The sequence below is a fragment of the Heteronotia binoei genome, chromosome 4 (assembly GCF_032191835.1).
Source record: "Heteronotia binoei isolate CCM8104 ecotype False Entrance Well chromosome 4, APGP_CSIRO_Hbin_v1, whole genome shotgun sequence".
NCBI lineage: Eukaryota > Metazoa > Chordata > Lepidosauria > Squamata > Gekkonidae > Heteronotia > Heteronotia binoei.
In genome coordinates this window covers 67,362,275-67,506,453 of record NC_083226.1, presented here as the reverse complement: position 1 = coordinate 67,506,453, position 144,179 = coordinate 67,362,275, and the positions used below count along the sequence as shown (strand labels likewise).

Sequence of the window (144,179 nt, the reverse complement as noted above, 5' to 3'; positions counted from 1 at the left end):
GAAGCAAAAAATCCAAAATCCTTTTTCTGGATGGCCTTCCAAATCCAAATTTGTTGATTGAAGTGCAGCTTTCCTCTTCTCAACATGGCTGCCCCCTCAACCACAGAGGGAAGAATTCATCGCCATTTTTCCTTCTCCACTTGATTTTACTGCAGCTTAACTTCTGGGGTAGTATTCAAAGTGCTTCAGAAGAGACCATCTTATTATTCCTTTGTTTGTTTCACATAGTAACAGTTTCCCGTTCTACTTTCACTGCCATCAATTCACTCTCTTTAGTACTGGACCCCTGTAGATTTCCCATTTCATTAGCTATTGGATCTTCTTCCCCCAAATCATTAGCTGTCAGCATAAAATAATCTCTAAAAAGCTGCATAAATGAGATAAAATCTTCCTTCAAAGATCTTTTCCATGTGCCATATCATTAAACGATGTCAAATCAAAACTCAGTCTTTTAAATCAGATTATATATTCAAAACTCAGTCTCTTAGGTCAGATTGTATTTTCGCTTCTCTCCAGTTAATCCCTGTTCTACAACAGCTTCCACTGAAGTTTTAGAAGGCATTCTTTCAGTTACAGTCGAGTAATAGAGACAGAGCTCTTTTCTGTATATCTCCTTTGTGTTTAGATCGTATTGCAAATTCTTGATAATCTCTTTGATATATATCCAATTAAAATCCGGGTTAATTTTAGTAATTATATTCAATCCAGTTTAAATAGTTAAAGCTGCTCGTAGCGATTCGAGGCCTTTTGCGCTAATCTTTTAGCTAATCTTTTGTCGTTATGTAGAGTGACCCATCGGGGGGGTAGAGTTAGAAAAAACACCTACTTGTTAAGTGGAGTCGTCGCTTTAGAAGTGGAAAAATGTTGCTTTAAAGATGTACTGGAAAAAGTGAAAGTATAAAAGCAATCTTCTTTTTCTGCTGATATCAGCTTTCATGGCTGCAGAGCTTCAGGGCGCATGACAAGCACAGAGGGCAGTTGCTGCTAACCCCCTCCCCTCCCGTGAAGTTCCCATGCCAAAGAAAAAGCCCTCCAGGCTTTTCCTATGGGGGCATCACTTCTGTGACACCCCTCCAATAGCCAGAGAGAGAAAATCTGCAGGCAACTCTGAAGCCAAGATAATAATAATAAAAAAATTTATTTATACCCCACCCTCCCCGCCGAGGCAGGCTGAGGGCGGCTCCCGGAAGTCTGTTTGTTTGTTTATTAGATTTGTATCCTGTCTTTCCCACAAGCAGACTCAGGGTGTGTTCCATCATAGAGTACAACATTAAAATCACATCTACAGATCGGAGAACCAGTTTGGTGTAGTGGCTAAGTGTGTGGACTCTTATCTGGGAGAACTGGGTTTGATTCCCCACTCCTCCACTTGCACCTGCTAGCATGGCCATGGGTCAGCCATAGCTCTAGCAGAGGTTGTCCTTGAAAGGGCAGCTGCTGTGAGAGCTCTCTCCAGCCCCACCCACCTCATAGGGTATCTGTTATGGGGGAGGAAGGTAAAGGAGATTGTGAGCCGCTCTGAGACTCTTCGGAGTGGAGTGCAGGATATAAATCCAATATCATCATCTTCTTCTAAAATACATTTAAAATGTTCAGAAAAGCTAATCAGAGGCTTCACTGCTAATGATGCTAGGAAAATGGGTGACAAGAAATTAGTTTCATTAGTTTAATGTCTGTTCCAGGCTAAATAATGTGGCCTGGGCTGCATATATTTGAGAATTCTTTAAAAGTCAAAATTTAAAATTGTTGATCTGCAAAAGTACACCACAACTAAACTTGGTACAAAAGCCCGGGTAACACCAATTTTAGAAAAGGTATTCATGGTGGAGCCAAGAAATTACAGACTCATCTGCCTAATGTCTGTCCCAGGCAAACTGGTAGACAGTATTTTAAATTTAATCTAAAATATGTGTAATACCATAAATATGAACAAAAGCTGGTGAGGAAAGGAAGTTTTGCCTCACAAACATTTTTAAAGTCTTTAAGAAACTAATAATTAGCATATATAAACACAAACAGGTTAACTCTTGCATGACATAAGGAAATGAACTTTCACATATCTCCAAAAATCCCTCCCCAACAACTCTCCTGATGTTACCCACTTGCCATACATTAAACTGCATTTTGTCCATCATGACATAGTGTCAATGATTAGAGTGTTAGACTAATTTCAGGGAGACCAGATTAAAATCTGCCATTGAAGCTCATTTGGTAACCTTGGGCTGATCACTCCCTCTCTTAGTCTGTTGTGAGGATAAAATGGAGAAAGTAAGAACAATGCAAGACACTTCAGGTTCATCACTGGAGAGACAAGGAGGGTATAATGCCAGCACTGTCCAGGTTTAGACTAGGATCTGCAAAAGCCAAGTTTTCAGTACCTATCCCTCCTTGGAACGTCACTGGGTTACCTAGTATCAGTCACTCTCACTCAGCCTAACTTGCCTCATTGTTGCCAGGCCTCATTTTGGGCAGGAGCTCACAGTAGCTGAGCTCCAGAACCTCTAAATTTTGTTGTGTTCTTTCTTTATTACCCCCTCACACACACACTCACCCCCCCCCCAAATACTTGCTTCTGGATACCATTGGTCAAACGCCCTGTGAGAATTTTGCTGAACTCTAAGATTTGACAAACTTTCTAATATTTTTCTCCACAAAAATGGGAAATTAACCAATACATATAAGGCAGACAGATGAAAATCTTCATCATGCCACTGAGGCCACATAGGAGAAAGTAATTTTAAAAGTATGATGGGAATAAGGCTTTATTATGACCATTATAATTAAAGAAGCATTGTAAGGTACAGAATGTCACAGAAGTGAGTACACCCCCTCACATTTTGTAAATATTTGAGTATATCTTTTCATGTTACAACACTGAAGAAATGACACTTGGCTACAATGTAAAGTAGTGAGCCTACAGCTGTATAACAGTGTAAATGTGCTGTCCCCTCAAAATTACACAACACACAGCCATTAATGTCTAAATTGCTGGCAACAAAAGTGAGTACACCCCTAAGTGATAATGTCTAAATGAGGCCCAAAGGGTCAATATTTTGTGTGGCCACCATTATTTTTCAGCACTGCTTTAACCCTCTTCGGCATAGAGTTCACCAGAGCTTCACAGGTTGCCACTGGAGTCCTCTTCCACTCCTCCATGGAGACGTCACGTAGCTGGTAGATGTTAGAGACCTTGAATACCTCCACCTTCCGTTTCAGGACGCCCCACAGATGCTCAATAGGGTTTAGGTCTGGAGACATGCTTGGCCAGTCCATCACCATTACCCTCAGCTTCTTTAACCGATGCTAGGATTCAGGGGTTGGCCTTGAAGTGGCTTTTCTCCTTTCTCCAGGGTTGGGGACAGAGGGTGGTGCCAGGAGGCGAACTGTCCCGATCACACCCACTTATCTGTGGTGTGCTGCAGGGAGCGGTTCTTTCTCTGATGTTATTCAACATCTACATGTGCCCCCTTGCCCAGATTGCCCAGAGGTATGGGCTGAGTTGTCACCAGTACACTGATGACACCCAGCTCTAACTGCTTATGGGTGGCCAGTCCGACTCTACCCCGGAAGATCTGTCCACAGCATTGCAAGCTGTGGCGGGTGGCTCAGGCTGAGTAGATTGAAATTAAATCCAACAAAGACAGAGGTCCTGTACCTGAGCCGTCGTGGTTCGGGACCAAAGGTCCGCCTAGCTACCTTTGATGGAGCGCAGCTCACGCTGACACTCAAGGTTAAAAGCTTAGGGGTGCTCTTGAATTCCTCTTTAACAATGAAGGCCCAAGTAGCTGCTACTGCCAAGTCAGCTTTTTACCATCTGAGGATGGAAAGGCAGTTGGTCCCCTTTCTCGAATGCAACGACTTGGCAACAGTGATCCATGCTACGGTCTTGATCGCAAAATGGGAATCAGCCATGAAAGCCAAACACTGGCTCATTCCTTCCTGCCAGTGTTGACCAAATTGCCCTCGAATGAGGTATGGGGGAATTTAGTTAGGTGGGCAAAGACGGCAAGTGCACAGGATAGATAAGCTATGCATACAAGAGGCAGTCTACCTAGGAACTTTTTATATAATGAGATTTCTAGTAAACTAAAAGGATTTTTAAATTAGAAAAACAGATCAAGCGTACAAGGGAATAAATCACACGAACAAACAGACAGTCCTAGGAAAATTGAATAGGGAAACATATATGGTAGCAACTGTTACAGGCAATGCTTTTAAGTCTCTTATTTTTAATGGGGAAATTAGCTAAGAGACTTGGTAGAGCGAATTAGGAATGAAGATCTTTGCTTTAAATAATACGGAGTTGGGGTTTTCAACCAAGAATAGAGGCATGCATGGCCATGTGTCATGACTGAGAGACCCCCCCCCCTTTACTTAGGGTAATGGAGGGGAAACAATCTGGTTACATGGTGTCCAAGCAGGAAGAGAGAAAGAGCAAGCATGGCTTGCAGTCCTGTATGTAAACTTTGGAGGGGGTGAGACCAACCCAGAAAAGGGGCTGGCTTGTGTGGTGGGCAGTGGTTAGTCTATTCTGCGTATCTGATGGGATACCCACCTTAAGCCAATGAGTACAGCAGACTCTGGTCACATGGATGGATCTTCAGCTAACAATAGTGGGGCTGATTTAGTAATGTCCTCCCAATAGGTTACAAAAGGTCAGGATGAATTAATGGTTTGAGCGGTTCAACAAAGATTCCCCTGAGGAGAGGCCAGCATAGAAGACAAAGAATCTGCCCAGATGTCAGACATTACCATAGCAGTAAACAAACAGAAACTGAGTCGCAGGAAGAGCCAAGGAGATGGCTGATTGATCAGCAGCTGAGAATTAGTGTGAACAATACATACCTGCAGTTCCCATGTTATTATGCATCCTGTTTGGATGGAGGAGTTTGAGGGGGAATGGGCTAGATTGTGCTGAGATACAGACTGCAGGTGCCAACCAAACCAAACTTTCTACTGGGTCCACTCCACCCGTTTAGATGGAGTGTTTTCTTGGCCTGTATTTGGTCAGACTCCATTTTGTTTACCAAGAATAGGTAAACATTTGCACTTTATTTGCACTGGGGTACTCTCAGTAACAATCCCCCCTTTGCAGTTGTGCTTATCCATGGATATGATGATTGCACATTCGTGGTGCCAGGTGGTGCTGCCGTTGGGGAACTGCGCATCCAGAAATGAAGTATAAGAATAGAGTGCAAATGGTGAGGAGAAGTGAATAGACAAATTGTAAAGTTCAGAGGTATAGATTGTATATAAAAAAAATTAAGACTATGAGAGCTTTTCTGTAAGCTCAAGCCAAATTTAAAAATAAGCCATTTAAAGAGAAGACTATACATACTGCATATATATACATGAGTATGAGTGTGGGTGTCTCTGCACATCTGGACAGGCAGAATTTTGCAATACACATATTTAGGTTAAAATTGTAAACATAAATCTTGAAATGATTTGATGAAACTTATTGATCTATCACTAAGACAATACTTCCTAAAATGCAATAAAACAAAACTTATCGGGATTCCTAAGACATACAATGCTAAGGGAAATATGCAGTGACAATTACAGGCAATAATACAGAGCATGTGCAATATGAGACATACGTAAGCAAGTTAGACTATGATATGAATTAACTCGTGTGCCTTCATAGCAAGCAGCTTATTGTAGCATGGATGATTTAGACAACACATTCAAACATACTTGAGCATTGCCAGAGATGGGCAGTCCATACTGGCTACAGACATTATGTAACAAATTTCTTTGTCTCCCCCCTTTGCTACCCATGAAATTTTCTCTCTCTTCAGGGCTAATCCCAAGCAAAAGGCCATGGGGGTGTATGTGACAACCTTTATTTTGCAGGGAAACCTGGTTTTATTGCCGTCAACAGGAATTCTTGTAAACCCAACTTGGAATTGGCAATGGTGCCTTCCAGCCTGTCCACCTATAAGCATGAGCAACTGTGAAATTGAGGAAAGAACCAAAAGAAGTAAAACATTCACATATGACCATGTGAAGGGTGATTGTTTACCATTGCAGGGGGCAGTAAAAGCAGAACAAAACGCATACATTCAACCAAGAAGAAAGGAGCCTTAAAAGCTATTAGTAGTGTTCTCCTGCCCAGGAGATGGCACTCAGTGAGCCTTTACGTCACCAGCTTGCACATGTCATGATAGGGGCCTGCATCGGGCAGGTTTACTTATTACACTAAGCATTCAGGACCTTAGGAGGCTTTTTCCTTTTCAAGGAAGGAAAAGAACACACACAATTCAGAAAACAGAAACCCACAATGCTCTGTTACAACAGAAATGAATAAAAGAAACATGAAATTATACTTGTGCACATGGTTGGAGCTCCAGGAGAATGGCCAAAATTGGGGCACCATTACAGTAAGACTAGTCACAAAGGAAAAAACCCCTCTTGCTATAGCTTTGGAATAATATCAGAAATTGTCAAAACGAGTAGAAAAGGTTTCAAAACATTGAGATCTCAAGGAAAACAAGCAAACAAAAACAAAGCCGGCTATTATACATATACATATATATATACACACACACACACACACATATATATGGGAGAGGGGTCAGACCCAAAATGATAGGTGAACTGGATCAGAGAAATTAAAACGCTGGACATAAGTGTGGTGATCAAGTCCCACTGAATCCAGTTTTTCTCTGTGTCAGTTCAGCCAAAACCTCTTGGTATAGATTTCAACAAAACTTAACAAAACAAGAATTCTGAAAAGCAACATAATGGTTACACATACATAAAACAATTCTTAACAGACCTATCAACAGCTCTTAAAACAACTCAGCATGCCATAAACATGACTTGCAGGTCCAGATTTCCTATATACATTGAAAAAGATGAGCAAAACATGACAAAATCCTAGAAAACAAATTCTGGTTAATGCAGAAAAAACAGGTTTCCTACCTGTAACTGATGATCTTCGAGTGGTCATCTGTGCAGTCACACTGATGGGAGAAGGCTCCGGTGCCGATCACGATCGGTAACTTCAAAGCTGCGGATTTCCGCACCCCCGTCCCGGTGCGCATGCCCAGCCGCCTTCCTGCGCACCCGGACAGGAGCGAACATCCCGCCAGTTCCTTCTGACTGCTGCATGAGCCCTGGGCGGACAGCAGAGGGGAAGGTGGGCGGGTAGTGTGACTGCACAGATGACCACTCGAAGATCATCAGTTACAGGTAGGAAACCTGTTTATCTTCTTCATGGTCTCTGTGCATCACACTGATGGGAGAATAGCAAGCTAACAGCCTACCTGGAGGAGGGTGCACGGTTCGTCAACAGGAAAGCGACTGCAGGACTGCACGGCCCACAGACGAACCTTGATGCCACTGGAGGTCCAATGCATAATGTCTGATAAAGGTATGCGGGGAGGACCAGGTGGCCGCCTTACAAATGTCCCGCAATGGCACCCCTTTCATAAATGCTGATGAGGTCACCATTGCCCTTGTGGAATGCGCCCGAATCGGCCCTGGAAGAGGGCGTTTGCGCAGCAAGTAGCACAGTTTAATCGTCTCTGTTAGCCACTTCGAAAGTCTCTGCGACGAAATCCTCCGACCAAAGGAGGCCGAGGCATACGAGACGAAAAGCCTGGGATCCTTACGGGAGGGCCCAATTCTATGCAAGTAAAAGGAAAGCGCCCTCTTGACGTCCAGGGCATGGAATCTCCTTTCTGACTCCGTAGTGGGGTTAGGAAAGTAGACCGGCAGGCAGATCTCCCTGTTTAGGTGGAAAGATGACACCACCTTGGGTAGGAATGTAATGTCCGGACGTAGCCACACGCCTTCCGGCCAGAAGCGAAGATACGGGTCATCACACCTTAATGCTGCCAGTTCACCTACCCTCCTAGCTGAGGTAATGGCCACTAGAAATGCTGTCTTCCACGACAGCAACTGTAATGAACACGTTGCCATAGGCTCAAAGGGCTTTCCCATCAGGGCTTCCAGAACCCCTGGAAGATCCCACAGCGGAGTCAGGGCCTTAACAGCGGGGTATAACCTCGTCAGTCCCCGTAAGAACCTCTTTGTGGTGAGATGCACGAACACCGAGTGTCCCTCTATCTGCGCATGGTTAGCCGAGATGGCTGCAAGGTATACCCTAATGGATGATACTGCTAACCCTTTGTCCAGAATGGCCAACAAAAAGTCACAAATTACAGGTAGACCCGCCGTTGACGGGTCCCTTGTAGTATCAGCTGCAAATTGCACAAACTGCGCCCATTTATAGGCATACAATTTCCTTGTGGACTCTTTCCTACTGTTAAGGATGACATGCTGTGCCCTTACAGATAATAGGTTCACTCGAGTCTCCACGCCGTCAGTTTTAGGTGTGGAACGTTGTGGTGGACTACTAGCCCTTGTTGGGATAGCAGTAGATTCAGCACCATGGGGAAATGGTGGAAAACTCCGTTGGAGAGCCGCAGGATGGGGGCAAATCACGGCTGTCTGGGCCACCACGGGGTGACCAGAATCCCTTTCAGATGTTCCCTGTATAGCTTCTGTGCCACCTTCGTGATTAGCGGAAGCGGGGGAAACAGGTACACATGACAGTGGTTCCACGGGAACAGGAGGCCGTCTCCCAGTGACAGCGGATCTCTCCCTCCCCGGCAACAGAAACATCTGCACTTCTTGTTGTCGTGGGTGGCGAAGACATCTATCTCCGGTGTCCCACACCTCTGAAAGATGGGTTGGAGGTAGTCCCAGTTGAGCTCCCATTCGTGAAGGGAAGCTCCCCCGCGACTGAGAAAGTCCGCGCACACATTCTGTTCGCCTGGGAGATGAGCTGCTATCAGATGCGTGTTCATTTCCCTGCATATTTCCCAAATGCGCAACGCTAGAAGACAGAGCTTCCTTGACACTGTGCCCCCTTGCCTGTTTATATAGGCCAGCACTGTGGTGTTGTCTGTTAAGATCGCTACCGCCTGGTTCGCTAATAGCAATCTGAAGGAAAGAATGGCATGGTGAATCGCCAGGAGCTCTAAGAAGTTTATGTGATACTGCAGGTGGTCCTTGGGACACCTGTCCCCCACACATAGTCCGTTCACATGCGCCCCCCATCCCCATAGGGATGCATCCGACGTCAGGGTAATTGTTGGTTGTTGTCTGTGAAACGGTGCTCCCGCTAGCAGGTGCTGCCTTTGCTGCCACCATCTTAGCGTTTCCAGAACCTCCTGCGGAATGGACAACTTGTGTGAAGGGAGATCCACTTGGCACCTGAAGTGCTTCAGGAATCATAACTGGAGAATTCTCATGTGAAACCTGGCGAAGACCAAAACCGACGTGGTGGAAGCCATCAGGCCCAACAGGCATTGCACCTGAAGAGCGGTGACTGTCTGGCTTCGGTGAAAAGTCTGTACCAGGCTCACTATGTCTTCCGCACGATTATCTGGTAGAAACGCGCTGCATAGCCGGGTGTCCAGAATAGCCCCGATGAATTGGACCCGCTGAGATGGTTGCAGACAGGACTTCTTCTTGTTCACCTGCAAACCCAGTTCCTGCAGAAGGGTCAGGGTGATGGATATGTGCTGTAGCAAACTGGCCTCTGACTCTGCCACCAGAAGCCAGTCGTCTATATATGGGAACAGTACAATGCCCTGTAGTCTCAGATGGGCTGCCACTACAACCATCGTTTTTGTAAATACCCTGGGGGGCGTGGAGAGGCCGAAGGGTAAGGCCCGGTACTGGTAGTGCATAGTCCCAATGGCAAACCTGAGAAATTTTCTGTGGGATAGATGGATACTTATATGAAAATAAGCGTCCTGCAGGTCTAGGGTGGCCATCCAATCTCCCCGGTTTAACAAGGGGAGTATGCTGGGTAACAAAGTCATCCTGAACTTGTGGTGCGGGATGTAAAAGTTGAGGCCCCGAAGGTCCATGATGGGACGTAGAGCTCCGTCCCGCTTTGGGATGGCAAAATAACGGGAGTAGAAGCCGAGTTTCTCCTGGCCTGCCAGAACTGGTTCTATGGCCTTCTTTTGGAGCAGCGCACACACCTCCTCCTGAAGAGTTGGAGATGGGGCGGTGTAAACAAATGACGGAACCTCTGGCTCTTGCTGGAACTCTATCATATAACCCAGTCGGATTATTGATAGCACCCATTGGTCCGTTGTTATTGTGGACCAGACCTGGTAAAAAGGCCACAGCCGGGTATGGTCTGAAGTATGGGTAGGGGAAGGGAAACATGGGGAGGGGCAGTCAAAGGCCCTGTTTGGGCTGTCTGTTCCCCTTCTGGCACAACGACTGTGAAGAGGTCGGGGAGTATTTAAGTTTGGTGTTATACGGGGCCTCAGATTGATCACGCCTCGCAGACCCATGCTTTGGGCTGCCAAGGCGCTCCCAACGCGGACTCTTAGATCAGTCTTGATGAGGGCTGTCGAATCGATCCCGAGGGCTTTCCCCTCCAATGTCGACCGGGTCCGGGGTACTGTCTTCCGCTCCCGACCTTTGCGCCAGCTCCAGGTCTCGGTCCGAGTCCGATGAGATGGCGATCTGTGTCGACATCGACTCTAACATCGGACGACTTAACCGCCGGCGTGGTGATGCAAACAGCTTCAGTGGCAGGACCTCTAACACCATCGGGTCCGATGGCAACTTTGGCGAGGCGCAAGCGGTCTTCCTGTGTCTCAGCTTTTCCGCTTTTTTCTTTTTCTTCGGCTCCGAGGAAGCTGCTTTGTCTTCCTTAGACCTCTTTGCCGGTGTGGAGGCATCCGAGGTCGAAGCTGAGCCTGCTCTTTTATTGGGGTGATCGGCGTTGGAGGAAGGTTGTCGGCATCAACCGTCTCCGACATCAAAGATTTTGGCGCGCGCTCCAACTGAGCCGCCATTTTGCGAGGGGACAGCGCCTGCTCCATCAGTGTGGTGGCAAGGCGGGCCGCTCGATTCTTTCTCGTCTGCCTCGAGAACCGGGCCGCTCGATTCTTTCTCGTCTGCCTCGAGAACCTTGTGCAATGGGCACATGAGTCCGGTTTGTGTGCCTCTCCCAGGCAAAGCAGACAAAGAGTGTGGCCGTCTGGTGGGGCGATTTTGCTGCCACACTTCCCACACCATTTAAAAAATCCCCACCGCTTTTCCATGCGAGGAAGAGTGGAGGGGGTGAGGGGGAGAGGGGGAAAGGGGAACTGGGAAAGTAAGGAAAAATAACAAACACCGCTTTCCTTCCTCCCCACTCACAAGTGATACAGCGAAGCAAAGATCGAACAGTCACTAAGAAGTTTTTTCACGGAAATCTGGAAAAACCGCTAAGAAATCCACCGACCGTAGCGAAGATCGACTGATCTCAGCGGCGGTCAGAAGAGAACTGGCGGGATGTCCGCTCCTGTCTGGGTGCGCACGCGCAGGAAGGCGGCTGGGCATGTGCACCGGGATGGGGGCACGGAAATCCGCAGCTTTGAAGTTACCGATCGTGATTGGCGCCGGCACCTTCTCCCATCAGTGTGATGCACAGAGACCACGAAGAAGATCAATAAATTACACAAAAAACAATTCTTAAACCTACATAATAAGCATGAACTTAAAAGAGAGAGGATGTGGCAGGGCATCTGAGCTGCCAGAAAATCTTGAGATGTTGCAAAACAAGTCAAAAGAAAGATTGGTGTATAAAAATCAGGGTGCTGGACATACCCCTTGAAGAAGAAACCTTTTATAGAGTAAAAGGCAGAACTGTCTGGTGGCACAATGCTCCAGACTTAAGGCTTGTGCCATAGAATAATTTTCTTCTGTGCATGTGCAAAGTGCAGAGGCCATGTTGCTCGAATCCAACATGCTGTAATTACAATCAATAAGGGAGAGAATGGTCAAGGTAGATGACCAATGTCATATTGAAATATAACAATCAAGAATACCAAGCAGCAAGTTAAGACTAGATTGTAGACCAGATTTAAAGCATAACACATCAAGACTTAATTTGGGAAGCCTTGATAGACTCAGACAACTGGCTATAGATGCAAATGTAACCCAAAAGGACATTTAGTAGCAGAGAAAGAAATCATGATTAGAACTGAGAACTTGAAAACACAGGCTAAGAATAATTGGAAATTCCAGTATGAAATGTTTGCACTTTCCAAGTGACATTGATAGAGCAGGTAAAGGTAACTGTTGAACATGAGCATTGCAGAATGTACACTATATTAAAGTTCAAGTTCCTAATGAAAACCAAAAAGAATGCTTAACAGTTTACCAAAAGACCTAGAAACAATATTGGAAAACACAAGAACACTGGTCAGAAGAGCCTAGCTGTTCATGTGTTTTAAGAAAGGAAAAGGAGAAACATGATGTAAGATACCTGCAAGATTACTCAGTAGGAACACATCAAATTGGAAATACAGGGACCCAAGCTTCAGTAACAACAGAAAGGAATTTTCAGCTTAGTTTAAAGAGAAACCTTAAGGAAACTTTAAGGAAAGACAAAACCCCTTTATTTCCCTAAAGCAGTTCCTTTTACTGGATAGGCCTGAGGGCAGTTGCTTAACAAAAGACACATCAGGATTTTCCTATGAACAAGGAAGGATTGGCGACAGCAAGAAGCTAGCTCCAAACTGGAAGTTCCAGGAGTCTTGAAGGAGACTTGGAAAGACAGGGTGCACTGTTAGCAGAAACACAAAGAGTGGTAATCCCTTCCAGAATATTGCAAACTATAAAATACCATCTTCAGCAATCTGGGATTCCCGATAACATGGGAGATTGCAAGGGAAAATATTCTCTATTAGATGTTCCAATTCTTAGAAAGAAGAAGATCTCTGCTAAAATAAAAGCACAAAGAACCTTTTTGAAGATGTCTCATCTTAAAAGGAGGGTCAAAACTATAAAGTCTGAGTATAATGATGGCAGCAGTCAATAAAAATATTCCAAACTCCCAAGAAAGAACAAAACAATTTGTAAAAAGAGAAACAAAACTTCTATAAAGGACTCTAATCTTTAAGCCAATTACAGGCTGAGTATTTTTCTCTGGAATTTGAACCTTGGGATGCCAGCTCCAGCCTGGAGATTACCAGATATTTGGAGGCTGAATTTGAAAGCCACGAGGAAGGGGTCCATTTTCGTAGACCTTTTTCTCAAAAAGGCAATGTACTAGGGGAAAAGACTATGATTTTGGGAGAGTCTTCCAGGTTCCACCTGAAGGCTGGCAACCTTTACAAAAATAAAAGTAGTGTCTTAGCAGGGCTCTTCCTGGCTGGGAGTGGCTGTCTCTGTGGGAGACTGCAGCATTAAAAAAAGAAAATTGGTGATCAAAAAAGGTTTTGAATCTATATCTTTTAGACCCCAAAATCAGATGAGAATTTAAAATTGCACAAAATATCTCAATTGTATCCCCCCCCCCCCCAGATATGGAAAGTGGGGAAGGTTTTAAACAAAAAACCCAAAATTCCTTCCCTCTTGGGTAAAGGGAAGGCTTAGCTTAAACAATAGATACCACTGGGAGTGGGCTCATCTCATGTAGCTGGAGTTGACCAGATTAGGTAAATTTTCCTGCCTATTGGAGCCAGAATTTCAACTTAATTTCTTTAACTCAAACTGAATTTGGCTGAGTTTCTTTCCTCTTTTCCCTTAAATACATATAGATAGCTAGAGAGAGTCTGCTTGAGATTTGCCAATCAGAACTATATTGGTTGTTGCTACTCCTGCAGCTGGAGGTTCTACCTTTTGCACTTTAAGATTTAAATTACAGACTTGCTCATTTATGGTTAGCTGACTTATCACAATTACCTTTTAGGAAAGGGAGGACAAAACCTTTTTATTATTAACACTGAATTTGATCTCTTCTGAGGCTCTGCAGAAAGTTTTCCTAGTCAGAAATCCAGTGGATGATATTAAGACAAAAGTTCTTTGCAAAGATGTTGGCAAACAAAAATTTATTATTACATAAGGCAGTTGAATTAATTTTGTATTAGAGACAAATCTCCACCTCTTGGTCAAGATTTTCAAAAAGCCAAAATCTCTCTTCTTATAAGAAAATGGGGGCTCTTTCTCAAAGATGCTGAATTGCTTGTATTTTAAGGGGAGACCTGAGGTAAACAAAAATTTAATTTCTCAGGGCTATGCATTTCTAAGACTATATTATCTTGCCTTTGTTACTTATCAAAGCTTTCTCTGTCTCTTCTGGTGCTGCTAGAGATTTCAATTGAGCAAGAGAGAGGACAATTAGCATTTCTTCCTGATGGGGGAGAACATGAGGGCTTGATCATTTGCAATACTTTAACCAGCTCTGTTTGGGCTAGTCTTCAGGCACTCTGTACAAGCTCAGAGGTTATACCATTTAAAATTCATAGAACATATTTTCTGGCTATATAAGTGAGAGAGGAAGATGGAAATGGGAGTTTCACAGATTTTCATTCAGCCAATTTGAAAGTTAAAATGGTCAGTTTCTTACATTTTGCTCTGAATGCTTTGAATTAACAAAACTAGGTTAACCTCTCTTTCAGAGGTACTTGACTTTGGCATTTTTAAAGGGTTAAAGTAAAGATATCACACCAAATTTCCATTACCCTGCAGAAAAAACTGAATCTGCAGCCTGGAACTTTGTGCTCTGGTTCCAGGAGATCGCTCTCAGCTGGAGAACTGGCCTGGTCTAATTTTTAATACAAATCATGGCTTTTCTGTTTCCTTATTTACTTCAAGGGAAAGAGGTCTTTTTGGTTACCTTTATACCTTACAAAGCTAGGTTTCTCTTATTCTAAGAGACAGTCAAATCTAAAATGTTACCAGACTTCTGACTTTTAAGTTCCCCAAATGGGATGAGCTAAGGAAAGAAAATTTCCGGCAAAAAGGACTGTGGCTTCCTCATGTAGGAGTGTCTGGAGCAAGTCCTTGCTAAAAGGAATACCTTGTGACATGAGTGTGGAACTCTTTATAGGCTCAGAGACCACATTTCCTTCATGGTTGTGGGGTAAGAGAACTGAAACAGTGACTGTTTTTTCATTTTCATGGGGAAAAGAAGTCTGGGGCTGCACAGCTGGGTTTGCCCCATTATATCTCCTCTTATCCAGTACCTTTTGCAGGAGACTGGCAGTTTCCTTTTCTTTAATACTAGTTCTAATTTTTGCTGAAGTTCCTGATTTTTCTTAGCAAGCTGCTGGATTTCTGAATCCTTTTCATGAGTAGGATTTGTAAGTTTCCCTACCTTTTCCTTATTGGAGAAATCTTCCAAAGCAGTAGCTTTGGGGAAGCTATGTCCATTTCCTGCAAACCCTGCGGCTTTGGGAGCCATGTGCCCTTGTGATCTCATGATATCTGAAAGGGCAGCTAATAGCACATGTGTGGGTTGCTTATCAAATTGCCTCATGTTTGCTCCAGTGTCTTTGAGCTGTGACCAGGCTGCCACTCTAACCTTGTCTCTATTGCGCCGCCATGCATAGTGAGAATGGGGTTGTTCTAAGGCCAAGAATAGGAGACCCTCTCTCTTTATTTGCACTGGGGTACTCCATTTATATCAGGCAGCGCCTCTCAGTAACACAACATTGTCAGGGGAAATACTTTACCAGTCTTGGATAATCCAGAAGCACAAACTGATAGTAGTGATGATTAGGGGAGAGGAAGCAAGAAATGATCAATGTATCTCATGAATAATGGCTCAAAACTGGTCAGGTATTTGGGGGTGGCTCACACAACAAAGGTGGGGGTACTGTAAGAGACACACTGGACTGGCCAAAAAATGGCCTACTTATGGCCAAATTTGTGTCCTGAGGTGCTGTCATGTAACATCTGACAAAACCCCAGAGATGGCTCCCAAGGAAATTGACAAAAGGATTAATGGCCATTGATGGTGTTATTGCAAACCACCACTAAAACAAAGAAATACTACTAGTATTAGTAATATTATAATTCTATTAGTAATAGTAGTACTACTAATATTACTAATATAATTACTATCTATTGTGAGACTGGAGCTAACACAATGGAGGAGGTCTTTATGACAGGATTAAGTCCTTGACAGTGATCACCTTTCTGGATGTTTTCATTGTATCAGATGCTTGCCTGGATGGTTGGCAGGAACAGTCTTTTGTTAGGTATGAAGATGTGACATCCAGTCCATTGTTAACCATTGACTTCATCATTTACATCTCCATAACACAACTGGAATATGTGAAGCTCTTGTCTTGCCCTTATGGTGTTTGGCAGGATTGAGAGTTGTAGTTTTAGGGCATCACAGGAACATGGCTTATATGAGGGCTGCTTCTTGGCACTGTCTTCTGATTACAGGAATGCAGTTGCAGTCTGCAGGGCTGGGCAATTCTCTAGGGAAGCAGGATCTGGAGTCCTTCTTGGCAGGAGAAGCAGTCATAGCAAGAGCAAGAACAGGCAAGGAACTGTCTGGAGCCTGGCTGAAAGCACTGCTGCATGATTCACACAGGATAAATGTCCATATTGGACTGGCACAAGTGCCGAATACTTAAAGTCCAGCAAGGCTGAATGTCCAACAAAGCAGTGTGTGTGGGTTTAAGGATAACAGTCCATAATGGCTAAGAGTCCCTGTGGGTCTGGCGCCAGGGTCAGGGTGAGTATAGTCCATTAATGGTGGGAGAGGGGGTCCAGGGCCAACACCCTTCTTCTCATGAACTGCCTAGATTCACAGAATCAGCATTGCTGTCAAATGGTCATCTAGCGTCTGCTTAAAAACTTCCAAACAAGATAAACCCTTCACCTAATGGATAAGTCGGGTGTACTCATAGGATCTGGTCTCCAAGTCCCTCACCATCTTCATTGCTCTCCTCTGGATGCGTTCCAGTTTGTCAACATCCTTCTTAAACTAAATCCTTCCACAAACTGAACACAGTACTCCAAAGCAGAGTAAAGTAATGTCATCAGTTCATGTGATCTGGACACTAAACAGTCCATGTGATCTGGACACTTTTTAGCTACCACACCACACTGCTGAATCATTTTCAGTATATAATGTACTAAGACCCCTAGATTCTTTTGGCAAGTACTAATACTAAGACAAATCTCCCACCTTCAATAATTATGCATCTGATTTTTTTCCCCCTACCTAGCTGCAAAATTTTACATTTATCTGTGTTGAAATTCATTTTCATTTGTTAGGTTTACCCCATTTTCCAGCTAGGCTTGCCAATCCCCAGGTCCCAGCGGGCATTCTCCCACTTTCCCAGACTCCTCCCGCTCCGAGTCAGCTGGCCGGCGAGGGGAAGTCCCATCCCCACAGCCCCCATGCACCTTTCCACCTCCGGAGGCTTCTGACTCCACTGGAAAGTGGAGTTGGGATGGCGCGTCTGTGTCTTTAAGGCTGAAGGAAGGTGGAGAAGCAGGCAGAATTACATGGCTGTGAAAGCAGCCCAGAACCTCCATCTTTGCAGAGGTGGTTTGCAACCCAGACCCTTGGTTGGTCGCATAATCTTTTCAGAGGTGGGTTGCTCTGTGTTACTTTGAAGAGGTTGGAAGTTCCGCAACTCATAAGTAGAGATGCCAATCCCCAGGTGGGAGAAGGCCCTCCCCCACTTCAGAGTCATCAGAAATGGGGGGGGGGGGGAGGGAAATGTCTGCTGGGCACTTCATTATTCCCTATGGAGATCGATTCCCATAGCGAATAATGGAGAATTGATCTGGGGCTCTGGAGGGGCTGTTTTTTGACATAGAGGCACCAAATTTTTAGCATAGCATCTAATGACTCTCCTCAAAATGTACTCCAAGTTTCAAATAGCTTGGACCAGGGGGTCCAATTCTATGAGCTCCAAAAGTAGGTGCCCCTATCCTTATTTCTAATGTAGGGAAGGCATTTAAAAGGTGTGCGGTTCCTTTAAATGTGATGGCCAGAACTCCCTTTGGAGTTTGGTTGTGCTTGTCACAACTTTGCTTATGGCCCCACCTTCAATGTCTCCTGGCTGCAGCCCCAAAGTCCCCAGATATTTCTTGAATTAGACTTGGCAACCCTATTTCCAGCATGTCAAGATCATCCTATATCTTGAATCTTTCTTCTACTGTATTTGTTATCTCTCCCATTTAGTCTCATCTGCAGATTTAATGAGCCTCCCCTCTATTCCTTCATCCAAGTCATCTATAAAGGTGTTGAACAATACAGACACCAAGACAGATCCCTTAGGTACTCCACTTGTCACTCTTCTAGGAGAGGATGAGGAACCATTCACAAGCACTCTGCATGCAATCTGTCATCAACCAGTGACAAATCTAACAGTAATAGGATCCAAACCACATTTTACCAACTTGTCAGCAAAATATGTGGAATCTTATCAAAAGCCTTACTGAAATCAAGATAAACTATGTCTACAACATTCTCCTGATCCATCAAGGTAGTAATTTTATCAAAAAAAGGAGATTAGTCTGTTTTGTTCTTGATGAACCCATCTTGGCTCTTAGTAATCACAACCATCCTGCTTCTAAATGCTCAAGGACTGATTGATGATTTGTTCTAAAACCTCTCCAGGTATAGACATCAAGCTGACAGGTCAGTCAGAAGCCTCATTTTCCTCCTTCTTGAAGATGGGGACAACATTTGCATGCCTCCAATCATCAGGCACATCTTCCATGTCTATTTATTGAATGTGCATGTACCATGACTGCATATAGCCTGGTCATAATGCTCACAGTACAATATATATTTACATAATATAGTTTATGCCTAACATAGGAAAATGAAACATGAAGTTAGCTAGAATTCAGTACCTCAGAGGTGTTGCAAAATCAGTTGTAGCTAGGACCAGACTAGACATAGTGGAGACAGCCATATTTATTTATGGATCTGCCTCCATCATCATGTCCTTCTAGTGCCCAACTTTGACAGGATGAATGATTACCAGCATCCTTGCATCCTAAGTAACTGTGGAGATACTTCCAGAGTTCTGTTTTATAACACGTTTGTGGTTTGAAGATATACTATGGCATGAAGTATTTAATGTTCTATTTAAATAGGCTTTGGGATTCCAAACCAGGCTCCTGTGGCAGATGTCAATCTATTGGAAAACTAGCAGACCCACTTTCCCCTTTGGGCTTTCCTTCCTGACAGCTGAGGTGAAAATACTGCATATTAACCCAATTTATCCATCTTGTGAAGGAAGAGTGCAGTGGTGATACTATAAATTCCATCGGCATAGTTCTCGGCTAGTAAGGTGAATTGATTTTCCATTTGCTTGTCTTGGAGTACTTATTTCCTTGAAAAGAGACAAGTCTGGATGCAACAGTGGAAAGCAGTGATTTTTTAAAAGAAACAGTTTTGTTCTTGTTTTATGGTTGGTCTATTTCTGTAACCAGAACTCTTGCTTTTATACATGAATCTTGAGCTTTTTTTTTTTTAAATGCAGAGACCAAATATTACACAGAAAGGCTGAGTGCTGCCAGTAAAGTCCGTTGAATTAGATTCAAAATGACAAGACTTCCCCCCCCCCCATTATTTGGATTTATCCAGAGAGTTTTAAGTTAATAATAATTACAGTGAGGGTTATGATTGTAAAAGTGGGGACCTGAAAGAAGCTTGAGGGGAGGATGCATTCCACATTCCTTTGCTTCCTCCCCCTATTCTAACCATCTTCCCCATCTTTCTCACCCCTCCCCTTCTGTCAATTTCCCCCACCTCTCTTGTCTCCCTTCTTTTCTCTGTCAGTCTTCCCCCTTCTCCATTTCCCTCTCTTTCTCCTCTTCCCTTTATCTGTCAAGCTACCCCCATCTCTTTTGCCTCCCAGCCCTTCCTTGTCAATCTTGCCCTCCCTTGCTCAGTCATACTACCCCCTCTCTATTTCTCCCCTCCTCTTCTCTGATATTCCCTCTTCTTTCTTTCCCCTATCTCCCACTTACCCTAATCTTCTGTTGCTGGGGTGCCCTAGAGACTCATGGACAGGAAACCCATCTGCCCCCTGTCACCAGAATGACTCCAGGCCTCAGCAGCCACCTCCAGGCTCAGCCATGACAGCTGTGGTAGCTGGAAGGTGTTCTGGGCATGAAGCAGTTTTCCCATCAGCAAGTCAGACCTGGCTCTAGATCCAGTGACTGCAGCTGAGCATAGAGTGGTTCCTGGATACTATGCAGCCAGGACTGGAGAAGCTCCCGGACACTGACACTGTAGCTGGACCCAGAGGAGCTTCTAAATGCCACTGCTGGGCCTGGAGTGGCTCCCAGACATTGCCCCCACATCTTCATCTCTTATATTGGTGGGGGGGGGCAGAATTTAAGCCCACCAATGCATTTTTTAAAAAAAGATTTAAGATATTTCAGAAAACCCAGGGGGGAATCCCCCAAATTAGCAGAAAAATCTATTTAGTTTCCATGTGGCCCTGATCCACAGATCTAGATATCTGTAGATGGGAGTAACCCACTTTTGTTAGCTATACAGATGGAATTTTCAGCCTGTAACACCTGACATTGCCTAGAGCTTGGCACCAGCATGGAGAGGGCAATTTGTCAAGATGAATGAGTCAGAAGACTAATAATTTAACTCTTCACTATCCGTTTTATTATGCAAACAATTTCTGAAACAAATGCAAAACAGAGGGATTGTGTTCTTTTCCTTTCTCACAGCTTCACACAGTCACTGGAAAGAGCCACATGGCTCTGCCTATTCACCCCTGCCCCCATGCAGCTTTCCTCTACTGAGATTTAAAGGCACAAACACAGTTTGCAAGCTTCTTCTAAACCTGAGGAGATTTAAAGGCACATGGTGGCTGTTGGGGTAGGGCTTCCTCCGCAAGCCAGCTGACTGGCAGTGGGTAGGAGCCTGCAAAACCAGGCAATTCCTCGCCTAGACCTCGTGAGTCCTCCCTCCAAGGTCAAAACAGCTCTGGAAAGGGCCTTGCCTCCTCCCCCACCTTTTACTCCCATAAATTCCAAATTTAGAATGCTGGGGTTTCCTAGCAACAATCACTGATGGAGTCCATTTCTTAATGCTATAGGTGCTCCTTTAATCATTTAATCGTTTTAAAAAAAACCCTCATGTCTTCCCCCCTGACACACACATTTTTCTGCAAACCTGGGGTGTTTTTCAGGTGATGCCTGCTTACAGCTCCATTCACTAGATTTAGGTATCCCCAGATTTGGCCAACTTGATTATTAGAATATACAAGTCGGAACCTGCAAAGACTTGCAAGGGGAATCTCATTTCACCTGTCCCCACTATTTTCTCTTTCTCTTTCCAGAAAACCTGCATAACCTCTCCCCTTTTCCTGCTTTCTTCTCTCCTTTTAGTATTGCCAAACTCCAGGTGGCATCTTTAACACCTTAAATGTCTAGCATTTTTTGACTTGGTTTCCAAGTATCCTGTTTTCCAAGAACCCTCAAAAAGTGATAGTGTGAAATAACTGTTCTATATTAAGTGTATGTTCTGGGGCATGAAATTCTCTATCTTCAGTGAAATGCTAAGAAAAGGCTAATGTTGAAATTTCTTAAAAAATTCTTTCCTTGGTGCATTTTTAAAACATTTGAAAGCACTCTAATCAAGGGTGATCCTATTATCTATAACACCTAGGTAGGACAGCATTGGTTGCAATCCCCTTACATCAAAAAGCACACATTAAACACCAGCATAGTTGCCTGCTGCTCTTGTGCCAGTGGAAAGTTGTCAGTGGAGTCACTAGTCAGAGTCTGAAAGCACAAGGTGAACAACTGGGCAGAATAGATAGTGAGGTGCACAAGGAATAAATGGAATCCTAATTTGGCTGTAGCTCCACTGACAAAGAGATAGCATAAATCTAAATACTCTGCAGAGTCCTAGATGACACCTGGCATAGTGACTACCAAGTATAGACTATTCTTCTAGTATCAAAAGAAACAACCCTTCTTTTGCTACAGTAATATTTTTCTGAGGTCATAGTTAAGGTTGCCAGATGTTGCATAGAAGCAACGGAATTTATTTTTAAACTGTTATCTGATATTATTTATTCACTTCCATTGTGCCACACCTTTCTCCCCAGTGAGGAACCTCACAAAAACCTTGTGAGAAAGGTTAGGTAGAGAGTGTGTGACTGGCCCAAGGCTGATACACCATGGATGCATGACAGAATGGGGTTTTGAACCTTGGTCTACCAGATCCTAGTTTTGGTGCTCTAAACAGTATACCATACTTGCTGTTACTCATATATTCTAATACATGAATTTTACACATATCGAAATCCTAATGTGCAAATATCTTGGGCTTGTATTTAAGTAACTTAAAATGACCATATACATATACACTCATACATACAGCAATAACCCAAAGAATCCTATACATAGCAGTGTAATGCTGTATATGGCTGAACCAGAACCTTGGCTTCTGAGGTACAACACTAGCAAATGGGGAGGGGGTAATCTCTTGTCCAGGTTTTGGACCTTCACTCTATTTAATCCCCACCCCAGTCCTATGATTGACCCTGGTACTTCACAGCTATATAAACTACCAGATTAGACAGTGGTCAGGCCTGACTAGGGCACAAATCTAGTCAGAGCTGCTTAATACACACTGTCAGATACTGAAGGCAAACATCAGTAAATTGTTTCATAAACTGAAAATCTAATAACTTCACTTTCCTTAGTGTGACAGGTACAAAACCCTGAAAACATCTCCTATCTACGTTGTTCCATTCTAGCTAAATTTGGTAAAGGGCAGAATATAAATCCACAGAAATAAATAAATACTAAATTTGCTCAGGAATATTGTAGAGCTGCAAAAAACATAGAAAATAGCAATCAAAGCAATCAAGACATTGGAGCACGTTGCCAAGGAGCTTGGAACATTTGGAACTGTTGGCAGAGTAATTATCATAGCAATAGTGCACAACCTGATTAAAGAGAAGATAAAGGTTTATTTAGGAATTAATATATTTGATAAGAAAGAGGAGAGACAGAGATAGGTTCCTATCTACATCTCTAGTGGAGAGAAAGGGTAAGACTGAGTGTGGCACTTCCAAGAAGGGGGATATTGCGCTGAGAGTATCTGGAGACAGACCAGGAATGACATTTAAAAAGAGAGAAGATGCTGACCTCGCTATTCCTATCTAATTGTATTCTTGCTCTCCTCTGCAGGGTCTTCTTCTCTTCTTCTTCGTACATAGGGTTGCCAAGTCCAATTTAAGAAATATCTGGGAACTTTGGGGGTGGAGCCAGGAGACTTTGGGGTGGAGCCAGGAAACATTAGGGGTGGAGCCAAGATCAAGGCTGTGACAAGCATAATTGAACTCCGAAGGGAGTTCTGGCCATCACATTTAAAGGGACAGCACACCTTTTCAATGCCTTCCTTCCATAGGAAATAATGAACGATAGGGACACCTTCTTTTGGGGCTCATAGAATTGGACCCCCTGGTCCAATCATTTTGAAACTTGGGGGGGTATTTTGGGGAGAGGCACTAGATGCTGTACTGAAAATTTGGTGCCTCTACCTCAAAAAACAGCCCCCCCAGAGCCCCATATACCCTCGGATCAATTCTCCATTATTTTCTATGGGAATAAATCTCCATAGGGAATAACAGAGTTCCCAGCAGACATTTCTTTTCCCCTCCCCCCGCTTTCTGATGACCCTGAAGTGAAGCGAGGGCCTCCAAACCGGGGGATCCCTTGCCCCCACCTGGGGATTGGCAACCCTATTTGTACAGCAGACATTGCCTTCCAACAGGAACATTACAGTGTAGCAAAAAGACTACCGTAAGTGAGGGAATGATTGAGATTTATATAATGATGCATGGTGAAGAGATTGGAAAGGAAAGTGGCATGGAATAGAGCCTGACCTCATCATATCTCAGAAACTAAGCAGAGTCAGAACTTGGATAGGAGACCACCAAGGTAGATTCTGCAGAGCAAGGAAATACCAAACCTCCTCTGCTCATCTCCTGCCTTGAAAGCTCTTTCCTAGGTTGCCATAAATTGGATGTGAGTTGACAACTCTTGTGCACATATGTTGAAGACAAAAAGTACTATTTCTCCCTCTCCCGAGATAGTAGAACACAGTAGCACTCAATGTGGTTGATTTGGGACTGAGTTCGATTCTGGCAGAAACTGGATTCAGGTAGCCGGCCCAAGGTTGACTCAGCCTTCCATCCTTCCGAGGTCAGTAAAATGGGTACCCAGCTTGCTGGGGGGAAAGTGTAAAAGACTGGGGAAGGCAATGGCAAACCACCCCGTAAAAAGTCTGCCATGAAAACGTTGTGAAAGCAACGCCACCCCAGAACTGGAAACGATTGGTGCTTGCACAGGGGACCTTTCCTTTCCTTTTCCTTTCATGACAGCTTCCCCTAGTGCTTCATCATACAATACATAAGGAATTCACAAGACATAGCTTAGATGACTTTAGACAAATCTATGGAAGATAGATCACTGATATAATCCAGCAGGGCTGCTCCTGGGTAACTTGCACTCATGTCAATGGGCTTTGTGCAAGAAAACTTTCCTGCAGTTTGTGCCCAATATCATTCTATTTAAAGAATTGAGAGCTTGAGTTTATCTATACAATAATATACAATTGTATACAATAATACAATAATACAATTGTATACAATAATATACAATAATAAATGTAGCCTTCACAATCTTGCTTGGTATGCATCTAGTTGTTACAATTTATATAAACTATCATTAGTCCAATGCTGAAACTATAGTTATAGCATTTTCTGTGCAGCAGTTGAAAGAAAACAGCTAACAAAGTATGGTTTTGCCTCTAGTGACCTCTACTGGATGATGCAAGGATATCTTGCTTACTGTCACTGAACTGTCTTTCCCACAGATGGTACCTTGTAGGATGATCAAAAAACTATTCATTTTAGAAAAAATATTCAGTAGTTCAGTAGTATTATAATTTATGTAACAAAAATCTTGACTAGTTCAATGCTGAAACTACATAGTACAATTTGACACATTGTAGTATAAAGGAAATGGAGAAACCAGATGTCATGCTGAAGGAAGGGCATGTGTTGCCAAAAACGAACTACATACTGTTGCTCTTAGTGCCCTCTAATGGTGGAGATAAACATCTTATGCAGAACCTCCTGTCCATAAATTGTCACTGGTATAATTAATCTGAAATGTAACCCACCGGTACACAATTTTTTTAGATGCACATACAAACAGACATTGCAAATAACTAAAGACTGTAAAACAAAATTAAGTAGCACATCTAAGATAGGGTGGCCAGACTGTCCTGGGTACCCGGGAAAGTCCCGGTTCTGGCCCCCTATTCCCGCCTCCCGGGCTGGCTATACCGGGACCATTAGAGGTCCCGGTTTAGCCAGCCAGAGAGCCGGTGGGCCGCGCGCGCCGGTGGGGAAGGCGGCGAGGGAGGGAGGGAGCGTACATGCGCGTGCGCAGGGACGCTTCCTCCCTCCCTCGCCGCCTTCCGCACCCACGCGCGGGGCCCGGTGGCGGAGGCCGGGGAGGCGATGGTCACTTCCGGGTTCCTGTCGGTCACTTCCGGGTTCCTGTCCTGCATCTCGACCTGTGTTATTAGTGACAGGCTGCTTCGGCGTGCCGCTGCGCCGGCCCCCTGGGCCCCACAACGATGGGACCGATGCCACAGGGACGGGCTCGAAACACTCTATAACCCCTCAAAAGAACAGTAGTCTAGCTCGCTTCCCCCGAGCCCTGCCGCCATAAGCCTCAAGGGGGCTCATTTTGCGGCATCTCCTGGCGGGAGGGTGGCACCCGCACGGGACACATATCAAATGAAAGAGGGGGCGCAGGGCTATCAGAAACAGCTGGCGGAGGGAGTCGGGAGGCCACCCCACTGGGGGATCTACACCCCGAAAGTGATGAAGGTGGCGCAGATAGAGCCAACAGAGCAAACAGGACAAAATAAATAGGCTGCATTATGCAGCACAGTCTCACTGGAATCTCACTGGAATCTGACTGGCTTCTCAGCGTGGAACCCGTTCTCTCTAGTCTTCTCACTTTGAAAAAAGTAAAAAAAGAGTTTCATTTAACTTTACTTCCCCCTTTCCCTCTCTATAAATAATCTTGGTGTTTCCGGCGGTGATATTTGGGGGATTTTTGGGGACGTCACAGGAAGTGCTGTGAAGTCACTTCCTGTTTCCGGCAGTGGCATTTGGGGGAAATGATGTCATTTGGGGGAAAATGTCACAGGAAGTGATGTCACTTCCTGCTTCCGGCAGGGGAAATGATGTCACAGGAAGTGATGTCACTTCCTGCGCGGGGGAAGTGATGTCACAGGAAGTGATGTCACTTCCTGCTTCCGGCAGGTGGCGCGGGGGGGGGGAAATGATGTCACAGGAAGTGATGTCACTTCCTGTTTCCGGCGGTGGCATGACATCACCGGAAGTGACGTCACCAGAAGTGACATCACTTCCTGTTTCCGGCGGCGCACACGCTTCACGCGCACCCCTACCTTCCCCCCCCCCAAGGTGTCCCTGGCTGGCCTTCAGACATTATGGCCACCCTAAGTTTCAGTATAAGCTTTTTGTTTCAGTATAAGCTTCAATATAAAACATTTCTTCATATGCATGGCAAGAAATAAAACTTTGCACCATTGTAAATGCATTTTGTGCTCTTTGGACTTTACAATAAAAACTGCACCCATAAATCACATTTATAATATTGTCACATCAGACCAAAATGGTGCAGAAAAAAAATCAGCTCAAGATGGCATCATGACTTTTCACTATACTGTCCAAAAGAGAGAGAGAGAAATGAAGATGCAAATTTATATTTTACTGCACCCATTTCATAAATCACATTTATAATATTGCCACATCAGACCAAAATGGTGCAGAAAAAAAATCAGCTCAATATGGCATCATGACTTTTCACTACACTGTCCAAAAGAGAGAGAGAGAGAAATGAAGATGCAAATTTATATTAAACAAGAAATTCCTGTTAAGAGCAATAGGAAAAAAACAAGAGTAGTAGCACCTTAAAGACTAACAAAATTTGTGGGAGACTAACAGCTACCCATCTTGCTCTATTAAGAGCAGTTTACTTCATTTATATCCCTTTTCTCCCCAGTGGGGACCCAAAGTAGATTATATGATTTCCCTTTCCCCCATTTTAACCTCACAACAACCCTATAAGATATGTTAGGCTAAAAATGTGTGTCTTGGAAGAGTAGGAATTCAAAACTGGGCCTCCCAAGTCTCACACTAACCATTACACCTTGCTGGCTTTTTGCCAAGCTTCTGAGGAAAATTGTAACATTTTGTTCCTTGGAGGTTTTTGAAGACAAATCTACTTGCTTCAGGCCCAAATTTACTGCTGAAGTAGGTATATATAGGTGTGGTGAATACAGGAATTTTACATTGTACATCTTTCAAATGAAGATTTTTACTGCAAGAGAGAATACTGGAAAAAACAATGATTGGGGTATCACAAAATGCACTTTTTTAAATAGCTGGAATGTACTGTATGTTTATATGTACTATATGTTTTTATACAGCAATTTTCTTGTGGGCAAGAAATAAGGTGCTTTTTAAATACCTCCTCTACAACTTATAATTAAACCTTTGCTGAAAAAGTCTAGATCTTCACCTGCTAGATTATAAATGGCTGAAGTGTCGATCAACTACTGTATAATTTTCATTTTGAAGTTAAATGCTAGGACTGCAATGAAACACAGGGTGCGGTGCCAGAATTAAATGCCTACCTTGACTCCAATATGAGTCCACTTGCTTTTTCAGCAGTCTGTAGACTTGCTAACACATTACATTTACTTCAGGCTAAGGCTTTTCACATCAAGGCAGGATTACTAAGCTTTTACTTACTTCACAAGGAATGCGAAAAAATAAAATAGTGTGCAAATGTTGCATGTTCCTGTAGTAAATAACATAGTATAGTTCCATCAGAAGTTCCTCCTGAGCTATTATAAGGGAACAGAACAAGGGGTAGAAGGTATGCTTCTTAGCACAATGCTTTCAGATGATCGAGCTGATTTGTTACACCTTGGGGAAACCCTTACACCAACCCTGTAAAGTAGGTATCATTCCCATAATGAAGAGGGGAATAGGACTGCTAAAGAACACCTGATGAGATTATGGTGGAAGTTAGAGTCAAACGATAGCCACCCTCTGCTATATCCACATGCAACATATATATGTTGACTTTGGGTTAGGTTAATTTGGTTCCTTCTTATAAGATTGTGCTACAGTTTCCACGGTCATTCCAGTTGGCAGGGCTTTTTTTTGAGCAGGAAAGCATGGCTTGGGGTCAGGGTGTGTTCCTGCTGGACTTTTTCTACAAAAAAGTCCTGCCAGTGGATATTCAAAACGATGGCACTTATCCTTTCCTAATAGTAACCCTCATGTAAACAAAATGCATTTGCAGATCTCAAGTGTTAAATCGTACAACCATTTGGGATAAACAGGAATATTAAATTTGAAAGCTAAACACATAGGGCCCCATAGAAGAGCCAGTTTGGTGTAGTGGTTAAGTGTGCGGACTCTTATCTGGGAGAACCGGGTTTGATTCCCCACTCCTCCACTTGCACCTGCTGAGATGGCCTTGGGTCAGCCATAGCTCTGGCAGAGGTTGTCCTTGAAAGGGCAGCTGCTGTGAGAGCCCTCTCCAGCCCCACCCGCCTCACAGGGTGTCTGTTGTGGGGGAGGAAGGTAAAGGAGATTGTGAGCCGCTCTGAGACTCTTCGGAGTGGAGGGTGGGATAGAAATCCAATATCTTCTTCTTCTTCTTCAAACTGGGTTAAGTTAGTTGTGACTAAAGATAAAATACTATCATTACCTGGGAGTAAACCATTGTCCCAAGTGGTATTCACTTTTGTGTAAATGTGCAGCAGCATGGGCCACACTTCTCATTGATAACGTCACAACTTGTTTGTTTCACAGGTTTCAGGTTTGACGCATGATGGCTAACTTTAGCTGGATCTGACCAAAAGCCAGAATGCATTGATTCTGAGGCAGTCAAGACTCAAAAGTGTTTGTGGGACTTTTATTCAGAGGATTTCTTCCTTGGCTGTAATCTGCTGAGTGACATTAAGCAAGTCACATGAATTTTCTGCAGCCATCTTTTCTTTTTATGCATCATGTATTGTGCCTGATTACAGACTGATTAAAAAATTAATGATTGTAGGTGGCTTAAATCACACACATGAGGTTGCCTTATATAGAATCAGACTGGAATCACAGTGTAAAGCCTAATAACAAGCAATCACTGATTTGTGGCTGCTGTACTATAGTTCATAAAAATATAAATGGTCCTTATCACATAGATAACTGAAAAATCTCACAACTAATAATGGGATCCTGTATCACAAAAATTAGAAAAAAACCATCCTTGCGATATTGTAGAACTGCTTCTGTAATAAATAGATGAACATCTAGATGTAAGCTCATTTATTAGTTGATCTTCCTCAGAAGTTATTCATAGTAGTTTTTTGCTGGCAGAAGGCTTTGTGCCTAATTAAGGAAACATTACTTGACTGACTTTCTTGTGTAAACATTGAATGGTAAATAAGAGGGAGAGAATTTGTGAGGAAGCTCTACTATGAATAACTTCTACAATATCACAACTTTTTAATTCTTGTGATACAGGATCACATATTAGTTGTGAGATTTTTCAGTTATCTATATGATAAAGACAACTTGTATTTTTATGAATTATAAAATATAGTAGCCACAAGTCAATGATTGATTATACTGAATCAGCATATTGGTTCCTCAAGATTAGTACTGTCTACCCAGTATGGCAACACCTCCTCAGAGTCTCAGGCAAAGGTCTTTTATATTACCTACTGCATGCTCCTTTTAACTGGAAATGCCAGAGATTGAACGTGGGACCTTATACATGTTGTGAAGATGCAATGCCACTCAGCCACAGCCCCTCACAAATCCAGTACTTTCACTTTAATAAATAGTAGATTGGACTGTTTACTAGGGATGGACACAAATTGGCTCATGAACTAAAGTTCATGACAAAATTTGGCTGGTTTGTGAAGTTCATGGCAGGTCAACTGACACAAACTTTCTGGTGGCTTATGAATGGATATATTTCCAGACAGATTGTTTCCACTCAGTCTAAATGTTCAGAAAACTTGGAGGTTATGTACCAGATCATCTGGGGGAGTTCCCTGGCAATGTTGATGTCTCTAGCTTGCACATGATCAGTTCTATCCATTCCTGAACCTCTTGAACCAGTGCCTGTCAAAATGACTGCCTGTGACAAATGGTCATTTTGATAGTCACAGCTTCAGGAGGGTATAGAATGAATCCCGTGTAAGCTAAAGACACCAAACTGGCAGGAGATCTCTGGCTGACTCTTTTCTTGCCCTCCAAGTTTGGAAAGGACTGGATTTACAGATCCAAGTTACAGCCCCCAAAACAAAGAGCCCCCAAGAAAGTGCTTTCTGGAAAAATGACACCTCATTGGGAAGCACTTTTCTGGGGGCACCTTCTTCAAAGGGCCATAACATGGACCCCATATATCCAATCTTCACCATACTTGGACAGCAGGTAGAGTTTGGTGTCTCTAGCATGCTGGGGGGGGGGGGTGGATCATGTTCTACTGAGCCTTGAACCTCCTTGGGTTGTTTAGCCTCTAAACTTTTCTGATGGTTCATAAAATCTCATTTCCCTGGTTCGTGCCCATCTCTAATGTTAACCCTTCCCACCAAAGGCTTATCACGTAATAGACTAGTGCTTAAATTAATACACACGGACACATATTAGTCAAAACAAACTTTTCATTGCTTTTTTGTTCAAAATGAAGATTACTATGCATGTAATAAAACATGTACTTTTATTAATGGTTATATTTGTTTTCCATCACAGTTACTGCACTATTGAGAACTAGTAGGTAGCAGCGTCCTTGTGTGTATAGCCAAGACTCTCCTGAGAAATGCATTAATATTGAAATTTAAATATCTGGGGAAGTTTTAATCAACAGCAGAATTGCAGTAATATTCAAGGTAGTGACGGTCTATTAGTATACCCCATAATCTGAAGGGGAAAGCTCCTAGAGGAATACAAAACCTTGGCTGACAACAAATATCAGAGCACCTTAGATTCCAGTGACGTTTCATCAGACCACAACTTAACAGGATAATTTCTAGAACTGGATGTGACGTATCAACTGAATTGGCAGTTACCCGCCATTACTAATACATCAATATATGCCGCTGTTAGATCAAAATAGCACCTGAATTTTTTTTACGACATTGTTTTATATGCTTTTATCTATAATGTACTTTCTATTTTTATGTTATGGTTTATTAATACTAGTTTTTTATTACCTTTGAATGTGAGCCGCCCTGAGCCTGCTTTGTGAAACATGAGCAATTCCGCTATTTCTAAGTAAAGGAATCAAGGAAATTTTGATAGTTTTACCTTGGCTTGCTTAGAATAATTTAACATAGTTTATTAAAGTAACACTTATTTATAGTCAAATATTGCACATTATGAAAATAACAAAATGTCCTTTGTGGAAAATCTATTTCAAATGAACATTTAAAAAGAGCAGTCATGATAAAACAGGAATTTGTATGAACTGTAAATAATGCAAAGTACAGTGTAACCTTTCTCTTCAATACAGATAGTCCAAGAACACAAAAACTAAACCTCATAAAATCTGGAGTAAATTACTAATCCCTGGAACTATTTGTGTTGTAGACTTGTCTGGAACTGCAAGAGCTTTGTAAAATATGATTACTTTTTTTTTAAAAAAAACACCCTTAATTATGTGTGAAAAAGACTCATTTTCTTGTGACACAATTCTCCTTGTAGACATGAATGGATGTGAAAAATAATCAGCACTGCAGTAAAGTTCAACTCAGACCTGTAATGTAAGCAAAGCTATCAAGTACATTAAAAGAAATCAATTTAAGACTGCACATTTTTAGCTTGCTTGGGTACATCTCTAGCCTGCTCAGATTGCAGTTATAATTCACCATAGCTTGCAGCTATTCATTGCAACACAATCAAGTTTTATGTTGTCACGACTTCTTTTTTAATTTGTGTGTAGGGTGACCATAATGTCTGAAGGCCAGCCAGGGACACATTGGGGGGGGGGGAGGTAGGGGTGCGCGCGCGCGCAGCGCGCGTGTCGCCAGAAACAGGAAGTGACGTCACTTCCGGTGACGTCACTTCCGGTGATGGCATGCCACCACAGGAAACAGGAAGTGACATCACTTCCTGTGACATCATTTCCCCGCGTCACCTGCCGGAAATGGGAAGTGACATCACTTCCTGTGACATCATTTCCCCCAAATGACATCATTTCCCCCAAATGCCACTGCCGGAAACAGGAAGTGACTTCACAGCACTTCCTGTGACATCCCCAAAAATCCCCCAAATATCACCGCCGGAAACAATTTTGTTCTGAAATCCTGTATATACTTCATCAATATATGGGATAAGGCACTTTCTCAACTGTGCTGCATAATGCAGCCTATTTATTTCGTCCTGTTGGCTCTGTCTGCGCCACCTTCATCACTTTCGGGGTGTGGATCCCCCAGTGGGGTGGTCTCGTGACTCCCTCCGCCAGCTGTTTCTGATAGCCCTGCGCCCCCTCTTTCATTTGATATGTGTCCCGTGCGGGTGCCACCCTCCCGCCAGGAGATGCCGCAAAATGAGCCCCCTTGAGGCTTATGGCGGCAGGGCTCGGGGGAAGCGAGCTAGACTACTGTTCTTTTGAGGGGTTATAGAGTGTTTCGAGCCCGTCCCTGTGGCATCAGTCCCATCGTTGTGGGGCCCAGGGGGCCGGCGCAGCGGCACGCCGAAGCAGCCTGTCACTAATAACACAGGTCGAGATGCAGGACAGGAACCCGGAAGTGACCGACAGGCGAGGGAGGGAGGGAGCTGCCGGCGCTGGCCTCTGGAGGCCTCCAGGGACCAGTGCCGGGCCTCTCCGCTACCGGCACTGGCCTCTGGAGGCCTCCAGGGACCAGCGCCGGCTGCTCCGCGGCTTCCCCGCGGCCTCCGCTGGTCCCTGGAGGCCCTCCAGGGACCAGCGGAGGCCGCGGGGAGGCCTTCGCTGGCCGGCGCTGGTCCCTGGAGGCCCTCCAGAGACTCTGGAGGGCCTCCAGGGACCAGCGGAGGCCGCAGGGAAGCCTTCGCTGGCCGGCGCTGGTCCCGGAAGGCCTTCCAGAGGCTCTGGAAGGCCTTCCGGGACCAGGGCCGGGTGCCCCGCGGCCTCCGCTGGTCCCTGGAGGCCCTCCAGAGACTCTGGAGGGCCTCCAGGGACCAGCGGAGGCCGCGGGGAAGCCTTCGCTGGCCGGCGCTGGTCCCGGAAGGCCTTCCAGAGGCTCTGGAAGGCCTTCCGGGACCAGCGCCGGGTGCCCCGCGGCCTCCGCTGGTCCCTGGAGGCCCTCCAGAGACTCTGGAGGGCCTCCAGGGACCAGCGGAGGCCACGGGGAAGCCTTCGCTGGCCGGCGCTGGTCCCGGAAGGCCTTCCAGAGGCTCTGGAAGGCCTTCCGGGACCAGCGCCGGGTGCCCCGCGGCCTCCCCTGGTCCCTGGAGGCCCTCCAGGGACCAGCGGAGGCCGCGGGGAAGCCTTCGCTGGCCGGCGCTGGTCCCGGAAGGCCTTCCAGAGCCTCTGGAAGGCCTTCCGGGACCAGCGCCGGGTGCCCCGCGGCCTCCGCTGGTCCCTGGAGGCTTTCCAGAGACTCTGGAGGGCCTCCAGGGACCAGCGGAGGCCGCGGGGATGCCTTCGCTGGCCAGCGCTGGTCCCGGAAGGCCTTCCAGAGCCTCTGGAAGGCCTTCCGGGACCAGCGCCGGGTGCCCCGCGGCCTCCGCTGGTCCCTGGAGGCCCTCCAGAGACTCTGGAGGGCCTCCAGGGACCAGCGGAGGCCGCGGGGATGCCTTCGCTGGCCGGCGCTGGTCCCGGAAGGCCTTCCAGAGCCTCTGGAAGGCCTTCCGGGACCAGCGCCGGGTGCCCCGCGGCCTCCCCGTGGCCTCCGCTGGTCCCTGGAGGCCCTCCAGAGACTCTGGAGGGCCTCCAGGGACCAGCGGAGGCCGCGGGGAAGCCTTTGCTGGCCGGCGCTGGTCCCGGAAGGCCTTCCAGAGCCTCTGGAAGGCCTTCCGGGACGAGCGCCGGGTGCCCCACGGCCTCTCCGCGGCCTCCGCTGGAGGCCCTCCAGAGTCTCTGGAGGGCTTCCAGCGACCAGCGGAGGCCACGGAGAGGCCTCCACCACTGCCGCCGGCCCCCGCACGCGGGCGGGGAAGGCGGGGAGTGAGGGAGGGAGCGTCCCTGCGCGTGCGCAGGGGCCCTGCGCAGGTGCAGGGACGCTCCCTCCCTCACTCCCCGCCCCACCGGCTCCGGGGCTGCCTAAACCGGGACCTTTAATGGTCCCGGTATAGGCAGCCCGGGAGCCGGGATTGGGTGGCCAGAACCGGGAATGTCCCGGGAGACCGGGACGGTCTGGCCACCCTATTTGTGTGGCTAGATATGATGTGTCTTTAAATTTCATGTTAATTCAATTTCATGTTATTTCTTTCTCTTACGTATGTAATGCTGCCACCAGGAATTTAATTCCAATCCTATTGATTAACTGTTCCTGTAGTATTGTGCCCAAGTTCTAAGGCTCCTTCGTTGGACTATGTGGGCCTGAGGATGACACTCTAATATTTAAATAGCATATGAATCTGGATTAACAATAAAAAATATAAAACTTTATTTGTACAAGAAGTGCATTGGTTTCAATATGTTTTGTAGCTTAACTCTTTAGTAAACAAAACAGTGTATGTTAATAACTTCTGACTGAGGTATCACACTTTCACTTCACAAACACTCCTTTCTCTTCAGAATGTATTTTGACCAGTCCTTATCTTATTTTACTCAGTGTAATTCTTTCTCTTCTTAATTCAGGTTTCTGTCAGCTTCGGTCTCTCATGCTCTTATAATACTTTTGACCAGGCCTCAGATTCAGCAGGAGCTCACAGAAGCGCAGCTCCTGAACCTTTCTGAGGGTTCCCCCCTCCTCCTCCCCACCTTGTCCACTGAATAGTAGGTGCAGCTACATAACAATCCCTGGATGAGCTCCACCACCTATTTTTCTACAAAGTGACCCCTGCTTTTGACAATATTAGGATTTGACTCTCGAGTTCCTAATATTTCTATTAAGTATTACTATTTTCTTCCCTAAGATCTTAATGCCTTTCACAGCACAAATATGGGATTCTGATCACAAGACTGCTTCTCAGACTGCTGAATGACCACGACTGTCTGTTAACTGCTGGCTTGCTGACTTCTTTCTCTCCACATGCACAACGTCTTAGCTCCACCCATATGCTCTCAGTCACAAACCAGTCATTTCATTCATTTATCCCCCTCTTTCATCCTCCCCCCGTTCTTCTTAACATTTAAAAGTAAATAATTACATACGTTAACAGCAAATGCAACAAAACATTTAAAAGCATTTAAAAATATTTATTTGGACTGGATCCTTTTCTGCTGATCCTTTTGGTTCATAGTTTTTTTATTTAAAATTATTTCAGAATAATTCAGGTCAGACCTGATTTTTTTTTTAACCTTTAGAAATAGAACTACAACACAAGACTCTTTAAGGGACAGAAAGAACAGAATGGGAAAGCAAAAGGGGAATAATTTTTCTTAAGGCAAGATAAAGTGAAAAGCATTCCCTTCCTCCGTGGTACAAATATGAACACAAATATATTTTAAGGTGTTAACGCTATCATTTCAAGTCAAAGAATAAGCTCCTTACCCCAATAAACATTCCTGCTCAGTAAGGTGGCAAACACAGAAAGAAGCAGAATTCTGCACAACAGCCCCTAACCAGATTAGAGACCTTGTGTGTGGCTGTTATACATCCATGGTTCCTCAAGAGCTGGAACTCCGTGTAGCAACAGCACCCATGCTATTGGGGAAGGCCCACAGAGAACTGGAAATAAAGTTCCTCCGCTGCTCCTTAATTGATCAGAATAACTGATGGTTACCTGAGAGGACTGTCTTTGTACCCAGTCAGGGGGTAACGTTCTTAATAATGACCTTCTAAAAGAATACTGCCTGTCTAAGGTTTTTAGGATGGAGACCATAAAGTCAGAGGGTCAAGGATATTTCATCCATTAACCACTCTTAATACGATCAAAATTTTTATATATATATATATATAATCTAATGGATGAAATATGCACAAACACACACAAATAGAGTGCCGCCACAAAATTCATAAAGGACATGAACAATGAGAATTCCAGAGGAAAAAGATGGGGATCACCATCATTCCATCTTCAATGTGACCATTGTGAGAGAAGGGATTTGGGATCAGAAGACTGTGATCTCTAAGCCCATTTTCTGTGTCCTGAAACTGCAATGAAGGGGAAGTAAGGGCTCATCTTTGCTGCATTTTTAGAGGAACTATTTGAGGATTTGCAACTTTTTTGAGCTCACCAGTGAAGCAAACTGTGATCATTCTTTCTACCAACGTTACTAACTGTATATATCTGATCAAGGCTACTATGATATGCTATCTTTCCAACCATGGACATTCCTAGGTAGCAGTGAGAAGTGTACATATACCACTGATATCCTGGGAGGCTCCTTCTGATCCTACAAGGCAAGGAAAGCTATACCACTGGTAGCAATCTTTGTAAGTCCTTTGTCATTTGGTTCCCCATGCAGCATCTGCATGCAAGGAATTCTCTTTTCTTAATTATACACAGTCATACTAGGATATTAGGAGTGTCTAAAAGCACATCTTCTATCTGACAGATCCCTCTCTGTAAAATAATACTAATTATTCCAGGTACATTTTAGCATGGCTAATTGCCCTGGAAACAGAATGATCTCCAAATAGATATTTGGAGCATCCCAGCTTTCAAAGAGTAATACCCATTTCCAGTAAGATTAGAGAATTGGTAGGGAGACCCGTTTTACAGATATTCTCACAAGGAAAAAGAGTTTGAAACTAGATCATTCATGACCCCTAATACAGAGTCAGTTGAGGAAGAATAATGATATTTACAATGATGGTAACACTTCATTACAGTATATGTGAAAGTAATTTTTTGTTTACATGTGGAAATGATTTTAGGGAAGGTGAAGGTGAGAGGCTGTAGACTTTGAAATGGTATAAGGCAATTCAGTCAGAATCTTCATCATCAAGGTATTCTTCTGCATTACTTAATGATCGTATGATGTCTATAAGGAAGAAACAACAAACGATTATTCATTTTGGTAGTTAAATGGCAATAGAGGTGACAACCAATCATCGTGTAAGGGATGTGATAAAGCAATTTGTTGTATTTTAGAATTTGTGAGGGATCCTGTAACCTACTTTTGCTTTCTACTAGGTTTCTGTTGTTTTAAAGTTATCTAACTGTCCCATTAAAGACTCTTTCCAATATCACCTGAAACTGAATTAACTGTAACTATCCTCAAGGCTGCACAATTAATAAATTGCTGCTTACACTTCCTAATGTGTAACTATCAGAAAAATGGCTGAGCCAAACTGTTCTTTGAGCAGCACATGTTCTTTGAAAATCAGTGTATACTGTTATAGGTGTCACATATCTCTACTGGCCTAGAAATCCTTGCTGACTTCAGTTCAATATAATCCCTGTTTGCAATGAAGAGATTTTCAGTAACCTCATCTCAGATTGCACCTTTTTGCAATTGTTTTGGAGTGTAATCTGTGGACGTTTACATTTAATTTACATTAAAGGGATACTTAGATAATTGATGAAACCCCTTCAAATCTTACCTTGTCCTTTTTTCTTTTTAAGCAGGGAAGCACAAGCAGCATTAGTAGCCATGTCAAAAGCCAATTTTTTCTCATTGTTTCTTAAATCTGTTCTGGCTTCTTTATGAAAACAAAAGCCAAGAAGTTGTTAATTCATGGAAACAGAAAAAAAGATTTCACACATTATAGTCTTTGAGGATATTTCTGATTTAAAATTAAAATTTTGCCCTTTCTCCTAACTTCCAATTTAAAGCATATGGGATTTTCACAGAGATGAGATGAGAAAAGATAGTGTCACCATTTGTGACCAGTGAGGATCAAAACCAGTGACAATTTCCTATTCTTTAAAACCAGAAATTCATTCAAATCTTTCTTTTGCTCCACATAAATTCGCTGAGGTATAGCCCACTGAAATAATTTGTAGCATAATTGTGGTAGACTTTAGAACAAAACTAATATCGCCCCATGCTCCTTTTAAAATTAACAAAAAGAACAAAGTACATTTTATATGTGAACATGCAGGACTTGTCTTGTGACATAAGAATATAAGAGAAGTCATGTTGCATCAGGCCAATGGCCCATCCAGTCCAACACTCTGTGTCACACAGTGGCCAAAAAAAAAGGAGGTTCACAAGTGGGGCTAGAAGCCCTTCCACTTTGCCCCCCTCCCAGCACCAAAAATACAGAGCATCACTGCCCCAGATGGAACTCTGATGGAACTCTGCTCCATATTTTTATCCAAACCCCTCTTGAAGCTGGCTATGCTTGAAACCGCCACCACATCCTGTGGCAGTGAATTCCACATGTTAATCACCCTTTGGGTGAAGAAGTACTTTCTTTTATCCGTTCTAACCCTGCTGCTCAGCAATTTCATTGAATGCCCAATGAGTTCTTGTATTGTGAGAAAGGGAGAAAAGTACTTCTTTCTCTGCTTTTTCCATCCCATGCATTATCTTGTAAACCTCTATCATGTCACCCCACAGTTGACGTTTCTCCAAGCTAAAGAGCCCCAAGCGTTTTAACCTTTCTTTATAGAGAAAGTGTTCCAAACCTTTAATCATTCTAGTTGCCCTTTTCTGGACTTTTCCCAATGCTATAATATTCATTTTGAGGTGCGGTGACCAGAATTGTACACAGTATTCCAAATGAGATCGCAACATCAATTTATACAGGGGCATTATGATAGTGGCTTTGTTATCAGTTCCCTTCCTAACAATTCCCAGCATTGTGTTGGCCTTTTTTATTGCAATCGCACACTGTCTTGACATTTTCAGTGAGTTATCTACAACGACCCCAAGATCTTCTTGGTCAGTCTCTGCCACTTCACACCCCATCAACTTGTATTTGTAGCTATATAGCTATATATAAAAGACATGCTATATAGGCTTCGGATGTGAGATGCTATATAGACTTCAGGGTTGCCAACTGCCTGCACAGGGAAAAAAAACTTCTGTCCTGTCCCTTTAGTAGAGGCTTAATGGGATGTTATTTACCTCCATGCCAGGAAGCAGTATGCGCATTTCTACACATTAAGCCTCTATTAAGGAATAGAACATTATCCTACAGACCTGCTGGCAACTTCAGTAGCAGCTAAGGCTCACCAGCACAGATGGTGAGGGTAGCAGCTGCAGCCAGGTGAGTAGGAAGCTTTGCTACTGCTTTTGTTTGCTCACTCTGGTCTGCAGGTCTGTTGAGTGGCACTCTGTGATAAACAGAGAAATCCTAACTAGATCTATTCAGAATCTTACTCTTTTCTGTCCAGTGGAGTTTACTCCCAGCAACGTTTTCCTAGGATTGCACTGTAACAGTGACTGTGAGCTTAGAAGTGACTGCATTCTGGATAACTAAAATGCACATCTTGACCATGACCATGTAAATAATAATGTTAAACGCTTTCATCTAAATTTCTTAAGGGCCAATGAACTTTGACTTCAGACCTGAGTAATGGAACATTTCAAGGTTAATGACAAAAGAATCAATGACTTCTTAGGATCTGCACTCAAGATGCAAATCAGATTTACTTTGCAGTAGACAAAATAAACCTAAGAAATCAGTCTGGGTTGCTTCCACATCAAGGATATTTTCCATAGAGATCAGTCATTAATGTGATGATACGGAAATCGTCCTTGCAACAGGCATTCTAGATGGCAAAGAGTAATCTGTTTTCTCTCCAATGTTAGCTGTTGTTTCCTTTTCACACCCAATGTATCTTGCGGAAACTGATAATGTTGCTGCTGCCCACCCACTCCTTTAGGATACTCTGTATTACATGGCAGCAATGTTTTGCACTGTGTTGTCTGCATCTATCCCCTACACATGGAGCAGAACCACTTTGTAGCCTGGTGGCAGGAGTGTCCCCTTTTGAGGCCTGAGCCATGCCCCAACTGTCCTGCTGGCTGCTGTGAAGTGCACAGTTCTGCCTTGTGCTCTTCAGAGCCTTGACCATCATCACTGCAGCTGGCAAAAGGCTACAGTATCCTTCATGAGGGAGAAAGGTTGGCCATCCACAGCAACCATTTCACCGATAAGTGACTGCTTCCTGGGCCCCCCACATAGCTGTTTTGACCTCTTGGAGGGTGACCTGCCTTGATGTCCCACCTACTGCAGCCCAAGTGCAGGGAGCCACTCTTTCCTCTGGTGGCAACATAGTTGGGTGCGTTCTTTGCCAGTACCTATAGAGGACAGAGGAGGACAAGTGTTGGGAGTTTGCGCCCCCCTGGACATGAGTGTGGCACACCTGGCACTCTGAAGTCACTGGAGAGGGTGCAGAAATGATTCCAAACGGTGGACTGGAAACAGGGCCCCCGATTGCAGAAGATGGGAGGCACAGCTGCTTTTTGGTGGAGGGGGGCCACAAAAGGGTATATTCGACATGGGTGGAGGGGGAGCACAAAAGGGTGTACTCAATGTGGGAGCATCAATAGGGAGTTGGGATGTGTAAGGGGAAAATGCTTCCCCCCCAGTCTCTCCAAAGAGTGTTATCAACTGCTGTCTGTGGGAAGTACTAACAACTCCTTTGCTTCTGTGGAAAGCCCCAGGAAAAGATCAAAGGAAGGCAGCTCTAAGACCCTTGGTGATGCCCTGCTACAGCTGGGCTCCAGTGGCCTAACGGGATGGATTTGGTACCTGGGGAAGGGTGCCTGTAGTACAAAGAGGGTGGAGGGCTCCTTCTCCCCACAATGAGCACCCGGGGCCCCCTTCACCTTCATGGCACACAGAGGTGTTCACACTCAGGAGGGGTGGGAGAGTATGTATGTGGGAGATCTTTTTTGAGGGTCTGTAACTGGGACCCCAGAAATATAATTCACCCCTAACTTGGAGAGATCATAGAGGAGTGGGTGGCAGGTTTCCTGTGGATGTAGCTTACAGAGGATCCATTCTATACACTTTTGAACCTGCACCTGATATTTTCCCCAAAAGCACTTTCCTAGGGGCATCTTCTTTGGGGGACTGTAACTCAGACCCCCTAAGTTGAATCTATACATCACCTGGATTGTATGTAGTGGAGCATCAGGGGGAGATCCCCTGTGAGCTTGATGTTTATAGCTTAAAAAGGTAAAGGTAGTCCCCTGTGCAAGTACTAGTCATTTCTGACTCTGAGGTGACGTTGCTTCCACATTTTCACGGCAGACTTTTTACGGGGTGGTTTGCCATTGCCTTCTCCAGTCATCTATACTTCCCACCCAGCAAGCTGGGTACTCATTTTACCGACCTCGGAAGGATGGAAGGCTGAGTCAACCTGGAGCTGGCTACCTGAACCAGCTTCTGCTGGGATCAAACTCAGGTCATGAGCAGAGGGCTCCAACTGCAGTACTGCAGCTTTACTACTCTGCATCATGGAGTCTCTAGCTTACACATGGTTTATTCTATACATTCCTGAACCTCCTGAACTCGCACCTGTCATCTCCCCAAAAGTACTTCCTAGTGGCATATTCTTTGGGAGGTCATAACTTGGACCCCATAAACCCAATCCTCACCAAACTTGGAGGGCAGGTAAAGTACAGTCAGTCAGAGATCCCTTGCAAGTTTCATGTCTGAAAGTCTGTGACAGTTCACAGTTCATAAACCATGCATGCCACGAACCAAAATTTTGGTTTGTGCCTATCCCTATTCCCAAATGAAAGAGTAATTCCAACAAATGAAAAGAGTGACTAGCTCTTCACCAAAGTCCTGCAATTAAAGTTTCCTCTTCAAATCCAAGAAGCTGCCCATGTTTACAAGCTTCCTACACAAGAAACATTTTTACATGTTTAAAATAAAATAGATTTCTCATGTGGAAGAACAGTCTGGTAATAATCTACGCAGAAAAAAGAGGATGATGGAAATGCACACTCCCCTCCCCCCCCCACACCAGCTGGATGGCTGAAATGTGGGAAATCTTTGGTGTGAAAACGGCCCCGTTTGTAACAAACTGAACATGTAAATGTGTGTCTATGACTGAGTATGGATGGATCAGTACCTTTTGCCAGCAGCATTTCTACAATATCTGCATAGCCTTTCCATGCAGCAGCATGCAAGGCTGTGTCTCCCAGTTTATTCTGTGGAGACAGAAGGAAAATAAGTAGAGTTAAAACAAATTAACAAAAAGGTATCCATGCCAATTACAACTCACAATACTAATGTGTAATACTTACCTGTTGGTTTAATTCTATGTTTGGCTGTGTCAGTAGCACGTCCACTATGTCTAGAAGGAAGGAAGGAAGGAAGGAAGGAAGGAAGGAAGGAAGGAAGGAAGGAAGGAAGGAAGGAAGGAAGGAAGGAAGGAAGGAAGGAAGGAAGGAAGGAAGGAAGGAAGGAAGGAAGGAAGGAAGGAAGGAAGGAAGGAGAGAGAGAGAGAGAGAAAGAGAGAGAGAGAGAGAAAGAGAGAGAGAGAGAAAGAGAGAGAGAGAGAGAAAGAGAGAGAGAGAGAAAGAGAGAGAGAAAGAGAGAGAGAAAGAGAGAGAGAAAGAGAGAGAGAAAGAGAGAGAAAGAAAGAAAGAAAGAAAGAAAGAAAGAAAGAAAGAAAGAAAGAAAGAAAGAAAGAAAGAAAGAAAGAAAGAAAGAAAGAAAGAAAAGAAAAAAAGAAAGAAGGTACTCAAATTAAACCATGGAAATCAACACTCAGCCCAGCTAAAATTTTGCATATCATAAGAAAACCCCTGTGAAAACTGAATTGGTAAAGTACCTAGGAGAAAACAAAAAATGTAACAGTTGATGACATACATCTCCTCCTCTCCTCACTTCCTTGAGGACTTCCTTTGTAACTTTTATTTTCTATCTTGTTAGGATTAAAAACACTTGCTTTTAGATGAAGCTTTGTTTTTATTTTACTGGTAACTTTAAAAATTAACCTTTTCCCTAACTCAAACTGAATAATCTAGGAATTCAAACTCTGTTACTTGTACCCAGAAGTAGCTGCTCTATTAACTTAAGAAGCAAAGAATACAAGTGAATACTGATTACATTCCAGAATACCTTTATGTCCTCCATGGCATGCCCAGTACAAGGCAGTGCTTCCAGCTTTGTCTAATCCATTGATACCAACTCTGTTATCCAAACACTCCCTCAGCCAGCTCAAGTTTCCTGAAAGACAAAACTTGTATTTCACATAAAGCTGCTTTGTGGGATTTTTTTTTTTGGGGGGGGGGGGGAGGTGAGGGTGATCATTTAGTGAAAGCAACTGGCAGACATGTATTTAATGTTTAAATTCTTTTCCATATACCAGGGGTGGCCAACGGTAGCTCTCCAGATGTTTTTTGCCTACAACTCCCATCAGCCCCAGCCATTGGCCATGCTGGCTGGGACTGACAAGAGTTGTAGGCAAAAAACATTTGGAGAGCTACTGTTGGCCACCCCTGCCATATACCATATGACCTCTAGCAGAAAGTTACCAGATTGCATAATTTTTGTGTGAATTCAATATCTTAAGTAAATGCTACTTTCATTCTACATTTTTAAAGCAAAGGTTTGTTTTTTACATAGATGTCAGCCCCTAAAGCCACAAAAGTTATGCACTTAAAACTCCATACATTTTGAGCTGTTCACTAAAATAGAAATCAGGTGATGTATCCCAAATGATTTATTTATTTAAAATATTTCTGTACTACTTTTCTCTTAATTACTGGGACCCAAAGTGACTTACATTAAATGCAGAAGCAGCTAAAAATATAAACACTTACTAATAAAGGCCACATATCCAAAATAATTGCAAAGGACAAGCCATTCACAATAACAGCAGTCCAGTAGCTTCCATTCCATAGCTCAGCTTCCCTTTCACAAAACGTGTGCTATACTAAGAAAAATTAGACTCTCTCTTTTCAATAAGAAAAAGAATATCCCGTTTATCCACACAATTAATACAGAAACCAAATCATTCATTCAAAATACTGAAATCAGAAAAAAACAACGAAAATATTATTTTCTTTAAAAATCAAGCAAATACTCTCCTCCCCACTTATAGCATTTGTCTTCATTTTGCTTTTTAAATTCAGTTACCCGCTCTATCCGTTTCCACTAACTAAATGGGAATAGACAAGAAGGACTCAAAGTAATCTAATGAATTACTGTAGGTCTTTTTGCTGTTGCAACTACCACTACCAAACATATTTTTAGTGATGGGAATGTGCTACAAACTCAGTAAATAAACCCATCAAGGACCTGCATACTACAGACCCACCTCTTTTGGCAGCTTCATGTAGTGGGTTGTCAATAGATTCTGCTTGTTCAGCCACTTAAAAAAAAAAGTAAAAAAGACAATTCAATCATAAATAATTTATCTTGTTAAATGACCTTGGGACACAGGTTACTATTTATTCCTTTTATGTTCCTATGTGTTTAAAATTTCTCAACAACCTATGAAAGTAAAATATACACTACAGAGACAAAACTTTAGGAAACCTAACTGGTAATCACCATATTACCACGGGATGTGCTCTATGGTTTCCTAATGAGTTGGTGTTTCTCCTTTCATTCTGATGTCAGGGATTGAAAGAGGAATGCAATGGAACTGCACACATTGAAGAGAAGCTGGGGAGATCCTGCTTATATGAAACTGTGGAATTTCCACAGGTACCCAGAAACTCTTGTCTTGGAGATACTGGGTAGCATCCAACGAACCCCTTCTTCTAAGTGATGAGTTTTCTTCCATCTGCATGTCTATATTCTATTGCTAAGACATATTATGCAGTTCCAATGGACAGAGTGATAAATATTGAGCAGAGTGAGATGGATAGTGGAAGGCAAGATAAAACAACAACAACAATACATTATGAATGATGCTGCCTGCAACAAAAGAGAATCCTTATGTTTTACAATGTGGAATAAAAGGTATCTTTAAAGAAATCTGTCTATAAAAGAAGAATGGTTGGCAATGGTAATCAGAGTATTAATTTCTCAGTCTTAGAACATTACTGTCCCTCCTTCAGCTTTTGAACTGTACAAGGCTTTGAACATTCTCTTTATCATCCTAAAAAACTGAATAATGAAATAGCATTAAAATGCTCTATCAGCGAATTGTTCTGCCTCCACCAGGTGGTGCACAAGAACACACAGAAGTGTATTTCCTCTAAGAGGTTACGTTCTTGAAGAAGCATTTTATCATGGCTCAGTGGCTGCTAACCAGGGGGCTGGGATGTTACTGCAAACGGTCCATGACTCCATATGTGCACTAAGCATTTCATCTTTTTGTCTGAATGTAGTTTCTCAATCAATGCATACCAGTAGTACAACTACTATCATGGGGGGAAGAGTCTGCAGAATTTGTGGTGTTAGAAAGGGGTCCTCAAACTTGAAAAGGTTGAGAACCACTGCCATTGACCATACCAAGCACTTATTTACCGATAGCAAATTCTCGCATAATCTAGGAGTCAGAATACACATTATGAGAACAGTCACTGGATTTTCCAAGGAGCATTAAATCATTTCAAGTCTGAATTCAGACTAGGGCAGAAACAATTGTTGAGGGGGGGGGGGGTGTCAAACCTTTTCACCCTCAGTTGGTTTCACTAATCAAAACCAGTGCTTTTAGAAAAATAAACAAGCACCTTGGAGAGGCAGGATACTAGATCAACTCCTGGTTTCTCTTTAAAAGTCTACATGAAGGATCAATTTCTTTTCCTTCACACCCATGATGATGAGGTTAAAAGCAAAAGCAAGTCAAGAGTATACCATAGTTGCTGGGGATCAGTCCAGTTCTGCCTTTGCAGGTTCCCTTCCACCAATTTGTGTCACTCTGGAAGAAAAAGAACATGGTGTTGAAACAGAGAACTACTACTCCACTAAACCCTGCCTCCATTCACATCATGGTTGACTTATTGTGCTTTACAAACTCACCATATCAGAAATGTAGATTATGTCCCCTTCTTCGAAGTACAGTTCATCTGGCTGGAACAATAAACAGATCGGATGAATGCGCTGATTTAAGGATTTGCACATAAAGGACCCACAGCAATCATAGCTGATACCCAACTTTGACCCTCCTGTCCCCAAATCTTGACTGACAGTGCTTTCGGAAGAAACAGATGTGGCCTCTTTCTCTCTTGCACCAAGGACACACGCACATCTCACAGCAGCCTGAGGTTTTGAGACTGCTTTTCTTGCAAACTCCATCTCTCTCTTCCCACATGCAAGCAATTTTTAATTAAATGATTTTCACTCTTCATGCCCCTTTTTTCCAAGTCTTGCTCAAGTCTGCTACCTGAAACTAGATTAATGGGTCATGCTGAATTGTGGCATACAATTTTTTAACCTGTGAAATCATTCACAAACAAATAAACACTCACACAAACGCACCCACACGCCACAGACACAGCTTACCTCTTGCTTGCTCTACCTCTAAAGCCACCATGATATCTACTGTTCTACATCTTATGTTGGCTGGTAGTGGTTTCTTTTTTTCTGACACTGCTCTGTCATTGCTCCCTGGTCTTCAGATAACAGAGCAGCCATCTGTTCTGTGTTATGGGGAATTTCAATGAGCCCAGTACAGATATTCTAAACCCAGCCTTGCGAAAAGCTAATTGCCTGGTCACTTCAAGTGAGTAACGAGGATCACCTCACTGTATCTTAATTTCTCTCTTTCAGATAGGAAAGAGAGAGAGGTGACCTAGCATATCCAGCTGCATTCACCCAGGTAAGCAATACAGCAAGGATGACTGGCATTCTTTCTGTCCATCTCTGGCAAACAGAGTGTTCTCTGTCTTTTTTAAATCAGTATCTAAGAAACACGGAAAGAGAAGATGAACCTGTGCTCAGTTTCCAAAGTGCAGCTCTGGAGACTGTAAAGCCTGGCAATTTTCCTCTCAGTTTCCCAACATTTTCCAAATGGAAAGGGAGAGTGGGGTGTCTGTGTATTAGAATATAATAGGGACAAGAACATGTGGATAGAAGAGCACTGAAGAGGGAGCTTCAAAAAAGTTATCAGTTGGTAATGACCCCACTTGTGCTTTTGTATTTACATAGATGCTTTCTCCTTGATACAAGGAAATGAGGTGGCAGAGACCAAACATGGTAGAATGGTGCCATTAAAAGGTATCTCAAGTGGTACAATATCAGACAGCATTTTCCGTGATAACAGAAAAATGGCACAAGAAGCAGAGAGAGGACACAGATCCTGTGCAAGTTTTCTATTTGCATGGTACCTGAGGTGGTAATTCCATTCTACCACCATAGGACTTTGCCATTTCACGACCACTTCATTCTCCTGTATGAGTGATCAGGCCACTAAAAAGTGGAAACTGCTATATAATTACACCATAGCTAGGCTCCCATTTTGGATGGAGACCTTAACAATTTACTAAGAAGGCAGCCTTTAGAAAAAGGAAATTCCCTGTCCATTGTTTTAATAGAAATCCTCAGCATTTGCTTACTGTACAGACCTTGCTGAAAAGATATGTAAGAGAAGGTTATCTTCTCAAAGCTTTTTGCCAGGATGTAAAAATAGCCCTCTCTGTGACTGTGCAGAACATGTGCTAAATCAGCAAGCATAAAAGATTCCAATATCCGAAAGACATGTTTGTGTTGTTTTTCATCCACTAACCAATGAATGTGTCCTCACTAATGCACAATTCTATTCTGAAATAAGTCCTATGATATGTAATGGGGCTTACTCCCAACTAAGTTTCAGTCTAAATTACTGTAAATTAGTGCTTTCTCTTTAGTGAATTCAAATGGAGGCTAATCAAAAATCCTATATGACTCAGCTTTTGATGTGCCTTTTCTCCATGTGTAGCAACGTAACAGAAGATGAAGTGCATTAACATTTTACAGTCTTTCGTGTTTTATATTCTGAAGTTACAAAACTACCCTTATTCAGGTTCTATGTGCTTATTTTTGGCAGTGTTCCTTCACCCTGTTTACTCAGGAAGAAAACTGAGTCTGGACTCATAGCACAGGACCTATTCACACATCCTTGGGAATATAGAGAGCATTGGAAACTTGCTTGAAAAGACCATGTGGTGGATTTTAGTCCACTGTGAATTGGTTAATGCGCATCTACTAGGCTGTGCATGATGCAGCTATCCACATGCATTGGCAAACACCAGTACTTGTCGATGCATGCAAAAAGCTAAATCCTACACATACACATGACCTACTCACTATTAGTTGTAGGCCATTACACACCTAATCTTATAGATAAGATCTTACTTATGAGCATGTGCAGAGCATCAGATGGCGTCTGTTCTTTTTTTTTCTACAGGCAAAGCAGAAATTACATGCCCTATATTCCAGTTTATGATCTGTATATCATATTTCCAAATTACAATTAATTTTCCAGTATTTTTGAGGAGGGTAAAGAAAGATATGTACTTACTGTTCTCGGCTCAAATGTATACAGGGCTCTAAAGACTTTGACTTGCCCTAACAGAGGAAGGGAAAAAAAACCATTAAAGGCATCATGGTACTGCTTTCCCTAAGGCAGAATGAATCAAGTATCTGTGTGCCAGCCCAAATAACTTTCCTTTATAAACTCTGTCAATTAATATAATGTTTTAGTATTCAAGATATGTGCTTATTTTTGGTAATGTTCGCATATATTACTTACCACTGCAAAGTAGATTGCTATTAATATTAATGAATGGGAAGAGATAAGAAAATGGCTTCCCTAACACCACTTAATGAGTTCATAGAAAAGACTGCATTTGAACTGAGGACTTCTTATTTAGAGTCAAAGTACACATGACACGTAAATGCATATATGATTTGTTTCCCTCCTTTAAAAAACAAAACAAACAAACAAACAGGAAAAGCCACTAGAAGTGGGTGATTTGGAACATGGCATAGTGGCACAGTGATAGAGGACATGTTTTGTAAGCAAAAGGTCCCAGGTCCCTGACCTCTCAAACTGGGAAAGATATTCCTGCACCTGACATTCTGGAGAGCTGCTACCAGGCAGAACAGATAACATGTAGCTACATGGACTAAAAGTCTGACTTGTATACAGTAGGTTCATATGAATGGTGATGGCCAGAGTACTTGAAACTGGTTCTCAAGAAATCTTCCTTCTGCATCTGTACATAACATACTATGGCTCTCAATCAGCCTGGCTCTCCCCAATATATTCGATTTTTTTTTTAAAAAAATAGACTTTATTTTGTTTTAAATGGGACTGTCATGACCTCAGTCACCTTGTGAGGCAGTCTAGCTGCAGTCATGCCATCCCTTTTCTGTTCCTATCACCATCTCAGGTAAAATCCAGCCTCCCCCCCTCGTGGAATGTTCGAGGTCAATGCCACAGGTATAGGGTTGCCAAGTCTGACTCAATAAATATCCGGGGACTTTGGGGGTGAAGCCAGGAAACTTTGGGGGTAGAGCCAGGATCAAAGGTGTTGCAAGCACAATTGAACTCCAAAGGGAGTTCTGGCCATCACATATAAAAGGACGGCACATCTTTTAAATACCTTCCCTCCATTTGGAAATAATGAAGGATAGGGTTACCTTCTTTTGGGGCTCACAGAACTGGACCCCTTGATCCAATCTTTTTGAAACTTGGGTGCTGTTTTGAGGAGAGGGACTAGATGCTATGCTGAAAATTTCTATCTCAAAAAACAACTTTCTCAGAGCCCCAGATACTCATGGATTGATTCTCCATTATATCCCACAGGAATCACTCTCCATAAAGTATAATGGAATGCCCAGTGGACATTTTCCCACCCCCTGCTTTCTGATAACCCTAAAGCAGGGGGAAGGCCCCAAAACCGGGGAATCTCCTGCCCCCAATTGGGGATTGGTAACCCTACACAGGTGTCCATTACTGTAGCATGCCAAGTAGCTAAGGCAGATGGGTAAGGACTTGTCCAGACACTCTCTAATTAAGCAACTTTATTTCTACAAGGCATAAACTCAAGAGTACTACAAGAAAAGATCTAGAAGCTCTAAGCAAAATAAGCAAAAGGAAAATTACTAACTAGATATTTACAATTCATGGTCTATCTGGTCTTTGTTAGTTGCAAGACCTCCTTCCCTGTTGCATGGGCAACCTCTTTAGCATCATTCCCTTCTGTCATCCTTCATGGCAAAACACACAGGAGAGGCAGCTCCCCTAGCCAACTCCAAAAACAAACAAACCCAGACAAAGGAACTACTCCCCTTTTCAACCGCTATCTCAAGTATGCTCCAGGGCCCTTAGCCAATCTAGCTGTCAGGTCCTGGACTCAAGCCTGCGAGAACTTGGACCTTCTAATCAAGAAGGGTTAACACATAAAAGGCTAGCATGTTTCTCCTATCAGTTGGAAAGCATATTCCCTATCCAGAGGCAAGCACTTTCCCTACATCCTCCCAATCACAGTGTCCCCTTCTATCACCTTAACTATCACTTAACTATCATTCTACCAGTGTCCTCTTCTATCAACTCAACTGTCATAGTGAAGGGGAGACCCCTGAATAATTACTGAATACCTCTAAAATAATAATAAATGAAAATATGGTTTTTGTGCCTTCAGAAGAGAATGTCTGATGCAATATTTGAAACAGCTGTAACTGTTAAAACCGACAGGCTAAGGGTGGAATCCAAGGTTGTAAAATAGATAACAGACAGGGGCCCCACAGAGAAGGAGCATCTTGCTGAAAGCTGATAGCAGACTCATACAGGAAGGTGGGGCATTTGAATAGATAAGCAGAGACACTACCAGGGAGAAAGGGGAGGGGGGAAGTGAATCAGATAACATGTAAAGGGCTTGCTTTTGCTTAAAGCAGATGGTTTGAGAAGTGAGCGGGGTTTATTATTTTTGGGAGCCTTGGTGCTCAAATGAACCTTGCTATTGGTGCCAAATAATAAAATACCTCATTTTCAATCAGTAAGTGTGCGCCTCGTTATTTCCCTGCTACAATAACATCTCCTGTCCCCATGCCTCTCATCCATCATAGGAGCCAAGTATAATAGATATGGGTCTCCTCTCATGTTAGTTTGGCCCCCAAATTAGCTGGGCTGGTGTTTAATTATGCCCAAATCACTCAACTTCATGCAAGGAAGGTGGTAACCTACCATTCACGACCCCTTCTGTACCAACAGCATCCCAAATGAGTCTAAGTCTGCTTTGTACATGGCTAGAAAGCATAAATGCTTAGAATAACCAAAGCAATCTACATATTGAAAACTGTAGATTCCATGGTGTTGGGTTTTATTTTGTTTTTAATTTCTGTTTTTTGGCAAAAAAAATTTCCAACTACAGCTCTCCTCTGAAAGAATGGCACTGTCATCTTTGGAGGAGGGTGCTGGTGATGATTTCCCTCTCCAACCACAGATCCCCACTTTGCACCCTGCGTTGCTACTGAGGGGGCACTGATCCACAGGAACAAAATTCGGGGAGGTTTAGTGGGCTGCAGCAAGCAGGGAAAGTAGGAATGCCCCACTATGTGAAGTAGGCCAATGACTGGATACACACCATTGGATTTCACAGCAGTAAAAATCCACAAGAAATTCTGAAAAAGAAGTAGAAGGAAAAGCAAAAAGGAAAAGGAGCACTAACTTCTACTGAAATGCAAATAAATAAGTTGAAGATCAGGTGTTAATTTGTGAAGTGCATCTCAATTTTCACTCCATTTATTTTCATAATCACAAGGGAGAAAATTATGGCTTAATTACTCCAATGTTTCCTTATGCTTACATGAAGAGAAACCACACAAGACCAGAATGATTGCTTTTTGATTTTTATACAATACTGTTACCTGAATTACAAATTTTTGTGGGTAACTGTGTCAGTCTATTACCACAGAAAACAAGAATAAACAGTTTTTAGCACTTTAAAGAATAACAGATGTATTGTAGCATCAGCTTTCAGGCATCCTGTTTCATCAGAGGCATGAAGCATGTTCTAATCTAGCCCATGGATGTGGATGCTACAACAGTAGCGTGAGAAGGGGGGGGCGGGGAGGGCGGATCGCCCCAGGTCTGGGGGTCCCCGCATTGGCATGGGGGCCCCCAAACAATGGCCGTGTTTCTCTGCGCTGCGAGGGGGGGGAGAAAAAGAATGGAGGCGCCCGACAGCGAGGGGGAGCGCGCGCGCACGGCGGAGGAGGAAGGGGGTGTGGCGGGGAGGGGCAGGCGCACGCACGTCGGGGCTCCTCGTTCCCTTCCCTTCCCCCCTTGAAGCAGGGCAACTGGGCCCAGGGAGGAAGAGGAGAAGGCGGCCTGGCCTGGAGACCCCGAGCCTCTCCGGCGGCTGCTTCCGGCCTGCTCCCCCGAGTGCGGCGCGGCGGCAAGGGCAGCTCCAGCCCCGGACACCCCAGCCCCTCCTCGGCCGCCCGACGGAGCCGCTCGAGCCACGTGTGGTGGGGCGCGGGAAGGCGGCGCTGCTGCCTGGACGGCTCCCCACCCCCCCACCCCAGGCACCTGCGGGCGGCGCGCGGCTCTCCTCCTCCTCCTCGTCTCCTTCCTCGGCGGCCGGGCGGGCTGCGCACCTCACAGTGACTGGTGCTTGCTGGCAGGGGCTTGAATTCAGATTGGGGCTGCAGTATGGGAGAGGCGGAGCTTAACCCTCCCCCCCCCATGCTGTTTTGTTGACAAATAGCTGACCAGGCCTGTGATGTGCTCCCTGGGGAGAAAATGAGGGTTGCCAGCTCCAGGTTAAGAAATACCTAGAGGCTTTGGGGGTGGAGCCTGATGAGGGTGGGGTTTGGGGAAGGGAGGGGTTTCAGTGGGGTATCATGCCATAGAGCAGGGATGGCCAAACTGTGGCTCGGGAGCCACATGTGGCTCTTTCACACATACTGAGTGGCTCTTGAAGTCCCCACCAACCTGCCAGCCAGCTTATCTTCTTCATCTTCTTAGAGAAGGCATTTGTCTCTTTAAATCACTCCTCCAAGCCAAGCCAGCTGGGAGCTTGGAAAATACATTTAAAATTAAAGTTGCTTTCTTTCCAGCTCTCCTCCCTCCTCCATCTATTTGTCTTCCTTCCTTCTAGCTCTCAAACATCTGGCGTTCATGACTTATGGCTCGCAAACATCTGACAATTATTCTATATGGCTCTTATGTTAAGCAAGTTTGGCCATAGAGCCTATCTTCCAAAACAGCCATTTTCTCCAGGGGAACTATCTCTGCTGCCTCCCAGGAGATCTCCCACCACCACCTGGAAGGTGGCAGCCCATGGAAAAACACAAGCAGCATATGGTTGACATACAGGCAAACCATGGCCCCTCGGAAGGCAATTGGGGTTGGGAAAAATCCCGCCCCCCTTCCCAGTGTTCTAAGCCTGATCAGAATCAGGGACCCTGTCACTACTATTTACTAATTTTAAAAAATGGAAATCAGGGTACATATCTGCCAGTATTTTATTTAATTTAGCCCTTAAAGTCATGAGTTAATTTGAAGCCCGCTGCATTACTGAAGGAGCCTGTAGAAGATTATGCGGTCAGAGCTTTGCATTTTTTGTTTTCAGATTTCTGCAGGACAAACCCTGTTTTATTGGATGCCCTGTCCTGTTGATAGTGTTTGATTTAAACTATGTAATCCTGCCTTGAGTCTCATGGAGAAAGGCAGAGGCAGGCTATACGTTACAAATAACTACAAAAATCAGGTCCACAAACTTACAGAAATGTTTTACTATACCCATCTGCGTGCGTATACTTACGCTAGAAGCATGTTGCTCTTTGGGAAGAGAAGACCAACTTTCTTGCATTTAAAAAAACCAAAAACTTTCCCCCACCTGGTCTCCTGGAAGAGATTTCTGCTTGCCACAGGTGACTAGGCAAGTGTCTGTTTGCAGACCTGATGTGGACGGATGCTTTCTTGCCGCAGCTTCTCTTTCCAGCAGCTGATGTTTTGCTATGTGGGACAGTGACCCTTCCAGGTGCAGCTTGGGGTGGAGTTTGCTATTTGGGGATGGGTATGATTTATTATTATAGATTCAACTTGAACTCAGCAGCTTGTTTTGTTTTCCCGAGAACAGATTATTATTAGTAGGGCCTGCATCCAACTTCTGAATTTAACCAGATTGGGCTTGGGTTCCTTGTTATTTGGAGCAGGATGTCCAAGGAAAGGAAGGCCTCTTGTCATTTTAAGGATCCTGTAAGAGAGAGGGCAAGCTCAGCTTGTGTCTCAGGGAAAGGAGATAGTAAGAAGCTGTATCAGATGGAATTCCTTCTTCGTAGGCCTCACCTCCTTGAGAGAGCCGGTTTGGTGTAGTGGTTAAGTGCGTGGACTCTTATCTTGGAGAACCGGGTTTGATTCCCCATTCCTTCACTTACAGCTGCTGGAATAAAGAATGGCCTTGGGTTAGGCATAGCTATCACAGGAGTTGTCCTTGAAAGAGCAGCTGCTGTGAGAGCCCTCTCAGTCCCACCCACCACACAGGGTGTCTGTTGTGGGGGAGAAGATATAGGAGATTGTAAGCCGCTCTGAGTCTCTGATTCAGGGAGAATGGCGGGGTATAAATCTGCTCTTCTTCTTCTTCTTCTTCTTCTTCTTCTTCTTCTCCATTGAATAGTATGTGCAGCTGCATAACAATCCTTGGATGAGGTCCGCCAACTATTCTTCTACAAAATGACCCCTGCTTCTTCGGCATGTTTCTGAAAGGTAGAGAAGACAGTCCTGCAAAGCGGCTGGCCTGCTGTTTGTAGGGAATAAGGCTGAGTTGCAACAGCTGAAGAGGATTCACCTATGAAAGCCATATGATATGCAAGCCATATGATATGCTTGCAAGCCATATGATATGTTACATCACCATATGAAGTTACATCACTTCCTGTTTCCAGCAGGGCTCCCTCGCAAGTGGTGGCCATCTTGCGGAAGTGACATCACCAGAAGTGACATCATATCCTGTTTCTGGAGGCGTGCACACACATAGGGGGGCCCACATAAATCTTGGGCCCCGGGCCCCCAAAGCCCTAGCTACGCCACTGTGCTACAATAAACCTCTTAATCTTTAAGATGCCCCAACATCTTTTTGCTTTTTGCTTCGTGAAATAACAGAATAGGCAACAAAGAGGAAGCTGTTCACAACCATTTTCATACTATTTTTCTAGCTCAAAAGAGGGATTGTTTAGAATTATACCTAGCATGTGAAGTTCATACACACACAAATCGGGGGTTCTTAAAAATTAGATAAATTGCAAAACAAAAATCTACATCTAGTATGCCTTAAAATATTATTTGTCATAATTTAACCTTTAACTTCCATACCCAATATGGGGGAAATGGTTCTTTAAACCATCTGAGATTATTTTAATCCCCAGAGAACTATGGGAGGGTTGCCTTCAACTAAGCACTAGTGTTTTCCCCCAACAAGCAGGCTACTGTTTCTGAACACTAGGGCTTTTCTTCCCTAGTTGTTTCCCCAACCCCTCCCCTTACCTCAACTTCTTTGTACCATCCTGTAGTTCTAAATTTAAAACTATTCCCTTCTTCAACACTGTTTATATTCAAGTGAGATCAGCCTTCTTATTCTCCCCTGAAATTTCCTTTCAAATATATAACCACCAAAAGCCTATCTTTAACATACATAGTTATTTATTTCAACATTTCTGGCTGGGCTGAACTTCTAAGGCGGAAAAGCTTTCAACATTGGAGGGGGAACTGAAATTTCTTCTGTATTGCAAGTAAGGTGCCTGCAATGGAGTGCTCATCCACTGAGGAAATGATGGCCTAATGCAATATGAAGATGTCATACAGGATATCATAGGTTTGGACTACTGAAGACATGGTGCAATTCTGCTCAAGTACAAACGACATTGGCAAGACTTTCTGAGCGGAATACAAGTCCACAACCTCTGAAATCTCCCTTTTTGCTATGGACACATATCTATACGACATATTTATTTAATTCTTTAATTCATTTATACCCCACCTTTATACCCCAATGGAGACGCAAAACAGTTTACAAATGGGCTATTTTGTAGCTAGTATAGTGTCAATATTATTTTATTTTTTCTTTATTTGATTTGATTTATACCCCGCCCTCCCCGCTGAAGCAGGCTCAGGGCGGTTTACAACATAAAATCCCAGAAACAATAAAATTAATAGGTATTAAAATACACATTTGGCATTAATATAACAATGATTACAACAGTTAAAACAATTAAAACAGAAAAACAGACTATTAAGTTGGTGCTTAAGCAAGAAGTTTCCCACTGAAGAAGAGGAGAAGATTGGATTTATACCCTGCCCTTCACTCAGAGTCTCAGAGCAATTTACGATCTCTTTCCCTTCTCCTTCCCACAACAGACACCTTTGAGGTAGTTTGGCTGAGAGAACTCTTTTGAGAACTTGTGATGGACCCAAGGTCACACCAACAGCTGCATGTGGAGGAGTGGTGAATCAAACTTGGTTTTCCCAGATTAGAGTCTGCGCTCTTAACCACTACACAAAACTGGTATGTCATCTGATCAATTCAAGCGTCATCTGATCCATTAACTCATTGTGGGGCTTACAAGAACCTTTTAGTTTTTGCCTGTTTTCTGTACTATAACCTACTAACATACCTTACGGAGTGCATGAGAATTATTAGGATCATATAGATGAACACTTGGAGAAATGCTATATAGACACTAAGCATCTATAAACCTTATGGTCCTGTAGGTTCACATTAAGCAACAAGACCTACCTAAGGCTAGTCTCAGAATTCAACAACTTAAAAGTACTACACTTTTGTCTCCTTTCTTTACTTTGCATTGCACATAACTAAGCTCCAGGAACCAAATATCTGTGTTTGATCAGTAGAGAGTCAGTTTGGTGTAATAGTTAAGTGCGCAGACTCTAATCTGGGAGAACCAGGTTTGATTCCACACTCCTCCACATGAACCTGCTGGATGTCCTTGGGCAAGCCACAGTTCTCTCAAGAGCAGTTCTCAAAGAGCTTTCTCAGCCCCACCTACCTCACAGTGCGTCTCTTGTAGGGAGAGAAAGGGAAGGAGATTGTAATCCACTCTGGGACTCCAGGTGAAGGACAAGGTATAAATTCAATCTCCTCTTCCTCTTCTTCTTCTAGAATATTTAAGGGCTGGACTCTTAGTTTGGAGGCTTCAGAGTCAGAGGTGAAAGACACAAGGTTTATGACCCTTCATTCTTATTTTTATTATTTATAACTTTTGTTAGCCACCCTTATTATTTATTTATTATCAGGGCTTTTTTTGTAGCAGGAACTCCATTGCATATTAGGCCGCACTCCCGATGTAGCCAATCCTCTAAGACCTTACAGGACTCCTAGTACAGGGCCTACTGTAAGCTCTTGGAGGACTGGCTATGTCAGGGGTGTATGGCCTAATACGCAAAGGTTCCTGCTACAAAAAAGTCCTGTTTATTATATTCTATTTATAGGTCCCTCCTTCCCTGCAAGCAGGGCTCAGGGTGGCTAACAACATGATAAAATATAATATATTAAATTAAAGCACATTGATAAAACCTTTATTAAAATACATTATAGATGGCAAGCATAATTTTTTTCAGTATCATCTGGGGGAGGCTTATGGAGAATGGGCCGGGTTATGAGAATGCCAGACTACTCAGTGTACTGTTGCTGCCTCAACCAAATTCCTGGTGGAACATCTCTGCCTAGCATGCCCTGCAAAAATGAAGGAAATCCTGCAGGGCATGGATGTCATATGTTAGAAAGTTCTACTGGGTAGGAGCCAAGGTCAAGAAGGTCCTGATTGAGGACAGCCAGATCTCTCTTGGGCCGGGGACCACAAGTAAGTTATTTTCAGAGCAAAGAGCTCTTCTTGAGGCATACCAGGAAGAGTGGTCCTCCCAAAATCAAGTAGTCCTTCTCATCTATTTTTTTTGCCATCAACAGTCTGAATAGCAGAGAATATCACAACTGAGTGACAAGCCATTGTGGTATAGTGGATAGAGGGTCAGACTAGTACCTATTGAGACCCAGGTTCAAATCCTACTCTAATATGAAAGCCTACTTGGTCACTCTCTCAGCTTCACAGGGTTGTTGTGAGGATACAACTGAGTCCCCACACAGGAGAAAGTTGAACTATAAGTGAAATAAATATATACATGTACTCTTTTTCCTCCAACTGATGTTATTTATAAAAAAGGCGGGGGAATTGTCAATTTTGGTTTACAGTGCAATCCTAAAAACATTTGCCTGGGAATAAGACCCTTTGAGTAAACTTGCATAGGCTTCTGATTAGACCTCCATAAGATTTTTTTGGAAGCAATCCTAAATTAGAATTTAATATTTTGAAACAAAACTAATATTAATATTAATAGTATTTGGAAACAAAATTACAATACTCTAAGAAAGAACAACAAATGTGACTGAAAGGACCAGCTGTCTAAATAGTCCTTTTCCCTCAGTTCATTTGCACATTTTCCACTATTTTAGTAAACAGCAGCCCAAATGTTAGCAATCATATTGATCAAACTGTATATGTGGGTTGGTCAGAAAATAACCACCATACAAATCTATATAGATATATAATGAATATTATTCACTGCAAATGAATACTAAGAATCTTAAAACTTTGTTCTGATTGGGTTTGAAAAACTATTTTTTTGATTTTTAAAAAAATTAGAACTGAAACTTCTGACACTTTGTCCTCCTCCTTTTTCTTCCAAAGTGATATCATTTAAAGTTTCTATTGAAAAGTCAACATACAAATTGACAACTTTGAACAGGAAAACACACAAACATCTATTGCCAGTTAAGCTTGCTAGAGAATATTTTTGCTCCTAGACTGATTAGGAGAAAGAAAACTGGAATTTGCTGAGAGAGAATTAGAAAAATGTAATCTTACTGAAAGTGCATCTTTTCCAACAAGAACCTGAGACATTAGGTGATAGGTGACAGCTTTGAAAAAGGTGACAGACTGGAAAAAGATAAATTCAGTAACTTAAAATTCACTTTATGAAATCCCATAAGTGGGTGCAATAAACTGGACTGGGAACTTTATTCAACAGAGTGAACTCTAAACCACTTAAGACACTAATCTTGCACTTAAACCAAGTCCCTGTGGGGTTGTGGCACCCTTTCCACTAGCTGCACCAACCAGCCAACAGCATGGGTTGGACAGAGAGCCAGTCGTGTTCCCAGTCCCTAGACATGCAGAAAGGTGATTGCAGAATGGACTGAGCAATAGTTTAGCTACATACACAGTCTCCGTCCCTGGTTTGCTATAGAGGGCAAAGAATGTCTCAATGGCTGTCAGTTGCCTGCTTGGCATCTCTCACAGGCCCATTACATGGGATAAACTGGACAGCCAGTGTTGTGTAGTGGTTAGAGTTCCTTTTAGGGCATGACAAAGTCAGGCTCACTCTGTCTTTGATCCCAGGTGATCCTGGGCCCATTATACACTCTTAGCCTAGCCTGCCTCACAGGAGAGAGTCATTGTAATTAAATGGAAGGGGAGAATAATATAATCCACTTTGGATCCCCATTGACAACTCTGGCTAGGGAAATTCTTGGAGATTTGGGAATGGTGTCTGGGGAGACAGAATTTGGAAAGGGAGCTCAGCAGGGATATAACAGACTACTTTTCGAAGCTGCCATTTTGTCCAGGAGAACTGATCTCTATAATCTGGAGATCAGTTGTAATTCTGGGAGAATTCCAGCCCCCATCTGGACATTGGTAACTCTAGTTCCATTGAAAAGAAAAGTGTACTATAAAAAGCATCCATCCAACAGAGATCTTGCAGGACACAGCTACTCAAAATTAATTTACACTTCAAAGGGATTCTATACATCCAATCACAGAACAGCTCCCTCTAGAAGAGTGGAAAGTACTCTGAGGCTCACACTTGGTGGAAAGTGCCCTCAAGAAGCAGTCACAAGTCATATGGCAACCCTGTACGGTTTTCAAGGCAAGCGATGAACACAAAAAGAGTCACTTCACTCCCATCCTTGGCATCAGGTTCACAACTCAGTTGGTGACTGTTTCAAAGTGGGAACGCCTACTGATCAGGCAAGATCTTGCCCACTTCCCTGAAAAATGAGGAACAGTGTCCAGAAGAGCCCAAGTGGCATGTCAAATAGCCACTGAATATCACAGCATTAGAAGTAGAATTTAAATGACAGGGCAAATCTTAACTGGATAGGGCAGGGTTTGTGTGTGTGTGTACGCATGTCAGAGTCAGGGGACACACTTTCACTTCCTGAAGACGGCAGTGCATCTCAAGCTCATCCTATTTATAATTTGCCTTGCAAATATCGGAGAGGGAACTTCCTAGCACTTTAAAAAAAAAAAAATCCTGCAATGCCAGAATTCTATAGTATACAATATATTTGACTCGTTCGCTACCTCCCCAAGACAGGTTGCTTCTCCATCGCCAGACACCGGCCGGCTAAGCGGCTCCAACTTTTTTTTTTTTTACTCTTACACGTCTGATGGTGCCACGGGGGTGAGGAGAGGGGAAAGCGTAGTGCTCTGTCTGCTTAGTAAACTGCATTAATACATCAAACCTGGAGCCAGGACAAATGTCCCACAGCGGAGCTTGTAAAAAGATCGCACGATCGATAGCAATTGCATTAGCCGTTTGCTTCTAGCAGCTAGTGCCGCCTCCTCCCTCCACAGCGCGCGTGAAGAATGCAGCGCACTTCCTGCTCGTCCGTAGGCCAGTGGGGGCAATGCTTTTTTTTGACACTAACAGCCTTCTGCAGAGCCACACCCCGGACAAAAGACACCCCCTTCCCCTCTTCAAAATGACCAGCCCCAGACTGTGACCCTTCCCCTTCTCCTGGAGTTTCTCAAAGGGACAACGAGAAAGTCACTCAGGGTGCAAAACACGTAACTATTAATCCGGATTAAGCATGTCCGGCGCTGTTTCAGTGGTAGTGACGGCTAAAAACCACAAGCCACGTGTGACGTGTCAGTAAGTACCTCTCTCTCCCACCCATCCCCACCGGCGAGCACCCAACAATCAGCCGCTTCCCCCTTCCAAGCCATTCGTCTCCCTGCCTCCGTTCTCCCGTAGCGGAGTTTCACAGGAGAGCACGAGAGGTCCAAGATGACTGCTACTAGGAAGAGGGAAAGAGATTGGGACGCCGCCCGCAAGCACCTCCCTTACCTGGTTTGGCTGGTTTAGGTGGCGGCTTGGACATTTCTGTGCTGACGTTGCAGGGAAAGGCTACTCTGCCTGTGGGTGAAGCGCTGAGCTCCTGGCTTCCGTCGTCGGGAACTCTGTAGCCCTCAGCACAGGCCCGGCGAGTCTGGATCGAGAACTCTGGATGGGGTTATGTGCCCTAGCGAATGTCCCAGCCAAATGTATAAGTTGCTTCTGCAGTGGTGAGGAAGTAGGATTCGCAACACCCGCACTAGGCAAACGGGGACATTGAGCGCCGCTCCCTCTAGAGCCTGCAGGGCGGCACTACAAGTATTGAGAACCAGCCGGAGAGGCGCTGAGCGAGCGCCCAGAGGCTCGCCTAGACAAATCAGCCAAGAAGGCGGCTCGCCCGGGGTGGGGCGGATGGAAGAAGCCAGCCAATCAAAGATGGGTGGGATTGATTTCTTTGACAAGAGCAGCTGTTCCGCGTTCCGACCAATCAGAGTACAGCAATAGTATCTCCTGGCCCGTTGCATTTACACAGAAAGCAGTTACCGTATCTGCCCAAGTGTGCTTGCACATGAAAACTTGGGCGCAGAATCAAACTTCTTTGGTCTTAAAGGTGCCACCAGCCTCGCCTGCTGCTCTTGAGCCAGTCTGCTGAATCTCCTCCAGGAACACTGACTTTTGAGCAAGCATGCTCACCATCGGCCTCTTTAAGCCCCGCGCTTCACCATTTAGTTTATTGGAGGTGAGGATAAGGAAGAGAGAAAACTCCACGGCGGGAGGCGAGCGAGGGGAGTGGCGGCCGTTGCCCTCTCCAGGCGTTCCTCGCGGGGCGGCGGCCCCTTTAAGAGCCGGGCTGGGCTGTCCTGGAGCGGCCGCGAGGAAACCAACCCCGCCGCCGGCCCTTCTCAGCACCTCCCACCGTTCCTCTTCCCCTCCGCCGATTTCCCACAGCGCGGCAGCGGAAGCGCCCTTGAAAGGGCTGAGGAGAAGGCGAAGGAGCAGCAGAGGGGGTGCGGGGAACGAGGCGAAGCACCCCCTCAGCGCGGCCTGTGTGGCTTTTCCCCCTCCCCGCCTTTTCTTTCCCCCCTTCCTGCTTTTGCAGCCGCCAGAGGAGAAGGAGGAGGGTGGCGGCGACGGGCCCGCCCCCTTCTTTACCACCATCCTCCTCCGGGGTCCTCCCCGCACGCTTTCTCCTTCCAGTCTCCCCCCCCCCCCCGCCTAATAACGTGGGTTTACTTTGGGGGGGGGGTGAGAGGACTTCTTCCTTCTCCTATCTATGGCTTTCTCCTCCCTTGCCTCGCGTAGACCTGGCCGGCCTCCAGTCCCCTTCGTGGCTGCAGCTGGTCGCTGACCTTTGTTTTGTTTCTCTAAGGAAGGCCATGCCTGCTGGCTGGGGTTGCCCAGGCCTCCATTGCTGAACAGCCCCTCTACCTCTTCCTTCTCTCTCTCCACACCCTCTTTCCTCCCCCCACCCCCAACACCTGTTGCTGAGAGCAATCTCTGCCTCTCCCCCCCCCCGCACTGAAGGGTTTTGCTTTGGAGTTTTGCTCCTTTGGGTTGCAGGGTTTGTTTCCTCTCTGGTCCCATTGCCCTCAAAGCAGTTGACCCCCCCCCCCCCCTTTCCAAAACCCTAATCCTGTAGGGTTTCGCTTTGGAGTTTTGCTCCTTTGGGTTGCAGAGTACCATCGCTTGCAAAGCAATTGACCCTCCTTTTCCAAAACCCTGTAAGGTTTTGTTTTGGAGTTTTGCGCCTTTTTGGGTGTAGGGTTTGTTTCCTCTCTGCCCCATCGCCTGCTAAGCAACTGGCCCTCCCTTTTTCTAAAACCCTAAGTCCTGTACGGTTTTGTTTTGGAGTTTTGCTCCTTTTTGGTTGCAGGGTTTGTCTCCTTTCTGGTCCCATTCTGCAAAGCAGTTTACCCTCCCCCTTTCCAAAACCCTAAACAGGCCTTATCTTAAAAAAAAAAATTACACATTTGGATGAGATGAAAGTGACAGTGTGTTTTAGCAAGACGGGGATAGTGGTTCCCTGTAAGGATGGACAGACCCGGGTCAGAGAGTTAACCCAGCAGGCTCTGCAGAGATACTTACGGTAATCTCTGCCTGTGTTGCACCGCCTCCCATAGGGCGGGGCTAAGGCCTTTTAAGAGGGCTTTACAAGAGGCTGTTGTTGTCAGTGTGGTTGTAGCGTGGATATTACTGTGTTTTCCTGCCGCTATTCATACGGTTTATCTATTAAGACAGGTAAGGGAAGTCAATTTCGCTAGCAAGCATCGAAAGCCTTTGTTATTTTGCTGCATCCTTGTTGGTTCCTGATGTACTTCATAGGAAAATGTAATTGTCAGCCCTTTTATTATAAAAACATAACAAATAGTAATAATCATGGCTTTTTTGCAGAAAAAGTCCAATAGGAACTCATTTGCTTATTAGGCCACACACCCTGACACCTAGCCAACCGGAACTGCGTTCCCACTAAAAAAAGCCCTGGTAATAATATCTGCTGATTTGAATCTTCTGCATCATGGTGTATGAGGAATAATGTCTCTGGTAAGCGCCCAAAACTTCAGAAGTGTGTACGAGTGTGTAATTCTGTTGTTGCATTTTCTGCTTTTGAAATTTGTAGGCATAAGTATACACTTGAACTGCCTTCCCCGGTATTTTATATAAAAGTTATTTTTGTGCTTTATTTCTAAAAGCATTTAACTAATCGGGACTTGTTTGGAGTTAGACTTTCAGGTTCCTTAAATGCCTATAGTATTGAACACTCCCGAGAGCTGTTATATTCTTAGTGAGGCTGCTAAACAACAAAGCCTCCTCTTGCATTGAATAGCATGTTCTAGTCAGTGGCTGAGTCCAATTAATTACAGCCTTTACTCTTGCAGGGGTAAATGTGAATAGTTTGAGAGTACATCTGGGGCTGCCAAAGGAATCAAATTGCATATTTAACAGACAAAGTGTACATTACAACTTGTGCTGCCTATTTTTTCTTGCATACGCTCCCCTTTGATATTTTTCTGTTGGGTAGTTGTGTATACTAAAATAAAAAGTCTTGTGGCACTAAATGACTACAGACTTACTAAAGCATACTTCATTGTCAGTTTGTTTTGGGACTGTGCCCTGCCAATATGAAACTCTTAACTTGCGTAATTGTGTATGAGTACAAGTACACTGTGTCATTGGGAAATGGCTTGGCAGCAATTGATTCCTAAGGGGTCAGAGACCAACTGTCTGTAACATGTTCATCTTTAGCTCTATTAGTGTTTTGTAATAATAATAGTATTGTGCCTGTAAGCATTGTATCATAATTAGCCTGCTGTCCATGTTGGGCCAGGTCTTAGTAGAGCATTTGCGTGATGTTGTCCCTAATTACCCACTTTCTGTGCATCCTCTCCCCCACTTTGCCTGTCTTTCTCAGACATGGTGTTTTTGGAAATATCACAATCAAGGCACATTTGCATATTGAGTGGACAAGATGGTGTACATCTTTGTAGGTCCCACCCACAACAATGTTGTTATCCTTGTCTTAGTCCTGCCCACCTCCTGCAGCTGCTACTTCCACAGCACCATGGGAGAGTTTTATAAAATCAGTAGCTGATATGTCACCATAGCTTAATGTTGTAGTGATATGTAATTTAACATTTTTTTCAAAATCTGGTGTGGGGGGGATGGTGCCTGGGGCAGTAGGGTCAATTGCTGTGTGATGCTCTGTTGGCAGTGGAAGGAACATAAAAAGTTGTTTGGATGCTTAGTATTTTTATTTCATTTGTTCCTTTCCTTTCTCTTCAATGAGGACTCAGAAGTGGCTTATGTTGTTATCCTTGCCTCCATTTTATCCTCACCCTGTGAGATAGGTTAGGCTCAAAATAGCTGACAAGGTTATCCAGCAAGCTTCCATAGCATAAGTAGGAATTTGAACCTGAGTCTCCCAGATCCTAGTTGGACACTCTAACCAGTGCACTATGTTGGCTGTCAGTGGAATGTATCCGGAATGATGTGGGTATGTAAAATATGCCACTCTTTCTTCAAATATATTTTCTTAAATATGGTACTGTCTGAGTAATCTACAATGTTAGTAGATACTGGCTGTTTAAGTTGAGTTAAATACAGTGTTGGTTCGAAATATTCCACCATTGTAATGGCACTAATGCTGGCAGAACTGCATTTCTGTTGCTGGAGAAGAGGGCTATCTTTTGCAGTTTCCTATTTGTACTGATGGTGCTAACTTTGCCCGGCATGCTGTTTATGCAGGACACAATTTCAGAGAGCTGCAGTGGAGGAGGAGTGGTATGGTGCTGTCCTACAATCTTTATGGGTCAGATGAAAATTTCCAGTCATACTGTCTAAGATTCAACATGGCAGAGAGATGTTTACTCACAGATGCATGAACTACTTTGAAACTTCCTCTGGAAAGTAGGCAGATTTTTCTAACCAAGGATTGCTAAAACTTTGTTAGAAAATAGTCTCAGTTCACGTGGAGAAGAATGTCTCATTTTATATAGATTTTTAAATTTTTGACTGAAATCCTGGTATTGAGAGCGAACTGTCACCAGCTGTGGAGAACTTGTGACAATTTCTCACTTTAAAGGCTGATAGACATGTGTATCTCCACACTTCCCTACTGCTATGCCAATCATTAAAAATAGCTGTTTAGCTGTTTTTATTCTGTAAGCTACCTTGAGAACCAGTTTTGTTGAGAACAGTTTGTAGATATTGGAAAGCTGCTTCATAAAAACCTTGGAGAACGTGCATTTTAAGTGAATAGCAAACTGTTCAATATCAAATAACACACTTGCATTTAGGGCTTTTTATTCAAGAATGCTGGGACAATAACCTCAAGCAAACAGAGTGAGAAATTGGTCACTAATATTTTGAAGACCCTGTCAAGTCACTCTTGCATCAGTTCAAGCTACTACAATTTTAGAAGGTGTATAAATCCTGGTTCCTGAGTTCATCACTATTTAACTTTATATTGAGTTGCTGCAATGCTGAATCAACATCTATTTCACAGTTTGAGCTTTGCACTGGAATATGTTAAGTTCACGTACTGTTTCAAAGAGGACTTCGTAGTCATGCTCCAAAAGCAAAAAGCCAGGTGATATCTGTTATTATGCCAAACCAAGATTCTGACATAGCTTTTGTGTTGTTGATTTTTCCTTTGACCAACACTTAGTACTGGAACCTCTAACTGTTAATCATGATGATCTCATGCTCCATTTTAAGTCCATGAATTAATGAAGTGAAAGAAGCTGGGAAGAGCAACCTTGGCTTGAATTCTATGCTAAAGACTACAGCTCTATATTGAGCTAGAATGCTTTTAATATTCAATGGGAAATGCTTATTGCAATATAATTTGTATTGGGAGTTTTGGAGTGGGCATGTTGTGAAACATGTGGCTCTGGATTCCATTCCTTTTCTACAGCATCAGCTAAACTCTCTGCTATTCAGCTTAGTGAGGCGTCCTCTAATGACTTAAATGCATACCAGAAGTGACTCATAAACAACATATCTGCTTCTGCTGTATTATAGACAAATTTTTGACTCTGTCTTTTTTTTAAGGTTGTAAATACCATGAAGACATTGGTCATTGGAATAGGAGGGTAAATATGAACAGATAACATTCCTGTCTTTATTAGACTGATGAAATTTAATTTTTTCTATAGTCGTGTATTTAAACATATATGTTCATGTCCATTTTTCTCACTTGGTGTTAGTGTGGAGACTTCCCTACAAATGTTCTGAGCTGTGGGAAAGTGAGATTCCCATCTACAAAAGTGGTTAGGGGAAGATATCAAAGTTTCCTGCAATAATAGTATCCACTATTTAATAACTATACAAAAATAGTATTCATAGATTCCTGCTTGGTCTATAGAGCCGGTTTGGTATAGTGGTTAAGTGTACGGACTCTTATCTGGGAGAACGAGGTTTGATTCCCCACTCCTCCACTTGCAGCTGCTGGAATGGCCTTGGGTCAGCCATAGCTCTTGTAGGAGTTGTCCTTGAAAGGGCAGCTGCTGTAAGAGCTCTCTCAGCCCCACCTACCTCACAGGGTTTTTTGGGGTGGGGGGGTGGGGAAGGTAAAGGAGATTGTAATGGCTCTGATACTCTGAGATTCAGAGTATAGGACGGGATATAAAACCAGTATCATCTTCTCCTTCTATTAGATCATGTCTTTGTCTATAAAGTGTCCTTGTAAACTGTAGTTTGGGTTTTGAGGAGGAATTTTGAGCTAGGGACAACAGATGCTAGTTTGGTAGGGTTCTAGCCTCCAGGTGGAGCCTGGATGTCTCCTAGGAAGGATTACAGTTGATCTCCAGATGATAGATCAATCCTCCCTGGAGAAAATTGATGTTTTTGGATTTTGTGGAATTATATCCTGCTGAGGACCCTCCCCGGCCAGGCTCTGCCCGAAATCTCCAGGAATTTTCCAACTTAGAATTTGCTTCTCTGTAGTAGGGGCACAAGCCTATATTTCCAGTGGGGCAAAATCCTATATCTTCAATAGTACAGTGGCTACTGGAGAACAAAATTACTAAACTATCAAAATAGTATAACTGCTACTATGTGACTGTATATTGTCTTTAAATTCAGCATAACAAATGGAGGGAAAACATCTTTGGCAAGAAGGCTTAAGGAACAGCTTCCAAACTGCACCATAATATCTCAAGATGATTTTTTTAAGGTAACAATTTCAAGCATCTTTAACTGTAATCAAGAGCAATCCTTCAGTTGTAGGATAAAGCAAAGCATAGCTATGTCAAGTAATCCCTTTCACAAGGACATACCGCTTCTGTGCCATTCTCCTATGCCTTTGTCTGATGTTATTCTGTCTATAACCCTGACATTATGGCCAGGTGAACTGGAGGCCCACCAACTGCATGTGTAAGGATTGTGCTGTTCCCACACAAATGCATTTGGTATGCAAGACTGCTGTTTTCTGTGAATTGGGCAATGTGTGCATTTTGGTTTATGTGTATGGAAGCTGTATATGTGTGGTAAATCCACAGACTGCCCTATTCACACCAAATGGTGACTGCATTAATCTGATGTTCCATGGAGCAACAGTGTTTACAATATATGTGGTCAGTTGCAGATCATCTTGATGTGTCATCTGAAAAGGCCTTATTTCTTCTGTCTTTGATGTTTTGTCATCTAGAGTCTTGTCATATTCAGATGAAGTCTGCAGATACCCAACTCTAATACCCTCTTTCTTAATGACCTTGCTCCCTTTTTGTCAGATATCAATCATCATAGTCCTAAACTCGGTGCCAGACATGTTCCCTTACTTTTATATGCGGGCGATACAGTTTTAGAGATCAGTTCCAATCTCTCCAGACTTATGATCAACAAGACATTTTAAAAAGATTAGACTTGTTGAAAGAAAGTCTCTTATTAAAGCAGAGTGGGCAGCAAAAGAGATCTCCGGAGACTTCTTCTGCTGAGTTGAGAGATCTCCAAGATGTGCCTTTGATCGATCTAGATCAACAACAAGATCCACCTCATTTTTCAATCTCCATTCATCCTCCTTTAATAAACTCGAATCTTGATAATACGATACCTACTCTTCCATCTGAGATTCCATCAACCATCTACCCTCAACCTGAAACCAGGCAGCCCTTGGAAAGGCTGGTCGTTGCTGAGATCCATCCATCGCCCACCACGTTTATGGATAATTCCATCAATCCTAAGGATAAACTTATCTGGCCAAGCCTTTGTGAATTTAGCAAAAACATTTCTAGAGGCCTTGAAAATGAAGGTATGATTTTTACTTCTTCCTGTTCGTCAAACCAATTATTCCAAGATGACTGACTGAGATCCTCTTCATTGTCTTCAATTCCAAATACTTCTCTATTATCGGATATTAAGATCATCTTGTGGAACGTGGCTGGTTGGTGGAATAAAACCAAAGATGCAGAATTCATTAGTTACCTTAAGAACTTTGATGTCATCTTACTTCAAGAGACTTGGTCCCAAAATCCGAACTACCTTGAAGGCTATAAGCCCTATTCGCTACCAGCCTTTAGAACCAACTCAAGAGGTCTTTTTCAAATGGGTTTGTCTATATTTGTGTCTCTTCTTTATAATTTTGTATGCATTCCCTTACAGTCTGGAAGCGCTGTGGAACAAGCTATCAAGCTTGTTTATGGGAATCTTTCTGTGATTTTGGTAAACATATATATCCCTTTTGCCCTAGATAAATCGGCCCTTTTACATCATTGGGAACACCTGAATATAATTATGAATGAACTGGAAACCAAATTTCCCTCCACTGAAATAATAATAGCAGGGGATTTTAATGCAGGAGTTGGCAATGATGAAAAAAATCTTTTTAAGGCCCTTAACCTCAATTTAGATGCTACTTTACCACCTTTTTTTCCTATAGGAGGCAAGCTAAAGATAGCTTTTCAAACTTGGCCCTTTTACATCATTGGGAACACCTGAATATAATTATGAATGAACTGGAAACCAAATTTCCCTCCACTGAAATAATAATAGCAGGGGATTTTAATGCAGGAGTTGGCAATGATGAAAAAAATCTTTTTAAGGCCCTTAACCTCAATTTAGATGCTACTTTACCACCTTTTTTTCCTATAGGAGGCAAGCTAAAGATAGCTTTTCAAACTTGGCAGGCATTTGTTTTGCCAAATTCTGTATCCAACACAACAGGGTCTGGCTAAATGGCCTGGAAAGGTTTTCTTATTCTGGGGATGTTACAATTGATTACATTACTGTCCCTCCCTCACTAGAATCTTATATAAAAGATTTCTGCATAGGTGATCTCATTATCGGTGATCACCTTCCACTTATTTTGACCCTCCATGCAGAGTTTTCCCCTGACCTTTCCCTTAACCCCTCTCTACACTTGGTGGATTCTACGTTCTTACCAAAAATCTGCTGGAATAATCAGACAAAACGAGAAGCTCAGTTACTTTTAAACTCTCATTCCCTTTCAAATCTTAGAAGTGTTTTAACTAATGCAACTAATCCTTCAGTGCTAACAACAGCCTATGATTCCCTAATATCTAACATTCTTAGTTCATTAAATGCTAGACCTAAAAATGTAAAAAAAGAAAGAAACATGAAATCTCTGCAACCCTGGTTTGATAAAGAATGTAGAGCCATTAAAACTCTTGTTGCGCAATATCTATAGATGCTACCATGACTCTGGGGCTTTGTCCTTACCATCAGAGTACTTTGATCTTCAAAATCAGTTGTCTCAGGTTATCATAAACAAAAAGATTGACTATGCTAAGCTTCAATGGGAGGAGCTATTCCAGGCCGTAATCTTAAAAGAACTCTAAAAAATTCTGGTCTATTGTATCAGGTGCCCATAGAGTTGATGCCCCTTCTATGTCTGCTATCCCAATGTCTGGTGCCAATATTTCTTTTCTATGTTCTCCCACAGTACTTTATACACTTCTGGACCTTTCGAACTATCTCAGGTAGATCTAACGGAGTGGCCCTCTGTGCCGTCTGATGAAGTTAAAGAACTAATTTCGCAATTGAAATTAGGTAAAGCAGCAGGCCCTGATGCTATTCGTTCTGAAATCCTAAAGTTAGATTCAGATTGGTGGGCTACTCCGCTCGCATCCTTCTTGACAGAACAGGCATAATTCCTAAGGCTGGCTCAACTCAATAGTGGCCCCAATTTATAAAAAAGGAGATCCTGCCATCCCAAATAATTACAGGCCGATTAGTCTCCTATCTACCATTGGCAAACTATATTCTAAACATCTGTTGAGTAAACTTGAACAATGGATGACACGAGAAAAAATTCTTGGTCTGGAACAACTGGTATTTTGTAAAGGCAAAACTATTCTTCATTTATAAACAATTTTTATTAGTAACATATGGTAGCAAAACTATATCTATATCTTACAATTTAAAAAAGAAAAATTTATCTACCCCATATCTTACTTTTCCCCCACCCCTCCCCCCGTTACTTGACCCCCGCAAGTGTTATTTACTTAAGGAAAAACAAATATTAAAGGTACCCTTAACTATTAAAGAACCAAAAGTTATACTCTTATTTTAAAAACTTAATCATTATCAAAGATTGTCCAGTGTCCCTTTATTTTCCACTTTTTTTCTATGTAACTTCTGAACTTCCACTCCAATTTAAAAAGTTCTAAATCATAGTCTCTTAATATTCTTGTTAATTTGTCCATTTCACTCCATGACATAACTTTTATAATCCAGTCTCATTTCTCTGGTATTTTTTCCTGCTTCCACAACTGTGCATACAATGTCCTAGCAGCTGAGAGCAAGTACCAGATTAAAGTTCTATCTTCTTTTGGAAATTTTTCCATTTGTAATCCCAACAGAAAAGTCTCTGCAACTTTGTTAAACTCATATCCCAAGATATTAGAAATCTCTTGCTGGATCATCTGCCAAAACGTTTTAACTCTTTCACAAGTCCACCACATATGGTAGAAAGAACCTTCATGCTTTTTACATTTCCAACACCTGTCTGGCATCTTGTTATTCATCTTTGCTAATTTTTTAGGAGTCATATACCATCTATACATCATCTTAAAACAGTTCTCTTTAATACTTTGACATGTTGCGAGTTTCATTGAGTTCTTCCACAAATATTCCCAAGATTCCATCTTTATTTCTTTATTTACAGTGGTTGCCCATTTTATCATTTGAGATTTCACTACTTCATCTTCTGTAGACCATTGTAAAAGTAATTTATATACTTTTGAAATTAGTTTCTCATTGTCTCCAAGCAAAACTTTTCCCATTTCTGTTTGTTCTTTCCTTATTCCTTCAGTTTTGATGTCATTCCCCTCCAAGCTTTTTATTTGTTGCATTTGAAACCAATCATATTTATGATTCAATTCTTCAGCAGTCTTCAGTTCCATTTTCCCACTTTGTATTTTTAATAATTGATTGTATGACAGCCACTTTTCTTCGCCTGCCTTATCCGTTATCTTTATCACTTCAGCTGGCACAATCCATAAAGGTCTTCTCTCATCTCCATATTTCTTATATTTTATCCATGTATTTAATAAATTGCTCCTTATATAATGGTGAGAGAAAAGACCATCCATCTTCTTTTTTCCATAATACAAATATGCGTGCCAGCCAAATTTATTTCCGTGGTCTTCCAACACTAAAAGTTTTTTGTTTAACAGTGTTATCCATTCTTTCATCCATACTAAACAAACTGCTTCATGATATAATTTTAAATCTGGTAGTTGAAATCCGCCTCTCTCTTTTGCATCTGAAAGAATTTTCATTTTAATCCTTGGCTTCTTCCCGGCCCACACAAATTCTGAAATTTTCGTACGCCATTTATCAAAATGTTTGGCATCCTTCACAATAGGAATAGTTTGAAACAAATACATTATCCTTGGTAGAATATTCATTTTTATTGCAGCTATTCTACCTAGCAATTACAAATTAAGCTTGTTCCATTTTAGCATATCTTCATCCATTTTATGCCATAACTTCTCATAATTATTTTTAAACAGATCAATGTTTTTCATTGTTATCTCCACCCCTAGGTACTTTACCTTAGACGTAACTTCACAGCCCATTAATCTTTGTAATTCTTGTTGTCTATTCAACTGCATATTTTTACACAATTTTTGATTTTTCTCTATTTATAGAAAGTCCCGCCAACTCCCCATATTCTTGTATTTTCATTAACAACAAAGGTGTAACTTGTATGGGGTTTTCATTTATAAACATTATATCATCAGCAAATGCTCTATTTTTGTAAGTACATCCTTTTATTCGTAAACCTCCTATATCTTTTTCTTCTTGAATCTGCATCAATAAAATTTCAAGAGTCATTATAAACAACAATGGTGAAAGTGGATAACCTTGTCTAGTACCTTTACTAATTTTCATTTCTTCTGTAACACACAAGCTTTCCCTTTGTTCAGAGTATATTGCTTTTGTCATTCTTATAAAGCTTTCTCCCAACTCCATCTTTTCCATTACAGCAAACATAAAGTCCCAACTTAAATTGTCAAATGCTTTCTCTGCATCTGCAGAAAATAATGCTACTACTTTTTCTGGATGTCTTTCATAATATTCTACAATATTTACAAGAGTCCTAATATTGTCTCTTATTTGTCTTTTGGGAAGAAACCCTGCTTGATCTTCCTTTACAAAATTTATCAAATGTTGTTTAAGCCGTTCTGCCAAGATTCTTGTAAATATTTTATAGTCATTATTTAATAACAAAATTGGTCTGTAGTTCTTTACATTCGTGGCATCTCTATCTTCTTTAGGTATCAAGGAAATAACAGCTTCTTTCCATGTATTTGGTACATTCCCTTTTATTCTTGTTATATTCCTCAGCTTCTGCAATTTTGGTATTAAGTCATCCTTAAGAGTTTTAAAATATTTAGCTGTATATCCATTTGGTCCAGGAGCTTTTCCATTTTTCATTGCGCGGATTGCTGCTTCAATTTCTATCTCTTCTATTGGATCATTCAAAACTTTTCTCATATTTTCAGTTAGAAGTTCTATTTTTAACTTTTGTAAATATTCATCCATCTTCTCTTTCTTTATTTTGGCACCTTTAAACAGTTTGGCATAGTACCTAAAAAATTCTCTCTTTATTCCTTCTTGAGTAACCACTTCTCTTCCATCTACCACAATTCTGTTAATAATTCTGTTTTCTCTCTTTTTCTTCAATTGCCAAGCCAAATATTTTCTCGGCTTATTTGCTCCCTCAAAGGATTTCTGCTGAAGTCTTTTCAAATTCCATTCCACTTCTTTATTCAACAAATGTCTCAATTGAGTTTGTAATATTGTAATTTCCCTTAAGATTTTCTTTTTCCCTGGTCTTGTTCTCAGCTCCCCTTCCTTTTTCTTTATTTCATTTTGAATGTCCACTGTTTTTCTTTTTTTCTTTTTTCTTATTCAAAGTAATCAACACTCCTCTCATTACTGCTTTATAAACATCCCAGACCGTCTGAAAATCAATATCTTCTTTATCATTCACTTGGAAAAAAGCTTTAGTTTCCTTTTCTAGAAATGTCACTGTTTCTTTATTCAATCTCCATCTTTATTTCTTGGACAATTTTGTAATCCACATTATTGGGTTATGGTCGGCCCCAATTTTAGGTAAAATCGCTATCTTCCTTGTTATAAGACTTAAGTCTTTAGTTCCCCACAGCATATCAATTCTAGAGAAAGTTTTATGTCTTGCTGGAAAAAAAGTATAGTCCCGCACTTCAGGATTAAATTTCCTCCATAGATCTTCTAAATTTTCTTGTTTAACCAATTCAAAGAAAGATTTTGGCAATTTCCCTTCTTTCCCATCATTTTTTTTCTCCTCCAGATCTATCCAATGAATTCCTAACTGTTCCATTAAAGTCTCCCATTAGCAATACTTGATCATGTCAACTCATCAAATTGTTGTATAATGTCTTTAAAAAAGGCATCCTTTGCACCATTAGACGCATACAGTCCCAATAACGTTTTTTCCCCATTTAATATTATCTCCACTGCTACAAATGTTCCATCCTTGTCTTTAAATACTAATTTTGGCTCCAATTCTTGTTTAATATATAAAACCACTCCCTTTTCTTCTGTTCAGCTAGTGAGAAAAACTCTACTCCCAATTGTTTATTCCATAAAAATTTATAATCCTTTTGTTTAATATGTACTACTTGCAAGCAAATTATATTACAGTTTTGTTTCTTAATCCAATGAAATGTTGCCCTTCTTTTTTGTAATCCACCAGGGTGCAAACTCTTTATTTTCTTCAAAAAATCTACACAACTCCTGCACATTTGTAATTGTGACTCTTTTCCCCTGGAGTTCAAAGCTCAAGCCTTCAGGTATTATCCATCTAAACCTCGTGCCATTGTCTCTCAATTTTTCTGTCAGCTTTTTATATGTTCTCCTATCATTTGCCTTGGCAACTCCTTCATGATTTTCACTTTACTGCCTCCCACTATCAATGTCTTTTCAAAATTTTTATTCATGATCCTTCCCACCATTTCCTTTGTCATATATCTTATAACAACATCTCTTGGTAGGTTGTTTTTCTTGACAAAAAGTGAATTCACTCTGTACATATAGTCATACATATTTTTGGTCTCATCAGGGTGGTCTTCTAGGAATTCTGCAATTATTTTTATTATATATCCTTTCAAATCACCATCCTCCACTTCAGGTACTCCTCTCAGATGTATCTGAGTTTCCATCAATTTGCAGTCATGAATTGTCACTTTTTCTTGAATTTTCAACAAGGTGGTATCACTTTCATTTTTCCTTCTACCTCCTGCACTTTCTTAACTGTTTCCCCAGTCTCCTTTTTGAGATCTTCCATGTCTTTTTTCATCTCTGCAATAATTTCTTCTTTTGATTCATCTATCATCTTTCCAACTCCTTTCATTATTCTGGCTTCCATGGCATCCAATTGTTCCTGCATTTTCTCTAATGAAAGAGCCCTTTGTCGGGTCTGCTTGGCTTCAGACATTTAGAGAGAAAAAAAACAACAAAAAAACAAAAATACCAAAAATTTTAATCTCACAGATTTCAAATTTAACTGTCAGGTTCAAAAGATTTGGGCTTGCTTTTTATAAGAAGCTTTATTTCATCTTCCTCTGAGCTTCCTAGGCCAAGATATGAATTTTTAAAATTTTTAAAACCTTCAAAAAATGACAATTTTTTACCTCACCAGTTTTTAATCTGACTATCAGGTTCAAAAGATTAGGACTTGCCCTTTATGGCAAGCCCAATTTCGCTGTCCTCTGAGCCCCCAAAGTCCAGATACGTATTTTAAGTCTTTAAAATTTCCAAAATGGCGGCCGCAACTTTTTACTACTTTTTAAAATCTCTTTACTTTTAAAAATTTCCTAGGAGCCCATAGAAAATATGACCAATAGTACTTATCTTCTTACCCTCTTTTCAGTTGATTCCAACAATTTTTAATGTCCCGAATTCTTTTAAAAACAATATTTTTAATTTAGTCTCCCAGCAATGGCCGCTGATGTTTCTCAATGGTATATATTGCTAGAGTAGGTTTTCTTTCTACTGCTTCCTGTTGTTGTTGCCACCAACTCACAAGGAGATCTCATAATACTTGATGTATTTCCTGTCTTGCTCAGATGTGCTGCAAGTCTGTTCCAGTATGACGATATTGCTTTTACTTCCAAACCGCAAGTAGACAAAACAATAAATTCCTTCTCACTTTTTAGCAGTTTTATATTCATAAAGTCCAAATTTCACCCCTTCCTTCCTCTTCTTCCAAGCTCTCTATATTTCCTTTTCCCACCTTTTATTTTGTCCCTTTAAGCTATAGATAGCTCCGGAATGAAAAAAAAATCTTCTGTACCTTTTCTTCCAATTATCCAAGTTTCCACTGGTCTTTCAAAGCTTTAGATGCTTAGCAATGTCCAAGAAGGTTAGGATCCTGACGAGCTTATGTCAAGTAAATGACTCTGGGCACTTCTGCAGACGATGACTATGCAACTTCCCCTGAGACCCCTCAAAGAAGACCCCCTTCAGGGCTCCCTTTAAGCCAAGGTAAATCTCTTCAAAGTTTTCCGTGCATGTCTTGAACTGTTCTCTAACTGAGAAAAGTAGGCAGTAGGCATTAATTTGCCTTCCACTACCCTGAACAGAAGTTCCAGCCTGCTCCCGCTCAACATTTTCCTCCCCTGGAAGTCAAGGCAAAACTATTCTTGATCACAGAAATACCTTGTCTCATCTAATTTCCAAATACACTATTAGGAAAAAAGATGAAATTGTATGTAGCCTTTTTAGACTTAAAGGGAGCATTTGATTCAATTGACAGGGACCTGCTTTGGGCTAAACGTGAACAAACAAGTATTGATAAAAGACTTCTCCTGCTTATTAAAAAATTATATACTTCTAACTTTTGTCAGGTCAAATGCTCTTCAGGCAATCTTACATCAAAAATCCCGTTAAACAAAGAGGTTAAACAAGGCTGTGTGTTGGCCCCTTTTCTGTTTAACCTCTTTCTTAATGACCTTGCTCCCTCTTTGTCAGATATCGATCATCATAGTCCTAAACTCGGTGCCAGACATGTTCCCTTACTTTTATATGCGGACGATACAGTTTTACTATCTTGTTCCAGAACTGGATTAAAACGCTTGCTTGCCCTTTATCACTTTCCTTAACTACAATAAGCTCCTTTTGAACTATGACAAATCTAAAATTGTTGTATTTTCCAAATCTTGGAAACCAATTAAATGGTCAATAGGTGGCAAAGAGATGGAACAAGTACAATATTATAAATATTTAGGAATTCATTTCCAATATAACTCATTTTAGATTAATCACCGTAACTGTATAATTAAGTCAGTCAATGTTAACGTTGCAGCTATTCAGCGCTTCTTTTATAGTAGAGGCAATCAGTTTGTCCCAGCTGCGCTAAAAATCTTTAAGGCTAAAGTGATACCACAGCTCTTATATGGGGTCCCAGTTTGGATCACAGCCTTGGACAACAACATTGAAGGTGTCCAATCAAAATTTTTATGGAAAATCCTGGGATTCCTGAAGTGCGTACCATATGCAGTTGTGTTTAGAAACAGGGATGAATCTTGTGGAAACACAAGCATGACTAATGTTATTTAAATATTGGTTACGGCTACATTTCTACTCTGATTCAGAGAGTCTTCTATATCAACTGATCTCAGAATCCAATATGTCAAATTGGTTAGTATTTATTGAGAGGAAAATTAAGTCTATGGGCATTGAAATAGATTCACTTTTTATGCTATCCCTAAAAGATGCATTCTTGAAACTTAAGCTTAGAATCTTGGATATCGAAATGCAAACATTATATAGCTTGTCCAACAAAACTTGTTCCCTGCTGAATTTTGAACTTCCTCTTTCTGTAGGGAAATTAGCGTCATATTTCTCCTCTCTGCAAGCACCACAACAACGGTGTGCTTTCTCGTTAACGAGAAGCAATGCATTACCATCTGCTATTTTATTTGGCAGATTTAACAGGATTGATTACTCTGCCAGACATTGTCTTTGTAATCCCAAATGTATCGAAACTATCTCCCATGTATTATTGAATTGTCCCCTTTATGATGATATTCGTCGTACATATTTGAAAGATATTTTAGCAGATATGTTGAGCTGTGCTGATTCAGGCAAAGTCTACAGACTTTTAAATGACACCTGCTTTGAGTTAACTTTAACGGTTGCCGAATTTCTTCAACAGGTCATGGAAATCCGACAGAGACTGACTCTGGAATGACCATATCTTATTTGTTTTATTCATTTAATTTGTTAAACTTGAAATTACATATATTTTACTCATTTTATGTACATTAGCTCCCCTGCGTACTCTATTATCCAGGATTTTATATTACTTATATTGTTATTTGTACTGCTAAATCTGTTTTATGCCAATAAAGACTTCTTGTTGTAAACAATTCTGGGTACCACTATGCCATTCTCTGCTTTCCCAGTTGTCATTCATTTTTCAGTAGCATTGTAGCCACTGAAAGTATTTATTATCTGTTTCTAAAATTGATATCTTCTATGAAAATAACAGGTAGGAAAAGGTCTGTGTCCTCTTTATTGAAGTTTTCTTTACAATATTAACCTGCTGTGGCTTTTTTCCTTTCCAGTCACAATCTGAAGTGGCTGTAGATGAACATGGATTTTTGCAATATGATGGTTAGTAGCCTGAATACTTAAATTCCTCAAACTTGCATTTTTGGCAATTTTAAATGAAATTTAGATAAATATACATAGTGGTTCATCCTGAATAGTCCTTAGTTTTTTCTGATTTCTTTGCTGGTGCTGAAATGCTAAGGTTAGGACTTGTACTTTAATGCATCTTTCAGAGTAATAGTGAGAGCAGTTGAGAGTGACCTCCCAGACATTTAATTTGGACTGATTTACTTATATGTGATGATCAATAGCTTGAACCTGGTAGCTGATGGACAGACAATGGAGTGGAAACAGGATGGGTGTAAAATGCATGCTCTGCCTGGCTTCCAATAATACCCAAGCTGTGATATTCTTTATCTGGACTCTTTGAGGGGAGACTGATGTAGAGTCCATTACAGTAGTCTCAGTATTACTATGGTGTGGACCCAGCTGGCCAGATAGGCTCAGTCAAGGTAGGGGGCCATCTGGGTTAGATTGAATTGGAAAAATGGTTTGTTTTTGCAGCTGAATATAAGTGTCAAAATTTGTCTTTATCTTCAGTGTATGTTTCCTTTTAGTACTTGATGCCCTATACATGGAAGAAATGGTGGCAACTATACGCTCTTGGATGGCAAACCCCAAAGACTGTGAGTTGCCAAGCCTATCAAGGAACATGCATAATAAGCAGAAAGAAACAGAAGACTGCTGGGTCTTAATTGTTGAAGGCTTTCTTCTGTATAACTACAGGTAAGCAATGTAATTTTTTTCAGTTGAGATTAAACAGAAATGAGACCCACATAATCTGTTTCTTTATACTTGTAGGCCTCTCAGTGATATATGGAATAAAAAATATTTCCTCACCATTCCTTATGAAGAATGCAAGAAGAGGCGAAGGTATGGTCATCCTGAGATCTGTGCATAATGTGTTACTTTTGGCCCTTACTCTATCTTTTCCAGCTTACTTGATCCATGTAGCATAAGAGGTTGTAGGCTGAGTAACGAACTCCAAAACCATCTTAAAAAGCAGGAAGGTAATAGCAAATGGCTGGTTTGTCATAGTTGCTTCATTATGCATTAATATTATATTACTCTTGTACAGCTACTGACACAAATGATCAGATTTCGGTCATAATTTAGTACTGAATTAAGTTCTTAATTTCATGTTGTTGCCTGGCCTGGGGAAATGGGTTTGCCTGTCTGGACAGAACAACCAACAGATCTTCTTCGTGGTCTCTGTGCTTCACACCCATGGGATAGTGCGCCTGCGCCGATCCCCGCATCGGTACCTGAAAAGCCCGGGATTTTTCCGCGCTCGGCGCCAATGGGCATGCGCAGGCGTCCCAGTGCGCATGCTCACCGGCGCGGGGATCCCGCCAGTTCCTTTCTGACCGCTGCGTTGAGAGGTTTACCTTTCCTGTTCCCTGGTCGGTGAGAGTCTTGGCTTTGCCTTTTTTCTCTTGTTCTTAGCCCGTTTATTGTTTTCTTAGTGTAGATAGTTAGTTAGTTGTTTAGAAAAAAACAACAACAAAAAACAGTTTTTTCCGTGTGTGTTTGTCGGATTGCCCTTCGGGGTGTTCCGTCCCCTGTTTTTCCCCCAGTTTTTTCCCTCAGACGACTCTGAGTGGTTTTTTAGCAGCTAACGTCTATGGACAGTCGCTGGGGGTTTTTCAAGCGCTGCCGTGCTTGTGGGAAAAAGATTGCCCCCCCAGATGGCCATTCTTTGTGTCTGCTGTGTTTGGGAGAAGCGCATCGCGTAGAGGCCTGCCCGCACTGCCTTCGCTTCTCCAAACAGACAAGGAAGAACCGAGCGGCCCGCCTATCGGCAGCCTTGACCAAATCGGCGCTTCGTCCGCAACGATCGATGGCGACCTCATCGACGGACACCCCGGCTCTGGAGCACGCATCGGCCGATGCGGCTCAGACTCTAACTCTGATTGAGTTGCCGGAAGAGCACGGCTCCACAAAGCGTTCCCGTGAGGGTTCGGTGGACACGCCCGCTAAAAAGCGCTGAGATGACTTGGGGACCCGAGTTCCTAAGAAGGCTAAATCGAAGGAGAAGCGGAAGCGACCCCGCACTCCTTCGCCTTCGGTCGATGCTTCAACTCTGGTGACCACAGCACCTCCGCGGAAGTTCCTGGCTTCCCCGCGTTGCAGCCCGCTGACTCAGCCACGTCAGTGGACCTTGGAGCATGTGCGTGAGATCGACTTGACCCAGCGATCCTCATCGTTAGGTTCGCGGCGTCGCAGTGCGAGCGAATCGGTGTCGGAAGTGGAGGTTTTGACACCGATCATCCAGCCTGTACCGATGGGGCCCCGAGAGAGACGAGAGGTGGAACCCTTCCAGGCACCTCGCTGCTTCCCGATACCACCGTGGGAACAGCGTAGGTGGCAACCTCCGTACTCCTACTACTCGCCATACCAGTGGTACCCAGAAGAGTTTCCGGAGTGGGAACAGGAGTCGGAGTTTTCCTCCATGTCCAGAGTCTCGCACCGATCCCGAAAGACGTCTGCATCGGTATCGATTCCCCCAGAACGATGCATGGTCCCGCTTGAAACCCATCGATGACCATCGCCGCCGGTCCGGTCTCCTCCGAGGGAGTTGACGCCGATGCTGTCGGAGCATTCCGCCCACCAGGATTCTTCGTCCTCGGAATCGGATAGCGAAGCCCAGGACGTGGAGCCTTCACCGGTCTCCCAGACGGCCGAGGATCTTCCGATTTCGCCGTCGGAGGATCTGAAGTCATACGGGGACCTTGTGCGAAGAATTGCGGCCACCCTCAACCTGCCTGTGACTCAGCCGCAACCCATTGTGGACGACAATGTGTTCGATATCATGCAACGGAACACATCCACCGCTGTTGCCTTGCCAGTCACCAAGGTCTCCAGGCAGTTAAGGAGCCCTGGAAGAGACCATCGTCTATGCCGGTCTCCTCCAAACGGTTGGACCACATGTATAGGGTCCAGGAGGCAGGAGCTGAGTTCCTTTTTACCCATCCGAGGCCAAACTCAGTGGTCGTCTCCTCCTCCTCGAAGGCATGAAAAGTCCATTCCTCTCCGCCAGATAAGGAAGGGAAGAAGATTGATGGCATGGGCCGCAAAGTTTACTCAGCAGGGGCACTCGGAGTTAAGGTATCTAACTATGCAGCTTGCATGGCTAGATACCAGTACTCCGTGTGGGAGCAACTTTCCCCTTTCCTCTCTTCTTTGAGTGAGGATAAAAAGGCTGCTGCTAAGAAATTACAAAAGGAGGGCCTTGCTGTAGCCAGGCAACAACTGGCTGCAGCAAAGCACATGGTGGAGGCCTCGGCTAGGGCCATTACCTCTGCTGTTTGCATCCGGCGCCACTCCAGGCTTAGATCGACGGCCCTACACCAGGACACTAAAACCTTCGTAGAGGACTTACCCTTTGAAGGTGACGGACTCTTCAGCACCACAACAGACACGGCGCTGCAAGAGTTTGACAAGAGTGTCAAAACCTCGCGGAACCTGGGCGTGCAGGCCACCCCCAAGACTCCCACATCCAAACAATGGCATAAGCCTTGGGCCAAGAAGCCCTACTAGAAGTTTTCTCCTGAGCAATGGCGTCCTCGTCCGTCGCAAGCTGAAAGGTCTTCCTACTCCGGCAACAACAGGAGTCGTTATGGGTCCCAACCAACGAGCAAGTCCAAGGGTGCTCGTCCCCAAAAGCAGGGGCTTTGACTTTCCTCCAGCACGCGTTATCGCCCCCACTGGTGTTACATCCATCCGCCTATGCCCTTTCCTGCCTGCCTGGGAGTTGATCTCCACGGACAGGTGGGCTCTGTCCATCGTAAAAGAGGGCTACAAAATAGAGTTCGTTCAGACCCCGAATCAGTCCGTGGTAGTTACCACTCCCCCTTCCCCACCTCTGCTGGCGGAGGTGAGCAACCTCCTACAGAAACAAGCCATAGAGGAAGTTCCATTGGAGGCCAGGACGGGAGGTTTTTACTCTCGCTACTTCCTGGTCCCCAAAAGGGACGGGGGTCTGAGGCCTATCATGGATCTTCGGAATCTGAACAAATTTATTCTGTACCAGAAGTTCAGAATGGCCACGCTGCAAACAATTCTGCCTCTCATCAATCAGGGAGACTGGATGGCGACTCTGGACCTCAAGGATGCTTACTTCCACGTCAGCATCCATCCGATGTTCAGGCACTTCTTAAGGTTTGCAGTGGGTGCTTGGCACTTCCAGTTCAGAGCCCTTCCGTTCGGCCTGTCTACTGTTCCTCGGGTGTTCACGAAGCTGATGAGCGTTGTGGCTGCCCATCTTCGTCTTCAGGGAGTTGTTGTCTTCCCATACATCGACGACTGGCTTCTTGTGGCAAAGTCGAGGGAGAGTTTAACAACGCACATCGCCATCACTCTGCGTCTTCTCGACCCCTTGGGGTTGCAAGTCAATCTGGAGAAATCCCATCTTACTCCATCAAGGACAGTGCAGTTCATAGGGGCTCTGCTGGACACAGACCAACACCAGGCATTCCTACCTTCGCAGAGAGCACAAGACATCATCAGTCTGGTGCAGCTTCTCCAAAGGCGGCAGTGGGGCACAGCCCAACAACTTCAGTGGATGCTGGGGTTGATGGCGGCAACGACAAGCGTGCTGCGTTTTGCAAGGCTACGAATGAGAGGCCTTCAACTATGGTTCCTGCGCCATTTTCGTCCTCTCAGAGACTCACCTCGAAAGAGGTTCTCCATCCCGCCTGCAGCTCTTCAATCACTGCAATGGTGGGAGTCGGAGAGCAACATCTGCCAGGGAGCTCCCTTCCATCTTCCGACCCCTACTGTGACTATCACTACCGATGCTTCCCTGTGGGGGTGGGGGGCTCACCTGGGAGATCTCTGTGTGGGAGGTCAGTGGTCACCGAGGCTAGTTCGGTGCCATATAAATTATTTAGAACTGCTGGCGGTCCACTTTGCCCTTCGTTCCTTCCGCCCGCTGGTGGCGGGACAGACTGTGGCGCTGCTTACGGACAATACCACTGCCCTGTGCTATATCAACAGGCAGGGGGGGACAGTGTCTCGTCGGCTCTGTGCGCTGGTGATGGATCTCTGGATGGAGTGCCTCCAGTTCGACATTTTTGTGAAGGCGACTCATCTGCCAGGGGTCCTCAACATACAGGCGGACTCTCTCAGCAGGCGTGGGGCTTCTCCACACGAATGGGAACTACAATGGCGCTTCCTAGAGCCTGTGTTCCAGCTTTGGGGGTACCCACAACTGGATGTTTTCGCAACAGCCGAGAACAAGAAGTGCCCGTTGTTCTGTGCCAGAGGGGGTGCAGACCCAGCTTCATTGGGAGACGGGCTCCTACTTCCGTGGGAGGGTCGCTTCCTTTACATGTTCCCGCCTCTACCTCTACTGACGAGAGTGGTCCACAAGTTAGCGCAGGAAAAGCCACGCTGCATCCTAGTAACTCCTTGGTGGCCCCGCCAGAGCTGGTTCTCGATCCTGCTCCAGCTGTCGAGGGGGGTCTTCTACCAGTTTCCGGTGGAACCAGACCTGCTGTCGGCTCAGGGCGGGCACGTGTTTCATCACAACGTGCCGCACCTGAAGCTGACGGCGTGGTTCATCGATCAGTAGGTTTTTCTAGTAGAGTCCAGCAAGTCCTCCTAAGCAGCAGGAAGCCTTCCACCCGTGCCTCCTATGGAAAGAAGTGGAAGAAGTTTAGCAATTTTTTGGCCGACTCTCCGGTGCCGCCTGGCAGCGTGGGGCTTTCGGCAATTTTTGAGTTTTTATTGGCCTTAGTGGATGAGGGTCTAGCTTTCTCCTCTGTCAAAGTCTATTTGGCAGCTATTTCTGCCTTTCATGATTTAGTGGAGGATTACTCTGTTTTTGCTCACCCTCAATCAAAAAGGTTCCTGAAAGGGTTGTTCAGGCTTCACCCACCCTCGAGGTCCCCCCCACAGTTGTGGGACTTGACTCTGGTTCTGGACAAGTTGACTCGTCGTCCATTTGAACCCATGGCAACGTGCTCCCTACAACTTTTGTCATGGAAGACTGCATTTCTAGTTGCCATCACTTCAGCACGTCGTGTGGGGGAGCTCACGGCGATGCGTTGTGACTACCCTTACCTTGCGTTTCGAGAGGCTGGGGTTTTTCTAACTCCAGACATCACTTTTCTTCCCAAGGTGGTTTCTCAATTCCACCTTAACTTAGAGGTTTGGTTACCTACGTTTTACCCTAGCTCTTCCTCGGATCCCTTCCTAGCTAGGGATTGCATGCGCTGGACGTTAAGCGTGCTCTACTGTTTTATTTAAATCGTTCACGAGACTTCCGTAAAGACAAGCAGCTTTTTGTCTCGTATGCTGCCCCCAAATTAGGGTCCAAGATTTCGTCTCAGAGGCTTTCAAAGTGGCTTACAGAGACGATTAAACTTTGTTATTTGTTGGCGAAGAAGCCTTTACCTGGACCTGTTCGTGGGCACTCCACAAGGGCGATGGCCACGTCGGTGGCATTCCTGAGAGGGGTGTCCCTTTCCGATGTCTGCAAGGCGGCTACCTGGTCTTCTCCGCATGCCTTCATGAAGCATTACGCGCTGGACGTGCATGCTCAGCAGAGGACTCGGTTGGGAACTGCGGTGCTGCAAGCTGTTTCTTCAGGTTGACCGTCTTCCCGCCTCCAGGTATGCTTTGCTTGCTAATCTCCCATGGGTGTGAAGCACAGAGACCACGAAGAAGATAGACAGGTTGCTTACCTGTAACTGTAGATCTTCGAGTGGTCATCTGTGCATTCACACTACCTGCCCTCCTTCCCACTGCTGACGGTCTCCCTCCTGTAGGGGCTTCCAGCGGTCAGGAAGGAACTGGCGGGATCCCGGCACCGGTGAGCATGCGCACTGGGACGCCTGCGCATGCCCATTGGCGCCGAGTGCGGAAAAATCCCGGGCTTTTCAGGTACCGATGCAGGGATCGGCGCAGGCACACTATCCCATGGGTGTGAATGCACAGATGACCACTCGAAGATCTACAGTTACAGGTAAGCAGCCTGTCTTTCTGTGTGCCATCACAGTTACCTAGTTCTTCTGTGTGAGTATGATAGCTAAAACTGCTTTGAGCCAAGATTAATTTATTAGCAAACCTTCACTTATCACAACAAGTCCAAGACAGTGTTTTGCTTTTTGCCAGGAACTCACTAATGTACTGCTTATGCTGGCGCCTCCCACCTTCAGTAATGTTTGCTGTAGCAAGTTAATTAAGTCAGCAGCTTCTATCTGTTCTTTGAATAGCCCAGTCTATTGAGCCAAGAGCGTTTGTAAAGAAATAAGGAACATAAAAGTTCCTTTTTTTGGCCCTCAGAAATGGGCAGTTCAAAAAGGGTTTATGACACAGAGAATTCTTCTTCAGCATGTAAACAGATAAAATTGATGACTTTGTCTCAGACTTACCTCCGCAAGCATTTGCTATTCAAGCTTCAAACCATTCTGCACTTTTGATTAATCACATGTCTGATGCTAACAAAACATAAATAGGGAGATGCACATATTCTGTGCCAAGATGATAATAAAGGCAACATAGATTAAAGATATTGGTGTCAGAATCATCACTTATAACTCAGGACTTTGCCCAGCTAACTGCTAAAACTGTTGGCGTTATCTTTGCAAGAATAAAGTCAATTAAAATCAGTCTAGATGGTTTTAAATTGCTCTGATGTAAGATTAGATTCTACTAGATTTCAACCAGGAAATTGTCCACAGCTAACTTCTTGGAAGTGAGAAAGAAAAAAAGTAAACACCTGGAGGCATCAAGCAGAAGAGGACCAGTTCCAGCTAAAATTGCAGCCTTGTAAAACATGCATAACTGTTTGTAAATATAAAGGCCAAATGCCATTATGGAATTCAACCATCTAAAATCCCTTTTTGGCAAAACAGTATCTTTAATAAACTTAATCCTGGTAGTGCTGCTATAATTTGAATTGGGCACAAAAAGTATTGCTTATTTTTGGAAGTACAGGATTCCTAGAATGTTGCAACAGAAAGAATTTTTCCAGCTTGGGTTTTCGACAGTCTAATCGTAAATCCTCTGATTGCTAAACTATAAAAATGTAGGTTTGTGAAGGATATAAAGAATATTGATAGCCTTCCCAGTGAAGACTTGCTGGATGTCCACCATGATTTTGCCTGGAGACCTATGTCTCCTACCCTGAATAACTTGCCACTAATATATCTTGAAAATTCCATTGAAGAGAATTTATTAAATTCATTCTCAGCTCTTAAGTCTACAGAGCAATCATTGATCACCACCAAACTGGAACACCTAAGATCAAAACTTCTGAATACAAGTGACCCATCATGAAAGGTTTTGGTTTCTCCTCCACCATCTTATGTATTTGAAAGCTGCTCAACTAAGACTACCTCTTTTGTCACTACCTAACTTAAAGAGGGCAGATTCAAGGAATCCAAAAGACAATACTACCAGTCTCCAGCAAGAGAAACTCAAAATTAAAATGTCCAGCAACTCCCAAGAGTCCAATAAGAGCAACTGCAAAATCTTGGGTGAAGCTACATCATATAAAGATGGATGTGTATTTCTAGATACTGAAGGTGATTTAAATATTGACTGCAGAATGACAGCTAAAGTTCTCATCTTGGAACTTGGGGGGTTAGAGCAAAAAACTCTATGACTCAAATCTAGTTATGATACATTTTGTCTTCAGGAAACTTGGATTCAGAAACTTGACTGTTTATGCAGGGTTTTAGGCCTTTTTCATCCTGCAACCAAAGCTCACATAAAAGGATGTGGTTTGGTAACTTATTACTGTAGACCCGAAAGTTGAAATGCAGGACTTGGAATAGTTGTCCTAATAACATCCAGACTTCAGTTCTAAAGGGTTCTCACTTTGGTTGTATATATCCCTCCTAGCAGTGCTGGCTTGCAGCCTAGGAGGTGCCTTTGGAACTCTTTCATAGCTACTCTGGAAATACTGATCTCCCAATATTCAGTTCACTGCATTATTTTATGTGGTGACTTCAAGGCAAGAATTGGAGAGAATTAGATGTAATATCAAGTTTAAATACAGACTGCAGTGCATGCCCATTTTTAGACCTCTCAGCAAAGGATACGGTTGTAAATAAGTTTGGTTTAAATGTTTTGGAACTGCTCTCATTGGTTAATTTGTATATTCTGTATGGCACTTTCTTTGACTCATCTAGAGGCACTTTCACTTTACTGTCCACATCAAGGCTAGCGCAATTGACTTTATAGCCATTTCACCTTCTGTGGTTAGGTCTGAGGTTGTGGACTCCCCTTTGAGTGACCATTGCCCACAGTGTCTGATACTTAATATCAATTGCAAAGCTTTATTAAAACCTGATCTGGGCTTTGCAGAAGGTATTACAACTAGCCTAAGGAGACTTAGGTGGTCAAAGAAATTACACAATATACTACCTTAGAGTACAAGCCCAGAGATGACTATGTGGAGATCTATTACATCATAGTACTGATGTTATAAAGATCTTTGTTGACATTAATATTCAACTTAAGCCATTATAAATAACAGGCCCATGAAACCTTCATTATTTGCAAAAAATGGATGGTGTGATCATGACTGTAAAGTGCTTAAAAAGGTTTTCATTCATGCCATGAGACAAATGAAGCACAATACTGATAGGGTGGTGATGCCTTGTCTCCTACAATTAAGATCACAAAATAAAAATTTAATTAAGCAAAAGAGAACTGATTATGTTAAACTACTATGGGATGAGCTACAACTCACAGTTATTGAAAAGAATGAACCTCTGTTTGGGGAGCTAGTTTCTAACAAAAGAAGTGGCTCTCTTTGTCAGTCTGATGCATTCATATCTGGCAAAGAGTAATTCACATACTTTAATGCTGCCTTTGGATCCCAACCTCCTCGTACTTCTGTAGGCTTATCTAATCTTCCAGAAAGGGACTGTCACTCTCTGGGACCCTGTTTCAGAATCTGAAATCAGAGGATTAATAACCTCTTTAATTCCTGGAAAATCTCTTGGGGAAAATGATTCCCCCAGACTGGTTGTCCCCTGTGCTTGCTAGAGACACAGGCTTGATTTCTTCTGTTTGGAAATTAAGTGCTAAGTAAGTTTGCTTTATATAGTTGCCAGGTTATGTAGTGAATACCTGCTGTCTAAATTAGAAGACTGTGGATAGCTGAGAAACAAATTATCCACCTTGTCCAAGGAGGATTTAGGGAAGGGTTAGGAACATTTGATCACTGCCAAACACTTCATCAGTTGAGCTTATTTGGGTTTACCTGGTCCTGTGAAGATCCTGTATGTAGCCTTTGTTGATTTGGAGCTACATTTGATTTTGTTGGTAGAACCTGATTGTGGTCCAAGGTTACTGACATGAACAGCAATAATCGGTTATTCTTGCTTCAAGAGCTTCATAAAGTTATGCCCAAGTCAGAGTAGGAACTGTTGGTTCACTAACTGACAAACTCTTATCTAAAGAGCATGAAGCAGGGTTGTTGGTTCTCTTACTATTTAATTTGTGCGTTATCAACATAGTTGAGAGCCTTCCAAGTACTCATTCTGCCCCTTCCTCATTGGACTATAAAAATTCAGTTTTGTTATACACAGATGATATGGTCTTAATTTCTGACCAAAATTGGTCTGAGGAGGCTGTTGCACCAACTAGGGCTATATTGTAAAGAAGCTCTTACCATTAACTTTGAAAAGACCAAAGTAATGGTTTTTAGGAAAAGAGCGAAAATTTCTTCCTGGAGTATTCTGGGCAATCCAGTTGAACAGTGTAGTTCATCCAAATACGTTGGTGTAACATTTAAAGAGATCTAAAATTGGTCCACCCATCTGGCAACAGTTAAGTCATTGAGCTGCCTTAAGTGTCTATTACTCACACAGTGGATGACTTACAGATCCAACTCTGAAGTTATATAATAGCAAGGCTATACTTTCTCTGCTTTTTGGAGTTGAAATGTGGGGATGGGGTGACAATGATTTAGCTAGCCTTGAAGTAATTCAGAATCAATTCTGGAACATTTTAGTTCTCCCCAAGGGGTCTCCAGCTGCTTTGAGCACACCTGAAACTGGTATTCCCTCTCTTAGAACTCTAGCACATCTAATAATTATAAAATATTGGAAAATAATGGAAAATTCAAGATCTAATTCACGTAGTCAGCAATCTTTCAACTTGTTATTCAAAGATCTGCAGCACCTTGTGTTAATAGCATACTTTCAAGATACACCATCCCCGATGATCTGTTAGGAATATCAATTGATAACTCCCAACTCAGAAACTAGATCTATAACTCTGCCACATATGGATCACATAGTACAAATTAATTAAATTCAATCATACTAGAACTCCTTACATAGTCAGCATTTCTAACTATGTACTTAGAGTGGCCTTTACTTCTTTACGCTTTTCATCAATGCCAATGGAATTGCTGGAGGGTTGCTGTAATCAAACTCCAATGGCCCAACACAACAATTTGTGGATCCCACATATCTGAGGACTTACCTCATTACATCCTTTTCTTTTTGTCCCTTATATTCTGATCCCAGAGCCAAATTTTTGGCAGAAATCTTATTCGGTATAAACTCATACCCAGTTGTTGAGAAAATTACGTTTTTGTTATTTGTGCTCCTTTCTGTTATGTCACACAGAGTCTCATTATTTGCCTTTGCTGCAAAGAAGATAAGTAATGTGGCAGTGAGAGGGGATGCTACTTAGGTATCTGTTGTTATTTTTGCCATGCTATAGTATTTGTGGTTGTATCTTTCTGTCTAATCCTGGTTCCGTATGATATTATCCTTTTTATTGATTGATTTATAGTATGTATACTATCTGTATTCCTTTTCACTGAGGGTTTTGCAAACTTCTTCCAAGCTTGAAAGGGCTCACAGTGGAACATGCATTAGGAATGCTAATTGTAGGCACCTGCATCATGGATTTGCTTACCTACTGATGTGGCGCTTGAATGCTGCCATAAACAGTTGAATGGAGATGGGTACAAAGAAGCCATTTGACAATGACAACTCAAGAAAAGCCCTAAGCCTAACTAAATCTTGTTTGCTTAAGCTACTAGATCATACTGCTTGAGAACAAACATATTTTTATATATAATATAGAAACTCTTGCTAAACGTGGTGTACAAGTAAAGTTCCCATATTTTTCTGTAGCACCCGAGTTTATAATCCACCAGATCCACCTGGGTACTTCGATGGACACGTATGGCCCATGTATCTGAAACATAAGAGAGAGATGGAAGAGAATGAAACAGACATTGGTATGATACCCATGGCTCTTCTTAATTTAGCTAGCTCATCTAAGCACTAGATGGTTGTTAGAATTTCAAACAGAATTCCCAATCTCTTTATCTCAAACAGTGCGATGGATCACTGGATCAAATAATCACTGAGAGGCATTTAACATGAAAAAGCAAAAATGTATTTATTTCTACAGGGACAGGGTACTGGGAGGTGAAAATAACAAACACTATAGAACTACATGCTTACACGATCATGTGCTTAATGGAAGACCACTTCCTCCTCCTCCTTGAAGTCTCTGCCTGAACAGAGCAAGTCACCTGATTAACTGACCAAACAAACAAAACAGGTTTTCTCACTTGATTGACAGCATTCAGTATCTTCTTCTTAGGTCATGCAGACAATAGGGAATCAAGTACAGTGTTAACCCTATAATGACTGGAACTTTAGAACATTGCAAAGGACATACAAAACAGATACATATTTCCAACACCCTTTCTCAATGCCTAATGTGCAAGTTATTATACATTCAATAGTCATTACTCATTATTCACTGTAACATTCACATCAACTAGATTCATCATTTAACGTAAACGTTCAAATCTAGCACAAAGTAATGGCTTTGTAAGTATATCAGCTACCATAGCTTCTGTACAACAATATTCTATCTTAATCAGCCCCTTCTGGTGTAGATCTTTCACTTGCTCACATTTAATACCAATAGATCTACTTCTGGCTGTTCTACTTTCCCATTTACATAGGGGGAGAGCCAGTTTGGTGTAGTGGTTAAGTGTGCGGACTCTTACCTGGGAGAACCGGGTTTGATTCCCCACTCCTCCACTTGCACCTGCTGGAATGGCCTTGGGTCAGCCATAGCTCTGGCAGAGGTTGTCCTTGAAAGGGCAGCTGCTGTGAGAGCTCTCTCCAGCCCCACCCACCTCACAGGGTGTCTGTTGTGGGGGAGGAAGGTAAAGGAGATTGTGAGCCGCTCTGAGACTCTTCGGAGTGGAGGGCGGGATATAAATCCAATATCATCATCATCATCATCACATAGAGCAATACACACTTGATTATCTTCATACATTACAATAGCTACAGGTTCTTTTATCTTGAAGTCTTTCAGCAGATGAAAAATCCATTCAAGTTCACTGCAGGCACTGGCTGCTGACACACACTCAGCTTCTGCTGTAGATTGTGCCACTATGGTCTGTTTTCTGCTAGTCAATTCTACAAGTCCATTTCCATAGAAAAACAAGTATCCGTTGGTTGATCTGTAATTGCACAATTTTTCTGCATAGTTTTCATCCATGTATCCAACTAGCCTGGGATTCTCAGAAGGTTCAATGATCAGTCTTAAGTCCGTAGTTCCTTTTAAGTATCTGGCAAGTTTCTTTACTGCATTCCAATCATGGTGATTAGGCAAATTTACTTTTCTGCTCAGTGTTCCAACAGCAGCTGTGATATCGGGTCTGGTAGTTTTACTCAGGTACAGGAGTTTTCCTATAGCTTCTCTGTACTCTTCAGTGTCTTTGAGTAGTTGACCACCCTGAGCTCTCAGGTATGCAGGTTCAAGAGGTATCTTAGATTCTTTTCAGTCTCTCATGCCAGGAGATTCTATAAAGTCCATAATCTTTCGTCTTTGGCACAGTTGAAAGGTTTCATCCTCGAGTCTCTCTGTCTGTATTCCTAGATAGTGTTTAATATCTTTAAGTCTTTTAACTTTGACCTCTTTGTTCAGCTTTTCAACAATGTCTTTAATGTCTTCTTTGTTCTTGCAGCTCACAACCAAATTGTCAACGCAAACCAGGATGTATTGATATTCTCCATCTTTAAGTCTAGTGTACATGTAGGGTTCAGCTTTCCCTTGCTCAAATCCTTGTTGCTGTAGTCGACCAGTTATTTTGTCATACCAGTCCTTTGTTGAGTTTGAAAACATAGTTCTCCTTGCCATGGACTTGAAAACCTTCAGGTATTTCCACGTAGATTTCCTCTGATAGCTCACCATTAAGAAACACTATCTTAATGTCTAGGTGCTCTATAAGCATATTTCTAGATGCTGCCACACTCGGTAGTGTTTTAAGTGTAGCACTATTGACAACTGGTGCAAAAGTATCTGAATAATCAGTTCCAAATTCTTGTGCATAGCCTTTGGCTACTAGCCTTGCTTTGTACAAGTCTACAGTTCCATCATTTTTGTACTTTTGTACCCATTTGCATCCGACAGGCTTTTTTCCTGCAGGTAGCTTTGTAAGAGTCCATAGATCTTTTTCATACATGGATAGTATCTCTTGTTCCATTGCTTGAATCCATTTCTCCTTTTCTTCATTAGGTAAATCACACACTTGTTTCCAGCTCTTGGGCTCCTCTTTAGGTTTCACAGTCTCTATAGTAATCTCACAGTATCCATATTTCTGTGGTGGTTGCTCTTTTGTGCTCCTTTCTGATCCATCTTAAAATGAGTGGAGGTTCTGTCGCTCCCTGCGGTGCGGTCCCCATTTCTCCTTCTGGTTCAGTAGAGTCTTCAGAAGGTAGACCTGCCGGTTCACCGGTGGTCATTTCAGGTAACCAACTATATCAATCTTCAGAAGCATCATCAGTAACCTCAGGATCAGATTCAGGTACACAGGGTGCTCTAGGCAAATCATTATTTATTTATTATTTATTACTTCCCATTTATATCCCGCCCTCTCCGCAAGCGGACTCAGGGCGGCTTACAACATTATAAAAACAATCAATCCAATAAAACATATAAAACCATAATTTACATATATTAACTTTAAAACCATTCTATAGCGCTATTTCAGTCCAGTATAGGCGGTATTAACTTCTCAACCAAGATCGCCAGCATTCTGTAGGATGTTCGGTGGCAGCCTTTTTTCAATCAAACCGCAAAAGCCTGTTTGAACAATTCGGTCTTACAGGCCCTGCGGAACGCAGACAAATCCCGCAGGGCCCTTACAGCTTCTGGGAGGGTGTTCCAAAGTTCTGGTGCTGCCACCGAAAAAGCCCTGATTCTCGTTATACATAGCCTGGCTTCTTTTGGGCCAGGGGCAGACAACAGATTTTTTGTCCCTGATCGCAGTGCTCTCTGGGGGATATATGGGGAAAGGCGGTCCCGTAGATAGGCAGGTCCCTGACCATAGAGGGCTTTAAAGGTTAATACCAACACCTTGAAGCGAACTCGGAACACAACAGGCAACCAGTGCAGCTCTCTCAGCACTGGCTGAATGTGCTCCCGTCGCGGCAGCCCCATTAACAGCCGTGCCGCAGCGTTCTGCACTAGTTGTAGTCTCCGGGTTAGCGTCAAGGGTAGCCCCATGTAGAGAGGATTACAGTGATCTATTCTTGAGGTGACCGTAGCTTGGATTACCGTCGCTAAGTCGTTGCGCTCCAGGTAAGGAGCCAGCTGCCGCGCTTGCCGAAGATGAAAGAAGGCAGATCTAACAGTGGCTGCTACCTGAGCCTCCATTGTAAGGGAGGACTCAAGAAGCACGCCTAAGCTCTTGACCTTAGGGACCGGTATCAGTGGTGCCCCGTCAAGAGCCGGCAGCTGGATCTCTCTCCCCGGACCGCCCCGACCCAGGTAGAGAACCCCCGTCTTCGTCGGATTCAATTTCAGCCGACTCAGCCTGAGCCAAGAAGCCACGGTTTGTAACGCCAGGTCTAGATTTTCCGGAGTACAGTCAGACTGGCCACCCATCAATAGATAGAGCTGGGTGTCATCTGCATATTGATGGCAACCCAGTCCGTACCTCCTGACAATCTGGGCAAGGGGGCGCATATAGATGTTAAATAGCATCGGGGATAGGACCGCTCCCTGCGGCACCCCACAACTAAGAGAGTGCCTCTGGGACGCTTCCTCCCCTATCACCACCCTTTGTCCCCGATCTTGGAGAAAGGAGGTCAGCCACTGTAAGGCAGATCCCCAAATCCCCACATCGGCGAGGTGGCTAGTCAGTAGCTGATGGTCAACCGTGTCAAAAGCGGCTGACAGATCTAATAATAACAGCACCGCAGAGCCGCCCTGTTCCAGATGTCTCATAAGGTCATCTATGAGAGCGACCAGAACTGTCTCCGTTCCGTGACCTGGCCTAAAGCCGGACTGGAATGGATCCAGTGTGGAAGTGTCCTCCAGGAATCCCTGCAGCTGAATCGCCACCGCCCGCTCTATGACCTTACCCAGAAAGGGAAGGTTTGACACCGGCCGATAGTTCGCCAATATGGCCGGGTCTGCTGATAGTTTTTTTTTTAAGAGGGGATGGACCACTGCCTCTTTAAGAGGTGTGGGAAAGATCCCTTCGATCAGGGACCTGTTGATAATGTCCTGTAGTGGTTCACGCAGCCACGTTTGGCTGGCCTTTGTAAGCCAAGACGGGCACGGATCTAACCTACAGGTCGTAGGGCGCACAGCTGCAAGGATCCTGTTGACTTCCTCCAGACTGAGTGGACCGAAGGAGTCCAGAATTGGACCAGAAGATGCGCTCGGTGCCCCAAGTTCATCTACTGTATTAATTATAGCGGGTAAGTCGTGTCGGAACGACGAGACCTTATCTGCGAAAAAACTCGCAAAAGCCTCACAGCCTATTTCCAATTCTCTATTATTTTGTTTGCCCTGCGGCAGTTCTGTTAATGACTGAATTATACTAAACAATTGTGTCGCAGATGCGATTCTGGACGCAAAGTGATCCTTCTTTGCAATCCGAATAGCCATCTTATAGGTCCTCATAAATGACCTATATGATGTTCTCGTAGCTTCGTCACGAGCGTGGCGCCATTGTCTCTCTAGTCGTCTTAATCGTCGCTTCATTGATTGCAGCTCCGGGGTATACCGCGGATCGTGATCGAGGATGAAGAAGACATCGGGGAGCGATTTCGTCGATGGCCTCGGAGAGCCGGTTATTCCAGGTCTCCACTAGCTCATCCAACGAGTCGCCGGTGGGCCAAGGATCCCGTATAGCCATTTGAAGCCGCAACAGGTCCATTTGACTACGCGGGCGAGCCAAAATCTGCTCACCGCCTAAACGGGACAGGGGTGGCATGTCCACACGGGCCTTCAGGGCCTGGTGGTCAGACCATGGCACTGCCTCGGCAGATATCTGACCCACTACTACTCCCGCCGCAAAGATCAGGTCTAGTGTGTGTCCAGCCTGATGCGTGGGCGCTGTTACATATTGGGAAAGTCCTAGTGCTGCCATGGAAAGCACTAGGTCCGTCGCACGAGTGGAAGCTGCGTCCTCAGCATGGACATTGAAGTCACCCAGGACTATAAGTCGAGGGTGCTCCAATGCCCAGCCTGCTACAGCCTCCATCAGGGACGGCAGGGCACTGGCCGGTGCGTTAGGCGGATGGTACACCAGCCAGATTGCCAAACTTTCCCCAACGTCCCACACCAGGCCCACACACTCCATGCCCTTGATCTCTGCTGGCGGAAGTATCCTGAAGGAGCAATCCTCCCGTATGAAAAAAGCCACCCCGCCCGCTAGTCCGGGCCTGGTGAAGGACAGAGAACCCAGGCGGGGCAACTTGGGAGAGAGCAACTGTCTCCCCCTCCCGCACCCAGGTTTCCGTCACGCAAGCCAGGTCCATGTCCTGCCTGGTGAAAAATTCTTGCAGGACTGAGGTTTTATTATTTATGGACCTGGCATTGCACATCACCAGGGATGGAGGCGAGTGTCTCCATTTGGCCTTCCCACTTGCCATCCTTGGGATGGGACACAGGCTGGAAGGGGAGCGAGCCCTCTTGTGTCTCATACTCCTTCCATTCACACTCTGCCTGCTCCCACCGCTGTACTTTCCCCTCCCCAGGAGCACTGGAATCCCCTGGCCCGACATCTCTTACCAAAGATTTTCCGAAGTCTGGGTCTCTCCGTCATCCACAAACACAACATTACAATGTTGTCTTATTCAGCTTTGGATCATAGACTCTGTAGCTGTTTCCCACTGAGGGATATCCTACTATGAATCCAATCTCATACCTTGCATCAAGCTTCCCTCTATTTTCTCTAGGAACATATGCATAGGCTTTTGCTCCAAAAGTTTTAATATGCTTAAGTCCTGGCTTCTTGCCAAACCAAGCCTGGAACGGAGTAATTCCTGTTACTTTTGAAGGTATTCTATTGTGGATATACACTGCTGTATTTACAGCTTCAGCTCACAGGCCTTTAGGTAATCCAGAATGCATCAGCATTGCTCTGGTCATTTCCTGTAACACACGATTAAGTCTCTCTGCACTTCCATTCTGCTTTGGAGTGTATGGGACAGTCACTTTGTGTTCAATCCCTTCTGCTTTCAGAAACTTCTTAAACTCAGTATTGCAATATTCACCACCTCCATCTGTCAGCAAGCTTTGAGGTGCACATCCAAATCTGTTTTTTAACCATGGCAACATATTCTTTAAGTTTATCAAGAGTCTCATCTTTTTGATTTGAGCATATAAACAGTGCTATATTTTGTCTTTGCTTCTGTGAAAACTGAGAAATTTATTTCTCCCAATCGAAGCTTTTATAGGCCCAACAACATCACTGAATATTGTTTTCAAAAACCTTTCATTATGCACACTGCTTTTTTCACATCTTTCCTTGGATTTATCGCAATGCACAACATCAAGTCCGCAATCCTTTAGCAACTTCTCAACACTCTGCATGCTTCTGTGTGCTAATTTATACATGCCAAGCATAAACACATCTGTGGTCACACTTTCTGCCTTCAGTCTAGCAAACAGTCTTTTCCACAACATCAACAGCATCTGACCTTTCACAAGTCCATAATATAATGAGCTCCATTTCTTTCATCCTGTTTAAAACTAATTCCAGAATTCTTCTGAATAATTTCACCATCATCTCTTTTATCAAGATATACAGCATAATTATTTCTTACAAGCACTTGGCTTGAAAGTAAATTCTCAATTGATTCAGGTGCATAAGCTACATTTTTCAGTCTTACTGGCATTAAATCTCCATCAGTGGTAAGCAATTTCATTTTGATCTCACCCACACCACAAACTAGTAAGGGTTTCTGGTTGGCACCTATAATTTCAGGTCTTTGTGTTAAGAGCCAGAATGAGAAATTATTCTTAGTCAACTTCAGTAAAATCCTATCAATGGCTGTGGGAGCTACCACCAGTTCAGTTTGCACTTGATTATCCCAGATGGTATGGCCTAATATTCTAATTAGTGTGTGACCTAATATGTTAATATTAGGCAATGTTGTCAAATATGCTAATGAGTTCCTGCTGGGATTTTTCTCCAAAAAAAGCCCTGGACCTAGGCATTTGCCTAGGGTGGCAGGTTGGGGTTTCTCTGTGTATGTGTGTGTTGCAAATTAGGCTCTCCCCACCTGACTTCAAATAGAAAAACAATTTACATTAATTTTGCCACCCTGAATCGTTCTCCCTTGGCAAAGCACTGTTTTTTAAGTTGATAATTTTGTATGGCCCGGGAATGATGATAGAAATATCCGAATGGCCCTTAGCAGAAAAAAGGTTCTCCACCTTTTTTCCCCACCTCAGTTTTAAAGAGTTGGTTTACTGCTGCTGTACAGCTGCTGCAGGGAATGGCTTTTTAAAAAATAAAGTAGCACCCAAAAGGGCTTGAGGTGCCACTGAGGCATTGGGGGAGGAAGGGCTCCTGCCTTCTCTCCTCGAAGCTGCTTTCCTGTGCAGGAAGAGTGATGATGGGGAGTTATTTCCTTGTTTTTGCTTCTCCATGTGGAGTATTCTGTGCACATGAAAAAACGAACATAGGGAGATGACCAGGAGGGGGAGACAGGAGCCCTTCCTTCCTCCTTGGTGGTTTCCTGAATGCCCTTGGGCTCTCCTTTGTTTTTAAAGAGCCATTCCTTGCAGCTGCTGTGCAGTTTCGTGGCATCTGAGTTGGGCTTGGGCAACCAAGATCCATCTCTTCATGAATATGAATGTGTGGTTTGGCCTTGACCAGTACAAACGACTAGGAGGGGTGGGAAAAAGGTTGGTCTCCCAAAAATGCTGTAACATGCCTCATTCAACAGTATAAAGGGAAGGAAAGATGTAGCCAAACATCAAGGGACTGGTCTTGCAACATTCTCTTGATGCACAAGACTCAGCTGTGGTTAGACTAACAAATGAAAAAAGCCAGTATTGGGTGGGGGAGTGTTACGGAGGCAAAAAGTATGTAATAATTCTGAATTACCCTAGTGGTATTTTAGATGGGTGATGCTGAAAGCTGTTGTATTTAGAGAAATTCTGGCTTTGTTGTAACTTGTCTGTTGCTTCTCTTTTTTCAGTTTATTTGGATGGAACACAATTACAAGATGATCTCTGTTCAAGGATACGTAATGATATACTACAGGAGCTGGAGAAGGCAAGTAAGTGACATGGGTTAAAATGGCATGCACTCAGTTCTGCTTATTTGGCTAGTGATTTCTCAAATGATCCTGCCTCAAGGGGTGGGAAGTATAAATAGAAGTAGTAGTAGTAGTAGCTGTTGCTGCTGTTACTACATGATATGAGCAACAAATTAGTTTCTTAGAAGCTTGTTAATGCTCATCCAGAGAGGTTGTTCACTGTCTTTCTGTGTTCTGAGCTTACATCTTTCCCATGAGCTTATGCTGGAAGTGGGTAATTTTACTGTGTCTACATTGGCTGTGATTGGGCCAGCTGTGTCTACATTGGCTGTGACTGGGCCAGTCACTCACGGAGATGAGACACAGTGGAGACTTGTGGAGAAAAAGTTCATTTATGGAAGCAAGTATACTTTATTTTTGCACTCCAAATACTGTGTGTATGTTCTTTCAAACTGGGGGGGAATCTCTCAGAAATTGGATAAGTAACAGTTTAGGCTTAGGGTTTGTGTTTTGCAGAGCTTCTGGGAAATATTACCAACCTCCATATTGGTTAAGGTCATAACAAATTGCTTAATTAAAAGTTTGTCATAGCTAACTGAAATGCCTTTGGTTGTATGGGATTGGATCCTACTGAAAAGCTTACAGAATGTGGAGTTAATGTTTCCCCAGCTCCTTTGTGCCTCTTCCCCCCCCCCCACCAAAAAATCTTCCAGCAAGAGCCAAGGAATGCTTGTAAATAAAATGAAGTAGGTACAGGATTGGGTACCTGACTCTTCCTCCTTACTGCAGTCTCATATACTGTAGTGCATTTTGCTTACAAGCATATCTTGCCCCTTGTGGAGGATTTGGGGGAGCAGGCCCAGTGTAAAGGTGGGGATTCTGAGAAACCCCAAGGCTTTCTATAGAATCCAACCCACAGTAACAATAGATTGCAGTTTGTGTTCTCTGGTACCTTGTGAAAAGAACTCATCAATTAAATTAACCCCCCCTCACTCATTTGTGTTTGTTTAGCCAATGACTGATGTCTAAAAGAAACTCTAGTCCAATATCTGTGAATTAATGTGTATATATTTTTCTTTCAGGTTAGTTGGGTGCTATTGTCAAGCATATATAGATCCTAAGAACTTCTGATATTTCTGGATGACAGCAATAACTAACCCATTAAAACCCACAGAGGATGTTTTCCAAAAGAAGGCCTTCTAAATCAATGTTGATCAGGACTGCTGGGATACTTCTATTAATGAATTCATTTTCTGCCTGTTTCCCATTGGAGCAGTGTCACACTGATGCATTTGCAAATACTTGCGATTTCTTGGTCTGGAGTCCTAAACAACAGCTGGGAACTTTGAGACTATATTACACTAGCCACTTTACTCAGGAAAGTGCCAGTTTTCTCAGCAATTTCCTCTTTTTGTCTTAAATGACAGTGACCTCAAAGGGGGGTGTAGGTTCCCCTCCATTCAGTGGACCTTGAAGCTAAGGTCTTTCTCATTAACTTTTCATTTTTATCTGCCCAGCACTACTGCAGAGTCAGACCTTAATACTTATAGACAAACAAAGGGAAAAGGAAGCTCTCTTCTCTTCTAAATCCAAATTTGCTGCTTTTGCTAAAGGTAGCATTGCTCTAGAGTAAATAACAGGGCGACCAGAATGCTCAAAGTAAATGTTAATTAGGATGGCAACAGTACAAGAGCATAATCCACATTCTCTCTACCATCACATCACTCTCCACCCTCACACAAATGTAGCTGGGAACTGCTATTATGTTTCTGAACATTGTTGGCACCAAAGTTAGGTCTAACAAAGAAGCTTGCATTCTGATATTCATCTAAGAGCAAAGGATTGATCATCTTACACAAATGTGAGATTTCTTGTGTGTCTAGCAATGTCGTTCAGTTAGAGACCGGTGCTGAGTGGAAGGTTTATAATGCTGTGTCTTGAGATCAAAACAGGCAAGGCACTGGGAGATCCTTCAAGGAGCATGAGGGAGACCCACTGTTGATCAAAGCATCTCTCCTCCCTCATGTGGTTTTCCACAGAAAAGAACTGCACACTGTTCAGGAAAAGGGATGAGTTTCCTTAGGGTAGAGAAGGATCAGCCTAGAGTATATCTGACAAGTCACTACTTCAAGACTGCCAGTAAAGGGGAATTCACCAGGTAGCTCTCTAGGTAGTTGATTCCACTGACTCTAAAAACGTTTTTCCTAATATCCAGTTGGTGCCTTCCTGCCGTTAATTTAAACCCATTGTTGCAAGTCCTCTCTACTGCCAACAGGAACAGCTCCCTGCCCTCCTCTAAGTGACAGCCCTTGAAATACTTCAAGAGAGCAATCATGTCACCCCCCTCAACCTCCTCTTCTTCAGACTGAACATTCCCAAGTCCCTCAGGCTTTCCTCATAGGACTTGGTCTCCAGGCCCCTGATTATCTTCGTCACTCTTTCCAACTGCTCCATGCTGTCCACATTCTTTTTGAAGCGAGATCTCCATAAATGCACCTCCCAAAACCCTCCATGTTTTTCAAACAATCTCTTCGTGACTTCAGTATACAATCTTAAAGTACTGTTGTAGTTTTGGCATCTTGTCTGTTTTAATCCTCATTAGTTGTGTGTGTGTGATGGGTTCTGAGTCTCCAATTCTAGTGAATGAGCCACCAAAACTTCTACTGTCTGCTAGTGATAAAGGTTTTTAGTCTACCCATATTTTTCCTGCTTTGACACTGTTACCCCTGTAAGCTTCAAGACGACGATCACCTTTTCTGAGTAATGATACACATAAGACTACTTCAGGGAAGAATGACAGAACTACTCCAGCAGATTCAGACTCCCATTTCCAAATGCAGTGGCCAGGGCTATTTTTTTTTCCAAGGGAGAGAAAGGGGAAGTTCTTTGACACTTCCCTTGTCATTTTTCTACCTTGGGGAAGACAACCCGAGCAGCTGCATTTGACAAAGGGAAAATTATTATAAAACTATGTCTAGTTTGTCCTAGCATGCTGTCTGTTTTAACATTAATAAAACTAGCGTATCTTCTCAGGCCTAATTCCAGTGGGCAATAGTGTCTGCTGCCATGGGTCCCATGTTGTAGGGGGCACCAACGAAGGAGGACAGATTCTCTGGATCCCATGGTGGGGATGTCTGATGGGGGCAAGTGTTCTGGGTGGCAGTGGCTTATTCACACCTGCCATATCTGGAGTGTGGCCAGCTGGCTTGTAGCAGCAGCTCCTGCCTACTTCACAAGGGGTGAGGGCTGCCCCTTGCTTAGATCCTGATAATGGGAAGTAAGTGTGGTGGTAGCCTGGTAGGAGGTGGCAGTGATTCTGGGGCTGCATCCTGGTTTCTGTTCCAGGATCCCAGAATCACTCAGACCTCTCACTCCTGCTGCTTTCTCATGCAGAGCACTCTTCATTTATGTGGTCTGGCTAGTTATACAATATTCAAGATCCCCTGGAAACTTACATCTCAAGATCTGAAGCAGCTGTATAACCTAAGGGGTGGATATATATGGCAGACTTTAATCCTCATAAATAAAGAAAATGCTTGTAACACAATGTCAGAACTAGGTTAATTTCTCCAAGAATCAACTAAATGCAGTGCTATGCAATAATTTTCCACCAAAGCACTTCTACATTTTTCTTCTAGAAGCCAGTGTGTCACAGCTGCTTTTATTTAATAGTTAATCTCTATTTACCATTGTTGCAGTATCACAAACTAAAGTTAACGAAGTGTTGCTTTTTAACAAGTTGGGAAGGATAAGAGTGGCTCTTGTGTGTGATGAAGCATCCACTGCCATGCTATGGGCTTGCAGTATGTGTCCAAGTAAAATTATCGGTTCAGAATTATGCATGCTGCAAGGCAGAGCTACCCTAACCCTTGCTTGCACGTTAGAAAGTATGCAACACTGTCTGTCCTCTTTTCCTATCATCTGCCACCTTCTGGAGCCACTGCTGAGGCTTTGCGTTCAGCTAGATAACTGGTTGTCATATCACTGTACATAACCCTTTTTCCTGTTTGTACTGGCATCAGGAGCTATACATGCCTTCCCATGTTCTAGGGTTTCCATACTCCTGCTAGGGGCAGGGTTTCCCCTGATTTTAGGGCCTCCTGCCTACTACCATGAAACTGGGCAGTGGTGGATGCCCCACCCCCAAAGAGCGCCAGGCCCAGAGTCCCCCACTGGTAGTTAAGACCTGGCAACCCTACCGTGTTTTTTAATAATAAAAATATTTATGACCTGTCTTTCACCTTCCAAAGAAACTCTAGGCAGTTTACAAGAAATTTAATCTGGGTGAGCTTGCCACTAATACTTGAAAGACAAAAGTCTATACGGCACAACTCATAATGGCTTTTTAAAGGGAAACCCTCCCTCAAATGGTTTCCTGAATAATGTTCCTTTGCAATGTATCTTAACACTGCCAGGGTTGATTCTGTTCCATAGTAACACCACCAATGAAACGGCTTGTGATCTAATTGCGGCATACCTGATCACCATAGTTTATATTCATCATGTCCTCAATCAGGAATAAAATGGTCTGATGGGTTTATACCAGGAAATATAGTCTTTTTTTGGTATATGGATCCCCAAGGCATAAAGGGCATTAAATAGAACAAGCATTTTGAATTGAAATTTAAAAATGAACAAGCATAAACTTGGGCAAATCTGCCTGATCCAATAAAAAAAGCTAGTAGCCTTATTCTATTCTAATTGTCTTTGAAAGTAGATTTAACAAATCTATTATACTCATGTCATTCATAAACAAATGAAATTTCATTATTAGCTGGCTAATGGCAAGGAACTGTCCCAGAGAGTTCTGGCACTGAAATGTCAAAATGAGGAGGGAAAGTTATGAACGTTGTAGTGTTGCATTTAGTGATTCTTGGCATACTTCCTTGTGTATGAAGCCCTTGCCCAGTTTGAAAACTGGAGCTAACCTACTTGCAAAATTAGTTTATTGAAATTAACTAGTCTATTGCCAGCTTCTCTGATTTCAGAGCAGAAACTGCCTAGAATATTTTTGTTTGTAAAAGGTATGCTCTTTTCACATGCATAAGCCCTTTTTCATGTTCTAAAAAACAAAACAAAGCTTTCATTTTTATTCAGCAAGTTATGCCCAACAGAATATTTAACAGTATATTCAATTATATTTGAATAAAGGTGCCTTTTAAGCCCCTGACTTTAGAATTCATGCAGCAACAGGAATATAAATTTATAATTTTATTTCAGAAGCTACTTTGTGAGATAATCTTGTATCACCAGATGATGTATGTTCTAATTGTTTTTAAATAAACACAAACCTCTATTTAAAGACAGATTCAGTAAACATGATTTAAATTCTAAAGGAGTTGCTATCCATAGCATATACATCTGCAAATTTCATAGGGCAAAGTTTCAGTGGAAGTATTAGCCAAACTAATATAGAAAAAGGAATCTATCTTGTAGGTGAGGTAGATCTTCGCCTTCTGCCATGTTCTAATGAAGGCTATTGAGAAGTATCCTGTGGGTGTTGTTTTCTTCAGATGCCAATAAATGCTGAAAACTACTATAGTGGAAACTTGCATATGATGTTTAGGTTTTTGTTTGCAGCTATGATTTGGGGACAACAAAAAGCAGAAGTAGCCTATTCCTTAAAGGTATGTTTCATATACAGATTGATCCAGTGCATGCTCAGCACTTACATTTAAGTGAGTCTTATATTCACATAACTACATTCTAGTTTATATAAATGGCAGTTCCTTCTTCAGGACAGGAATAGGGCAGATGGCTTCCACAATACAGAACGGAGTTTTTTGACCATTATAGAAATGTAACCTAGTTTCTTCCTTACTGTCTCCAACTCCTTTGAGCCCTTAGTAAGAACTGGGTAGCTTGCAGCATAAAATTACACATGGTGCCAGGCTTCCTTTTTAACCTAGCACGGTGTAGTTGTTCATGTAAGACTAGGATCTGGCAGGTTTGAAATCCCCATTCTTTCATGGCTACTTGCTGAGTGAACTTGGATTAGTCACACGCACTCATCCTAATTTACTTCAAAGGGTTGTTTGAGGATAAAATGGAGAACAGAACTATGTAACTTGCTTTGGGTCCTCATGGTGGGAAGATGGGGGTGTATATACAGGGAAAATAAATTTTAAAGCAAACTTACTCACAGGTAAGTACAAAAATGAAAATGTCAGGATACATAAAACGGATTCCAATGTCTACACTAATACAGAGTATGGGAAACACGCAGGAGGAACCAATATAGGAAGGAGCTATGATCTAATTGGCATTACTCAAACTTGGTATGATGACACAACTGGAATATTAGGAATGAGGGGCACAACTTTGTAAAAAGGGATAGACAGATAAGGAAGGGCAGAGGAGTAGCATTATATGTAAAGGAGGTATGTACTTGTGAGGAAGTACATGACTCAGAATATTAGTTCAACTGAGTCTAGGAAAAATAAAAGGAGTAATAAATAATAGTATGTTTGGGGGGGGGGGTGTCTACAGTAGATCACCAAGCCAGGCAGAGAACTTGGATAAGACATTCTTAGAACATACTACAAAGTTCTTAAAAAGAAAGGACACAGTGGTCATAGATTTGTTACCCGGCTGAAAGATCATACCCAAAGAGTGGTTGTGAAGGGATCTGAGTAAGGGAGCTTTGACCCTGAAAATCTAGGTGCAGTTTAATGTGCTACTGAATTTGAACTTAGTTCTTCTGCAAGCAGCTACCCTCTGAATCTATTACAAGGATAATTCTTGGGAGTATATAGTCTAAATTTTTTGCCTTGCAATACCTCTGGATCTGTTATTAAATTGTGAATGGAAGGGGGAAGTGTTATGTCTCCACCAAAGTATTATAATCTACAATTTGTACTCTACAAAATGTAGACTGCCCAATGGTCGTCCCTTTCTTTTGGCCATTTGGAAACAATGAATTCATAGACAAGCAGAAGGAACTAACGGATTACAATAGCAAAAATATATAATCGCTTTCTCCTTGGTTTGGAGTGGTCTAAGGATGGTGAACAAGTCCAAACTCGGAATCAAAAAAGACCAATTTCTAGGGCAAAGAACTGTGATACCCAAATATACACAAGCACGCATCCTGTTGCCCAACCACAGGCCGTCGAGCACCGTTTTTGCCTTCCAGCTCACAATTCCGCCAACAGAACAGCTACTGTAGACCTCAAATCTCTATGGTTGGGGCGGAGAGAGAAGCAAGGCGGAAGTTCTTACTGCGTTTGCGCCTTGTTGGCTTATTCCGGGCGCTTGCGTGCTGACAACTTCGGCGGGGGCGGTGCTTTTGTTTTCGAGGAAAGGTGGTTGGTTGTTCGGCTTGCGTTTGTTTCTTTGTGAAGCCGGAAGCGGCCGCACGCGGCGGTGCAACCGTTAGGCTTGCCGCTTAGAGAGGAAGAAGCGGGATGTCGGTTGCCGCCGCGTGTGCCTTACCTCAGCAAGAGCAGTTGCAATTGCAGCCGCCGGTGAAGGCCATGCGCAGAGGCAGCCGGCCGAGCCCAGAAGGGGGAGAAGAGGAGAAGCAGCCGGAGCAGCCCGTGTGGGACCGGGAAATGACGTTTTGTAGCGAGCGGCGCAGGCGGCAGCCGCAGCCACAGCAGAAGCGGCAACCAGCGGCGGCCGCAGGAACAGCGGCAGAAGAGGAGGAGCGACTTGAGCGGGACCACTTCCGGAGAATCATCAACGCCTTCCGTTACTATGGGTAACCAAACCCCCAAGTTGCATTGATAGCCCTCAGCCCCATAGTGGTGGCGATACGGGGACTCGGGTTTGGTGACCTGGGCCGTGGCAACTTCTCAGACTTAGAGCCGTTCATCTTTCCAAGGAGTTTAAAAGGGAAAGAGAGTTTGTGTTAGAATTCGCAGCAGTCTCATCAACCTGCAGTTCTCAGAACGCATTGCTGGGAAACAGTGATAACTAAGGAGACATAGAGCTGAAAATAAGTTTGTAAAGTAGGTATGCCCCGACTTGAATAGCCCAAGCTAGCCTGATCTCAGAAGCTGGACAGAGTTGGCCCTGGTTGGATGGGAATGCTACCAAAGAAGTCCAAGATCTTTACTCAGAAGCAGACAATGACAAACCACCTGTGAACATCTCATCCCTTGAAAATTGTATAAGAGTGGCATAAGTTGACTGTGCCTTGATGGCAAAAAAGTAAATATGGCTTGAATATCCTGGAGCCTTTCTTGATGGTGTGATACCAGAAAAATAGTCCTTCAAACTGTAGGCTACTTGCTTTTTAAATTCTGAGAAAGTTCTTATTATTCAGTAGGTTTCTATCTGTCCCCTCCATCAAGGAATGCTGGTTATAGTTGTTTAATTTCAGAAGCTTTGTGTGTGGTGAACTGGAGATTGTTCACAAGCATTCTTTTCCTTTCTGTTTTATCATACCAAGCCTTTGGAGATAGGTCAGGCTCAAGGTCAGCCAGCAAACTTTATGACAGAGCAGGGATTTGAACTTGGGTCTCCCAGGCTGACCACCGCTCACGTTTTCCCACACCACTGTGGCAGTGTACAAAGCCTCCATTCTGCTTTGCAGGAGTCTACTTTGTACATCCTTCTCATATAAATATCAGTCCTTCAGGAACTTTAAAAAATGTTGCTGTTAGAAGGAATGTTAGTATAAGTTGATGCCGTGATAGTTTACGGTGTCCTGTAGGAACTCATACCGAGTTAGTTGTCCAGGTTTACCTTCACCAAAGTCTTGGACTTGGCTTTTAAAGTGTATTAGGAATATTTGTCTTTCCGTGGCTGTCCTGAAGATGATCAGGATCTCTCTTTTTTTTAGCGTTTTGTCTCCTCTAGCAAAGAATTAATAAAATGTTGGGTAGAGTAGTGAAGAAACTAGCTCTTTACTGGCCCTCAAAGTTTTTTAAAGGCAGCAATAAGGTGGCTTTAGATGTCTGGTTGACAGTAAAGTTGCATGTAGTGGTTTTTGTTTGTCTGCAGTTTGACACCTAGTTTGATCTAGATTTTTGAAGTTGAATCAAGACCTGGCAAATTTGAATCTTGTATACTAGCTTCTCATGGGAAGATTGAAGTCTACTTCAAACGTCAAGATAATCGGTACATGTGCATATTGCATGCTTGTGCTATTTTCTATAATGTACAAGCTATTTTCTGTGTTGCATGTTTGGTATATGTGCATTCTGCAGGGTCACATCACTTCATTCAGAAGTATATCAGAGCTGTCAGTGGCTTGTAGGACAAAATGCATGTGGTCTTTGTATGTTAATGCAATATTAAATATATTTAGTTTTGGCGCTATAGTGAACATAGCCATAACTTTTTCCCAACGTATGTCAAGATGTGTCATAGTCAAGTAACATCAGGTATGGTCTGCTTGTGCTGTAAGTTAAAACTATGGTAGAATGGTTCGTGTCATTTCAGACTAGTGGAAGAGAGGGTTCTGAGATCTTTTAGTTGGAATGCTAGGGATTGAACCTGGGATGTCCTGTATGCAAAAAACTTTTAGCCTCAGCCTTTCCAAAATTAGCAGTGAGTGGAGAGCATTCTAAGCCTGATGTACTTTAAAAAAAACTTATATAAAATCTTATGGGGCATTTGGAAACTGGACCCACTCATTCTCAGCCTAATATAGAAGAGTCCACCTTCTGGATTCTGGCATGTGTGCAGAAATTGGCTGAGAAGCTAAATGAATTTTTTGCCTCCGTCTTCACTGTGGAAGACGAGAACTTTTTGCCCGCCCCAGAACCACTAATTTTGGAAGGGGTGTTGAAAGACCTGAGTCAGATTGAGGTGACAAAAGAGGAGGTTCTACAACTGATAGACAAATTAAAAACTAATAAGTCACCGGGTCCAGATGGCATACATCCGAGAGTTCTGAAAGAACTCAAAGTTGAACTTGTGGATCTTCTAACAAAAATCTGTAATCTTTCATTGAAATCTGCCTCCGTTTCTGAGGACTGGAAGGTAGCAAATGTCACCCCCATCTTTAAAAAAGGTTCCAGAGGAGATCCAGGAAATTACAGGCCAGTCAGTCTGACTTCAATACCGGGAAAGTTGGTAGAAACCATTATCAAGGACAGAATGAGTAGGCACATTGATGAACACGGGTTATTGAGGAAGACTCAGCATGGGTTCTGCAAGGGAAGATCTTGCCTCACTAACCTGTTACATTTCTTTGAGGGGGTGAACAAACGTGTGGACAAAGGAGACCCGATAGATGTTGTTTACCTTGACTTCCAGAAAGCTTTTGATAAAGTTCCTCATCAAAGGCTCCTTAGAAAGCTTGAGAGTCATGGAGTAAAAGGACAGGTCCTCTTGTGGATCAAAAACTGGCTGAGTAATAGGAAGCAGAGAGTGAGTATAAATGGGCAGTCTTCGCAGTGGAGGACGGTAAGCAGTGGGGTGCTGCAGGGCTCGGTACTGGGTCCCATGCTCTTTAACTTGTTCATAAATGATTTAGAGTTGGGAGTGAGCAGTGAAGTGGCCAAGTTTGCGGATGACACTAAATTGTTCAGGGTGGTGAGAACCAGAGAGGATTGTGAGGAACTCCAAAGGGATCTGTTGAGGCTGGGTGAGTGGGCGTCAACGTGGCAGATGCGGTTCAATGTGGCCAAGTGCAAAGTAATGCACATTGGGGCCAAGAATCCCAGCTACAAATACAAGTTGATGGGGTGTGAACTGGCAGAGACTGACCAAGAGAGAGATCTTGGGGTCGTGGTAGATAACTCACTGAAAATGTCAAGACAGTGTGCGTTTGCAATAAAAAAGGCCAACGCCATGCTGGGAATTATTAGGAAGGAAATTGAAAACAAATCAGCCAGTATCATAATGCCCTTGTATAAATCGATGGTGCGGTCTCATTTGGAGTACTGTGTGCAGTTCTGGTCGCCGCACCTCAAAAAGGATATTATAGCATTGGAGAAAGTCCAGAGAAGGGCAACTAGAATGATTAAAGGGCTGGAGCACTTTCCCTATGAAGAAAGGTTGAAACGCTTGGGACTCTTTAGCTTGGAGAAACGTCGACTGCGGGGTGACATGATAGAGGTTTACAAGATAATGCATGGGATGGAGAAAGTAGAGAAAGAAGTAATTTTCTCCCTTTCTCACAATACAAGAACTCGTGGGCATTTGATGAAATTGTTGAGCAGACAGGTTAAAACGGATAAAAGGAAGTACTTCTTCACCCAAAGGGTGATTAACATGTGGAATTCACTGCCACAGGAGGTGGTGGCGGCCACAAGTATAGCCACCTTCAAGAGGGTTTAGATAAAAATATGGAGCACAGGTCCATCAGTGGCTATTAGCCACAGTGAATGTGTGTATATAAAATTTTTTGCCACTGTGTGACACAGAGTGTTGGACTGGATGGGCCATTGGCCTGATCCAACATGGCTTCTCTTATGTTCTTATGTTCTTAAAGGTGTACAATACATGTTGTCTCAGGGCCCATAGCTAGGCATGTCCTATTGAAGATCTTATGGGGTGCTCATTGCTTAAGAAATTTCTACTGAAATAGGTATGATCAACTCAATGAACCAGTTGTTCTCCTAGAAAGAGAGCTGGCTACTTTGCACCACCTTGTGAAAACAGATGGATTTTATATTGGCTAACTGTGGCTGTATGTTAACCATAGTTTCTTGTTCTAGAATATGTATGCTTTGGTTCCACAGAAGAATGTAATGTTTCTTCTTTTACTAATCTTGTAAATGAATGATTAAAAATTGAGAATCCTGTGTGAATAGCTGAAAACTTCAGTTTTCTTCCATGTTTACACTGGTTTCTGGTATTCATGTTATCCATTGGGGTTTTTTTTGTTCTTGTTTGCAGAACGAATATGCATGAAAGAGTGAACCGTACAGAGAGACATTTCAGATCCCTTCCAGCCAATCAACAGAAATTGCTTCCTCAGTTTCTTGTTCACCTTGAAAAAATTCGTAAATGTATTGACCACAATCAAGAGATCTTGCAAACAATTGTGAATGACTGTACGCATATGTTTGAAAACAAAGAATATGGTGATGATGTAAGAATTTTTTGTTTAAAATAAATATTTATGTGCTTTATTTAATCCTGAATATTTACTCTAAAAAAAGGTATTCCTATTACTTATTTAATTACATCATAACCTATTTTAAGAGTCCACATAGTTCTCACAGCAAATGTTAATTAACATTTGCTGTGAGTACTATGTGGACTCTTTGAATTAAACAAGTGTGCAGTCCAGAGATTTGCAGACCATCCATAGTTTTTGAGTAAGGGCTACATTAAATATTTATTTGTAGCATATTGACATCCTGGCCTGCTTGTACTCATAACTGGATAATACAGTCTCAAAACACTGTTGTAATTGTTTGTCACTAGATTTTCTGGTGTGAAACAGGAAAATCCAGTTGCAAACAATCCGTGCAGAAGCAGCCCTGGAAGGAGAAAACTATTTTCTAGTTCAGAAAAGCATCCCCATCTGGTCATCTGAAGAAGTTAGTCATACTTAGGGGGTGGCCTGAGTTTCCATTTGGTGCTCTCCTGTTTTGATTAATGAATCGTCTACTTCATATTTTGTCATGGAAAGCCATGTGTTGAAGGTTAATCAGAGGGCATCCAGTTGGTTTCACATAGGTCTCAATTATAGACCTGAGTTCTGGTTTTAGAGGTGAGAAGCAAATTGTTTATCATCTTAGTATTATTGCTATTTTGTAGTGTTACAGATTGCAGTTACTTCATTTGCTCAGTTTCTGCATTGATCCTGTTTCTTTGGATTTTTATCAGGGAAATGGAAAAATTTCGCCAGCCTCAACTTTTGACATGGACAAATTAAAGTCTACTTTGAAACAGTTTGTAAGAGACTGGAGTGAAACTGGGAAGTCTGAGAGAGATTCCTGCTATCAGCCAATCATTAATGAAATTGTTAAGAACTTCCCAAAAGACAGCTGGTAAATAAATTTGTTTATTTTACAGAAAGTATGCTCAGTAACGTGTGTGTTTCTAAAGGACTTTTAGACAAAAAAAGCTCTGAAATACTATTAGGAATGATATGCAGAAATTCACTTAACTGTATAATGAGAAGCCGCCTTTGACTTCGGCTTATCTTTCTAACATGATTGTGTTCAAAATTTAAGTTCATTGATTGAGCAGTTCAGTGCAAAATTGTGGTTGTATAGAGAACACCCTACTTAGTTTTGACAAGATAAAACCTTGGATTAGTAGCAAGTATCAATTTCATGTTTACACATTACTTTATATTTTATTTTAAGAGGAGTAAATTGAGATGTGAAACTGATTTGGCTGTGACTTAACTGCTAGGTTCTCATAGAAACAATTGGACTAAAAAGCTGTCTTGTCCATCCTTTTGTCCTGAGGCAGAATGCCACAAGTGGAAAGCAGGTGCACCGCTGGAAAATCCAAAGCAAATGGTTCCCGGTAAATCTTGCAAGAGACCAAGCCACACATTTGAGGGGAAACCAAATTATGTCTTTAGCCGTAATCTGAAAAGAATGTAGAAGATACTGTAATTTACAAAGTGCTTACTTTGTAATCTTTCTATCCTTTAATCTGAGGCCTGATTGCGCTGGTTATAAATAGCCAGTGATTTGTCTTCTGAACTTCCTTATATAAAAACTGTACATGTCAGTCTTTGATTTTGGAGTGCCTCTTCTAATGTGTCACTTGACTCTCTTGACAGAATTCCAATTATGACCATAGTCTGAAATAACCAGATTTCCTCAGTTTTCCCACTTTTAATTTTTCTTGCAGTCATTGCTACTGCATTATCTAGCCAACTGAGAGAGTTTTTCACGAAGATAAAGGCTCAAAAACTCATACAAAATATAACATGAATACCCTTCCCTTGTTAGATTCAAGGCATTCAAGAATGTCTTCAGTTATAGAAAAGCCTACGGGGTAAGTTTTTATGCATTTAAATAAAAAGGTTTTTAAATCATTCTCCTCTCCCTAGCTTAGTGGGAAAAAAGATGCTTTATAATGGTACCATAAAGTTTTATAGGAATGTTTACTTTTAAGAATAAGTACTGAAAACTGCCTTCTGGGGAAAAAAAACTTTTCAAGCTAGCTAGTCTACATACACATCTGGAAGGTTAAATTTTAGGTTTACCGAAATGTTCTCTTACCAGGTTACTCTGTGTTGTTTTTAAAATTATTTGTATACAAGAAGGAAATGGATTGCAAAATAAGCTAGATTGAAAAAGTTTAGGGCTATTTTTAGAAAATCACAAGGTGCCACTAGAACCCTAATGCAGAAGTTTTAAACATATTTTGTCCTTTGACTCTCCAGTGGAAGTGTTTTGTTTTGTCCTTATAGATGCTAAAATTAATAAATAGTAGTTTTTCATATTTAATTGAAGTAGTTGTCATTTTGGAAAGTGTAGACCACTGTCAATAAGCACTGTTTTGTTTTAGTAGGAAGCAATTTTTATTTTATAAAAATAAAAAAAATAAACATCAGTTATCTAGCTCTACATTTTGTATGCAGAGCTAAGGAGGTACATGCACTGTAGCTCTCAAATTACTCCTTCTGACTGCAGCAACATGTATTGGGGAACCATTTTGGGTGGGGGGGGAGGATCCCAGGGCCAGTATGTGGTGTTCTTCTAAATTTTGAATGCTTACTTTGCCTGAATTACACTTGTTGAGTTTCTTGTCTATACAATTTCAAATCATCTGGCTTCTTTTGAAATGCTAACTATTTTTGTAGAAACTGAAATACCTAGCTCAGTTGATCCCAGATATAAGCACTATGTAGAATTACAGTTAAGAAATTTGTATAATATAAAGGGATTTTTTTTGCTTATTTAAAATAAGTAAACAAGTACAGTTTCAGGTATGACGCTTAGTATGATTGGGATTCTGATTGTGCTAGAAACAACTTTAAAAATGGCAATTGAGAAAAAATGCTTAATAAGTGTTGTATAATCTCATTTAAACCTATGGGATTCTTTGTTCTTTGATTATGAGTTTAGCTTTGTGCTGCTGAAGAAGGTTTCTATCACTTGGCATTTATCTAGCCTAAACAAGTACATCTAAAAAAATAATTTGTGGAAGACATTCAGGAAATAAGTTTGTGTCTGTAAGTCTGACCTTGAGGTCACAAAAACTGTTTTTTGATTTATTTAAAAATATTTAAAATTATTTTTATAAACATAATGTGGTTTGAACAGCCCAAAATATTTTGTCAAACCTTACACTTGGTTTTTTCAGTATAGCATTTGTAGTTACATTCAGAAATTTGAAGTTAAGCAACTTCTGTAGGAGGTTGTCACTGTTTCTTTTGCTCCGCTGTTTGATTTCTATTACGTTTTGTGTTAGTTTGTATGATTTTAACTAAAAACAATTTTCCGTTAATGAAAGTAATTAATTGGCAGAATTACTATTGCAATTTATTTTATACAGTTTGTACACTGTTCTCAAGTAAACTACAGAACAGCACTTTATCATTAATTTTCAAGTAGTTCTGTATTTAAAACTTACATTGGTCAGAATTTCAGTTTTCTTGAAATTTCAGGCGTAGTATTTTGCCTGATAGTTAAAGAATGAAAAATAAAGCATAATTCTAGCATTTGCTAGTTTGATATAGCTGAATTTTGGTAGCTTAGCTTCGGGATCATCTTCCTTAGCCAGAGGCCTCTGTGTGTTCAGAGGTCCTCACAGAGCTCTTTCTTGTGTGAAATGCAAAGGAATGTGTTTTCCTCTACTGAAATGAAAAGAGTAATTTTGGTTGGAGGAGGTGTTCAAATACATTGGAAACTAGCTCATCCAAAGAAGTTTCAGGACATTGAAAAATGTGTTAATAATCAGAACACCCCTGTTTATCATGAAAATGACCTAACAAGGCGGTTCCTTGAACCATGTTGGTGACATAGGTGGAATATTGGTTGGATGATAGCTATGTGGCTGAATTTAACATTGGCTCACTTTTGAGTGTGGCATAGCCATTAGAGTGTTGAACCAGTCCTTGAGAGATTCAGGTTCAAATTTCTGCTGGTCAGGCACACTTGATATCCTTTGTGTAGTCATTCTAAGCCTAAGTTCCGCAGGGCCTGTAAGACAAAGCTGTTTCACGAGGCCCTCAACTGATGCGGTGGATGTTTTGTTAATTTGCGGCCTCCCTGCTGAAATAATTCTGTTGAGTCGTCTATTTTATACCAGTGGGGGGATGTATGGGAAAAGTGGATGCAATTGATACCACTATCTGCAGAATTGGAGTTCGTTTTTAGAATGTTATATTGTTTTATTATAAGAATTTGGTTTTAACTCTATTGATTGATTGTTGTTATCTGCTCAGTGCCCATTCGAGGAAAAGTGGGTTATAAATTGAAAATAATAAATAAATAAAATAATAAGCTATCTTTCAGGGTGGTTGTGCCAATAAGAGAACCATGTACATCATGTTGAGCTCTGGAGGAAGACAGGAATAATAATATAAAACAGTAATGTATCTGATAGCCATTCTGTTCTGTTACTGATTTTAAAGATTACCTAAATTACCTTTGGCCATGACTGCATTAGTTCTGCCTAGGGTTATTTGTATGACCTTCAAAAACATATTTTGAAGGAATACCAAATCTATCATTCTCTCAAATTTATTCCTGTTTGGACTTAAAGATCATGTATTTCTTGTATCAAGGACATGGAACAGAATTCCACTGTACACAAACATATAGGAAGCAGAAATTCAATTTTAGGTACAGTTTAATAATACAATAAATACGCTTACAGCATATGGGGGGGGGGGATCTGAAAAACTGGTTGCTCTCCCAGTTGTAATATCTGGCTGACTAAATTTTTGCGATCTCTCCAATAATTCAGATAAAAGAGAGTGAACAAACTGAGCCACAGCTGTTTAATCTGCCAGGGATACATGATAAATGCTTAATGATTATTTTTGTTGTGTTTCAGGGACCTCTCCAAAGTTAATGTTCTTGTACCTGGTGCTGGGCTAGGTAGATTGGCCTGGGAGATAGCTATGCTCGGTTATAATTGCCAAGGAAATGAGTGGAGCCTCTTTATGCTCTTTTCTTCTAACTTTGTTCTCAACAGGTACTTAATCTTACTTTTAGTTACTGGTGGTTGTACATATCGTTCTATATTCATATATCTGTATGTGCATCTAGATAGATCAGTAGGCTGTGTTGCAGAATTAATGTTAGCTATGTTTACTTAATACACATTTAATCAAATCAATATCATGTAGTGGTTAGAGTGTTGGCCTAGGATCTGGGAGACCCAGGTTCAGATCCCTGCTCTGCCATGGAAGTTTCCTGGGTGGCTTTGGGCCAGTCCAACATTCTCAGCCTAGCCTACACAGAATTGCTGTGAGGTTAAAATAGAGATGGGAGAATGTTGTAAACTATTTGGGTTCCCCATCAGGGAGAAAAGTGTGTATAAATAAATAAATTTAAAAAGAGCATTAATGTCAAATATTCCCTTCTTCCCTTTTGTTTACACAAAAGCAGTCTGGTGAGTTGCATATTAGACCTCCTTGTCTGCAAGCACCCAAAATGTGTTTTAAAACTTGAAGTTTATCAGCTGGTTGTTGCCCTGATACTCAAAAATCATTGAAAACTTTATTGTTCACTTAGATGTGAATTGCGCCATTGCAGCCAGGTGAACTGTGGCAGCAGATATGTCTGTGGTGCCAGTAGAATTTTATACCTTATAAAGGAAACCAGGAGATATCACCATCCTATTGGGACTAATTTGTTGATAAAGTAAGTGCAGTCCCAAACAGATCAAAATAAAGCAGGTGTCTGCCAGCACCTTAAAGACTAGCAAAATTTATCTGATTGTAATGAAATGTTTAGGTTGACTTGTGTAAAGCCTTTAAATACAGTGCATTCTGAATTAGTACCATATGCTTAATCTTGTAACATATGTTGTTATTCACTTATTATAAAATGCTTAATAGCTTATAATTGTGAAACTCTGGGAACCTGAACATTGCAATAATTAATATGCTATAACTTGATCTTTAATCGGTCTTTTTGGGTAAAAAATAAGTATTTGCCACTGTGCCCATCAGTTTCACATGTTAAATTTCTAAATACAAAAGTTAATACCATACAGAATATATGAACATTTGTAGTAAAAAAAATAAGGTCCCTTGATGACACCTCATTAAGTACCTTTAATGTTCACATAGACTTTAGTGTGCCTAGCAAGCTTTTTCCCATTTTCCTCAAATAACAGTTTGCTCTCTCATTCTGCACTGCATCTCAAACTGATTTTGAAAGTTCCCCTGTTGTATTAAAAAAGGGGGTTGAGTGCATAGAGGTTCTTTTTAGTAAAGAGAAAGAGTGAAAGTCTTGCTTGATGAATGGAAGGATCTGTGCATATTTCCAGGCCTTGTCTATTATATTTATATTGGGTGCATTCACACTACACTACATAATGTATTTTGCAACTGGATTTTTGCTGTCCTTACACAGTAAAAATCCAGTTGCAAAACACATTATTTAGTGTAGTGTGAACACACCCATTGTCTGAGAACTACATTTGTGTTCTTGAAAAATGTCATGCCACTAAAGCTCTGTATGTAGTTCCTCTTCCATCTTGGTGAAATGTGTGATGTGGTATCATCATATAGTGCATTTCCCTGCCTCTGCTGTGGGGTGGGGGGAAGTGGAGAGCTCAGAACATAGCATTGCATCACATATTTCACTACTGTGTGGTAGGGAGAGGAGGGGGAACTACTCACAGGGTCACTGTTCTTGGTGAAGGCCCTGTGTTTTTACCTTCTTGTTGCATTATTGGTTTTCTACAAGAACTTACTGTAGAACTGAACTACTTGATTTCCATCAAGATTTGTCCCTGTGTATTAAGATTTTGGGGAAATGTTAGTTAAAGACTAGATGTATGTATTTTTTTGTGCATGTAAGTTGAGCATTACCAGTAATCGGCCTTTTTTTAGCAGGAACACACAGGAATGCAGTTCTGGCTGGCTTGGTGCCAGGGGGTGTGGCCTAATATGCAAATGAGCATCTGCTGGACTTTTTCTACAAAAAGCCCTGTGTGAAACAATGGCGATGTCAGGGGATGTTGCCTAATATGTAAATGAGTTCCTGCTGGGCTTTTTCTACAAAAAAAAGCCCTGCCAGTAATTAAGATTTTGTACATGTTAAAATTTGGCTGTTGCTTTACTATTTTCCTTCAAGTTATTAACCTTTTTTTTTCTAAGGCATAAAGACTGAAGGAATAGAATGCTCGATAATTATCCGTTGAAGAACTTTCAAAAGTGCACATTAAAAAATCAAAATAATTGTTTCATTGGGAGTTTTTCCTCTGTATTTATGCTTCAAAGGCCTCCTGTCTTGCTAGTGCGAAAGAGCTGATTTCTTAGCCATGAGCAAACATCAAAAGAGATACTATAAATGCAAAGGAAACAAATGATAATTTAGGACTAAAGAGTAAGATCTGTCTTCCTAAAATAAGCAAATAGGTACTAGTAAATGCTGTTGTTACATTCTATATATAAAATGACACTTTTGCTTTTTTTGCAAGGAGATGCAATAAGCTAAACACTAAAATGCTGAGCTATGGATCAGGAAGTCCCTGGTTTGAATTTCTGCTATGTCATGAACTGCTTAAATGGCACTAGGCAAGTCATGCTTTCTCAGTCCCCATCTGTAAACCTTAACAAGAAGATTATATTTATAGGCTTTGAACATTTGAAAGCACTGTGTGAAGTCTTACGTTGCAATATTATATATGAAATAATAAAAGCCAAAGCAGCTTTGTGGAATATCGCAACTGTTGAACATCTCAAATGTCATTTAGCCTTTTTTGATTAGTTTATGGAGGCCACTCCTAAGTAGCTTCTTTATGACCTTTTGTTTCATGTTCATAAACAAAGGAACTTCAAAGGGAGCATTGTGTGTGAAATTGCTAAATTAATATCATTAATGGTTATTTATTTCTCAGGTCTTAAAAGGGATCCAGGATTCCTAATGCACCAAAGGTGCTAATATCTTGCATATCCTTGTGTAATTTTCCATTGTCTCTTCTTATCTTCTGTTAGACTTTGTTAATCTTACTTTGCCTGTCTGTTTTAAGTTGAAAGTGACCATCCTCAACTCTGAGTGATTTATTAATATTGTTGTTCAACCTGGTTTCAAATCAGCCTCTATTTATAACAAATCCCTCCCTCCTGCTTCCTTTTAGTTGTAAATATTGAAGTATCAGGCCCCTTTGGATTTGTACTCCAGTGTTTTTGATGAGGTGATCCCATGAAAGCTTATCCTATAGTAAATTTTATTAGTCTTTAAGGTGCCACAGACTCACCTTTTGAGGTGATTACATGTATACTGGTGAGAATCCAAGCTCAAAAATATTAAATATTGCAATGTTTGTCTTTGAAACGATAAAATGAAACTGTTTGATAATCATGTATTACAGATGCTCTGAAACTAATTCATACAAACTATATCCCTGGATTCATCAATTTAGCAATAACAAGAGATCTGCTGATCAGATACAACCAATTTATTTTCCTGATGTTGATCCTCACAGTCTTCCTCCTGGGGCAAACTTTTCTATGACAGCAGGAGATTTTCAAGAAATCTACTGTGAGCATAGTAAGTAGAAAGGAGAGAGAGGGGGACTTTAAATAAGGATAATGTTTGTGAATCTGCTTTATACTATATGCCACCAGCAGTAGAACTAGGAGGCTGTATGAAACAAAGCTTCAGATAATATGATTTTTAAAAGGGTTTTATGTTGCAATATATAAAAGCCAAAGCAACTTTGTTGAATACCATAACTGTTGAATACCACAAATGTCATTTAGCCTTTTTTATTAGATACGGAGTTCCCCCCCACACCTTGTAACTAATTTAAAAATGTGATTTTTAAAAGAGTTTTATTTGTTTATACACATAAAACTTTAAACCTGTGTCTTATGATATTCTTCTTCTGAAATTTCTTTTGTTAACTGGCCTTTGAAATAGTCTTTGCTTTTAGTATTTTTTTTAGCTAAACATAAGGAAGTGAACTAGAATGTTTGATTTGTCTAATTCAAAACCAGTGTATCCTTGCTTGCTAATTGTTACATGCTACACCTACATGTGGTTTTATATTGTGATATTGTGCTACAGCACAAGAAAATCCTGTTTGAATGATAGCTATAGTACAATATTCAACCTGGTGTTGGATGCAGCATTCAGCAACATGGAAGATATTAGCACAGATCTGTTTTAAGAAGCCTTATGATTATTTTTTAGAATTTACTAATAAACAACTTATTTACTAATTAACAACTAATTAACAACATTATTATTCCAACATGCTTTTATAATAATAATAATAATAATAATAATAATAATAATAATAATAATAATAATAATAATAATAACTTTTTATTTCTATCCCGCCCTCCCCACCAAGGCAGGCTCAGGGCGGCTCACAACATAAAATATATTATACAACAATTATACTTATAAAATCATAGTTAAAACAGATTACAGATTATTAAAATTAACATTAACAATAAAGTGCTATAACATTAGATCTTCAATAGAATTCAGTAACTAAAAGCATTTTCAACGGCACTTCCTGGCTTGTCGTTAGTTGAAGGCTATTTTGAAGAGGTGGGTCTTACAGGCCCTACAGAATTGATCTAAGCATCATGGGGGCCGGACCTCCTCCGGGAGTTGATTCCACAGCAGTGGAGCAGCAATAGAGAAGGCCCGATCCCGGGTGGCCTTCAATCTGGCCTCCCTTGGCCCAGGGATATTCAGCTGGTTTTTTCCAGCTGACCTCAGCGCTCTCTGGGGCTCATATGGGAAGAGACGGTCCCTCAGGTAGGCAGGTCCTTGGCCATATGTTTTATGTTGGAAATGTGGGATTATAGCTAGTTCTGATTAGTGGAATGGCTGCATATATTTTGAAAGGGGAGGGGAGTCTTTTAAGGTCCATTTCTCTGTCTACATTTGGGGAAATGAAATGGTGAGATTGTAACTGAGGATTAGATGTAACATCAGCTTGACCAGCAAGGAACATAATAAATAGAATAAGGAGTGGATTATTTGCACGTAATATGTGCCTATCCATCTCTATACTGTATACTGTTCTCTATAATACTCTGTACTCTGTATATTGTACGCTCTAAACTGTGCAATATCTAGCTAGAATCAGTGCTGGCCTTATGGAATCCTATATTTGTACATACTAATCTTCTAGGCTTTTATGCAACATTTTACTTGTTATCTATGAGCAAGTTTGAGCAACTTGCCTAATACAGAGAGGATTTTGCCTGCTTTAAATGCCAAATACATACTTGTAATGTATAAAAAGTGTTTTAAGGTCATTTGCTCTACTTCAGTATGAACAGTCAGAGGGTTGATTTGAGAGAGCCCAAAGCTAGCAAAAAAGCCTCTGGGAAAAGATGGGAATTTACCTATACTTTTGTGCTCATGAGCCCTACCTGCCTATATTTGTAGTACACCTGCAGTATAAAGGCTGACATCTAAATAACTTTATTTTTTCTTTCACTGTACAGACATATGGGATTGCATAGCAACCTGCTTCTTCATAGACACAGCACATAATGTCATAGATTACATTGATACAATATGGAAAATACTCAAACCAGGAGGAATTTGGATCAATTTAGGTAACTTGCTGTATTTTAGAATGATTTTGTTTAGCAGGAGAACATTTAATTTAATCTTTTGATTTCTAGCCTGCAATTTCCTGCACAGCAGGGCTCAGGGCAGGTTTGCATCATAACATGTAGTTAAAAAAATTAACTTTATAATATTAAAATAAACAATCAGTATTGGTGCATAATAAAAATCAGTACATTACAGATGGGAACAGGACAGGTGAAAGCAAAACGGAAACCACAAGGTTGGTGCTCTTCAGACCACCACTATCACTAGACAGAGAGGTCCATCAGGTTGGGGCCAGGGCTGAGAATACCCTGTTCCTGGTTGATAACAGCTGGATGATTTTCAAGCCCAGGGATCACCAGCTGGTTGTTATTGGCTGAGCTCTTTGAAGGACATACCAAGAAAGGTGGTCCCGGAGAGTCGCTGGTCCCAGACTGTTTAGGACTTTAAATGTCAACACCAAAACCTTAAACCTGTTTTCCCCTTCATAGTTAAGAGTAGAGGGAGACTCAGACTTGAACTGAAGACCTATGGTATGAATGCATGTAGAAATTGGTTTATATAGCTGACATTAGTTGTGTCGTATAGTAATTGTACATAAATGTTTTCAGGGTCTTGTCCCTTGATCAACGCAGAGTAACTTGGACAAGTATCTTTCTATTGTATAAAGCCAGTGTAGTGTAATAGTGTTGGACTGGGATCATAGACACCAAGGATCAAATAGATAAAGCTTGCTGAGTTACCTTGAGCTAATTACGTCTTCTCAGCTAACCACCTCACAGGGTGGTTATAAAATGGGAATGAGAATGTATACAACCCTGAGATCCTTGGAGGAAAGATGAGATAAAATACATAACATAAGAAGAGTCCTGCTGGATCAGACCAGTGGTCCATCTAGTCCAGCATCCTGCCTCACGGTGGCCAGTAATAGGGCATAGAGACCGAGGCCTACCACTTCCTAGCTTTGGGATTCAGAGAATTAGTGCCTCTGAATATGGAGGTTCCCCTCAGTCATCTTGGCTAGTAGCCATTGATACTTGTATCCTCCGTAAACCTATCTAATCCCCTTTTTAATAATACATAAAATAGATAACAGTGGCTGTGGGAAACTGAAGACCTTATCTGAATTGTCTGGAATGTCATGTCAAGATGGAGTCTGTCATTCTTTGTGGTAGATAGGCACTTTTTAAAAAAAATTAATCCAGGTGCATACTGTTTCTGTTCTACTATCCTTTCCTTCCCATTGGTATTAACATTGTTGAAATCTGTTCAAGCAGCTTGAAAAAGAGCTTATTCTTGGTATTGGTATTAAAGCTGCTGATCAAACAAGTCCTAGTAAAGATCTGTACAAAACTGTCTGCAAAGAATGCATTCAAAGCTGTATTCAGCCTTAGTCTATCTGTTTGGTTTATGCATACTATTCTTGACTAGTGAAAATGGGACTGGGTGCAAAACACAGCCTGGTTATAGGTGAATTATTAGTGATAATGCAACAGCCAAGATAGAAGATAGATAAGATTTTTCATTGCTGGCAGTATTTCCTCTAAACTGAGTCAGTGTGAGCTAGCTCACAGTTTTTTAGCCTCCAGCTCACACAGTTTTGCCTTACCTTAGGAAAAATGACCCAGAGCAAATTAATTTCTGCAGTAGTTCACAACCATAAGAACATAAGAGAAGCCATGTTGGATCAGACCGATGGCCATCCAGTCCAATATCCTGTGTCACACAGTGACCAAAAAACCAGGCGCCATCAGGAGGTCCACCAGTGGGGCCAGGACATTAGAAGCCCTCCCACTGTTTTCCCTCCCCCAAGCACCAAGCATCACTGCCCCAGAGAGTTCCATCAGTATGCTGTGGCTAATACCCACTGATGGACCTCTGCTCCATATGTTTATCCAATCCCATCTTGAAGCTTTCTATGCTGGCAGCCATCACCACCTACTGTGGCAGTGAATTCCACGCGTTAGTCACCCTTTGGGTGAAGAAGTACTTCTTTTTATAAGCTCTAACCCGACTGCTCAGCAATTTCATTGAATGTTCATGAGTTCTTGAATTGTAGGAAAGGAAGAAAAGTACTTCTTTCTCTATCTTCTCTATCCCATGCATAATCTTGCAAACCTCTATCATGTCATCCTGCAGTCAACGTTTCTTTAAGCTAAAGAGCCCCAAGCATTTTAACCTTTCTTCATAGGGAAAGTGTTCCAGTCCTTTAATCATTCTAGTTGCCCTTTTCTGCACTTTTTCCAATGCTGTATCTTTTTTGAGGTGCAGTGACCAGAATTGTGCACAGTACTCCAAATGTGGCCACACCATCGATTTACCCAGGGCATTATGATACTGGCTAATTTGTTTTTAATTCCCTTCCTAATAATTCCCAGCATGGCATTGGCCTTTTTAACTGCAGTCACCCATTGACTCGACATTTTCAGTGAGTTATCTACCACGACCCCGAGCTCTCTCTTGGTCAGTCTCCGTCAGTTCACACTCCATCAATTTGTATTTATAGTTAGGATTTCTGGCCCCAATGTCAATTACTTTACACTTGGCCTCATTTGCCACGTTGATGCCCACTCACCGAGCCTCAACAGATCCCTTTGGAGTGCCTCACAATCCTCTCTGGTTCTCGCCATCCTGAACAATTTAGTGTCATCCGAAAACTTAGCCATTTCACTGCTTACTCCCATCTCCAAATCATTAATGAACAAATTAAAAAACATCGAACCCAGTACTGAGCCCTGTGGTACCCCATTGCTTACCACCCTGCACTGTGAAAATTGCCCATTTATACTCGCTCTCTGTTTCCTGTTAATTAGCCAGTTTTTGATCCACAAGAGGACTTGTCCTTTTACTTCATGATTCTCAAGCTTACTAAGGAGCCTTTGATGAGGAACTTTATCAGAAGCTTTCTGGAAGTCAAGGTAAACAACATCTATTGGGTCCCATTTGTCCATATGTTTGTTCACCCCCTCAAAGAACTCTTAACAGGTTAGTGAGACAAGATCTTCCCTTACAGAACCCATGCTGAGTCTTCCTCAATAGCTTTTGTTCATCAATGTGCCTACTAATTCTCTCTTTGATAACGGTTTCCATCAACTTTCCCGGTATTGAAGTCAGACTGACTGGCCTGTAATTTCCTGGATCTCCTCTGGAACCCTTTTTAAAGTTGGGGGTGACATTTGCTACCTTCTGGTCCTCAGGAACAGAGGCAGATTTCAATTATATTACATATTTTTGTCAGGAGATCCACAATTTCACCTTTGAGTTCTTTTAGAACTCTTGGATGTATGCCGTCTGGCCTTGGTGACTTATCAGTTTTAATTTGTCTATCAGTCGTAGAACCTCCTCTCTCATCACCTCAATCTGAGTCAGGTCTTTCAACATCCCTTCCTAAATCAGCAGTTCTGGAGTGGGCAAACACTTCGCGTCTTCCACAGTGAAGACAGAGGCAACAAATGCATTGAGCTTCTCAGCCATTTCCCTATCCTCCTTCAGTAATCCTTTTACCCCTTGGTAATCCAAGGGCCTCACTGGCTAGTTTCCTGCTTCTAATGTACGGTATTTGAAGAAATTTTTGTTGTTGGTCTTTATGTTTCTTGCAATATGCGCTTCATAGTCCCTTTTTGCCTGCCTGATCACAGATTTGCATTTGATTTGCCAAAGCCTGTGTTCCCTTTTATTAACCTCACTTGGACTAGCTTTTCACCGCTTAAAGGAATCCTTACCTTTTACTTTGTTTATTAACCATGCAGGCTTTTTAAAATACCTATTTGTGCCTTTGCTGACTTGTATATATTTTATCTTCTAGGATTGTAGTTTTAAATAGCCTCCAAGCTTCCCCAAGGGTTTTGATCCTATTTACCTTTCCTTTCAGTTTCCTCTTCACATGCCGCCTCCATCTCAGAGAATTTACCTCTTTTAAAGCTAAAAGTGGTTGTGTTGGTCTTTTTGGGCAACTCCTCATTTATATAAATGGTGAAATCAACAACATTATGCTCACTGCTCCCAAGTGGTGTAATCACTTTTACATCTCTCACCAGGTCTTAGGACCAAGTCCAGGATTGCCCCACTCTTAGTAGGTTCTGTGACCATCTGTTCCATAGCACAATATTTTAATATTATTAATAATTGAGATTGTCAAGAAACTAATTCTTTTTCACCCGACTGAAACACATATTGACCCAATCAATCTGCAGGTAGTTAAAATCGCCTAATATGACACAGTTTTTAGGTTTAGCTGGTATCTTTAATTCTTTCATCATTTTATAATCATCCTCTATCTTTCGATTTGGTGGGCGATAACAAACTCATAGTTAAATTTCCTTTTGGGTCCTCTGTTTCGACCCAAAGCATTTCTAGAAGGGAATCTAATTCTGTGACCTCAGTCTTACTGGACTGTATACCCCCTATGACATACAAAGTCACCCCACCTCCAACCCTTCCCTCCCTATCCTTCTGATATAATTTATATCCAGAAATCACCATGTCCCACTGATTCTCCTCATTCCATCAAGTTTCTGAAATACCCACAATGTCTATATTTTCCCCCAACACTAAGCATTCCAACTCCCTGATTTTACCTTGGACACTTCTAGCATTTGTATATAAACATCTGTAATTTCCCAGGCAAGTTAGGCTCGCAACCTTCCTCCTGCTGCCTCGAGACTTTGCCAGGCAGTCCATACTGTTTGTCACCATCTCAGTGGACAACTCTAATCCATTGCCCGGTAGAAAAGTAAGAGCTAACCCTTCATCTCTTTGAAATGAGTCATCCCAAACCAGAGATATTTCATCTCCTGTCGGCTTTCCCCCATGATTCAGTTTAAAAACTGCTCTGCCACCTTTTTGATTTTAAGTGCCAGCAGCCTGGTTCCTTCTGGGGAAAAGTGGAGACTGTCTCTTTTGTATCGCTCCCGCTTGTTCCAAAAAAATCCCAGTGCCTCCCTACACCATTGTCTCATCCACGCATTGAGACTTCGAATTTGTGCCTGTCTCTCTGGCCCTGCACATGGAACAGGTAGCACTTTTGAGGTCCTGGCCTTGAGTCTACTGTCTAGCAACCTAAATTTTTCCTCCAGGACCTCATGACTGCATTTCTGCACATCGTTGGTGCCAACGTGGTACATGTTAGCACCACGACCACTGGCTCCTCCCCAGCACCTTAATGACAGTGCCTCACCAAGTAGAATTTTTGTTCACAAGATTCCACAGCTTAGAGAGAGCATTGCTGGCCTGTTCCATGGGAGACATTGTTCCATCTGTAGTTGTGCTGTATGAAAGATATGTTGCTAGTTTCACATTATCTTGATCTGTTTCCCATTGGAGTCTGTGCCCAGGACAAACTGATGTTTGATCTTTAAAATTCTAAACTGTCAAGCCCAGGAATCATCAAGGATACTGCACCACCATGAATTTCTCCCACCTTTGAGATACTGTGCGTGGTTATTCTGGGTAGCACATGGCTGAAAAGTTATAGAACTCCTTCCCATGGAAACTTTGCTTTGTCTAATTTATGTTGGCCTTCATTACCAGGCAGAATCTGTTTTATTGTTGGCAATGTCCTTCGATGTACACTTCCATAAGTTATTTATGATACTTTAGCTGTACTTGCTTCTGCTTGTATGTGTTTTTTGATTTGAGGATTTGATTTGATGTGGTGGTTTTATCTGATTTTGAACTGCCTTGTTTGAACATCAACATGCAGTTACCATAGGCAAATAATGGCCAGGACCCAACGTATTGTTTAGTATGCAAGGCGTTTGCACTACTTTGACTTCAGTCAGCTGATCTCAGATGCCACATCATTATTTTGGAAACTAATTTTAGTTCCAGAAGCAGTTTGCCATTCTGAGGTGGGGGTGCAGTGGGGTTGAGAACTGAAGGGCCCCTTTAGGCTTACCGAAGTCAGTTCTCAATTTTTTTCGTTCCTGGCCATGTCTCTGTTAGATCATGTGCCTTCCAAATAGTGAATTTTAAATCCTGATACAATTTTAATACAAATCCGTTTTGTAGAAACTGACTCAAGGTTGGATTAAAGCTTAAAAATCAAAATGTCATTGAGTTGGTGGCAAAAATTTTTAAAGCATCTAAAAGTTATATTGAGTTGTGCAATACTCATAAGGCATATAAAAGTCATTGTCTGAGATTGGCTGAATAAAAGTTACTGACCCCTTCTTTGTCTTCTTAGGTCCTCTTCTTTATCATTTTGAAAACTTAGCAAATGAATTATCTATTGAGTTGAGTTATGAAGACATTAAAAATGTTATGTTACAATATGGATTCCATATAGAGGTAAGTATTTATAAACTTATGTATACTAACAGTGCAAGCTTAAACAGTTAAAGCTCTAAACCCATTGGATTCCATATAGAAAAGTGTTTACATTTGGTCTGTAAAAATAGGATCAAAAACTGTCCGTTTGAATTTTCTGTCATATTAAGTGTTATACACTGTTATTTATCCTTGTACTGTTACGATGCTACCATAGTAACATTTGCTTCTAATTAACCAAGTGTTTTCCATGATATTTCTGGTTATCAAGACACATCAGGGTGCCTTGAAGATAGTTTTCTCTATTATTAGAGGTGCATACAGAGTTTAAACCATGCAGGTTACTGGTGATACCAGACAAATAGTACTAGCAATGTGATAAGACAGAAGATACATTTTTGCTAGAATTAATAAAATGTTGCATTTTTATTTTCAGATGGAGAATGAATCTGTTCTGACAACATATACTGTGAATGAGCTGTCCATGATGAAATACTATTATGAATGTGTGATGTTCGTGGTTAGGAAACCAGAAAACAGTATATGATTATCCAGAAAAATGCTGGCATTTGTGTGTGTGTGTGTTAGCACAAATTGGCCTCTTGGTGATGACTGGACACAGCCCTATATCAGTGGTGCCTTCTCATTCCTCATGGAATGTAGCTGTTGTCTTTTTTTTTTTCTCCCCTTAATATGCCCTTTGATCTCTACTGTACTTCTTGATGGTTGTATTCAGGTAATAAGCACGGAGTGTAAATGTTCATATGCTTTTTCTTTTCATTCTGAGAAAAGGATGATAATTTTGATATGCCATATTTGACATTCAGAATTTTCCATAATGTATGCACAACCGTCCATTTTCATATTTCTCTGAAAGAATATTTAATATTATGAGAGAGGCGCAACTATTTTTTGGGTCCTGCATTGGCTATAAGACAAAAGAATTAGCATTTTTTATGCTATTCAGATAGCTGTCATTTTTCTTAGGAATATTGCAAATGTGGAAAAGTGTCATGCAAACTTAGCCATCGGTTTATCAGAAATTTGTAAATATATAATCACTTTGTAAAAGTGACTTATGTATGTCTTTATAACAACATAAATTAATTAAATTGCCTGTTTTGGGGACTGAGAGTAAATGATGGGTCCACAATCTAACATAGTGATATGCAGCAGTAGTTATTGGAACTAAGGCTTGTCTAAATTACAATAACACTAATAGTTTTTGAGCACTTCAAGTACTTGGCTGCAATCCCAACACCTAAATCAGTGGCTATGACTAAATCTGTGTCGGAAGGCTAAGCAAAACATGTCTCCATATTTCCAGCATTCATAGGGTTTCTCTCTTCTGTGGAGTCTCTGATGTATGACAAAGCTTGATTTCAAACCAAGACATTTCCCATAGGCCAAGCATTTATAGCATTTGTCCTCTGTATTGGCTCTGTCCATAAAAATGCAACTTGGAGTAAAAAAATTATTCCACACTTCAAGCATTTCATAGGGTCTCTCACCTATGTGGATTCTCTTATGTTTGATAAGACCTGAGTTTGAAATAAATTTCCCGTGCTCCAGATATCTAGGATTTCTCCCCTGTGTGGCACTACAATGTTGCATTAGGTCTAAATGGCATGCAAAACAGCCTGTGTGATTTTTGAGGGGTGTTTTGTAAACAATGAGGGGTCAGCAAATTATTTCCCACACATCAGGCATTTGTAGGGTTTCTCTCCTATATAGATTCTGTGATGTATGACAGGTTTTGCTTTCCGAGCAAAACATGATCCAACTCAAAGCAGTTATAAGGCTTTTTGTGTGTTTCTCTAATGGCTAACACAGTTTGATTTGGAAGCAAAGCATTTCCCACACTCCAGGAATGTGCATGGCTTTGTGTTTGTGTATGTGTGTGTGTAGACTTTGATGCCTCACAAGACCTGATTTTGAAAAAATGCACTTCCCACACTCTCAGCATTCATAGAGTTTTCTCTCCTGTATGGACTCTCAGTGCTTAGAAAGCCCAGATTCGCAAGATCTTTCCAAACTTTTTTTTCCATACTGTCATCTTGTGGGATAGGGCAGAGTATAAATCAAAAAATTAAAGTTAGCTTTGACCCTGACCCTGAGAATTGGACATGGAGGGATCTTCCCCTTGTTTTAGCTGGGAAATGAGTTGAGGCTTAGGGACCAAGAAGCCCAAAGAGGCCACATTCCCATAATTTTCCATTATAACCTATACAAAGCCATTTGAACAAAGTCCAGCAGAGCACCATGTAAAGGTAAAGATAGTCCCCTGTGCAAGCACCAGTCGTTTCTGACTCGAGTGACGTTTTCATGGCAGACTTTTTATGGAGTGGTTTGCCATTGCCTTCCCCAGTCATCTACACTTTCCCCCCAGTAAGCTGGGTACTCATTCTACTCTGGGTACTCATTCTCAGAGGGATAGAAGGCTGAGTCAACCTCGAGCCGGCTACCTGAACCCAGCTTCTGCTGGGATCAAACTCAGGTTGTGAGCAGAGCTTAGGATTGCAGTACTTGCAGCTTTATCACTCTGAGCCATGGGGCTCTTAGAGCACCTTGTACCTCTCTGACATACATAGCCACATCTTCAGAGGTCACTGACCTTTGCAAAGGGAATCTAAGGGTTCAGGTCTCTATCTTGCCTTTGTCCTGAGTTCACCACTCCCATGTGCTGCTGACTGGGCTCCAAAGCCAGTCTTCCTCTTGCCCTGGAAGATCAGAGCAACATCATTTTTCATTCGTGGGGCAGGGGAGAACAAACTGCAAGATGTAAACATTCTTCTAGGCTGCCATTTGTTCTTGTGTCTCACTGCCCCCCCCCCAAAAAAAAGTCTGTGTAAGATTGAAATAGCCTGTGATTTTGAGGTAGCAGGGTTTTTTTTAAAAAAGTAATTTAATAAATGTAAGAGTGATATCAGCAACACAAATGAATTTGCCTACATTGGGATGCAGATTATACCACTTTGATTAAATTATATATACTGTACAGCTATTGCCAATTCTAGATACTACCACTGTAATTTGCTTGTTGGAGACTGGTATCTAGATTTTTTCTTCATCATCTTTCTTTTTAAAGTGTGATTAAAGGGTTTTTTTTTTGGGGGGGGGGTTGCAATAATGTGTAGTGCCATTGATGTCTGACAGGGTAGCCTCCCTCAAATACATGCAAGCTTCAGTGTTTGGTTTGTCTAAAATAACCACAATCAACTCTTAGCTTCGGTTCTGTCAAGACACAATGCTTTAGGTACTTTCCTCCATACTGAGTATGCTGACTAGCGTTGATATTACAATTCAGATTTCTCCTAATAGGATGAGGTACACAATATGCAAAAGTATTTATGTAATATTAAAATTATACTAAAGAATCAATGAAATCTAAGGAATGGGTGGCAACTGCTAATGATGCCAAATACGTTATTGTAGGGAATCAATGATTACTGTTTCTCCTATATTAGCATAGTTGGGTTAAATTATGCTTTTTAATTTTTTTGTATTTCCCTCCTGTTATGCTTTTAACTTTAAATGCAGCTCATGTTCAGTAAGTAAAACTTTTAACTAATTTTATTTTGGTCAAAAACAAGTAGTATACTTTGAACTTTTTTTGAGTTGGCTTTTTAGTAATGAAATTAAAAAGGCTTAACAGAAATTAAATCCCAGAGGAAGTTGGGATATTGCCATTAGAATAATGGAAACTCAGTGCATATTTGGGTTACACTTACACTCCAGTTCTTCCTATAACCTTTTACGCATTATTAATTCTTAATGCAGTCGATTCTCTTCCTGGTAACTATACTTAGGATAGCACCTCTAGGCTTCAGAGCACTAGGAAACGGTGACAGGTCCACTGTTTTTGAGTGGAACTTCTGTGTTATCTTTTATATATCAACTATGAGGAGGGAGAAAAGTTTTGAGCTTTACTCCTTCAGTGCATTACTGTGTAGAAAGAACTCAAAAAGAAAGCAATGTTAGGTTATGCTTGACAACAGATGTGAATAGCAAGATTGCTATCTTCAAAAAATCTGTTTACTTTTAAAAGTTGCAAATGTTAATTTTAACCTACATATTTAAAGTTAAAATTTCAAATTAATTTTCATATTTGTACAGAATGTAGTGAACTCTTACATTACAATTTGAATCCAACAAGAATTCTTTTTCTTGACTCCTGCTTGCCCATTCTCTATTTGAGTTTTTATCTAAAGTACTAGTTGGTATATTTATTTGGTAATATTTTTTGAGGAAAGCCCAGATTTTTATTTATCAACCTTACAGCAATTTAACAGCAGAATATTAAGAACAAAATGTTCTTGTTATACTTCCAGGATTCATGTTCTGTGTATTATAAACAAGACTAATTATGTATTACTTTGGATCATTATTCCTTGATAACTAGACATGAAGGACAAGTTACCAGTCTTACCATTTGAAGCCAAGGCAAATATAGAGCGTTTAAAATTTGTCGTGGTATTGTGTAAAATTTAAAGCTGCAAACTCAAACCATTAAATACTATGTTCTGTTTATTCAGCAATTTGGCATCCTGAACTTTTTATTCAAAATAACATTACCTATGTCAGGTGCTGCAATTCATTTGACTGATATGTTGAGGTATTGTACTCTCACTACCCCTCCCCCAACACCCTCTGGAACAGTGCCTGTCCTTCAGTGACTGCCTTCAGTTTAAATCCAAACTACCCCTTGAACCACTGAACAAGACATAGAATCATAGAGTTGGAAGGGACATCCAAAGACATCTAGTCCAACCCCCTGCACAATGCAGGAAACTCACAAATACCTCCCCCTAAATTCACAGGATCTTCATTGCTGTCAGATGGCCATCTAGCCTCTTTTTAAAAACTTCCAAGGAAGAAGAGCCCACCACCTCCCAAGGAAGCCTGTTCCACTGAGGAATTGCTCTAACAGGAAGTTCTTCCTAATATTGAACCAGAAACATCTCAGTTCTAAATGTGTCTTACGTACTACTACTTAGGAACTGACACTGCTGCAGCCTCACTTTTAGCTGCATCTTTTCTGTCCATTTGGGACAGTCAATAGCTCTGTGGGCAGAGCATACACTTTATAAGCAGAGGGCTCCAGCTCAATCCTTGACATCTCAGTTAAAGATAGATGTCTGCTGGAGAATTGCTACTATTACTAGTAGATGTATTGGGTTAGCTTGGCCATGTGAACATATGAAGCTGCCTTATACTGAATCAGACCCATCAAAGTCAGTATTGTCTACTCAGACTGGCAGTGGCTCTCCAGGGTTTCAAGCTGCGGGTTTTCATGCCTATTTGCCTGGACCCTTTTTAGTTGGAGATGCTAGGGATCAAACCTGGGACCTTCTGCTTACCAAGCAGATGCTCTACCACTGAGCCACCATCTCTTCCCAACAAATGTGTCCAACAAATCCCAAATTAAAATGGTTTATGAGCTTGAAATGCTTTGTGCGGGACAGCAGCTATTCTGGCAGCTATTAACTTCAGCAGCTTCCCCTGTTCCCTTTAGAGCTGATGGCCCCTCTCCTCAATCTGGAATTTAAAATTGTTCAGTTACTATTGGACTGCTATCAGGGTATTAAATACAAACTCATTTCTATGTAATTTAATTATTTTTACTCACCTTATGCATTATGATGATCTATTAATTCTTCAGGTGGTTTATAATAGGATTACATTTATTAATCTAAATTAGCTATGAGAAAACCACATCTGAAATAATTTCAAGTCACTTAAGCCTGGTTTACACATGCAGGAGAATAAATGGGCAGAATGCTGTAGTGGTAGAACAGACTGCATCCCTTTAGACTACAGATGGGGGGAGGTGTCACATTTTGGAAAGCAGAAAACAATGCTACAGTCTACCAGCTGTAATCTGAAATGGTTCAGTCTGTTCTACCACTCAAGTTCTTGCCCTAGTTACTTTCTCACCCTAGTTACTTTCACTTATGTGCAGAGGTATTTTCTCCAGGGATCTCCCTCAAAGAGTGCAAGACTAGCATCTGGGAATCCAAGGTTTGAATCCCCACTCTTCTTGCTGTGTGACCTTGTGCCAGTACAGACCCTTAGCTTAATCCGCCACACAGGGTTGTCGTGAAGATAAAATGGAGGGGAGGGATTATGTAAACCATTTTAAGAACATAAGAGAAGCCATGTTGGATGAGGCCAATGGCCCATCCAGTCCAACACACTATCACAGAGTGGCCAAAAATCCAGGTGTCATCAGGAGGCTCACCAGTGGGGACAGAACACTAGAAGCCCTCCCACAAAAACAGCATCACTTGCCCCAGACAAAGAGTTCCATCTATACCTTGTGGCCTAATAGCCACTGATGGACCTCTGTTCCATATGTTTATCCAGTCCCTTCTTGAAGCTGTCCATGCTTGCAGTCGCCTCCACCTCCTGTGGCAGTGAATTTCATGCGTTAATTACTCTTTGGGTGAAGAAGTACTTCCTTTTACCCATTCTAACCTGACGGCTCAGCAATTTCATTGAATGCCCACAAGTTCTTGTATTGTGAGAAAGGGAGTACTTCTTTCCCTAACTTCTCTATCCCATGCATAATCTTGTAAACAATCTATCATGTCACCCCTTGCTGTCATTTCTCCAAGCTAAAAAGCCCCAAGCACTTTAACCTTTCTTCATATGGAAAGTTTTCCAGCCCTTTAATCATTCTAGTTGCCCTTTTCTGCACTTTTCCCAAAGCTATAATATCTTTTTTGAGGTGCAGTGAACAGAACTGTACACAATACTCCAATTGAGGCCACACCATCAATTTTTACGGGGCCATTATAATATTGGCTTTGTTTTCTGTTCCCTTCCTAAGAATCCCTAGCATAGCATTGGCCTTTTTTATTGCAGTCACACACTGTCTTGACATTTTCAGTGAGTTATCTACCATGACTCTTAAGATCTCTCTCTTGGTCAGTCTTCACCAGTTTGGACCCCATCAATGTGTATTTATAGTTAGGATTATTGGCCCCAATGTGCATTACTTTGCACTTGGCCACATTGAACCTAATGCTTTGGATAACTATTGGGGAGAAAAGTAGAGTATAAATGAAGTAAATAATAAAACATAGCAAACTTCCTAAACATGGGGCTAGTATAAGTAACATGATGCATTTTTAGGTATATATAGAGGGAAGATGAATCTCGAATTTTTTGGTTAGTGTAATGCAGTCTACTATTCCCAGCTAGGGAAAAATAAGAAATGACAAATTGGTCTGGAAAAAAAAGGTTGGATGATGTCCTAGGTCAAGTTCCAGTAGTACTTCAGAACAAGGCAGCAGGCTATGGAGACTTTAGCTGTATTATTCCACCCCACTGAACTCTTTTTGAGTTTTTTCAGTACATGATACAGTTGCTTGGATTGTTGCTATATGCACAAACTATTATCCATCTAGAATTTCCAAGTTTGCACAAGATTACTGCATTTCAGATGCACATGGAAGCCTTACCTGTGTTGTATTCAGTAGCATTTATGTTCTTATAAGTTCAATGATTGAAGCCTCAAAACACCATTGCACGGACCTTTGCTTGGGAATTACTATTGAACCAAGGGGACAGAATTTGATTCTTAAGTCATGATTTTTAGAGCAAAGTTTGAATCCAGTGGCACCTAAGATCACAAAAGTTTAATTCCGAGCATAAACTTTTGTGTGCATGCACACTTCTTCAGATACATTGAAACAAGCCTTTTTCAACCATTAGGTATTGAGGGGAAGGCAGCCTCTGAGTTGCACGCACGTTGCCACTACGCCATGCCGCCTCATTCGCCTGCCTGTGACCCAGGCAGGTGAAAGGGGCAGCAGGGCGTCTCTGCGCAACTTGGAGGCTACCTTCTGAAGGGAACGCAGCCTCTAAGCGGTGCGCATGTTGCCGCTGCGTTGCTCCATTTGCCTGCCCAGAACCAGGTAATGGTTGAGGAAGTCTTGTATCTGAAGAAGCGTGCATGCTGCACACGAAAGCTTATACTTTAGCACCGTTCCTGTATAGGAGTAAACCTTTACTATCAGATCCTACGAATGCAATACAGTCAGGTGAAAGTGTACTTAGGATCAACACCTTAACCAGAAAAGTGGCCGCCAGAGTAGGCTGGCCACGTTGTCCACCAGGGGTCATCAGAAAGCGCTAGAGCCGAAATGTGGTAGGCCGCTTGCGCTCCCACTCAGCCCCGCCTCCGTTCTCGAACCGACCGCGTACGAGGAGTTCTTGGGGCGCGCTAAGAGTGGCGATGACTAAGCGGGGAGCAGAGGCAGTGGCCTTCCATACGCCCTGGGAGACCTTCGTGTCTCACAGGCCATCGAAACGAGGGCGGAGCGAACCTGGGCTAAGGGAGGTGCGATGTGGGAAAACGCCCTGGAGCGGAGGCGGCTGCAAGAAACGGAAGCGGGCGGAAGAGGACGAGGAAACTTCTGGAAAGGGGCCCACCGCCTTGAAGCGGAGCAGACCTCAGGAAGAGCAGGTGCCTCTGGCAAGTACCAGTGGCTGGGAAGGAACGAGGACGCGGCGGCAAGAGCAGCCTGGAACGCTGCCGGAGGATGAAGAGGAGGCTGGATCGGGAGAATCCCCAGCGCATCCTTGGAACCCCAAAGCATCGATGGCTGAAGAGGTATAAAAGGCAGAGGTGGAAGGTGGGAGGGCCATTGGGCGAGTTGAGCCTCCGGGGAAGGGGGGGGAGGAGACATTAGTTCTGCTTTTCCCCTTAGGGGCGGGGCCGGGCCGGGCCAAAAGGAGTCTGCCTCCGGGAAGCCGTTTAGGGCGGCCTTCCTGAGAGACCCGTTGAAAACTGGGGAATGCGGGTGTTAGGATTAGAGATGTAGAATTTGGGGGAGAAATTGAAAAATACAAGCAATTGCACGTGTCCAAATCAAACGTTAAAAGATTTTATTGTTATTATTAACAAACAGAGAAATGCATCTCTTATGATTTAGCTTATAAAACTGCAATATTGGAATATTTGCGGTATGTAAAAGTAATAAATGTCTTGGTTTTCTTAAAGCAAAATTGAAAATATACCCAGTGCTGAAGAAAACCGCAAGCTCATGGACCTTTGTTCATATACCTTAATTTTTGTTATCTGAAAAGTAAAGCAAATAGTTAAACAGAAAACACAAACTTTTTGTTAAATAACAAAATATATTATTTGGTCAGACAAAAGAGGTCATGCAAATATCTGCACAGCTATGTGTAGTCAAAACTAGATGCCATCTTCCTTCTGTAGCTACTGATTAGAGAGAGAGAGCTCAGTTCTCAGTGAAACTTTCAGTTTTCCTCGAAAATTTAGTGCAGTTTCTGCCCCACATCCTTCCAATCTTTTTCCACTTGCTGCCCAATCTGTAAGTATAAGCACCACAGTGGTTTAAGGGAATGGTGAAAAGATTAATCACAAGATAAATGTCAGAGCCAAAGAAGCTATGAAAGCTTTGCATGCAATCTGCAGGAAAATGAAATAGTTTGTGACTTCTAGGTGCAGAAATGCATCTTGGATTTAAGAGCTGTATACATCTACTGCATGCTCACTTTGTCTTTGAAAGCATTTCACTCATTCTAAAAGAAAATGTTTTTCAGTACACCCTGAAATTTTCAATTTTCTGGTCCCCTCCCCCCCACAAGCTTTTACATCTCTACTTAGGATCTATCTGTTTTCTCATGCCCCTTTATCAGACTGGACTGGAAGCGTATAGCCAACTATGCAATATTCCATTTGGAAAGTCTAGCAACAGCAAGCCTGCTGTGATGCTCATTATTACTATAGGACAGCCAGCATACAGAGTTCAACCACTGACTCTTCAGATTAAGGCCAAACAGTCATAGGAGGAGAGGGACACTTATAGAGTTGACAGGTCCGTCCTGGCCACTGGGAGGGGGAGGACTGTAGTGTTGCCAGATCTAGATTGAGAAACTCCTGGCAATTTGGGGATGGAGCCTGGGGAGAACAGGATCCTCAGTGGGGTACAATGCCATGGAGTCCACCCTTCAAAGCAACCATTTTCTCCAGAGGAGCTAATCTCTGTAATTCTGGGAGATCCCAAGGTCCCACCTGGAGGCTGGCATCCTTAGGTATATTTAACTCTTTTCTCTTACCCTGTTTTTCCTGCTGAAAATTTCTACAAAGTTTCTACAAAGTTTTTCCTGACAGACTTAAAAGCAGTATGGAGGTGTTTATCTTTGGAGGGAAAACAGGGTGAAAGAAAGAACTGAATACACGTGAACACACACAAAGCTGTCTTAAACTAAAATCAAACCATTTCTCTAGCAAGACTTGTAGTGTCTACTCAGACTGGCAGCAGCTTTTCAGGGTCCCAGGTTGAGTCTTTCACCTCACCTACTCTATCCAGTCCTTTTAACTGGAGATTCTAGGCATTGAACCTGCATGCCAAGCGGAGGCTGTTCTGTTAAGCTACAGCCCTTCAACTCCCCTCACTATGTCTAGGTTTCTTTTAAAATTGTAGCCCTTACAGTTGTGTAAACAAAGAGTAAAAAATTGTTCCAAAGGAATGTGCAGCCTAAAATGGTGAATAAAAGAGCTCAGTGAGAGCTGAAGGCAAACGTTGATTCATTTTCTGTAACTGAGATGGAAACATCACAATGTGGCTAGCCACTGTGCAATTGGTTCAGAAGATGGCATCCTGACCAGCACTATCTACATGAACAGGTAACTATATAATATCTTGCTCAAGATGAGTTAACATTCGAGTATAGACATGAACACAGAGTTGGGAGGCAAAATATCTTTAATTTGATTTTCTTATTGATTTTTTGTATAGCATATATATTTATGTTACTCTTATAAAGTATAAACATGTCTGTTGGCTTGATGCACAAAGCAATGAAATCAGAATTGGACAAACAGGTATCTCTTTGCAGGAAACTCATTGCTGCTCAGTTGGCATTTTAAGCAGTTTATTATTCCCTTCCCCAGGGAAGTTTTTCTTTCCAGAGATTTGTGAACCTTAGGTGCAATACAGATCATCTTACACTCCCCTCCCACAGCAGTCTCTAAAATGACATTTTCCTTTTTATCTCCACTACATGATGAACTGACACTTTAACTGAGCTGTTCAGTATGACTGCCCAGACCCTTTACCTGGTTAGTTGTTGCCAGTTCAGACTCCATCTGTGCATATATGAAACTACAGTTTTGGTCAGCATGCATTATTTTACATATACTAATTTTTAATCTCGTTTTCCATTTTCTTCTTCCATTTCCTTCTGGAAATCTTGGCTAGGAACTGTGCTAACAACTAAATCCTCAGTGTAGAGTTGAACCACTTGCACCAACTCCTATAAGCCTGGACAAATTTTCTTTCACTTTAGAAGCCAGATGCAGTTTTCAGCCTTCACAGTTTTGTATTTCAGTGACTATGTTGTCTAGTTATTGCAACTATTAAACCTATTTCTAAGGTCTTCACAGATTCCTATAATTTTGTTAGAGCTATGACAAAACTATAAATATGGGATAACCCTAGTAGTCATCACCACATCAAAAAGGTAACATTTAATCACAACTTTACCTTACTGTAATTTCTCATAATTTCATAATTGCTTCAAAACTTATTTGAATATGGAGACAGTATAGAAAGAAACCAGTTAAGAAATGATCTATCACAATTTAGTAGTGTAAACATTCAATGACAAGAACTATTTGTATGTGCATTTGTATGTCGTACAACAATATATTCTGATGTGAAATGGTCAATAGGCTTTGCACTTCTACTGAGGATTGCCAAAAGACATTGCAATAAAGTGACTGCTGAAAATATCAATACAGTAAAATTTCTTGACACCCTCTCACTTGGAAATTGTCAAAGCCTAACTTATGAACAGTGTTGATATTTTTTTTCAAGTAAGAAGTGACATATATAAAAAAATTAAAGGACCAAATTGTAGATCATTGTTCCCATTGTTTTTGAATGCAAAATATGTTTGTATTGGGTACCTAAGCAAGTAGTAGTAGTTTCTAACAAAATCATACACAGGAAAAAGGAAAACATTTGTTAACATTGCTCCTCACAGATAGAAAGGATGCAAACTTGCAAACTACCTATCATTACTGGAAAGAATTATCATAGGGTATTATATTTGTGCTGTATCCACAAGAGGAAGTACAGGTTTATCTCTTCCTAATATCTGTTTCTCTTTGATGTTAAGGAAAGGCATTTCTTGGGGTATGGGATCCGTGCAGGTGATGGCTACCTCATATTGAGAATTCAAAAAGATAAAAAGTATATTAAAGAGAGAACTATGCAACAATGATTTGGTTTCATCTGTTCTTCCTGTTGAAAATATAGGCTGAGGGTTTTACTACTGTTCTGTTCCAAATGGAAACAGCACCTTATCTTAGCAGTGGAAACTGCTGTAATGAAAATAGCGAAAAAAAATTACTTGTTGCTGGTTTGATTCTCTCTCACATATATAAGATTCTTGTTTGAAAACTGACTCTTTTCCATTTAGTTGCAAGATTTGTCATGAGTTTTTAAAAACTACTATTTAGATTTACAATTTTTTTCTATTTAATATTTTTTTCAAGGTTTCCCAATTTAATGACATGTTAATAACATTTCATTTTCCTAGCATCAAGATGACGTTTGGCACTACAACTCCTTCCAGTATTGGAGGTCTCCATTACCTGCCATTGATTTGTCTGATATTCTCAATTTAGAAAAAGAGAACATGGTCAAAACAAGACACGCTAGCAGGTCTGGCATTTCAGAAATGGAAACTTGAAAAATGACCTATTGGCAAATGTATTTGCAGAAGCTGGTGTCTGTTTAGGTTCTATTATTACTTGAGGAAAGTAAGCAGATGTGTTAATTCTGGTGAAGAAGAGTATGTTTTGAAGAAGAAACAACAGAATTCATCAGTAAGCCAACGGCATACAGAAAGAAGAGAGAAGAGATGGCACTCAGATGACTGTGGGATTATTTGAAAACAGATACATAGAGAGAAATAGATGACTTTGTAGCTTGAAAAATGAACATCACAGGTGAGGAAGGGTGTGTTAATGTGCGGCTGCAGTATATGAATGAAGTTTTGAATCTGTCTTCTTTGTTATTGTTAGATCAGCTTAACCAAAAATAAAAATAAGCACTTCTATGCAAACTGAAATTTAGACTGGCAATTATTTGCCTGCAAGAATTGCCATTGTATAACTTTTTATTTATTATTGTTTGAGGAATCGCTATGCTTCTTCCTCTTCTTTTTTGTAGAAGTAATCAAGAAGTGTTATGTTTTATTCTGTGGACTATGATTGATAAAAAAAGTGAATTATTCAATGTAATGTGAAATCATGGGCATTCTTTGTAGGATCCAGTCCAGAAGGTATTCTAGTCCTGCATAGTTGAAAGCTTTGTTTCTTCGTGTAATTGTTCTGTGACTTTTGATTGACTGTGCTAGAAAGGATCATCAGCAGAGCTGCTGTAAACCAGCATGGGCCTTCAGACAAAGTTTTTTTCTACTCCCACTACCCAGGCCCAGCCCAGACATAAAGTATCTAGGGTTTTTTGGGCCCCTGGACATTTATTAATCCAGTTCCCCCTTTGTCAGTGGCCCTAGTGGTCTGAAACAGTTTATGATTACGTAGCAACATTAGGGCTTTCAAATGTCCATCTTCAAGTTGTAAACATTTCTTTGTTAATACAGTGTGACTGCGTTGGCGTATCTGATTAAATCTTTTAACTGAGAATTGAATTCGTCATTAGAACTTTGCCAATCAAGTAGTGAGTTTGTACTGATTAGTCTTTATTTTGATAATCTTATATTCTGTCTGCTTTCTGGATACTGTGCTAGTAAACATTTTTGGGGGGAGAAACCTTTTATAATGTTTGCGTGTTCAGTTTTAATCATGCATGAAGATGGGTAGCCTGGTCTGCAGAAGAAGATGATGATGAAGATGATGATGATGATATTTGATTTATACTCCACCCTTCACTCTGAATCTCAGAATGGCTCACAGTCTCCTTTACTTTCCTCCCTCACAACAGACACCCTGTGAGGTGGGTGGGGCTGAGAGAGCTCTCACAGAAGCCGACCTTTCAAGGACAGCTCTATGAGAGCTATGGCTAACCCACGGCCATTCCAGCAGCTGCAAGTGAACGAGTGGGGAAACAAACCCGGTTCCCCTAGATAAGAGTCCACACATTTAACCTCTACCCCAAACTGCAGTAGGAGAGCTATAATCAAGACCAGTAGTACCTTAAAGTCCAACAGGTGTTTCAGGAGATAAGCTTTCCCTGAGGCAGCTTTGACTCTTAAAAACCGTATGCCCTGAAAATCTTGTTGGTCTTTAAGGTGCTGCTGGGTTTCAAATGGATGTTAATGTGCCTTATGTGAAGCTTAGGCAGAGAAATGTTGAATTGCTTTGTACAGAATTCCTGTAATGGCTATGCACATGTCATTTCCTTCATGTCTGAACATAACCCTGTGCGTGCTGTATCTAAGCTTGTATTAGAGAGGTTCGTTGAGGGTGTGTATGATAATAGCTATAAGATGTTGCACGTTGATTCCCCCCCCCCAAAAAAAACAAACAAACAAACAAAACCTCAGCTGAGTGTACTGGCTGGGTTTTTGTTTTTTTGTATTTTAATGAAGTATCTTTCATGAGAGGGAAGAAAATGCTTTCCCTTTTCAATCATACCTATTTATTATCTGATTTCTGTGGGAAAAACATGTGTTAGTCTCTTCGATTGGACTAAGCAACAAGCCCTTTGCTAGTATTCACAGTCAACTTTTGGCAACCTCAGCAAGGGACTTTCAAGGCAAGTGAGAAGCAGAGGTGGTTTGGCAGTGTCTTCCTCTGTGCAGTCTTTCTTGGTAGTCTCTCTTCCAAGTACTGCCCCTGCTTCTGAGATCTGATGAGATTAGGCTATACCATTCCACCTTTCTTCCCCAAGAACATTATTGGAACAAAATTCTGTACATACTTTTTGAGGTGATACGCTTGTCACATAAAGGACTATTTATATATCTAGGAACTAATGTAGCACAAACTGCCTTACTTGATTATCATGGATCAACCGCTGCATTTCAAGAGGCAATGCAAATGTAAAATACATTTGAAAATTTTGAAATTGTTTTCACTGGAAAATATTTGTCCTCCTTGAACCAAGCTGCTGCTGAAACTTCAAATGAGACATTATGAATGTTAATCATTTCCCTAATGTGGTATATAAACTTGAAACCAAATCAAGTCACATGTTCCTGATTACAAGGTGATAGTGTCTTCAGTTTAATTACAGAACAAATATTTCACTAGAGTTTTCAGAGTCCATTTCTCCCCCCCCCCCTTAAAGCTCATAAATGTAAGCCCATGGAAATTTGTAATCATTGCTTTTCAGCAGTTTCCATTGCTTGCTAGTGCTAAGCAAATGTATGATTGGAAGGTAGATGGAAACTTCATTCTGTAATCTAATGCCTGAAAGCTACAAAATATATTTTAGCCATGGGGATGAAGAAGGTAAGTGGATAGGACTTTTCTGCTAGTTGCAATGTTTAAGTGTTTGTTACTTGATATTTGAAATATGTAAGATTCACTGGCTGCAGTTCAGAAAGTGTGTTTTATGTTTCTTACAAAAGTACATTCCAGACAGTCTTTGTCAGTATGCTATTTATAGAGCACTGAGAAACAAAGGAAAGTTTGAAAAAAATCTTTGTGTTAACTGCTTTAATTGGAGTATTGTGTTCAGTTTGGTAAGTTCTACAAGATATTATCAAAATAGCTTTTGATTAATAGTATCATTTGAACAAGTGAAGGAAACATCTGTGGTCCTAGACATACCCTATTAACAAATCAATTTTGTGAGGTTTTATTATGGCTGTTGATGCTTCCCAGAGTATAGAATTTTCAAGAACTGGGATTGACGCATTCAGAGACTTGCATTCTAATTGTAAAGACTTAGGCACATGAATTAAGGAATTACTCTTCATTTGTGCCTCTGCTAGATCTATGGTGGCTAAAGAAGTAGCATGTATTTCTTGCTACTTTGAAATTTGTTGACCTAAGTTCAAGCCCAGTGGCACTTTTAAGACCAACAAGTTTTATTCAAGGTAAAAGCTTCCTTATGCATGCACACTTCAGATATATTGAAATGGAAGTTGCCAGTTCATCCATATAGGTAGAGGGTGAGCAGCAAATTAGCATACAGCATAATATAGGTGTTTACATGCAAGGACCAAACTGGAATAGCAAGCATAGTCTATATGGACACCATTTATTTGGGTTTAATTGGGGGGGCATAGAAAAA

General features: G+C 42.0%; 4 protein-coding genes and 1 long non-coding RNA gene across 6 annotated transcripts; 3 read left to right on the top strand and 2 right to left on the bottom strand.

The window, feature by feature from the left end:
- Positions 1 to 35,229: 35,229 nt before the first annotated feature.
- OSTF1 (osteoclast stimulating factor 1) lies at positions 35,230 to 61,363 on the bottom strand. The gene is made up of 10 exons (XM_060236408.1): positions 60,945 to 61,363; positions 48,312 to 48,358; positions 45,833 to 45,883; positions 45,668 to 45,731; positions 44,178 to 44,231; positions 42,977 to 43,084; positions 42,157 to 42,206; positions 41,982 to 42,060; positions 37,544 to 37,642; positions 35,230 to 36,981 (listed from the first exon to the last, which is right to left on the bottom strand). The coding sequence occupies exons 1-10, from the start codon at positions 60,976 to 60,978 to the stop codon at positions 36,923 to 36,925; spliced, it is 645 nt and encodes a 214-aa protein (XP_060092391.1). The 5' UTR covers positions 60,979 to 61,363; the 3' UTR covers positions 35,230 to 36,922.
- A 119-nt stretch (positions 61,364 to 61,482) lies between these two features.
- NMRK1 (nicotinamide riboside kinase 1) lies at positions 61,483 to 104,375 on the top strand. 2 transcript variants are annotated; one of them, XM_060237476.1, is made up of 9 exons: positions 61,483 to 61,671; positions 66,483 to 66,523; positions 67,515 to 67,605; positions 78,509 to 78,557; positions 79,112 to 79,280; positions 79,356 to 79,427; positions 90,668 to 90,774; positions 99,014 to 99,094; positions 100,156 to 104,375. In XM_060237476.1, the coding sequence occupies exons 1-9, from the start codon at positions 61,618 to 61,620 to the stop codon at positions 100,158 to 100,160; spliced, it is 669 nt and encodes a 222-aa protein (XP_060093459.1). In that variant the 5' UTR covers positions 61,483 to 61,617; the 3' UTR covers positions 100,161 to 104,375. The 2 variants fall into 2 exon arrangements, with proteins under 2 accessions (XP_060093459.1, XP_060093460.1); XM_060237477.1 differs by lacking the exon at positions 61,483 to 61,671 and adding an exon at positions 63,099 to 63,170.
- Positions 90,611 to 106,663, bottom strand: LOC132570615 (uncharacterized). The gene is made up of 2 exons (XR_009555335.1): positions 106,508 to 106,663; positions 90,611 to 90,731 (listed from the first exon to the last, which is right to left on the bottom strand). It is a non-coding gene; the product is annotated as an uncharacterized LOC132570615 (long non-coding RNA).
- On the top strand, positions 106,340 to 129,065 carry CARNMT1 (carnosine N-methyltransferase 1). Its single transcript, XM_060237475.1, has 8 exons — positions 106,340 to 106,775; positions 110,870 to 111,065; positions 111,809 to 111,972; positions 115,952 to 116,092; positions 119,447 to 119,625; positions 121,548 to 121,661; positions 127,844 to 127,947; positions 128,363 to 129,065. The coding sequence occupies exons 1-8, from the start codon at positions 106,480 to 106,482 to the stop codon at positions 128,471 to 128,473; spliced, it is 1,305 nt and encodes a 434-aa protein (XP_060093458.1). The 5' UTR covers positions 106,340 to 106,479; the 3' UTR covers positions 128,474 to 129,065.
- A 6,970-nt stretch (positions 129,066 to 136,035) lies between these two features.
- On the top strand, positions 136,036 to 141,748 carry C4H9orf40 (chromosome 4 C9orf40 homolog). Its single transcript, XM_060237474.1, has 2 exons — positions 136,036 to 136,546; positions 140,512 to 141,748. Exons 1-2 carry the CDS (start codon positions 136,169 to 136,171, stop codon positions 140,662 to 140,664), a joined length of 531 nt encoding a protein of 176 aa, XP_060093457.1. The 5' UTR covers positions 136,036 to 136,168; the 3' UTR covers positions 140,665 to 141,748.
- Positions 141,749 to 144,179: the final 2,431 nt, after the last annotated feature.

Coding starts and splice junctions, on each gene's coding strand:
- C4H9orf40 (XM_060237474.1), top strand. CDS start 136,169: ATGACTAAGCGGGGAGCAGAGGCAGTGGCCTTCCATACGCCCTGGGAG. Junction 136,547..140,511: donor AAGCATCGATGGCTGAAGAG/GTATAAAAGGCA, acceptor TCATTTTCCTAG/CATCAAGATGACGTTTGGCA.
- CARNMT1 (XM_060237475.1), top strand. CDS start 106,480: ATGTCGGTTGCCGCCGCGTGTGCCTTACCTCAGCAAGAGCAGTTGCAA. Junction 111,973..115,951: donor AACTTCCCAAAAGACAGCTG/GTAAATAAATTT, acceptor GTTGTGTTTCAG/GGACCTCTCCAAAGTTAATG. Junction 119,626..121,547: donor AGAAATCTACTGTGAGCATA/GTAAGTAGAAAG, acceptor TTCACTGTACAG/ACATATGGGATTGCATAGCA.
- NMRK1 (XM_060237476.1), top strand. CDS start 61,618: ATGCTCACCATCGGCCTCTTTAAGCCCCGCGCTTCACCATTTAGTTTA. Junction 67,606..78,508: donor CTCAAGATGATTTTTTTAAG/GTAACAATTTCA, acceptor TTTCCTTTCCAG/TCACAATCTGAAGTGGCTGT. Junction 79,428..90,667: donor GAATGCAAGAAGAGGCGAAG/GTATGGTCATCC, acceptor ATTTTTCTGTAG/CACCCGAGTTTATAATCCAC.
- OSTF1 (XM_060236408.1), bottom strand. CDS start 60,978: ATGTCCAAGCCGCCACCTAAACCAGCCAAACCAG. Junction 42,061..42,156: donor ACATAGAATTAAACCAACAG/GTAAGTATTACA, acceptor CTGTCTCCACAG/AATAAACTGGGAGACACAGC. Junction 37,643..41,981: donor AGAAATGCTGCTGGCAAAAG/GTACTGATCCAT, acceptor GTTTTCATAAAG/AAGCCAGAACAGATTTAAGA.